This window comes from Rutidosis leptorrhynchoides, chromosome 3 (genome assembly GCF_046630445.1).
Source record: "Rutidosis leptorrhynchoides isolate AG116_Rl617_1_P2 chromosome 3, CSIRO_AGI_Rlap_v1, whole genome shotgun sequence".
In the NCBI taxonomy this organism is placed as follows: Eukaryota; Viridiplantae; Streptophyta; class Magnoliopsida; order Asterales; family Asteraceae; genus Rutidosis; species Rutidosis leptorrhynchoides.
Genome location: NC_092335.1, coordinates 272,694,973 through 272,839,151, shown reverse-complemented (window position 1 = coordinate 272,839,151; position 144,179 = coordinate 272,694,973).

Here is a 144,179-nt window from a genome sequence, read left to right as displayed (position 1 = left end):
TCTTTTAAGACTCCTTGTTGCGCCTCCTTTATTTGAGTAGTAAGGTTAGTGTGAATCATTATATTCATAGATTTTACTCGAATGGGTTCTCTGTCCTTTCTGCTCAAGGCGTCGGCTACCACATTTGCCTTTCCCGGGTGGTAACGAATCTCAAAGTCGTAATCATTCAACAATTCAATCCACCTACGCTGCCTCATATTCAGTTGTTTCTGATTAAATATGTGTTGAAGACTTTTGTGGTCGGTATATATAATACTTTTGACCCCATATAAGTAGTGCCTCCAAGTCTTTAATGCAAAATCAACCGCGCCTAATTCCAAATCATGCATCGTATAATTTTACTCGTGAATCTTCAATTGTCTAGACGCATAAGCAATCACCTTCGTTCGTTGCATTAATACACAACCGAGACCTTGCTTTGATGCGTCACAATAAATCACAAAATCATCATTTCCTTCAGGCAATGACAATATAGGTGCCGTAGTTAGCTTTTTCTTCAATAATTGAAACGCCTTCTCTTGTTCATCCTTCCATTCAAATTTCTTCCCTTTATGCGTTAATGAAGTCAAGGGTTTTGCTATTTTGGAGAAATCTTGGATGAATCTTCTGTAGTAACCAGCCAATCCTAAAAATTGACGTATATGCTTCGGATTTTTTGGGGTTTCTCACTTTTCAACGGTTTCGATCTTTGCCGGGTCCACCTGGATACCTTCTTTGTTCACTATGTGACCGAGGAATTGAACTTCTTCCAACCAAAATGCACACTTTGAAAACTTAGCGTACAGTTTTTCTTTCCTCAATACTTCTAGCACTTTTCTCAAATGTTCTTCGTGCTCTTGATCATTCTTTGAGTTAATAAGTATGTCATCGATGAAAACAATGACAAACTTGTCAAGATATGGCCCACACACTCGGTTCATAAGGTCCATGAACACAGCTGGTGCATTAGTTAAACCAAACGGCATGACCATAAACTCGTAATGACCGTAACGTGTTCTGAAAGCAGTCTTTGGAATATCATCTTCTTTCACCCGCATTTGATGATACCCGGAACGTAAGTCAATATTTGAATAAACAGACGAGCCTTGTAGTTGATCAAATAAGTCGTCGATTCTCGGTAGTGGGTAGCGGTTCTTGATGGTAAGTTTGTTCAACTCTCGGTAGTCGATACACAACCTGAATGTACCATCTTTCTTCTTGACAAACAAAACAGGAGCTCCCCACGGTGATGTGCTTGGTCGAATGAAACCACATTCTAATAGTTCTTGCAGTTGGCTTTGCAGTTCTTTCATCTCGCTGGGTGCGAGTCTATAAGGAGCACGAGCTATTGGTGCAGCTCCTGGTACAAGATCTATTTGAAATTCAACAGATCGATGTGGAGGTAGTCCCGGTAATTCTTTCGGAAATACATCGGGAAATTCTTTTGCGACGGGAACATCATTGATGCTCTTTTCTTCAGTTTGTACTTTCTCGACGTGTGCTAGAATAGCATAGCAACCTTTTCTTATTAGTTTTTGTGCCTTCAAATTACTAATAAGATGTAGCTTCGTGTTGCCCTTTTCTCCGTACACCATTAAGGGTTTTCCTTTTTCTCGTATAATGCGAATTGCATTTTTGTAACAAACGATCTCTACTTTCACTTCTTTCAACCAGTCCATACCTATTATCACATCAAAACTCCCTAACTCTACTGGTATCAAGTCAATCTTAAATGTTTCGCTAACCAGTTTAATTTCTCGATTCCTACATATATTATCTGCTGAAATTAATTTACCATTTGCTAATTCGAGTAAAAATTTACTATCCAAAGGCGTCAATGGACAACTTAATTTAGCACAAAAATCTCTACTCATATAGCTTCTATCCGCACCCGAATCAAATAAAACGTAAGCAGATTTATTGTCAATAAGAAACGTACCCGTAACAAGCTCCGGGTCTTCCTGTGCCTCTGCCGCATTAATATTGAAAACTCTTCCACGGCCTTGTCCATTCGTGTTCTCCTGGTTCGGGCAATTTCTAATAATGTGGCCCGGTTTTCCACATTTATAACAAACTACATTGGCATAACTTGCTCCGACACTACTTGCTCCGCCATTACTCGTTCCGACACCATTTGTTCCTTTCGTTCTGTTAACCCCTGGTCCGTAGACCTCACACTTCGCCGCGCTATGACCATTTCTTTTACACTTGTTGCAAAATTTGGTGCAGAACCCCGAGTGATACTTTTCACACCTTTGGCATAGCTGCTTCTGATTGTTGTTGTTGTTGCGGTTGTTATTGTTGTTGGGATGATTGTTGTAGTTGTTGTTGTTGTTGTTGTTGTTGTTGGGCCGTTTGTTGTAGTTGCGATTGATGTTGCGATTGTTGGGATAATTATTTCGATTATTATTGTAATTGTTGTTGTTGTTGTATTAGTGATTCTTATCACCGTTTTCCTCCCACTTTCTTTTGACTTGCTTCACATTGGCCTCTTCAGCCGTCTGTTCTTTAATTCTTTCCTCAATCTGGTTCACTAGTTTGTGAGCCATTCTACATGCCTGTTGTATGGAGGCGGGCTCGTGTGAACTTGTATCTTCTTGGATTCTTTCCGGTAATCCTTTCACAAACGCGTCGATCTTCTCCTCCTCATCTTCGAACGCTCCCGGACACAGTAGGCACAATTCTGTGAATCGTCTTTCGTACGTGGTAATATCAAATCCTTGGGTTCGTAACCCTCTAAGTTCTGTCTTGAGCTTATTGACCTCGGTTCTGGGACGGTACTTCTCGTTCATCAAGTGCTTGAATGCTGACCACGGTAGTGCGTACGCATCGTCTTGTCCCACTTGCTCTAGATAGGTATTCCACCATGTTAACGCAGAACATGTGAAGGTATGCGTAGCGTACTTTACTTTGTCCTCTTCAGTACACTTACTTATGGCAAACACCAATTCGACCTTCTCGGTCCACCGTTTCAATCCGATCGGTCCTTCGGTTCCATCAAATTCCAAAGGTTTGCAGGCAGTGAATTCTTTGTAGGTGCATCCTACACGATTTCCTGTACTGCTAGATCCAAGGTTATTGTTGGTATGTAGCGCAGCCTGTACTGCGGCTATGTTTGAAGCTAGAAAAGTACGGAATTCCTCTTCATTCATATTCACGGTGTGTCGAGTAGTCGGTGCCATTTCCTTCAAAATAGTTAAATGGAACAAGTTAATCATACAGAATATTAAGAGTAGTTAATAGTATTTCGTAGCATAATATGAACTCATTTATAAAAGCTTTTTCTTCATATTAGCGTTTTATAAGTTTAAATTCGGGTAGTACCTACCCGTTAAGTTCATACTTAGTAGCTAATATACAATTCAACTACTACAATTCTATATGAAAAACTGATTATAATAATATTTCGCGTTCAAACTTTTACACAACATTTTACAAACTTACAATACCGCTTATTTTACATATAGCATGAAATATAGCACACAATAAATTTGATACAAGATGGTTGTGAAGATAATTCTAGCTAGTACACAAGTCGTTCAGCAAAGGCAATAAATACACGTAATTCATACGTCCAGAAACAAGTCATGCATTCTGGTTTTACTAGGACTACTTCCCATCCTTGGTCTTGTGGAACATAACCGTTATGGCCGTTGATAAGACAGCGTGTTGTAACGTCGTCAAAGGGACGAGGGTTACGTAATGTCCAACACTCCCGTAACAATCTAAAAACCTCATTTCTTACCCCAATTACCGACTCCGTCACTTGTGGGAACGTTTTGTTTAATAGTTGTAGCCCGATGTTTTTGTTCTCACTTTGGTGAGAAGCGAACATTACTAATCCGTAAGCATAACATGCTTCTTTATGTTGCATGTTAGCCGCTTTTTCTAAATCACGAAGTCCAATATTCGGATATATTGAGTCAAAATAATTTCTTAACCCATTGCGTAAAATAGCATTTGGGTTCCCCACAATATATGTGTCAAAGTAAACACATCGTAACTTATGGATTTCCCAATGTGATATCCCCCATCTTCCGAACGAAAGCCTTTTATAAACCAAGGCATTCTTGGAACGTTCTTCGAATGTCTTACAAACTGATCTCGCCTTAAATAGTTGTGCCGAAGAATTCTGACCGACTCTAGACAAGATTTCATCAATCATGTCTCCGGGTAGGTCTCTTAAAATATTGGGTTGTCTATCCATTTTGTGTTTTTATACTGTAAAATAGACAAGAGTTAGATTCATAAAAAAAATACTTATTAATACAAGCAATTTTTACATATATCATAAAGCATAAGCACACTATATTACATATATTACACCACACGAATACAACTATCTTATTCCGACTCGCTTGTTTCTTCTTCTTCGGTTTTGGTTCGTTTTGCCAAGTTTCTAGGGATATATGATGTTCCCCTAATACGAGCCGTCGTGATCCACATTGGTTTAGAAAAACCTGGTGGTTTAGAGGTTCCCGGGTCATTGTTACAACTTAAGGACTTCGAGGGTTGACGATACATATAAAGTTCATCGGGGTTGGAATTAGATTTCTCTATTTTTATGCCCTTTCCCTTATTATTTTCTTTTGCCTTTTTAAATTCAGTTGGGGTAATTTCTATAACATCATCGGAATTCTCGTCGGAATCCGATTCATCAGAGAATTGGTAATCCTCCCAATATTTTGCTTCCTTGGCGGAAACACCATTGACCATAATTAACCTTGGTCGGTTGGTTCCAACTCTTCTTCCGGTTCCTCTTCGGGAACTTGTGAATCAGTCCACGAATCATTCCAATTTACATTTGACTCTTCATTATTATTAGGTGAGTCAATGGGACTTGTTTTAGAGGTAGACATCTATCACATAATATCAAACGCGTTAAGAGATTAATATATCACATAATATTCACATGTTAAAAATATATAGTTTCCAACAAAATTTGTTAAGCAATCATTTTTCAAGTAAACACGGTCGAAGTCCAGACTCACTAATGCATCCTAACAAACTCGATAAGACACACTAATGCAAAATTCTGGTTCTCTAAGACCAACGCTCGGATACCAACTGAAATGTCCCGTTCTTATTGATTAAAAACGTTCCATATTAATTGATTTCGTTGCGAGGTTTTGACCTCTATATGAGACGTTTTTCAAAGACTGCATTCATTTTTAAAACAAACCATAACCTTTATTTCATAAATAAGGGTTTAAAAGCTTTACGTAGATTATCAAATAATGATAATCTAAAATATCCTGTTTACACACGACAATTACATAATGGTTTACAATACAAATATGTTACATCGAAATCAGTTTCTTGAATGCAGTTTTTACACAATATCATACAAACATGGACTCCAAATCTTGTCCTTATTTTAGTATGCAACAGCGGAAGCTCTTAATATTCACCTGAGAATAAACATGCTTTAAACGTCAACAAAAATGTTGGTGAGTTATAGGTTTAACCTATATATATCAAATCGTAACAATAGACCACAAGATTTCATATTTCAATACACATCCCATACATAGAGATAACAATCATTCATATGGTGAACACCTGGTAACCGACATTAACAATATGCATATATAAGAATATCCCCATCATTCCGGGACACCCTTCGGATATGATATAAATTTCGAAGTACTAAAGCATCCGGTACTTTGGATGGGGTTTGTTAGGCCCAATAGATCTATCTTTAGGATTCGCGTCAATTAGGGTGTCTGTTCCCTAATTCTTTAGATTACCAGACTTAATAAAAAGGGGCATATTCGATTTCGATAATTCAACCATAGAATGTAGTTTCACGTACTTGTGTCTATTTTGTAAATCATTTATAAAACCTGCATGTATTCTCATCCCAAAAATATTAGATTTTAAAAGTGGGACTATAACTCACTTTCACAGATTTTTACTTCGTCGGGAAGTAAGACTTGGCCACTGGTTGATTCACGAACCTATAACAATATATACATATATATCAAAGTATGTTCAAAATATATTTATAACACTTTTAATATATTTTGATGTTTTAAGTTTATTAAGTCAGCTGTCCTCGTTACTAACCTACAACTAGTTGTCCACAGTTAGATGTACAGAAATAAATCGATAAATATTATCTTGAATCAATCCACGACCCAGTGTATACGTATCTCAGTATTGATCACAACTCAAACTATATATATTTTGGAATCAACCTCAACCCTGTATAGCTAACTCCAACATTCACATATAGAGTGTCTATGGTTGTTCCGAAATATATATAGATGTGTCGACATGATAGGTCGAAACATTGTATACGTGTCTATGGTATCTCAAGATTACATAATATACAATACAAGTTGATTAAGTTATGGTTGGAATAGATTTGTTACCAATTTTCACGTAGCTAAAATGAGAAAAATTATCCAATCTTGTTTTACCCATAACTTCTTCATTTTAAATCCGTTTTGAGTGAATCAAATTGCTATGGTTTCATATTGAACTCTATTTTATGAATCTAAACAGAAAAAGTATAGGTTTATAGTCGGAAAAATAAGTTACAAGTCGTTTTTGTAAAGGTAGTCATTTCAGTCGAAAGAACGACGTCTAGATGACCATTTTAGAAAACATACTTCCACTTTGAGTTTAACCATAATTTTTGGATATAGTTTCATGTTCATAATAAAAATCATTTTCTTAGAATAACAACTTTTAAATCAAAGTTTATCATAGTTTTTAATTAACTAACCCAAAACAGCCCGCGGTGTTACTACGACGGCGTAAATCCGGTTTTACGGTGTTTTTCGTGTTTCCAGGTTTTAAATCATTAAGTTAGCATATCATATAGATATAGAACATGTGTTTAGTTGATTTTAAAAGTCAAGTTAGAAGGATTAACTTTTGTTTGCGAACAAGTTTAGAATTAACTAAACTATGTTCTAGTGATTACAAGTTTAAACCTTCGAATAAGATAGCTTTATATGTATGAATCGAATGATGTTATGAACATCATTACTACCTTAAGTTCCTTGGATAAACCTACTGGAAAAGAGAAAAATGGATCTAGCTTCAATGGATCCTTGGATGGCTCGAAGTTCTTGAAGCAGAATCATGACACGAAAACAAGTTCAAGTAAGATCATCACTTGAAATAAGATTGTTATAGTTATAGAAATTGAACCAAAGTTTGAATATGATTATTACCTTGTATTAGAATGATAACCTACTGTAAGAAACAAAGATTTCTTGAGGTTGGATGATCACCTTACAAGATTGGAAGTGAGCTAGCAAACTTGAAAGTATTCTTGATTTTATGAAACTAGAACTTTTGGAATTTATGAAGAACACTTAGAACTTGAAGATAGAACTTTAGAGAGATCAATTAGATGAAGAAAATTGAAGAATTAAAGTGTTTGTAGGTGTTTTTGGTCGTTGGTGTATGGATTAGATATAAAGGATATGTAATTTTGTTTTCATGTAAATAAGTCATGAATGATTACTCATATTTTTGTAATTTTATGAGATATTTCATGCTAGTTGCCAAATGATGGTTCCCACATGTGTTAGGTGACTCACATGGGCTGCTAAGAGCTGATAATTGGAGTGTATATACCAATAGTACATACATCTAAAAGCTGTGTATTGTACGAGTACGAATACGGGTGCATACGAGTAGAATTGTTGATGAAACTGAACGAGGATGTAATTGTAAGCATTTTTGTTAAGTAGAAGTATTTTGATAAGTGTATTGAAGTCTTTCAAAAGTGTATAAATACATATTAAAACACTACATGTATATACATTTTAACTGAGTCGTTAAGTCATCGTTAGTCGTTACATGTAAGTGTTGTTTTGAAACCTTTAGGTTAACGATCTTGTTAAATGTTGTTAACCCAATGTTTATAATATCAAATGAGATTTTAAATTATTATATTATCATGATATTATCATGTATGAATATCTCTTAATATGATATATATACATTAAATGTCTTTACAACGATAATCGTTACATATATGTCTCGTTTAAAAATCATTAAGTTAGTAGTCTTGTTTTTACATATGTAGTTCATTGTTAATATACTTAATGATATGTTTACTTATCATAGTATCATGTTAACTATATATATATCCATATATATGTCATCATATAGTTTTTACAAGTTTTAACGTTCGTGAATCACCGGTCAACTTGGGTGGTCAATTGTCTATATGAAACATATTTCAATTAATCAAGTCTTAACAAGTTTGATTGCTTAACATGTTGGAAACATTTAATCATGTAAATATCAATCTCAATTAATATATATAAACATGGAAAAGTTCGGGTCACTACAGGAACCCGGTATAGGGCTGAAAGAATTTGGGTACCAAAATTTGGAGATATGAGAGAAATAGTACTTAGAGAAGCTCATAAAACCAGATACTTAATACATCCTGGAACGGGAAGATGTACAAGGATTTTAAGAAACATTTTTCGTGGCCGGGTATGAAAGCCGATGTTGCTAAATACGTAGGAGAATGTTTGACGTGTTCTAAGGTCAAAGCGGAGCATCAGTAACCATCAGGTCTACTTCAACAACCCGAAATCCCGGAATGGAAATGGGAAAACATTACTATGGATTTCATCACTAAATTGCCAAGGACTGCAAGTGGTTTTGAAACTATTTGGGTAATAGTTGATCATCTTACAAAATCAGCACACTTCTTGGCAATAAGAGAAGATGACAAGATGGAGAAGTTAGCACGACTGTATTTGAAGGAAGTCGTCTCCAGACATGGAATACCAATCTCTATTATCTCTGATAGGGATGGCAGATTTATTTCAAGATTCTGGCAGACATTACAGCAAGCATTAGGAACTCGTCTAGACCTGAGTACTGCCTATCATCCACAAACCGATGGGCAGAGCGAATGGACGATACAAACGCTTGAAGACATGCTACGAGCATGTGTTATTGATTTCGGAAACAGTTGGGACCGACAACTTCCGTTAGCAGAATTTTCCTACAACAACAGTTACCATTCAAGCATTGAGATGGCGGTATGAAGCACTTTATGGTAGAAAGTGCAGGTCTCCCATTTGTTGGAGTGAAGTGGGGGATAGACAGATTATGGGTCCGGAGATAATACAAGAAACTACCGAGAAGATCATCCAAATTCAACAACGGTTGAAAACCGCCCAAAGTCGACAAAAGAGCTACGCTGACATTAAAAGAAAAGATATAGAATTTGAAATTGAAGAGATGGTCATGCTTAAAGTTGCACCTTGGAAAGGTGTTGTTCGATTTGGTAAACGAAGGAAATTAAATCCAAGGTATATTGGACCATTCAAGATTATTGATCGTGTCGGACCAGTAGCTTACCGACTTGAGTTACCTCAACAACTCGCGACTGTACATAGCACTTTCCACGTATTGAATTTGAAGAAATATTTTGCTAAATAAGATCTCACTATTTCGTTAGACAAAATCCAAATCAACGAAAAACTTCAATTCATCGAAGAACCCGTCAAAATAATGGATCGTGAGGTTAAAAGACTTAAGCAAAATAAAATACCAATTGTTAAGGTTCGATGGAATGTTCATAGAGGACCCGAGTTCACCTGGGAATGAGAAGACTAGATGAAGAAGAAATACCCGCACTTATTTCCAGAAGATACGACAACACCTCCAACTGCTTAAAACTTCAGGACGAAATTTATTTAACGGGTAGGTACTGTAGTGACTCGAACTTTTCCATGTTTATATATATTAAATGAAATTTATTTTTACATGATTAAGTGTTCCCAACATGTTAAGCAATCAAACTTGTTAAGACTTGATTATTTGAAATGAGTTTCATATAGACAATTGACCACCCAAGTTGACCGGCGATTCACGAACGTTAAAACTTGTAAAAACTATATGATGACATATATATGTATATATATATAGTTAACATGATATTATGATAAGTATGTATCTCATTAAGTATATTAACAATGAACTACATATGTAAAAACAAGACTACTAACTTAAGGATTTCGAAACGAAACATACATGTAACGATTTTCGTTGTAACAACATTTAAATGTATATATATCATATTAAGATATATTAATATATCATAATATTATGATAATATAATAATTTAACATCTCATTAGATATAATAAACAATGGGTTAACAACATTAAATGAGATCGTTAACTTTAATGTTTCAAAACAACACTTACAAGTAACGACTAACGATGACTTAAAGACTCAGTTAAAATGTATATACATGCAGTGTATTTAGATGTATTAATATACTTTTGGAAGACTTCAAGACATATATCAAAACACTCATACTTAACAAAAATGGTTACAGTTACATTCCTATTCTTTTTTCATCAAGAATTCTAATCGTATTCATACCCGTATTATACACAGCTTCTAGACGTACTTACTATGGGTATATACCAATAGGAACTAGCATGGGATTCCACTCTTAATTATGTCATGCATGACTAATCAATTTTAACTTCTACCATGAACTAGTCAACTAACTAGAACTCCTTTTAACCCCACTCACCACTCACCACTTACCACTCATCATTCACTCCATTTCACTTCCAATTCTCTTTCTAATTCTCTCTCAACACACATACACACTTATGAACAAAATTTTCCAGTAGCTAATCATCATCTTCATAAAAAATTACTTCAAGAATGAAGCTATAATCATCTTAGGAAGAACACTTCGAAAATCCTTTCAAGTTTACTAGTTTACTTCCAAGCTTTCTAATCCATTCCAAGTAATCATCTAAGATCAAGAAACCTTTGTTATTTACAGTATGTTATCTTTCTTATTCAAGGTAATATTTATATTCAAACTTTGATTCAATTTCTATAACTATAAACTATCTTAATTCGAGGAAAAATCTTACTTGAACTTGTTTTTGTGTCATGATCCTACTTCAAGAACTTTCAAGCCATCCAAGATCCTTTGAAGCTAGATCATTTCTTTTCACTTCTAGTAGGTTTACCTACTAAACTTGAGTTAGTAATGATGTTCATAACATCATTCGATTCATATATATAAAACTACCTTATTCGAAGGTTTAAACTCGTAATCACTAGAACATAGTTTAGTTAATTGTAAACTTGTTCGCAAACAAAAGTTAATCCTTCTAACTTGACTTTTAAAATTAACTAAACACATGTTCTATATCTAGATGATATGCTAACTTAATCATTTAAAACCGGAAAACACGAAAAACACCGTAAAACCGGATATACGCCTTCGTAGTAACACCGCGGGCTGTTTTGAGTTAGTTAATTAAAAACTATGATAAACTTTGATTTAAAAGTTGTTCTTCTGGAAAAATAATTTTTCTTATAAACATGAAACTATATCCAAAAATCATGGTTAAACTCAAAGTGGAAGTATGTTTTCCAAAATGGTCATCTAGACGTCGTTCTTTCGACTGAAATGTCTACCTTTACAAAAATGACTTGTAACCTATATTTCCGAATATAAACTTATAATTTTTCTGTTTAGATTCATAAACTTAAGTTCAATATAAAATCATAGCAACTTGAAACACTCAAAACGTATTTAAAACGAAGAAGTTATGGGTAAAACAAGATTGGTTAATTTTTCTTGATTGTAGCTACGTGAAAATTGGTAACAAATCTATATTAATCATATTCTAACTAACTTATATTGTATTATACATGTATTCTAATATATTATGTAATCTTGGGATACCATAGACACGAATACAATATTTTGACATATCATATCGACCCATATATATATATATATATTTCGGAACAACCATAGACACTCTATATGCAGTAATGTTGGAGTTAGCTATACAGGGTTGAGGTTGATTCCAAAATATTATATATACTTTGAATTGTGATCTAACCTGAGGCTTGTATACATGAGGTCGTGGATTGATTCGAGATAATATATATTGCTTTATTTTCTGTACATCTAACTGTGGACAACTAGTTGTAGGTTACTAACGAGGACAGCTGACTTAATAAACTTAAAACATTAAAACATATTAAAAATGTTGTAAATATATTTTGAACATACTTTGATATATATGTACATATTTGTTATAGGTTCGTGAATCGACCAGTGGCCAAGTCTTACTTCCCGACGAAGTAAAAATCTGTGAAAGTGAGTTATAGTCCCACTTTTAAAATCTAATATTTTGGGATGAGAATACATGCAGTTTTGAAAATGATTTACAAAATAGACACAAGTATTGAAACTACATTCTATGTTGAATCGTTATACCGGATATCGCCCTTATTGAACTTGGTAACCTAAGAATTTGTGTTTATTATAATTGCTACCAATTGACGCGAATCCTAAAGATAGATCTGTGGGCCATTGACAAGCCCCAGTCAGAGAATTTGAACTGCTTTAGTACTTCGATATTTATATATGGGGATATTTTAGATGCATTTATTAATGTCGGTTACCAGGTGTTCAACCATACGAATGATTTTTATGCAGATTGCATGTTAATGAAAGATGAAATCTTGTGGTCTATTATTACAATTTGATATATAGGTTAAACCTATAACTCACCAACATTTTTGTTGACGTTTAAAGCATGTTTATTCTCAGGTGATTATTAAGAGCTTCCGCTGTTGCATGCTAATATATGGACAAGATTTGGTGTCAGCATGCTTGTATAATATTGTTTAAAACTGCATTCGAGATTTACTTTGTTGTAACATATTAATATTGTAAACCAATATGTATTGGTAGTGTGTAAGTGTGATATTTTTAGATTATCATTTCTGATAATCTATGTGGTGTCCTTTTAACCTTGTCGATTAAATAAAGGTTATGGTTTGTTTTAAAAACGAATGCAGTCTTTGAAAAATGTCTCATATAGAGGTCAAAACCTCGCAACGAAATCAATTAATATGGAACATTTATAATCAATATGAACGGGACATTTCATAACTACTAGTATTATTATGATTATTATTAAACAAAAGTATCATTATTAACAAATATCATTATTATTATTATTATTAATATTATCATTTTTAATAAAGTTATTATTATTATTATTATTAGTAAATCATTAATATCAAAACTATCATTTTTAAACAAATAAATATTTTTGTACATAAAACATACTTAATACATATACTACAACTATATTAATATTCCATATAACTATATATAAATCATATTAACATTACTTATATAAAAACTTACATACAACAAATTAGGTATATTTTTTTTTTGTATATAATCCTAAATATATATAGATATTAATATAACTATATTAATCACTTTAAATACATATACAAGATTAATACATAAAACATATAATTTAAGATATAACATAAAGTATATGTTTTTTTAAATGAAATCTAGTATAAATTTTATATAACTATAAAATATATATAAATAATATATATTAATAAATGAAATTATGATATTTCTATCATATGTTTTAATAGAAATGCAATTAATATAGGTTCTTGAATCCAAGGCCAACCCTGCATTTATTCAATGTCGTCACATGTATTTTTACTACAAAATACAGTATTGTGAGTTCATTTGATTCCCTTTTACCCTTTACATTTTTGGGACTGAGAATATATGCGCTGCTTTTATAACTGCTCTATTAAATGCTTTTGAAATATATTTTGAACTGAGAATACATGAATTGCTTTTATAAATGTTTGACGAGATAGACACAAGCAAAACATTCCTCGAATGAATTATGTGGACATGATAATTGCCACCATTGAATTATGTGGACATAATAATTGCCATCATTGAATTATGTTGACATGATAATCGCCATCATTGAATTATGTGGACATGATAATTGCCACTATTGAATTATGTGGACATGATAATTGTAGTGACCCGAACTTTTCCATGTTTATATAAATTAATTAAGATTGATATTTACATGATTAAATGTTTCCAACATGTTAAGCAATCAAACTTGTTAAGACTTGATTAATTGAAATATGTTTCATATAGACAATTGACCACCCAAGTTGACCGGTGATTCACGAACGTTAAAACTTATAAAAACTATACGATGACATATATATGGTTATATATATAGTTAACATGTTTTTATTATAAGTATGTATCTCATTAGGTATTTTAACAATGAGTTATATACATAAAAATGAGACTATTAATTTAAGAAACTCGAAAACGATATATATAACGATTATCGTTATAACAACGTCTTACTAGGTACATATGAATCATATTAAGATATTGATACACTTGGTTAATTATGTTAAATGATAAGTAAATATATTATTAAGTGTATTAACAATGAAATACATATGTAAAAATAAGGCTACTAACTTAATGATTTCGAAACGAGACATATATGTAATGATTATCGTTGTAACGACATTTAACTGTATATACATCATACTAAGATATATTATATATCATGATAATATAATAATTTAACATCTCATTTGTTATAATAAAGAATGGGTTAACAACATTCAACAAGATCGTTAACCTAAAGGTTTCAAAACAACATTTACATGTAACGACTAACGATGACTTAACGACTCAGTTAAAATGTATATACATGTAGTGTTTTAATATGTATTCATACACTTTTGAAAGACTTCAAGACACTTATCAAAATACTTCTACTTAACAAAAATGCTTACAATTACATCCTCGTTCAGTTTCATCAACAATTCTACTCGTATGCACCCGTATTCGTACTCGTACAATACACAGCTTTTAGATGTATGTACTATTGGTATATACACTCCAATGATCAGCTCTTAGCAGCCCATGTGAGTCACCTAACACATGTGGGAACCATCATTTGGCAACTAGCATGAAATATCTCATAAATTTACAAAAATATGAGTAATCATTCATGACTTATTTACATGAAAACAAAATTACATATCCTTTATATCTAATCCATACACCAACGACCAAAAACACCTACAAACACTTTCATTCTTCAATTTTCTTCATCTAATTGATCTCTCTCAAGTTCTATCTTCAAGTTCTAAGTGTTCTTCATAAATTTCAAAAGTTCTAGTTTCATAAAATCAAGAATACTTTCAAGTTTGCTAGCTCACTTCCAATCTTGTAAGGTGATCATCCAACCTCAAGAAATCTTTGTTTCTTACAGTAGGTTATCATTCTAATACAAGGTAATAATCATATTCAAACTTTGGTTCAATTTCTATAACTATAACAATCTTATTTCAAGTGATGATCTTACTTGAACTTGTTTTCGTGTCATGATTCTGCTTCAAGAACTTCGAGCGATCCAAGGATCCGTTGAAGCTAGATCCATTTTTCTCTTTTCCAGTAGGTTTATCCAAGGAACTTAAGGTAGTAATGATGTTCATAACATCATTCGATTCATACATATAAAGCTATCTTATTCGAAGGTTTAAACTTGTAATCACTAGAACATAGTTTAGTTAATTCTAAACTTGTTCGCAAACAAAAGTTAATCCTTCTAACTTGACTTTTAAAATTAACTAAACACATGTTCTATATCTATATGATATGCTAACTTAATGATTTAAAACCTGGAAACACGAAAAACACCGTAAAACCGGATTTACGCCGTCGTAGTAACACCGCGGGCTGTTTTGGGTTAGTTAATTAAAAACTATGATAAACTTTGATTTAAAAGTTGTTATTCTGAGAAAATGATTTTTATTATGAACATGAAACTATATCCAAAAATTATGGTTAAACTCAAAGTGGAAGTATGTTTTCTAAAATGGTCTTCTAGACGTCGTTCTTTCGACTAAAATGACTACCTTTACAGAAATGACTTGTAACTTATTTTTCTGACTATAAACCTATACTTTTTCTGTTTAGATTCATAAAATAGAGTTCAATATGAAACCATAGCAATTTGATTCACTCAAAACGGATTTAAAATGAAGAAGTTATGGGTAAAACAAGATTGGATAATTTTTCTCATTTTAGCTACGTGAAAATTGGTAACAAATCTATTCCAACCAAAACTTAATCAACTTGTATTGTATATTATGTAATCTTGAGATACCATAGACACGTATACAATGTTTCGACCTATCATGTCGACACATCTATATATATTTCGGAACAACCATAGACACTCTATATGTGAATGTTGGAGTTAGCTATACAGGGTTGAGGTTGATTCCAAAATATATATAGTTTGAGTTGTGATCAATACTGAGATACGTATACACTGGGTCGTGGATTGATTCAAGATAATATTTATCGATTTATTTCTGTACATCTAACTGTGGACAACTAGTTGTAGGTTACTAACGAGGACAGCTGACATAATAAACTTAAAACATCAAAATATATTAAAAGTGTTGTAAATATATTTTGAACATACTTTGATATATATGTATATATTGTTATAGGTTCGTGAATCAACCAGTGGCCAAGTCTTACTTCCCGACGAAGTAAAAATCTGTGAAAGTGAGTTATAGTCCCACTTTTAAAATCTAATATTTTTGGGATGAGAATACATGCAGGTTTTATAAATGATTTACAAAATAGACACAAGTACGTGAAACTACATTCTATGGTTGAATTATCGAAATCGAATATGCCCCTTTTTATTAAGTCTGGTAATCTAAGAATTAGGGAACAGACACCCTAATTGACGCGAATCCTAAAGATAGATCTATTGGGCCTAACAAACCCCATCCAAAGTACCGGATGCTTTAGTACTTCGAAATTTATATCATATCCGAAGGGTGTCCCGGAATGATGGGGATATTCTTATATATGCATCTTGTTAATGTCGGTTACCAGGTGTTCACCATATGAATGATTTTTATCTCTATGTATGGGATGTGTATTGAAATATGAAATCTTGTGGTCTATTATTATGATTTGATATATATAGGTTAAACCTATAACTCACCAACATTTCTGTTGACGTTTTAAGCATGTTTATTCTCAGGTGATTATTAAGAGCTTCCGCTGTCGCATACTTAAATAAGGACGAGATTTGGAGTCCATGCTTGTACGATATTGTGTAAAAACTGCATTCAAGAAACTTATTTTGTTGTAACATATTTGTATTGTAAACCATTATGTAATGGTCGTGTGTAAACAGGATATTTTAGATTATCATTATTTGATAATCTACGTAAAGCTTTTTAAAACCTTTATCTATGAAATAAAGGTTATGGTTTGTTTTAAAAATGAATGCAGTCTTTGAAAAATGTCTCATATAGAGGTCAAAACCTCGCAACGAAATCAATTAATATGGAACGTTTTTAATCAATAAGAACGGGACATTTCAGTTGGTATCCGAGCGTTGGTCTTAGAGAACCAGAATTTTGCATTAGTGTGTCTTATCGAGTTTGTTAGGATGCATTAGTAAGTTTGGACTTCGACCGTGTTTACTTGAAAAATGATTGCTTAACAAATTTTGTTGGAAACTATATATTTTTAACATGTGAATATTATGTGATATATTAATCTCTTAACGCGTTTGATATTATGTGATAGATGTCTACCTCTAGAACAAGTCCCATTGACTCACCTAATAATAATGAAGAGTTAAATGTAAATTGGAATGATTCGTGGACTGATTCACAAGTTCCCGAAGAGGAACCGGAAGAAGAGTCGGAACCGGAAGAAGAGTCAGAACCGGAAGAAGAGTCGGAACCGGAAGAAGAATCGGAACCGGATGAAGAAGTAGAACCGGTGGGGGAAATAATAAAACGGTTAAGTAAAAGAAAATCCTCAACCAACCGACCAAGGTTAATTATGGTCAATGGTGTTTCCGCCAAGGAAGCAAAATATTGGGAGGATTACCAATTCTCCGATGAATCGGATTCTGACGAGAATTCCGATGATGTTATAGAAATTACCCCAACTGAATTTAAAAAGGCAAAAGAAAATAATAAGGGAAAGGGCATAAAAATAGAGAAATCTAATTCCAACCCCGATGAACTTTATATGTATCGTCAACCCCCGAAGTCCTTAAGTTGTAACAATGACCCGGAAACCTCTAAACCACCAGGTTTTTCTAAACCAATGTGGATAACGACGGCTCGTATTAGGGGAACATCATATATCCCTAGAAACTTGGCAAAACGAACCAAAACCGAAGAAGAAGAAACAAGCGAGTCGGAATAAGATAGTTGCATTCGTGTGGTGTAATATATGTAATATAGTGTGCTTATGCTTTATGATATATGTAAAAATTGCTTGTATTAATAAGTATTTTTTTTATGAATCTAACTCTTGTCTATTTTACAGTATAAAAACACAAAATGGATAGATAACCCAATATTTTAAGAGACCTACCCGGAGACATGATTGATGAAATCTTGTCTAAAGTCGGTCAGAATTCTTCGGCACAACTATTTAAGGCGAGATCAGTTTGTAAGACATTCGAAGAACGTTCCAAGAATCTCTTGGTTTATAAGAGACTTTCATTTGAAAGATGGGGGATATCACATTGGGAAACCCATAAGTTACGATGTGTTTACTTTGACGCATATATTGCGGGGAACCCAAATGCTATTTTACGCAACGGGTTAAGAAATTATTTTGACTCAATATATCCGAATATTGGACTTCGTGATTTAGAAGCATGTTATGCTTACGGATTAGTAATGTTCGCTTCTCACCAAAGTGAGAACAAGAACATCGGGCTACAACTATTAAACAAAACGTTTCCACAAGTGACGGAGTCGGTAATTGGGGTAAGAAATGAGGTTTTTAGATTGTTACGGGACTGTTGGACATTACGTAACACTCATCCCTTTGACGACGTTACAACACGCTGTCTTATCAACGGCCATAACGGTTATGTTCCACAAGACCAAGGATGGGAAGTAGTCCTAGTAAAACCAGAATGCATGACTTGTTTCTGGACGTATGAATTACGTGTCTTTATTGCCTTTGCTGAACGACTTGTGTACTAGCTAGAATTATCTTCACAACTATCTTGTATCAAAGTTATTGTGTGCTATATTTCATGCTTTATGTAAAATAAGCGGTATTGTAAGTTTGTAAAATATTGTATAAAAGTTTGAACGCGAAATATTATTATAATCAGTTTTTCATATAGAATTGTAGTAGTTGAATTGTATATTAGCTACTAAGTATGAACTTAACGGGTAGGTACTACCCGAATTTAAACTTATAAAACGCTAATATGAAGAAAAAGCTTTTATAAATGAGTTCATATTATGCTACGAAATACTATTAACTACTCTTAATATTATGTATGATTAACTTGTTCCATTTAACTATTTTGAAGGAAATGGCACCGACTACTCGACACACCGTGAATATGAATGAAGAGGAATTCCGTACTTTTCTAGCTTCAAACATAGCCGTAGTACAGGCTGCGCTACATACCAACAATAACCTTGGATCTAGCAGTACAGGAAATCGTGTAGGATGCACCTACAAAGAATTCACTGCCTGCAAACCTTTGGAATTTGATGGAACCGAAGGACCGATCGGATTGAAACGGTGGACCGAGAAAGTTGAATCAGTGTTTGCCATAAGTAAGTGTACTGAAGAGGACAAAGTGAAGTACGCTACGCATACCTTCACAGGTTCTGCATTAACATGGTGGAATACCTATCTAGAGCAAGTGGGACAAGACGATGCGTACGCACTACCGTGGTCAGCATTCAAGCACTTGATGAACGAGAAGTACCGTCCCAGAACCGAGGTCAATAAGCTCAAGACAGAACTTAGAGGGTTACGAACCCAAGGATTTGATATTACCACGTACGAAAGACGATTCACAGAATTGTGCCTATTGTGTCCGGGAGCATTCGAAGATGAGGAAGAGAAGATCGACGCGTTTGTGAAAGGATTACCGGAAAGAATCCAAGAAGATATAAGTTCACACGAGCCCGCCTCCATACAACAGGCATGTAGAATGGCTCACAAACTAGTGAACCAGATTGAAGAAAGAATTAAAGAACAGACTGCTGAAGAGGCCAATGTGAAGCAAGTCAAAAGAAAGTGGGAGGAAAACGGTGATAAGAATCACCAATACAACAACAACAGTAATTACAACAATAATCGCAACAATTATCCCAACAATCGCAACATCAATCGCAACTACAAAAAACGGCCCAACAACAACAACAACAACAACAACAACAGCTACAACAATCATCCCAACAACAATAATAACCGCAACAACAACAACAATCAGAAGCAGCTATGCCAAAGGTGTGAAAAGTATCACTCGGGGTTCTGCACCAAATTTTGCAACAAGTGTAAAAGAAATGGTCATAGCGCGGCGAAGTGTGATGTCTACGGACCAGGGGTTAACAGAACGAAAGGAACAAATGGTGTCGGAACGAGTAATGGCGGAGCAAGTAGTGTCGGAGCAAGTTATGCCAATGTAGTTTGTTATAAATGTGGAAAACCGGGCCACATTATTAGAAATTGCCCGAACCAGGAGAACACGAATGGACAAGGCCGCGGAAGAGTTTTCAATATTAATGCGGCAGAGGCACAGGAAGACCCGGAGCTTGTTACGGGTACGTTTCTTATTGACAATAAATCTGCTTATGTTTTATTTGATTCGGGTGCGGATAGAAGCTATATGAGTAGAGATTTTTGTGCTAAATTAAGTTGTCCATTGACGCCTTTGGATAGTAAATTTTTACTCGAATTAGCAAATGGTAAATTAATTTCAGCAGATAATATATGTCGGAATCGAGAAATTAAACTGGTTAGCGAAACATTTAAGATTGATTTGATACCAGTAGAGTTAGGGAGTTTTGATGTGATAATCGGTATGGACTGGTTGAAAGAAGTGAAAGCAGAGATCGTTTGTTACAAAAATGCAATTCGCATTATACGAGAAAAAGGAAAACCCTTAATGGTGTACGGAGAAAAGGGCAACACGAAGCTACATCTTATTAGTAATTTGAAGGCACAAAAACTAATAAGAAAAGGTTGCTATGCTGTTCTAGCACACGTCGAGAAAGTACAAACTGAAGAAAAGAGCATCAATGATGTTCCCATTGCAAAAGAATTTCCCGATGTATTTCCGAAAGAATTACCGGGATTACCCCCACATCGATCCGTTGAATTTCAAATAGATCTTGTACCAGGAGCTGCACCAATAGCTCGTGCTCCTTACAGACTCGCACCCAGTGAGATGAAAGAACAACAAAGCCAATTACAAGAACTTTTAGAGCGTGGTTTCATTCGACCAAGCACATCACCGTGGGGAGCTCCTGTTTTGTTTGTCAAGAAGAAAGATGGTACATTCAGGTTGTGTATCGACTACCGAGAGTTGAACAAACTTACCATCAAGAACCGCTACCCACTACCGAGAATCGATGACTTATTTGATCAACTACAAGGCTCGTCTGTTTATTCAAAGATTGACTTACGTTCCGGGTATCATCAAATGCGGGTGAAAGAAGATGATATTCCAAAGACTGCTTTCAGAACACGTTACGGTCATTACGAGTTTATGGTCATGCCGTTTGGTTTAACTAATGCACCAGCTGTGTTCATGGACCTTATGAACCGAGTGTGTGGACCATACCTTGACAAGTTTGTCATTGTTTTCATTGATGACATACTTATTTACTCAAAGAATGACCAAGAACACGGTGAACATTTGAGAAAGGTGTTAGAAGTATTGAGGAAGGAAGAATTGTACGCTAAGTTTTCAAAGTGTGCATTTTGGTTGGAAGAAGTTCAATTTCTCGGTCACATAGTGAACAAAGAAGGTATTGAGGTGGATCCGGCAAAGATAGAAACTGTTGAAAAGTGGGAAATCCCGAAAACTCCGAAACACATACGCCAGTTTTTTAGGACTAGCTGGTTACTACAGAAGGTTCATCCAAGACTTTTCCAGAATAGCAAAACCCTTGACTGCATTAACGCATAAAGGGAAGAAATTTGAATGGAAGGATGAACAAGAGAAAGCGTTTCAGTTATTGAAGAAAAAGCTAACTACGGCACCTATATTATCATTGCCTGAAGGGAATGATGATTTTGTGATTTATTGTGACGCATCAAAGCAAGGTCTCGGTTGTGTATTAATGCAACGAACGAAGGTGATTGCTTATGCATCTAGACAATTGAAGATTCACGAGCAAAATTATACGATGCATGATTTGGAATTAGGCGCTGTTGTTTTTTCATTAAAGACTTGGAGGCACTACTTATATGGGGTCAAAAGTATTATATATACTGACCACAAAAGTCTTCAACACATATTTAATCAGAAACAACTGAATATGAGGCAGCGTAGGTGGATTGAATTGTTGAATGATTACGACTTTGAGATTCGTTACCACCCGGGGAAGGCAAATGTGGTAGCCGATGCCTTAAGCAGGAAGGACAGAGAACCCATTCGAGTAAAATCTATGAATATAATGATTCATAATAACCTTACTACTTAAATAAAGGAGGCGCAACAAGGAGTTTTAAAAGAGGGAAATTTAAAGGATGAAATACCCAAAGGATCGGAGAAGCATCTTAATATTCGGGAAGACGGAACCCGGTATAGGGCTGAAAGGATTTGGGTACCAAAATTTGGAGTTATGAGAGAAATGGTACTTAGAGAAGCTCATAAAACCAGATACTCAATACATCCTGGAACGGGGAAGATGTACAAGGATCTCAAGAAACATTTTTGGTGGCCGGGTATGAAAGCCGATGTTGCTAAATACGTAGGAGAATGTTTGACGTGTTCTAAGGTCAAAGCTGAGCATCAGAAACCATCAGGTCTACTTCAACAACCCGAAATCCCGGAATGGAAATGGGAAAACATTACAATGGATTTCATCACTAAATTGCCAAGGACTGCAAGTGGTTTTGATACTATTTGGGTAATAGTTGATCGTCTCACCAAATCAGCACACTTCCTACCAATAAGAGAAGATGACAAGATGGAGAAGTTAGCACGACTGTATTTGAAGGAAGTCGTCTCCAGACATGGAATACCAATCTCTATTATCTCTGATAGGGATGGCAGATTTATTTCAAGATTCTGGCAGACATTACAGCAAGCATTAGGAACTCGTCTAGACATGAGTACTGCCTATCATCCACAAACTGATGGGCAGAGCGAAAGGACGATACAAACGCTTGAATACATGCTACGAGCATGTGTTATTGATTTCGGAAACAGTTGGGATCGACATCTACCGTTAGCAGAATTTTCCTACAACAACAGCTACCATTCAAGCATTGAGATGGCGCCGTTTGAAGCACTTTATGGTAGAAAGTGCAGGTCTCCGATTTGTTAGAGTGAAGTGGGGGATAGACAGATTACGGGTCCGGAGATTATACAAGAAACTACCGAGAAGATCATCCAAATTCAACAACGGTTGAAAACCGCCCAAAGTCGACAAAAGAGCTACGCTGACATTAAAAGAAAAGATATAGAATTTGAAATTGGAGAGATGGTCATGCTTAAAGTTGCACCTTGGAAAGGCGTTGTTCGATTTGGTAAACGAGGGAAATTAAATCCAAGGTATATTGGACCATTCAAGATTATTGATCGTGTCGGACCAGTAGCTTACCGACTTGAGTTACCTCAACAACTCGCGGCTGTACATAACACTTTCCACGTCTCGAATTTGAAGAAATGTTTTGCTAAAGAAGATCTCACTATTCCGTTAGATGAAATCCAAATCAACGAAAAACTTCAATTCATCGAAGAACCCGTCGAAATAATGGATCGTGAGGTTAAAAGACTTAAGCAAAACAAGATACCAATTGTTAAGGTTCGATGGAATGCTCGTAGAGGACCCGAGTTCACCTGGGAGCGTGAAGATCAGATGAAGAAGAAATACCCGCATCTATTTCCAGAAGATTCGTCAACACCTTCAACAGCTTAAAATTTCGGGACGAAATTTATTTAACGGGTAGGTACTGTAGTGACCCGAACTTTTCCATGTTTATATAAATTAATTAAGATTGATATTTACATGATTAAATGTTTCCAATATGTTAAGCAATCAAACTTGTTAAGACTTGATTAATTGAAATATGTTTCATATAGACAATTGACCACCCAAGTTGACCGGTGATTCACGAACGTTAAAACTTATAAAAACTATACGATGACATATATATGGTTATATATATAGTTAACATGTTTTTATTATAAGTATGTATCTCATTAGGTATTTTAACAATGAGTTATATACATAAAAATGAGACTATTAATTTAAGAAACTCGAAAACGATATATATAACGATTATCGTTATAACAACGTCTTACTAGGTACATATGAATCATATTAAGATATTGATACACTTGGTTAATTATGTTAAATGATAAGTAAATATATTATTAAGTGTATTAACAATGAAATACATATGTAAAAATAAGGCTACTAACTTAATGATTTCGAAACGAGACATATATGTAATGATTATCGTTGTAACGACATTTAACTGTATATACATCATACTAAGATATATTATATATCATGATAATATAATAATTTAACATCTCATTTGTTATAATAAACAATGGGTTAACAACATTCAACAAGATCGTTAACCTAAAGGTTTCAAAACAACATTTACATGTAACGACTAACGATGACTTAACGACTCAGTTAAAATGTATATACATGTAGTGTTTTAATATGTATTCATACACTTTTTAAAGACTTCAAGACACTTATCAAAATACTTCTACTTAACAAAAATGCTTACAATTACATCCTCGTTCAGTTTCATCAACAATTCTACTCGTATGCACCCGTATTCGTACTCGTACAATACACAGCTTTTAGATGTATGTACTATTGGTATATACACTCCAATGATCAGCTCTTAGCAGCCCATGTAAGTCACCTAACACATGTGGGAACCATCATTTGGCAACTAGCATGAAATATCTCATAAAATTACAAAAATATGAGTAATCATTCATGACTTATTTACATGAAAACAAAATTACATATCCTTTATATCTAATCCATACACCAACGACCAAAAACACCTACAAACACTTTCATTCTTCAATTTTCTTCATCTAATTGATCTCTCTCAAGTTCTATCTTCAAGTTCTAAGTGTTCTTCATAAATTTCAAAAGTTCTAGTTTCATAAAATCAAGAATACTTTCAAGTTTGCTAGCTCACTTCCAATCTTGTAAGGTGATCATCCAACCTCAAGAAATCTTTGATTCTTACAGTAGGTTATCATTCTAATACAAGGTAATAATCATATTCAAACTTTGGTTCAATTTCTATAACTATAACAATCTTATTTCAAGTGATGATCTTACTTGAACTTGTTTTCGTGTCATGATTCTGCTTCAAGAACTTCGAGCCATCCAAGGATCCGTTGAAGCTAGATCCATTTTTCTCTTTTCCAGTAGGTTTATCCAAGGAACTTAAGGTAGTAATGATGTTCATAACATCACTCGATTCATACATATAAAGCTATCTTATTCGAAGGTTTAAACTTGTAATCACTAGAACATAGTTTAGTTAATTCTAAACTTGTTCGCAAACAAAAGTTAATCCTTCTAACTTGACTTTTAAAATCAACTAAACACATGTTCTATATCTATATGATATGCTAACTTAATGATTTAAAACCTGGAAACACGAAAAACACCGTAAAACCGGATTTACGCCGTCGTAGTAACACCGCGGGCTGTTTTGGGTTAGTTACTTAAAAACTATGATAAACTTTGATTTAAAAGTTGTTATTCTGAGAAAATGATTTTTATTATGAACATGAAACTATATCCAAAAATTATGGTTAAACTCAAAGTGGAAGTATGTTTTCTAAAATGGTCATCTAGACGTCGTTCTTTCGACTGAAATGACTACCTTTACAGAAACGACTTGTAACTTATTTTTCCGACTATAAACCTATACTTTTTCTGTTTAGATTCATAAAATAGAGTTCAATATGAAACCATAGCAATTTGATTCACTCAAAACGGATTTAAAATGAAGAAGTTATGGGTAAAACAAGATTGGATAATTTTTCTCATTTTAGCTACGTGAAAATTGGTAACAAATCTATTCCAACCAAAACTTAATCAACTTGTATTGTATATTATGTAATCTTGAGATACCATAGACACGTATACAATGTTTCGACCTATCATGTCGACACATCTATATATATTTCGGAACAACCATAGACACTCTATATGTGAATGTTGGAGTTAGCTATACAGGGTTGAGGTTGATTCCAAAATATATATAGTTTGAGTTGTGATCAATACTGAGATACGTATACACTGGGTCGTCGATTGATTCAAGATAATATTTATCGATTTATTTCTGTACATCTAACTGTGGACAACTAGTTGTAGGTTACTAACGAGGACAGCTGACATAATAAACTTAAAACATCAAAATATATTAAAAGTGTTGTAAATATATTTTGAACATACTTTGATATATATGTATATATTGTTATAGGTTCGTGAATCAACCAGTGGCCAAGTCTTACTTCCCGACGAAGTAAAAATCTGTGAAAGGGAGTTATAGTCCCACTTTTAAAATCTAATATTTTTGGGATGAGAATACATGCAGGTTTTATAAATGATTTACAAAATAGACACAAGTACGTGAAACTACATTCTATGGTTGAATTATCGAAATCGAATATGCCCCTTTTTATTAAGTCTGGTAATCTAAGAATTAGGGAACAGACACCCTAATTGACGCGAATCCTAAACTATTGGGCCTAAAAAACCCCATCCAAAGTACCGGATGCTTTAGTACTTCGAAATTTATATCATATCCGAAGGGTGTCCCGGAATGATGGGGATATTCTTATATATGCATCTTGTTAATGTCGGTTACCAGGTGTTCACCATATGAATGATTTTTATCTCTATGTATGGGATGTGTATTGAAATATGAAATCTTGTGGTCTATTATTATGATTTGATATATATAGGTTAAACCTATAACTCACCAACATTTTTGTTGACGTTTTAAGCATGTTTATTCTCAGGTGATTATTAAGAGCTTCCGCTGTCGCATACTTAAATAAGGACGAGATTTGGAGTCCATGCTTGTACGATATTGTGTAAAAACTGCATTCAAGAAACTTATTTTGTTGTAACATATTTGTATTGTAAACCATTATGTAATGGTCGTGTGTAAACAGGATATTTTAGATTATCATTATTTGATAATCTACGTAAAGCTTTTTAAAACCTTTATCTATGAAATAAAGGTTATGGTTTGTTTTAAAAATGAATGCAGTCTTTGAAAAATGTCTCATATAGAGGTCAAAACCTCGCAACGAAATCAATTAATATGGAACGTTTTTAATCAATAAGAACGGGACATTTCAATAATTGCCACCATTTGATGTGAATATTATGTATCGAGAGAATGATTTTTATACACAGGTTATGTGTATTATATTTAGTACACGAGATATGTGTACGGTTACTAAGATTTATGAAAGATGATTTCGTACACGAGAAAGGTGTACTGTATTTAAAAGATATCGCATGTACATTACAGGTGGGTATAGGATTCGGTCCCATTTGTACCATGCAGCATTTAAATCTTGTGGTCTATCAAAATGATGAATTTTATTGTTTTATGAAAAACCTATGAACTCACCAACCTTTTGGTTGACACTTGAAAGCATGTTTATTCTCTGGTATGAAAGAAATCTTCCGCTGTGCTTCTGCTCATATTAGAGATATTACTTGGAGTCATTCATGAAATATTTCAAAAGACTTTGCATTCGAGTCGTCGAGTTCATCAAGATTATTATTAAGTCAATTATAGTTGGATATATTATGAAATGGTATGCATGTCGTCAACTTTCGATGCAATGAAAGTATGTCTTTTAAAAACGAATGCAATGTTTGTAAAATGTATCATATAGAGGTCAAGTACCTCGCGATGTAACCAAATGTAATGTAATCGTCCAGATGGATTAGGACGGGTCATTAAAAAACCCTACTTACCCAGATCAGAAAGTAAAAATAAGGGCATGTTTGATGAAGGAAACGCAAGCCAAATTGCGCAATATCCTTATGAATAATTTAGATGTGTTCTGTTGGCACGACGCAGATATGACGGGTGTTCCGTGAGAAGTTGTGTAGCACCACCTTAACGCTAGCGTGAATATGATACCTGTCTGGTAAAAGAAGAGGCCCATGGCACCCGACAGGATTGAATGGGTGCGCGGAGAAGTAAACAAGCTGGTTAAAGTAAATATTTTGCGCAAGGTAAACTATCAGATGTAAGTGGCCAACCTAGTTGTGGTTCCCAAGGCCGATGGGTCGTGGCGCTTATGTGTCGACTTCAAGGACATTAATAAAGAGTGCCCAAAGGATAACTACCCACTGCCCGAAATTGATTGGAAGGTCGAGTCCCTCGCGAGATTCAAATACAGATGCTTCTTAGACACGTACAAGGGTTATCACCATATCCTAATGGTGCAAGAGGATGAAGAAAAGAATTCATTCCATATAGACCACGACATATACTGTTACATGAAGATGTCGTTCGGACTTAAAAATGCTGGCGCTACTTATCAACGCATAATCAACACTACTTTCCTTAAACAAATCGATCACAACCTGGAAGCATATGTCTATGACCTAGGCATCAAGAGTAATGTGAGGAAAAACTGCTAGATGATATCCTCGAAACTTTTGATACGCTACGCAACGTCACCATGAAACTTAAGCCGTCAAAATGTAGTTTCGGAGAAGAAGAAAGATCATTCCTAGGATACGTCATCACTACTAAGGGAATCAAAGCTAACCCAAAAAATATTGAAGCTATAGAATGCATGCCGTCCACAAAAACTAAAAAACAAGTTCAGAGTCTTAATGATAAACTTGTCGCACCAACTAGATTCTTGTCAAATTCCGTCAAAAGTTCTCTCCCTTTCATCACCACATTGAAGAATTGCATGAAAAAGTCTGACCTTAAATGGACAGAGGAGGCTGAAAAGGTATTTCAAGAAATGAAAGCGCTACTTGAAAAACTTCCCACCTTAACTGCACCAATCGCCGGGGAAACCCTGATCTTGTATTTAGTGATCGTGCAGGAAGCCGTTAGTTCCGTTCTGACACCTATATACTTTTTAGCAAAATGTTTGCAGGGAGCGAGCTGAATTATTGCCCAATCGAGAAATTCGTATACGCGCTCATGATTAATGCGTGACGATTACCGATACTTCCAGGCTCACCCAATAGTAGTACTAACAGATCAGACTATTTGAAAAATTCTGTACAAACCGAAAACATCAGGATGACTAACGAAGTGGGCAATTGAGTTGGGATATCACGAGCTTAATTTCTGCACCAGAAGCGCAGCAAAAGGACAAATACTAGCAGATTACCTTGCAGAAACCACTGCTGATATGCCAATTACACCTGACTTGGAAGGAGTTATAGAGTCGACACCAAAAGTATGGGAATTATACACTGATGGCGTAAGTGATCCAGAAGGAGCGGGCGCCGGTATATTGCTTACTGGCCCTAACAAGGAAGAGCACACTTATGCCCTAAGGTTTAATTTCAAGGCAACAAATAATGAAGCAGAGTACGAAGCCCTACTGGCTGGAATAAGACTAGCCAAAGAAATTGGGTCAAGAAACTTCATGCATACTTTTATTCTCAGTTGGTTTCAAACCAGATTAATGGTACCTTCAACGCTCATGACTAGGGAATGCAATCATACCTGTCGCTGGCACGTTCCCTAATCGGCGAATTCGATGATTTCCAGATAAGTCAGATACCTCGAAGTTAGAATAAACAAGTGGATGTATTGAGTAAACTAGCGGCACTAACATTTAATTATCTTAAAAAGAAAGTTATGGTTGAACATATTTTCAAGCAATCCAATGAACCTAATTAACTAGTCACTGTCGTAGAAGAAATCGAGCGCTGTTGGATGACCAACATAATTGAATTCCTAAAGACAGGGTCGTTTCCCGAAGATGACAAAGAGGCAAAGAAGATAAGAGTCAAGGCTCAATGACATCCTATATAGGAAGTCATACCTCGGACCATGTTTTCGCTGCATTGGACCTGCGCAAGCCAAAAAAATCATTGATGAAGTTCACGTAGGAGCCTGCGCTTTGCCCTCTGGTTTCAGGACAGTGGCAGGAAAAATTAAAAGGTTGGGTTATTACTAGCCGAGTATGTACAATGATGTGGCGGAAAGAATACGAGTATGTCAAGAATGCCAGCAACACGCACCAATCAGCAAAGTTCCGCGCCACCCAATGATCCCCATAACATCACCATGGCCTTTCTATAAATAAGCTATTGATATAGTGGGACCATTTCCTGCAGGATCAGGAAGCGCTGATTACTTGGTAGTTGCGATTGACTTCTTCACCAAATGGGTAGAGGCAAAGCCGCTAAACAAAATCACAAGTAAGAATGTAAGGGATTTTTTCTGGAAAAGCATTTTTTGCTGGTTTGGCATCCCAAATGAAATAGTAAGCGATAATGAAATGCAATTCGATGGAGACCCTTTTCGCAGTTGGTGTCAAGGGCTGAACATAAAGTAGAGCTTCACATCTGTCGTGCATCCTCAAGCCTATGTGAAATGTGAAATTACCAATAGAGACATAGTCCATGCAATCAAGGCAAGGTTATGAAAACAACAGAAGGATGGGTGGATGAGCTTCCCAAAGTCCTTTGGATGCACTGTACAACTCCTGAAAACAGCACTGGAGAAACACCATTTAGTCTGGTATACGGTTCGGAAGCAGTCCTGCCTGCAGAGATAGCCATACCCACCGATCGAATGTTATCGTTTAGCCAGGACTAGAACTTTAAGGATCTGCGCACTAACCTTGATTTGTTAGAATAACACACGGGAATGGCCGCCGCGCGTATTGCTATTAACAAGCAGCGAATCGCGAGGTACTACGATAAGAGGGTCAGGCTCATCACGTATGCGGTTGGTGACCTTGTGTGGTACGATAATCAGGCGAGCAGAATCGAAGACACCAGAAAACTAGGACCCAACTAGGAGGGTTCCTACAAAGACATCGGTGTTAGCATAACTGGAACCTACAAAATGGCGGAGCTGAATGGTAAGGCGATTAAACGCACTTGGCACACTACCGCGCTGAAACGATATTATATGTGATAAAGAAAGTAGGGGAACTTATCATTCCATTAATTTGTCTTGATTTACATATAGCGCTACTGTTATTATGCACAAAAGTAGGTTACTTGTAAATGTAACTGTTGAACAATATCTTTAGACTTATTGGGCCCATTAGAGCAGAATAACGACTATATTATCATTCCTGAATTGTTGCCACGCATTGTGTAGCCGTTGAATTGAACCGTTGGCGTTCTCAATTGACCTATATATACCATCAAACCATGATCTGATAAAATTTACACTTCCATCATTCTTTCTTTATCTGCATAAAAAATCAACCATCTATTTGCAACTTCCCAATACATTCATTATCAAAAATGAAGATTCAAGAAATCGATTAGAAGGATAACTCCAAAAACTCTATTGCCACCCGATAAAAGAGCCCAGATCCCAAAGTCCCCAAGCCATTAGCTAAGAAGGACCAAATAACAGGCGCATCTGAGGAAATGGAGAAACATAAGCGCAAAGTTTCTTCACCTGTAACATCTCAACAGAAAATAACCAAGTAAGGTTCTAGAGATCTTGTTGAAACCCCGGAAATATCTGACTATATGTCCGAGCCCAAGACAAGTAAGTGTGCTCACACTTCTTATTTTATCATTTTAATCATTTGTCAACTTTACTAATCTTTTTGCGTTGTTTGCAGCAACTCCAACTGACAGTCCTTCCGTTGAAATAAGCCAATTGATAAAGGTACCGTATACCCCATCAACCGCTAAATATGATGATATATTTCGCACTCCCCCAAGCGTAACTCAGTGAAAATCGATGGTTTTCCTGGGTATTTATGCGCTTCTTCATCTGCTAAAATGGAACAGCATCAACAGATGAAACTAGCTATACCAGATGACCTCCGCCACGAGTTTTCAAAATTATCATCCGCAGACGACATAATTGTTTTGTGCAAAATTTTTATATGGCTTTTAACTCTGCGTTTGACATGATTGCTCACCAAGAGCATTTTTATGACATTCTTAAGAGTGAGAAGCTTACGTTTGACACTGAGCATTCTAAGTTAATCCAAGAGGAGAAGAAGTGTTCCTCCCTTTCCACGGAACTCCAAGCTGCCAAAGAAGCTGTGGAAAGTTTGAAGAAGCAATTGTCTGCCAAGACAACTGATGAAAATAACTTGAAGGCGACCAACGAGGCCATGAGAGAAGAACTTGTAAAACTCACAGACGAACGCGATCAAGCCCTATCTGCCAATTCAAATGCGGATTTTAACTTTGCAAAACTTTACAAGCATTTGCCCTTATTTGGGCAAAAAGTAATGGATTCTCATCAAATCTCTCAACGCTTTGAGACTTACCTTGTTGCACTTCAGCAACGTGAACGGGTGAAATTTTTGTCACAACTTTCTCAGGTTTGTGATATACCAAACCCGCTACTGCAAGAAATAGCAGATCTCGTTTACCCTCCTAAAGAGGCGCAAGAAGTGTTTGAGCATGCAAAGGCGGAGATAAGTGAAATCCCCATTCCATACCATAATCTGTTTTAATCTTGGCACAACAAAGGATGGACTTTCTTTGTTCCAAGCTTTACGATTAGTCTTTAAACATTTTAATGACGCGCATAAATATGCTAACATTATGCGCACACCTCCAACGATGGCTGCACATATAAATTACATCAAAAGGCCAAAAGCGCGCAACATATGTCGCGATTAAGCAAATGTCACGCACAACAAATAATGTGCCTGAATAAGATAAAAGATGGTACAATACAAAAAGTACAAAATCTTCGTAATTCTACAAATAGCAGAATGTAACAGGGTTGCATGATATGGAGGGGACCACATGAGTACATGATTTTTGTGACAGAACAGTACCACTCTGTACTATCCTGTCCCCCCCTCTTTTCTTGTCGCCTACGTGGCATGAAAAGGACGGCATGTCCACCTATAAATATTCATAGTGAGTCTCATAAACAACACATTGGAGTAGAGAGAGAATACCACCGATTATTGCTGAATTCTACCTGCGCATTCTGAGTGCATCGATTCCGGTTCTCAGGTAACTTTCTTTGAACATCGAATTCTAACACCGTCCTATGAGCCATCAACTCTGACAATGGTGAGCGTGTTTAACCACTCTTTCTAAGATCATCCTCTCGTATGAGGGTTATTCACGGTACTCTAGATCGGAGAGTTAAACTCAAGGAACCCTTAAATACCCCTTTATTCAAAGTTTAGAAAAATAAAGTACATAAATTATTTTCATATTTTACATGAAATAAGAAAATATAAGTAGTTAATATATGTTTTAACTTGATTTTTTCCTTTTCTTGAGGGAAACAAATCTCCAACATGTTTTAATTCACTAAATATGTTTGTTTGGATGGTTTTAGAATGAAAACCACACTTACAAAATATGAAGTGGATTTACATACATAAGTTATGTAAACAAAGATTGATTATTTCTTGTGGCATTAAGTGTTGTTTAAATTAATCCTTATCGAAACATGTTTTATGAAAGTGGATGGTTGGCGCTACACTTGTTATGTGTGATTGTTTTTTTTGAAAGGTAAGTAGTCTGCATCAAATACTCTCAATTTCCATGGGAGGAAACCCGAATCACATTGCAGGAACCCGATCCTTAAACCGCCCGAGAGGCAGGTGGACCGGGTTTGAATTCTGAATGGATTCAGGAGAAAACCCCCTAAGGTCAATCTGAAGCTCCATCTTTCATGCAGATTGATTAATACAATGGGCAGAGCGAGACTCGAACAAATGACATAAACCCCAAGCCCCACACACAAGGTGTGGGGATACCACTTATGCAAGCCTGAAATGGTCTTGTTATGTGTGATTATTGTATGTATTCGGTAGTAGTTGCCTCTATATACCCTTGTGTTGATGTTTATGATTTTAATTTATTAATTATTAAGGATGAATTTAATAATTTATTAAGCGACTTGCATGTCGTCTTTCATTTTCTTATTGCATTTGTAATAGCATAGAAAATAGAATAGTCATTATTTTATAAATGTCTACAAAGAATTTGAAACCAAGATTGAAATCACGGAGATGATGTTCATAAGGCGGCCCATCCGAGCATATAATGGAGATAGCGGTTTTAGTGGGAGCGGATTGTCACACAAGGTTTATGTCCCTAGTTGACCTTGTTTTTCCGTGTGTTGGCTCACCGGAAGAACACATAGGATTTGAGGCATACTATCGATAATTGCGTGTTATGATTATTATTATATTATTTGTCAATGCCATTCTAGCTAGAAAATTGGTTTTTGAAAAAAAACACAATAATCATATAAAACGGTTTGGTTAAAATTTGTTTAAAAAACGCAACACGCAAGCAAAACGGGTAAGACACATGGGCTTCCCTTTCAAGCCACATGGCCTGCTAATCCTAGCCACATGGGTGGCTCACCCCTCTTAACACCTTGCCCGGGCACCTTACACGACCTAACCTTTTCACACGGTCTGTGCACCCGGGCTGCCAGTCTGAAAATGTCATACTTGACAACCAAGTTGTATGATTCCATGAAGCTACCAAGAATATGCCTCTTTGGCCACTAAGTTGGAAGATGCCATGAAGATGCCAAAAATATTCTATACTTGGCCACCAAGTCCATCTTCCATTCTAAATACGACCACATCCTCCTCATTTCGCATCATCCCATCAAGTCAATCCCATTACCAAAATTACACACACTTATAGTTTCTCAAACTACTTTCTCTCTCTAGATTATTGAGAGAAAGTATGAGATTTATGTAATAATTCGTAGTAAAAGCTAGTTTAGACATGTAACGTTTTGGATATTTTGAAGAAATACTATTATTATTCTATACATAATATTTATCGGTAATATCTATCAGGAGCTATGGATTCAGAAGCTATAGATACAAACTATGAATCATGATCCAGTTTATCAATAAGGATTTATTGCATTCGGGTCTGAAATTCACACGCCATTAACCAAAACTCTTTAAATCGCTTGTTGAGCTCGTCTACCTTTCGAAGAACAATGAAATTATTTAGAATTCTTGTCCCCCTTGATATCCCAAGTTATCTGATCATTTTGTAATAAATCCCGAGCTTTATAATCATTTAACTCATCATCTTTCTTAAAAATCCTATTCTTTCCATTATTTCAAACTCTGTAGCTAAACCATCATCTACCTTAGAATCTAGTTCCACAATCCTCACCATAATTTGTTGTAACCTTGACACATCAGAGGATAATCTTTCTTTGTTCCAAGCATTGAGATTAGTCTTTAAGCATTTCAACTTGGCCATAATCGATCCATGCCTTTCATCTGGAATAAAATTCGCCCATACATTTTTAACAATATCATCAAATCCGGGACGTGATAACCAAGATGAAAACAACTTAAATGAGTTGCATCGAAACAACCTTTTCTTTATATAGTAATAGTGGAGTATGATTCGAGTATTGCCTGGGATAAACAACACCTTTAAGATGTTCAATTGAATCCAAAATATTATTGGACACAAAGAATCAATCAAGCTTACTCATCTTGTTTCCCACTTTATTTCTCCATGTATACCGGTTACTACCTAAGGATATTTTGACTAAGAAAGAATCAATAATGATTTCATTGAAAGAAGTTGCTTCTGCTTAAATAAAATTGGACCCGAATCTATCCTCTTCCCTCCTCACGGAATTAAAATCGCCAAACATGATATAATAACCAACATGAGAAACATAAAGTCAAGAATCTCATTCCACATAATGATCTTCTTATTAAGAGCTTGAAGTGCATATACATTCAACATATACACCACAAAGTTCTTCCTTGTCCATCTTCCTTTAACAACAATAAAATATCATCACACCAAATCTGTAGCAAAAGTTGTTGGATCTCATAACAAAATCAAACCACCAAAACGACCTCTTACTAAACTTACCGGATAATCAAAAATATAATTACCCTAGAACGATCTTAAATGAAAAATTTCTAGACGAAAGACCCAAAAACAAAATGTTACTCTTAGTTTAAATATTCTTGATTCAGCTTTGCTTCTTAAATTTCTTTAACTTGCAACTATTAAGGGACATGATCTTCATTAGGAAACCAGAACATTATCAACCTCTTTAATGCCCACGTTGATCACCTAGTGAAGTCACAACCCAATTTAATGCCCACATTGATCACTTTTTCCACCTTATCTTCTTTAGTTCCACCATGGATCTGCTTGTTGATAAAGTGATCATACGATGCAGACTGATGATGTTCCAGATTCACCTCAGTACATCCATCATCCTTATACATAAATCTCAGAGGAAACAGGATACTTGAACTTCCAGAGTCTATTATCTCCTCCTAACCAAACTGTATATATTTGGTATCAATTTCTTCATCCATCTTATTAGTGCCAAAATCATCTAAATAAACACAATTAAGCTCATCAAAAGGATTAGTCTCCTGAGCACTAACATCGTCTACAGAATTGTTGTCTTCAACACTTAAAGAATCGTCACTTTCCTTTATCGAACCCGAGAATATATCTAAGTCAGTATTCCAAGTCCCTTCTTCTAGTAAGTGAATCTTAAAATCAGTCCCATTAACATCTATCAACTCATCCAATGACACATTCTTAATCAACTTAGTAGCGATGCACACTCTACCCCACTCATTGATAACAAAAAATCCTACCCCAACAATCCAGCTAGCGACGCTACTTTTTTATAAGCCTTTGAAACCCATGCACAAAGAGGTAACCCACCTAATTTCCACCTAAAAACACCATTCATCGATGTAAAAATTATCAGATGGAACCTTCTGTTGGAAATAAGTTCTCGGGTTGGATGACGGTTCGACCGTGGTTTGAGCATGGTACATGTATTCTGATGGTATGACCTTCACATTAAATAATATAAAGTCCATTTATCCTACTCGGTCACACAAAAAAGCCAATCGTAAATTGTTTGTTTCCTTCTTATCGGGAATCAATTTATGAATCATTGGTTAATGGTTTAATAAATTAAATAAGTTTTGAGATTAGTTTGATTAAGTAGTTACTATTAAAAATGTGTATGTTATATCTAGTTGATGTATATACATATATTATGTATATGTACATGCATGCATTATAGGAAAGTGTGTAAATGAGATTTACACTACACCTCCCATTGGAAGATTAAAAAACATGCTTGCTTTTTATTTATCCCATACATGGAATCTCATCTCTCACTCTCCTATCCTTTCTCTCATCTTTAAGTAACCAAAATACTCGAGATCCAAAATTGGGTTCGATTTTGGTGATCTTCAAAGGAAGAAGAAAATATCCGTTAAGTAGAAGGTGTAGATTGATCAAGGTTGGAGCTTTGGGTGTCTACCGTTTAGTTCTCAAGTCCGATCTTCAAAAGGCTACAAAGGTTGTATTCTAATATTCTTTTATTTGGTTTTAGTTATTGTGTTTGCTAAACATTTTGTACAATGATCCTTGGAAGAGTATGGTTTTCTATTGTTTTAAAATGCTTCCGCTCTCTTTGATTTTTGTATCATACTCCAACAATGGTATCTGAGCCATCTTGTACAAGTTTTAGCAAACTAATGTTTCTTTATGATATTCGGTTTTGATGTATGTGTTGTGCATGATTCTTGGGGATGATTATGCATAACAAACATGTCGAACTATTAACATGATTTGTCTTTTTATGTTTTCTAAATGATTAGTTGAATTTTTGGCAAAAGTGTTAAAAGGGTTAGTCCCACGTTTTCATTTAAAAGTTAGTTATTAAGAGACCCTTTTCATTGAGACTTATTATCTGTCATAAGTTACTAGTTTTATGTAGTTAGATTAGATAATATTAGCTTAATATTAGATTAATTAAAAACGTTTAAAATAGATTTTTTATTAGTGAACCTTTAGGATGGTTTAACTTACTTATACTGCTAAGAATTCTTCCAACATATCCTTTCTTCCATCTGATATCATACATTGTACCTATTCGACGAGATCCGCACTTATCTTCCGATAGTTCAATGACGGTCACACACATCACTCTCACTGGCATCACCAAACCATCATTAGAAGGAAGAGGAGGGCCAATACTCCACCCAAAGATTAACATAACGTCTTTTATGCTAAATCATAACATCGTGAAACTCATTCACAATCACTGTCTATTCCACGACTTACGAAATGATGATCCGAACTCTCACCTAGATAGATTCCTATCCTTATCCGACTCATATATGAAAAACGGAGTTGGACAAAATGTGGTTCGTATATATGTGTTCCCCTATTCCTTAACTCTTCATGCACAAAGTTGGTTTTAGGGGTTAGAAGCCAACTCTATCACCTCATGGGAAGAAATGGCCACCAGTTTCTTAATTAAGTACTTTCGTCTATCGAAACAAATCAGACTAAGGAATGATATCGTAAACTTCCAACAAACATACTATGATTGACTCTAAGCATGTGCTTCGGAAGTGACCAAACCACCATCTTGATAGCTTTGTTCAAATTTTGACCTTCTATAAAGGTCTGAATCAGAACAACAAGTCTACTCTTGGTGCCATTTCTCAAGGTAACTTCATGAAATTCCCCGCAGACGAGACCACGAGATTGATGGAGGAGATGATTATTACGATTCGAACACAGAAGAGCACTCTTTATTAGAAACACATATTTCTACATCCAATCCTATCGAAACTAAAACCATCAAATTTCTATCATAGGAAATAGAAACCCTTACCAAAGAACCCGGATAGCTGAAGAAACTCTCGCACGCCAGATTTATACTAACCCACATCCTACCAAGGTATACAAGGATGAATGTGAGGACTCTTTTGTATTCCTCGAAAAGTTCCTAGCTCTCCCACATAACCAACCACTTAAATCTACCCCTCCATAGACAAGTCCAGACAATGTCCTATGGCGAATCATCCATATGATTACAGCAAGACAAGACGCGGCTGACCTAGTCATGGTTAATCATCTAAAGAGTCTTGAATATCAAATACGTTAGCTTAATCAACGTCTAAATTCGATGGGCAATGTTCTAACAGTTCTCATCATTAAACCCTAGAATTCTTCTTATCACAAACTTTGAGACCACAACCTCATTCCGTTGAACACAACTAATTAGCTTTGCCTCAGAGTCAGAGAGGTCTAGCCTTGCATTCTTCTAGAATTCTCTTTGATGACTATAGTAAGCAGTTCATGGTGTTGAGATAGCTACGTGGATCCTTGATCTCTTCAGAAAATCTATAATATCCTTAAAGTGACTTCCTTTCTCTAGCTCAGTGTTGTAAAGAGCAACCTGATTGTTTTGTTTACCCATCTCTAGTATAGTAGATTTCTGGTTATACTACAGGTGGAATATGTGACGACCCGGAAAATTTCGACTAATTTTAAACCAAACTCTCGATACGATTTAATATCTTTGACACAATACGCAAAGTCTGTAATATTGAGTCTCAAAATTTTTGAACTATTTTCTTGCATCCATTTGACTTTCGACCATTTTCGACGATTCACGAACAATAGATATGTATATATATAAATAATTGGATATAAATAATTATATATATTAATACATTAATAAATTATTAATTGTTGGAATTAAGAATATAAAATAATAAACGATATAATAAAGTTTAGTATTAAAATGAATCTATATATATATATAGTATATTGAATATAAATGATTTCGAGCTTAAATAGTAAACAAGTGTAATACTTGGTTGACATTTCGTTAGTGTTCATATATGATCTAATACGAATTTATGAAAATTTAAAATAAAAGTTAGTCTGTATATATATTACGGAGATTTTAGGTTTGATAGAAATATTTTTTTAGTCTAAATTATAATACCCCGTACATATTATTGGAACTAAAAATAAATATTAGACGAACCTTTTTGATCCTGTGTTTCACACTTAATGACTAAAATAAATAAAAATATTTAATATTAAAAATTTGGGATTTTTAGAAAGACTTTTATATGTTAACTGTTTAGCAATGGACCACGATATAAATTTCGTGGAAAAGTGTAGGTAGACTCATCCAATATTTGTGGCTGCTTACTGTATCTTCTTCTGTTTTCGGTTGATTGAATTATATCATAAGATATTATTATTATATTAATATTATTAATTATTACATTCCACTTTACAGTAATATATTACATGAATATGAATATGTATTAGACAACCCATACTAACTCTTTTGTTCATTGTTTCTTCTTTTCCTTATTAAATTGAGTTATACTGTTGAATTCTGAATTATTAAACTACTTTCGATTCATTCCTTCCATTAACTTAAATATATGTACATATAGATAACACACTACTTATATCTCACCCATCACCCTTTCTTAATCACAACCTGCATGATCGATTAACTATTTACAACCGGTACTCTCCTTGTTTCGATCAAACCACACAACCACCATTAACCTATAGGTGTTATCAACCGCCACCTACGGTCTCTTGTTGCTAGTAATCGGGTCACCTATAAACTAGACCAACCCCCATCGAAGGTTGCTTCATGTTTATTATATTCGTTCGTGGAACACCCATAAACACAACAACCACCGAACCCATTTTATTCACTGACAACCTGCAAATTGCTACTATTCTTTTGCTGTTGGTCAGACCACCTGTTCGAACGAGTTAAGTTTGCCAAGTCGATCACCTTTCTGTTTATGTTGATGAATCGAGACAAACCCATCACCTTCTTAAAACTACCACCCAACAACCTTCCACCTGTGACAACCCAAAAATTTCCGACCAAATTTAAACTTGATCTTTATATGATTCTGACACGATAAGCAAAGTATGTAAAGTTAAGTCTCAAAAATTTTGAACTGTTTTTGTTTATACAATTGACCTTCGACTCCTTTCGATGATTCACGAACAATTAAATTGTAAATAGTTATGTGTGTATATATATATACATGATGATTGGAATTATAAATTGTAATATTATATGTCATAATATATACATATAAGTAATAAATAATAACGATTTGATATATTATATAACTGGTAAATAGTAATAAATTGTAATATATTAAATCTAGTTACAAGTTTGAATATAATTATCATTACTTTCAATATTGCTATCAATAGTAATAATAATATTAAAATCCGTATTATTAATATTATTATTTTTAATAGACAACACATTGATATATATAAATTGTTATAGTATTATTATTATTGATATTATTATTATTATTATTATTATTATTATTATTATTATTATTATTATTATTATTAATATGAGTATTATTATTATTAATATGAGTATTATTATAAATAAAATTATTGTTATTAATATTATTATTAATAATGATATTATTATTATAAATTTTATAGTTATATTTATCCTTATCATTAATTATTATTACTATTATATTATTATAAATTTTTATTATTATTTATAATATTAAGAGTATTATTATTATAGTTATAGTTATTAATTAATAAGATTTATTATAATATGTAAATGCAGATATATATACAGACATATAAAAACAGATTTATATATAAACTAATATATACAGATACATTATATGAATCAGTATATTATTCATTAATATAAATTACACATAAAATGTACTTTCATATACAAAAATCAGCTGAACGTAGCTATCTGTTGTATTTTTTTCTTTTCTTTCTTTCTTCTTCTGATTGAAAATTATGTCCTTCCTGTCTGCAATGTGTTACCAATCAACTTCAATTCACAGATACAAACCAAAATCAGTTGAAGATCGATATCAATTTTATCTTTTCCTTACCTGTTTTATTCCTGATGGAATAATTCCTCTCTCTAAACTGATTACCAACTGATCTCCATTCGGAGATACAAAACAAAAGGTGTTAAATATCAAAATCATAAAAATCGTACGAATCTGTTTCCAATCACGATCATACTGTGTTTAATTTTATTTTTGTCTCTAAAATCATACAAATCAGAATTTAATAATAAGAATCAAACAAATTGTATTAAAAGTGTAACTTACTTTTCTATTTTTCTTCTGACAGAAGATATGTTGTCGAACGAATCAAGCTTTACTGAGTCTGATTCCTCACTAATTTGTTAAATATCTGTACCATATATTGTACAATTCTGTTTTCAATCCCCATCTTCTTTTAAATTCTTGTTTTCTTCTTCCTGGCTCGAATACTGCTGTCGACAACCATCATCACCTTTCTCCTTATATATTATATACATACATGTTACATTAGAGAGGGAAAGAGAGATATTACCACGAACTACTCCAACACTTGGAACGCCATCACTCAACACCTACACCACAATAAAACCAATCACCATTACATATTTCTTCTTCTTCTGTGAACTCAACAAGCCATACCACCACTGTCTTTATTTCGAACACCATCTTCAAAACACCATAGAACCACCTTACACCCAACACCAACGATAACCTTCTAACACCCACCATGAAACCCCCATCATGGTTTGAAATATTCTTCTGTTTTAATTCAACGATCACCTTGAATCACCATCTTTCTCATGCAAAACAAACACCATCATTATACCTGCTGCTCAACTGTAGCAGCTATTTTTTGCTCCTGTTTAATCCAAACAAAACCAAAACACCAATGTTTTTTTTTCTCTTCTTGGTAATCGCCACTTCTTTTTGCTTTTAATGTCTAAACCCACTTGCTAATAATCAAGTAATACGATTATCGTTATATATTATTTTCTTTATTGGCCGAGAAAAGGAATCACATTGTTTGACAAGGTGAAAGTGAAACCCCACTTAATTATTAAAGGAGATAGTGGACTGCATGTTGTACTCGTTAAATGATCCAGTTTCATTTGTCAATATCCCATTCGTTCCTATTTATTTAAGCTTAAATGGCCAACAAACTTGGGCCCGATCTAATTATTAAAGATAAAAGCAACTAAGTGAAATTGAAAGAAAAGAGGGGTAGCCGACAAATGCTGTTGGATTTTTTTTTTTAAAGAGAAGAGATGTAGATGGGGAAGCCAAGTTGCTTCATGAGGGGTAATGAAAGTGATAGTAGATAATTAAATAACGAAAAGAATGATGATGAGGTTTCAAGATAATAGATGACATGATGATGAAAAGAAGAAAACGAAACCCTACCATTATTGTTCGATTACTGCTACCAGCGTATGAACTATATTTTTTTTTGGATCGTTGATCACTTAACAGTATTGGCTGTTTCTATTCCTATTATTGGGCCTGGGTTGATGTGGTGTTACAAGGCCAAACAAGCCCACGAACAAGATCACATGAAGCCCAACAACAACCAAGTGTTGATCCTGTTTCTATTTTTTTTTCTTTTTACGAGAATAACAATGGTTTTAAGTAATACCTTGATGACGATAGAATGATATACGATTAAGGTGATATCACGATATTCTATTCGATTACCTGTTTCTTTTCTGATCAAGAAAACCCAAGCATCCCCTTTATCGAACCCATCTAAATTATGCTGTAAATCGATCAAAGTTTCTGCCACTACTAAAGCATTGTTTCTGTTTACATGAACCTGCAAGTGTTAAATGATGAAGAAGTCAATGCTACAACATTAAATGTAATAATTACGCGATTCACGTGACCATATATACGTTCTGAGTAATTTGAATTTGATTAGGATGAATAGGAGAAACGAAGAAGATGATGAAGTGATACGTGGATGATGAGATGAAAGTGATGAAATTTTGGTTAAATCTTCTGACGAACCCTACAACGCCACAACCACCGATTAATTTAATTAAATCAAGCAACGGGCCTAGTGGATTTAAATGGACTAATAAGTGGGCTATGTTATGGGGCTTATAGATCCTTTTATCTGTTGGGTTGATTTATATTAAGTAATTTATCCAGGGCCAAATTCTTGTTGGGTCGAGATATGGGTTATAAGAATTTATTTCGGTATTAAAATCGAAAGACATAAGCAGAGTAGATGGTTTGAGGGTGTTTCAGGTTAACGAGAGGTCATGGGTTCAAGCCCTATCTGGGGTATTTTTTTTGGAAAAACTTTTAAGGTTCGTGAATCCGAGGCCAACCTTGCATTGTTTAGTTCCTTCGTACGCATATTTTTACTACAAAATATCGTATTGTGAGTTCATTTGCTTCCTTTTACTCTTTACATTTTTGGGACTGAGAATACATGCGCCGTTTTTATAACTGCTTTATTAAATGCTTTTGAAATATATTTTGAATTGCGAATACATGAAATGATTTTATAAATATTTGAATGAATTATTATGCAGACAGAAGTTCTGTGGATTATTATTGAATTAGTTGGATGTGATTATTGCTTGGTAACCTAAGAATTAGAATCGGGTATGGCCCTAATTTACGCAAATCCTAAAGGTAGCTACCGGGTTTAACACCCTCACCCAGAATGTTCACTAGACGGAAGAGCTAGTGGGCGTGGTGTTTAGTACTTCGAAGTTTATATGATTATTATACAGATGAGATGTTCTATTTTGGGGATATTATTATGCGCATTATATGTTAAGGTCGGTTACCAAGTCAAGCTATGAAAGCAATGAAAAGTTAATGTTATGTATCGAGAGAATGATTTTATACATAGATTATGTGTATGTTATTTTTTGTGCACAAGATATGTGTACGGTTACTAAGATTTATGAAAAATGGTTTCGTACACGAGAAAGGTGTACTGTATTTAAAAGATATCGCATGTACATTATAGGTGTGTATAGGATTCGGACCCATTTGTACCATGCAACATTTAAATCTTGTGGTCTATCAAAATGATGAATTTTATTGTTTTATGATAAACTTATGAATTCACCAACCTTTTGGTTGACACTTTAAAGCATGTTTATTCTCAGGTACGAAAGAAATCTTCCGTTGTGCATTTGCTCATATTACATAGAGTCGTTCATGGCATATAGAGGTTAGAACCTCGCAATGGGACCAACTGTTGAAGACTTCGTCCAGATGGATTAGGACGGGTCACTACAGGTGGTATCCGAGCCGTGGTCTTAGTGAACCAGGTCTTGCATTAGTGTGTCTAACTGATAGTTGTTTAGATGCATTAGTGAGTCTGGACTTCGACCGTGTCTACATGTCAAAAGTTTTGCTTATCGTTTCGTGTCGAAAATTACCTGCTTATCATTCTTAGGAAATTACCTGCTCATTGTTCTTAGTCTAGACACATCTTACTGCATTGACTGCATGATTAGTGTATAGACAAAACTCATATCTTAGCGTATCTACTAATTCATATCTTAGCGTATCTGTTACTGTAAAACTTTGCCTGACATATTCTGTAAATCCCTCCATAATCTACTTAATCCTTTGTTCTATATATATATATATATATATATATATATATATATATATATATATATATATATATATATATATATATATATATATATATATATATATATATATATATTCTATGTAATTAGAATACCATCTGATAGCCGGAACTCATTTCATATCAAAAACTCCTTTATTCAATCGTACGAAATGGAACTCGTCACTAGTTCAAGTTCCTCGGATTCCGATATAGATTTCCACTCGAGCTCTGAAAGAAGTGTAACCGGAATGGGTTAACCAATTAGCCATCATAAATTCAGGATAAATTGAGAATGGGTACGAAGTAAACTTAATTAATAGAGATGCAAAGAAGTGATCCCTCCCACCAACCATATTGCCCTATTGGCAAAGAACCTGAAACACTTACCGACAAACCTGTTTGAACCACCATTTTCACTCTCATTTTGCGGATAACTCTCAACAATTACGTAATATCTACTATTCTAAACCATATTCATCCGCTCATTTCAACCGCCAATCATCCCAGAGTAATAGAAGAAGTCAACGAGCTTCGCGCCCGTGTTGTGGCATTGGAAAATATGGTGCAAAACGTAGCTGCTTCAGCAACGTCACCAGCATCAACAGTACCATTACCAACAACAACAACATCCGCATCACACGTCTCGACATCACAATCTATACCTCGAACATCAACATCTTACGCACCATAGATACCAAGGAGTACCAACAACAATGAACGATGAAGTATTGATCCATAACTTCATTGAAGAAATATTCTAAGAAGAATATGTGATTCCTAATAGTTAACGGTGAATTATTGATCTATAACTTCATTGAAGAAATATTCTGCGAAGAATATGTGATCCCTCATAGTTAACATAACTTCATTAATATTCTGCGAAGAATATGTGGTTCCTAATAGTTTTAGAGATTACTTATTCTAGCTCAAACCGAAAAGCAAATGAGATTAATATCTTATTAACTCATTAAATCCATGATTACATCTGAAGAAAATATATATGTATTTATGTTTTCATAAAGATTGTAATTAAAAATTCTGTGTACAAACTGATAATGGTGAAAATATTTTAACGGGTAGGTAATACCTGAGGAATATTTAGTTTTCACATTAAAAATTACATTATACATTCTTCAATTCAGATTCAGTTGTCAATAGTAATACTGCCCAAATCCGCACATACGTATCCGTTCACCAAAGAACAACTATTTCCATTCAAATTTAATTTCATATTCGGATGTTGACCGATCAAAATCTAAGTCAAGATTTAACAGAAGACATCACTTTTAGATTCCTACATCTTTCAATGCCATACTTTGAATTCAAAACTGTGACAGATCCATTGGCGTGTTTTTACCGAAAATAACTTTACAATACCTTTCCAAAATTAGTCAATTTTGTCACAGCTCCAGCAAATCAACTTTGACTTTCATTCGAATTAGCCTTATTATAACTTTGATATATAAATTTGCCACTTGATTTGATCCTAAACAATCATTCGTATCTTGACGATTACCATCAGCGTTTAATCATCTAAATACACAAATTCTCTTGAAATCACCTCAGATTGATAACCGATGATTCAGATATGGTAGCATTAAATGCAGAGAAAACAGCAAAATTGTAGATGGTCTAAATGGCCAAAGTTTGATAGTAAATAATGGAATGTTGGGAACGCTCAATAGAAAATTTAGTACTGAAAAATGGATTGAGTTAACCATGAAGGAGACCAAGGACAAATACAATGACCAAACCCTATATTCAAAGAATCCATGTAACTCTGGATCCGATGAAATCTTTAGAGAATATCTTGCTCTGTACCCATGTTAAATCTTGTGGAAAATTCTTTCTTCATCAACCTTCGATCCTAGAAATTCTGAAAATATCATCATAAATATCTTCGATATTTCTGAGGATATTTTCATAACTATTCTTATCCGAAATTAGTTATCTCTTCATGCTATCCGTATTACATCATAAAGAAAAATGTTTTAGTTTCTCTATTCAAGTTTTAAATTATGAATGAATTCTGGAGAAGTGTTGGAAATTGAAGCATGAGTTAGTATAATATAACGACGCCCGACCAGCGTGGTTATATTACAGTAAGTCTTGCTGAGTTTCTAATAGAACGTGATGATGGTTCACAGATCATACTCTCATCATGGACCATGTTACATAACTCTTTCGTTCTATTTAACCTCTAAGCATATCAAGAACATAATTACCTGATAGTTCTATCTTTCCCGAATATTCTAGTAATTTGAAAAATCAAATTGTGCTAATACATTCTTTCTGCTTAGAATATTATAGTCAATCAAAACTCTATACCTACGAATTCTGGACCATTATTCGCTTGACTTGAAGTAGGATGGGAGTGGTGACATTAAGGAAACAAAGAAGGTGAATTTATAGTGAAATATCAGACATAACAATCAAGGCAGTTTACCGCATTTAATTAAAGAGGATCATAATTTCCTTAATTACCAAAGAATCAAATCTTATATAGATTTCGAAGATTTTCATTCCTTGAATTCCGAAAATCCACCGTGACTACATCAAAAGTTAAATCTCTATCTCAATCTTTTGTGACAGCATCACTCGAACGCTCCACATGATCGAATCGTTATATCTATATTTATCAATAATGATAAAACCCTATTTATCAACTCATATTCATCATGAAAACATTTTTTTTGTTAGCCATGACGACCTCATTCAAATTTCAGGACGAAATTTCTTTAACGGGTAGGTAATGTGACAACCCGAAAATTTCCGACCAAATTTAAACTTGATTTTTATATGATTCTGACACGATAAGCAAAGTCTCTAAACTTAAGTCTCAAAAATTTTGAACTTTTTTCATTTATACAATTGACCTTCGACTGCTTTCGATGATTCACGAACAAATAAATTCTAAATAGTTATGTGTGTATATATATATACATGATGATTGGAATTATAAATTGTAATATTATATGTCATAATATATACATATAAGTAATAAATATTAATGATTCGATATATTATATAACTAGTAAATAGTAATAAATTGTAATATATTAAATCTAGTTACAAGTTTGAATATAATTATCATTACTTTCAATATTACTATCAATAGTAATAATAATATTAAAATTCATATTATTAATATTATTATTTTCAATATACAACACATTGATGTATATAAATTGTTATAGTATTATTATTATTGATATTATTATTATTATTATTGATATTATTATTATTATTATTATTGTTATTATTAATATGAGTATTATTATAAATAAAATTATTATTATTAATATTATTATTAATAATGATATTATTGTTATAAATTTTATAGTTATATTTATCATTATCATTAATTATTATTACTATTATATTATTATAAATTATTATTATTATTTATAATATTAAGAGTATTATTATTATAGTTATATTTATTAATTAATAAGATTTATTATAATATGTAAATGCAGATATATATATACAGACATATAAAAATAGATTTATATAAAAACTAATATATACATACAGATACATTATATGAATGAGTATTATTCATTAATATAAATTACACATAAAATCTACTTTCATATACAAAAATCAGCTGAATGTAGCTATCTGTTGTATTTTTTTTTCTTTTCTTTTCTTTCTTCTTCTAATTGAAAATTCTGTCCTTCCTGTCTGCAATGTGTTACCAATCAACTTCAATTCACAGATACAAGCCAAAATCAGTTGAAGATCGATATCAATTTTATCTTTTCCTTACCTGTTTTATTCCTGATGGAATAATTCCTCTCTCTAAACTGATTACCAACTGATCTCCATTCGGAGATACAAAACAAAAGGTTTTAAATATCAAAATCATAAAAATCGAACGAATCAAGCTTTACTGAGTCTGATTCCTGACTAATTTGTTAAATATCTGTACCATATATTGTACAATTCTGTTTTCACTCCCCATCTTCTTTTAAATTCTTGTTTTCTTTTTCCTGGCTCGAATACTTCTGTCGACAACCATCATCACCTTTCTCCTTATATATGGATATACATACATGTTACATTAGAGAGGGAAAGAGAGATATTACCACGAACTACTCCAACACTTGGAACGCTATCACTCAACACCTACACCACAATAAAACCAATCACCATTACATATTTCTTCTTCTTCTGTGAACTCAACAACCCATACCACCACTGTCTTTATTTCGAACACCATCTTCAAAACACCATAGAACCACCTTACACCCAACTCCAACGATAACCTTCTAACACCCATCATGAAACCCCCATCATGGTTTGAAATATTCTTCTGTTTTAATTCAACAATCACCTTGAATCACCATCTTTCTCATGCAAAACAAACACCATCATTATACCTGCTGCTCGACTGTAGCGGCTATTTTTTGCTCCTATTTAATCCAAACTAAACCAAAACACCAATGTTTTTTTTCTCTTCTTGGTAATCGCCACTTCTTTTTGCTTTTAATGTCTAAACCCACTTGCTAATAATCAAGTAATACGATTATCGTTATATATTATTTTCTTTATTGGTCGAGAAAAGGAATCACATTGTTTGACAAGGTGATAGTGAAACCCCACTTAATTATTAAAGGAGATAGTGGACTGCATGCTGTACTCGTTAAATGATCTAGTTTCATTTGTCAATATCCCATTCGTTCCTATTTGTTTAAGGTTAAACGGCCAGCTAACTTGGGCCCGATCTAATTATTAAACATAAAAGCAACTAAGTGAAATTGAAAGAAAATAGGTGTAGCCGACAAATGCTGTTGGATTTTTTTTTAAAAGAGAATAGATGTAGATGGGGTAAGCCAAGTTGCTTCATGAGGGGTAATGAAAGTGATAATAGCTAATTAAATAATGAAAAGAATGATGATCAGGTTTCAAGATGATAGATGATATGATGATTGAAAGAAGAAAACGAAACCCTACCATTATTGTTCGATTACTGCTACCAGCGTATGAACTATATTTTTTTTCTGGATCGTTGATCACTTAACAGTATTGGCTGTTGCTATTCCTATTATTGGGCCTGGGTTGATGTGGTGTTACAAGGCCAAACAAGCCCACGAACAAGATCACATGAAGCCCAACAACAACCAAGTGTTGATCCTGTTTCTGTTTCTTTTTCTTTTTACAAGAATAACAATGGTTTTAAGTAATACCTTGATGAGTATAGAATGATATACGATTAAGGTGATATCACGATATTCTAGTCGATTACCTGTTTCTTGTCTGATCAAGAAAACCCAAGCATCCCCTTTATAGAACCCATCTAAATTATGCTGTAAATCGATCAAAGTTTCTTCCACTACAACAGCATTGTTTCTGTTTACATGAACCTGCAAGTGTTAAATGATGAAGAAATCAATGCTACAACATTAAATCTCACAATTACGCAATTCACGTGACCATATATACGTTCTTGAATGAGTAATTCAAGAACGTATATATGAAGATCCATCAAAGTAATTACGCTTTGGATCTAAGCTTTATAAATGAGTAATTCGAATTTGATTAGGATGAATAGGAGAAATGAAGAAGATGATGAAGTGATACGTGGATGATGAGATGAAAGTGATGCAATTTTGGTTAAATCTTCTGACGAACCCTACAACCCCACAACCACCGATTAATTTAATTAAATCAAGCAACAGGCCTAGTGGATTTAAATGGACTAATAAGTGGACTGTGTTATGGGGCTTATAGATCCTTTTGTCAGTTGGGTCGATTTATATTAAGTAATTTATCCTGGGCCGAATTCTTGTTGGGTCGAGATATGGGTTATAAGAATTTATTTCGGTATTAAAACCGAAAGACATAAGCAAAGTAGATGGTTTAAGGTTCGTGAGTCCGAGGCCAACCTTGCATTGTTCAGTTCCACCGTACGCATATTTTTACTACAAAATATTGTATTGTGAGTTCATTTGCTCCCTTTTACTCTTTACATTTTTGGGACTGAGAATACATGCGCCATTCTTATAACTGCTTTATTAAATGCTTTTGAAATATATTTTGAACTGCGAATACATGAAATGCTTTTATAAATTTTTGACGAGATAGACACAAGCAAAACATTCCTCAAATGAATTATTATGCAGACAGAAGTTCTGTGGATTATTATTGAATTAGTTGGACGTGATAATTGCCACTAATTGTTATGAATATTTACCCTTGATTATTATTGTTTGGTAACCTAAGAATTAGAATCGGGTATGGCTCTAATTCACGCGAATCCTAAAGGTAGCTATCGGGTTTAACACCCCCACCCAGAATGTTCCCTAGACGGAAGGGCTAGTGGGCGTAGTGTTTAGTACTTCGAAGTTTATATGATTATTATACACACGAGATGTTCTGTTTTGGGGATATTATTATGTGCATTATATTTTAAGGTCGATTACCAAGCCAAGATATGAAAGCAATAAAAAGTGAATGTTATGTATCGAGAGAATGATTTTATACACAGATTATGTGTATGTTATTTTTTGTGCACAAGATATGTGTACGGTTACTAAGATTTATGAAAAATTGTTTCGTACACGAGAAAGGTGTACTGTATTTAAAAGATATCGCATGTACATTACAGGTGGGTATAGGATTCGGGCCCATTTGTACCATGCAGCATTTAAATCTTGTGGTCTATCAAAATGATGAATTTTATTGTTTTATGATAAACTTAAGAACTCACTAACCTTTTGGTTGACACTTTAAAGCATGTTTATTCTCAGGTACGAAAGAAATCTTCCGTTGTGCATTTGCTCATATTACATGGAGTCGTTCATGGCATATAGAGGTTAGAACCTCGCAATGGGACCAACTGTTGAAGACTTCATCCAGATGGATTAGGACGGGTCACTACACCACCACCCATATTACCATCGTCAAAACCACCTTCTAACACCATGAACAATCACCGTCTTCTACTATTTCTACTACACTTGTTTTCTGTTTTGAGACAAACTGCTGCAGCTGTTCGGACTTCCTGTTTGTAGCGAACTCGGCATCACAAGTAACCTGTTACTTCAGCTTAGGTCACCAAACACCCCTAATTGTTTTCTGTTTTTCTGTTTAATTAAACCGCCACCATACACCACCTTGAATCAACCGTCCCTGCAACAACCATGGACCACCACTGCTTATTTCGTGTTTCTATTTTAAACAAGAACAAAACCCTTTTGGTTTGGTTTGCTATGGTTACAATTATCAACGAACACCACCACTGCTTAACCGTAGACCACCACTCTCCTCCCTCTCTCCTATTCTCTATCTCTCCCATCGTGAATCACTATCATCACCACCCTGCAATCACCACCCCCACGACACCACCACAACCCAAAGACCACCCAAACGCCATGGAGATGCTACTATTCGCTACTATCTTGTGCGGTTAAGCACAAAACCACAACACCACCTCTTCCGATACTGTTTCTGTTCGAATGCAGCTAAGCTGCTACTGCTATTTGAATGTTTATGTCTTCTATTTGAGAACTAAGAACCACCACCAGCTACACCCCTAAAACTGCTACGCTCCAACCCAGTTCTTCACTGCTGTTAGTAACCGACGACTTGATAATGATATTATGTCGATCATAATGATATATATATATATATATATATATATATATATATATATATATATATATATATATATATATATATATATATATATATATATATATATATATATATATATATATATATATATTTTACGATAATGATTATGAAACAAAATAAGAATGATGATGAAACTGTGACGGGTACCCGATGATGATGATGATGAACTAGATAAGGATAATATTGATAGTGATAGATGATAAAGATGATGATACAATTATGGAATTAAGTCGTGATTGCTGTTTAGTATGTGATGATGCTCCTGTGTTTGTCAAACCGTACCAAAAGCCCAACAACATAAGAATGGACTTATTGATTTTGGGCTTGAGCAATTTAAATTGTTGGGCCGTGTCTTTTCCTATTGGGCTGTGATCAAGATGATAGCTGTGATAATGAATCATAATGATGAGGTGATGTGCAGTCGAGATGATCACGAAGAAGATGGTATGATGATGATACATAAAATGATACATGGATGATGATGCCATTGATTATGATGTTAAGGATAATGATGATAATAATGGTATAATTTCTATTATTATTATTATTATTATTTTTATTATTATTATTATTATTATTATTATTATTATTATTATTATTATTATTATTATTATTATTATTATTATTATTATTATTATTATTATTATTATTATTATTATTATTATTATTATTATTATTATTATTATTATTATTATTATTATGATTATGATTATGATTATGATTATGATTATGATTATTATTATTATCATTATGATTATCATTATTATTATTATTATTATTATTATTATTATTATTATTATTATTATTATTATTATTATTATTATTATTATTATTATATTATTATTATTATTATTATTATTATTATTATTATTATTATTATTATTATTATTATTATTATTATTATTATCATTACTTGTATTACTAACATTACTACTAGTATTATTATTATTATTACAACAAATATTATTTATATAAAATATAATTATTACATGTAACATAAATATAACTAATATTACAAACTACTATGTTTTAATATATTAAATAATATATTATTATTATAACATTAATTAAATTATATATCATATATATGATATAATCTATTATAAGTATTAATATAATTATGTATAAAGATATTAATCATAATACATTATAAAATTGATAAACTTAGTGGATTTATATTATGTGTGTTAATATATATATATATATATAAATGATATAGGTTCGTGAATCCGAAGCCAACACTGAATTGTTCAGTTCCGTCGTATGCATATTTTTACTACAAAATATCGTATCGTGAGTTTCATTTGCTCCCTTTTTAAATACTTTTGCAATATATATTTTTGGGACTGAGAATACATGCACTACTTTTTTAAATGTTTGACGAAATAACCACAAGTACTTAAAATTGCATTCTATGGTTGGATTACTATACCGAACATTGCCCCTCTTAACTTGGTATCCTAAGAATTAGGGAAATGACCCCTAATTGACGCGAATCCTAAAGGTAGATCTACGAGCACTGACCAGCCCCAGTCATAGAATTTGAACTGCTTTAGTACTTTGATTTATATGGTGATTGCGATTGCCGATTTATGGCATACTTGCGAGTATGTGGGGGATATTCTATATGCATTATGTTAATGTCGGTTACCAGGTGTTCATCATACGAATGATTTTTATACACTTGCGAGTGTATGGTTATCTATAAAATGAAATCTTGTGGTCTATTTAAAATTATTGAAATGATTGTTTATGATAAACCTATGAACTCACCAACCTTTTGGTTGACACTTTTAAGCATGTTTATTCTCATGTATGAAAGAAATCTTCCGCTGTGCATTTGCTCATTTTAAAGATATTACTTGGAGTCATTCATGGCATATTTAGGTCAGTACCTCGTAATGGGACCAAATGTTGAAGACTTCGTCCAGGTGGATTAGGACGGGTCGCTTCAGAATAACTGGTTGATCAGGAACTTGCTCCCCCTGATTCTATGGGTTTTCTCGGAGAAGATCATCCTGAAAAACTGAATCGTGTGACATCTTCAAGCTTTAGAAACTGAAATAAACAATCGTTAGAAACTGAGACCAGAATAATTAAAACACATCAGCTTAATTACAACAAAGTGTTATTTTTACAATAAAAAAAATTAAGACATACGAGTGACATACTTACGCGTGCAACTGAGAAGTCAGTCGTGCGGTTCACACGTCACTCGTGTTACTATTGACACGTTTGAGCAAAATTATACGGTTCAGACATTGTACACGGCTGAGGTCATACTCATGTGAGTGTGGTGACTTGTGCGGTTCAGCATACGGTCAGCATAAATATACGAGTGAGCAACACATAACATGTGACAACTAAGGTTATGCATGTGAGCATGTAATAACCCAACCCAATATACAATCGAACACGCATAAGAATTTTTTTTTATTACAGGGGAGTGCACCACGCGCACCACCTCAGGGTGCGCGGCGCTCACAGGTCTATTTTCAGTTCTGTCCGATTTTTCAATTTTTCAAATAAAGATCTCCCACTTCCCGACATATTTAGACGAAACGCTTTTCACAACATGTTCTAATATGAAAAACTCATACGATTGAAACATTAAATGAGTTTTACAAAACGGGGCCCACATCGGCCGTTTTACGAGTTTCGTTCAAAAGAATAAAAGTTCGACCATAAGAGTTTAATTTCTAAATGACACTATGAGCATGGTGTTTGGGGGTTAAACTACCCAAATCTCGGTCAAACTCCAAAAGCTATAACATCCCAAAAGCGTCCCCTAAGCAACAAGCGGGATCTCTAATCCAAACGAATGCCCTTACCCTTGTCAACACCGGAGCCTATGAAAAGATAAACAATGAGAGGGTAAGCAAAGCTAAGTGAATGCAATAATTATACACATACATATATAATATACCTAGTTTCAACCACTCAATACACATACCGAATACATGCTAGCAACACAATTAGCTTATCATCAATACGAGGCTACCAACCTCCAATACCACAAGCTAGCATAACAATCGCATAAATATATATAACTCGAACAATATAATATGCTTTCGCTTAAAACATAATAACCATTGTTAACCATAACACACACATGGGAACGGAACTCGCACAATGACCGTTGGTACTCGCACAATGACCGTTAGTATGAACTAACCCCCTAGGTGGACGTCTGCACTTACCGAACCACCCTTCACGCACATGTGGTCCCCATCGTACAAAAGAGTAGTGAATCCACATGCCCGGATAATACTATAGTGAATCCACACGCCCGGATAACACTAACCACAAGCCCGCAAGCAAATACACTATATACGCACATATATAATTATTCCACTCACCTTAACGCCTTGGTGAGAAATCAAACTCGTAACCTTCAACGCGACGTACCTATTACATTAGGCATACAAATCAATCACCCAATCAAGTTGGTCAACCAAGTCACACACCATTCAAGTGTCATTTTGACCCATTTTAAGATCAACACACCCTTTTGGGTCACCCATATACCCAAATAACACCCATTTACCAATTAGCTAGGTGTGCTAGTAATTTACTAACCAATTGTGACTCATAAACATCAATTAACACTTTGAAACCCTAGGTTAGTTACCATTGAGTCTTAATGACTCAATCTTACCCAAGAACACCCAAAATCATCACATATGGGTTTTATGTTCATCATTAATCCAAACCCTAACCCTTAAACCAATTAAAACAAGGAAATCAAGATTAGAGCTTACCACCACAATCACAACGTAGCTAGTGATGAGACGGACAACTTTAAAGCACGCGATTTGACCCGAAAGCAACTTCTTCCTCTTGGATTTAAGCTTTCTCTCACTTAAATGGTTTCTCACTCTAGAATTGAATGGGAGAGATGATAAGGTTGGTGGAGTGTTGAATATGCCTTCAACCACCATCCAAGCTGGCCTTTACAGCCCTAACTCATCCCCATGTGAAAATACAAGATTACCACTCATTTAATCTTTTAAACAAAAGCTGGAATTCGTCAACAGTAGCAGTGCGCGGCGCGCACCACTACATGTGCGCGGCGCGCACAAAGAGCTGGGCAGAATCTGACTTTGGTTTAATTCCACAAAAGTGCCCATACTTTATGTAACATAATTATACTGCTGTACAATACTGATTAGGGTCTTACAGAGCATAGGGACATACAGTTGAACATCAACCGTGCAGTGACTCGTGCGAGTCATGTCTCACGCGTACGAGTAGGAATCACTCGTGCATGTCTGAACGAACAGAATTTAATGCCATTTTCAAATTCTCACAAATTCATTTTTGCGTGTTATGGCAGTCGATTTTCATCACAAACACCACCATAGTACTCGTTTAACACATAACAGTAACAAAATACAATAAAAACAACTCAAAATTGTACCAAATTCAGTCAAACAGTTCACTAGGTTTCGGTTCATTAAAACCCAAATCAAACCCTGTAACTTCATGAAAACTTACCAAATTGATGGTAATGTGGTCGGCACTATCCATACGTTTCACTGTCTAACCTTGTGACTCTCATATCACTCGTGCATTTGGTCTAGAAGTCTAACAGACTAACTATAAATTTGACCATTCGTATGGTTCACATCTATTGTATGGTCACTCATACGGTTTAGCTCTGAAATGTGCGAGTGAGCCATTCACACATCAAAATTTACAAACTTAAGATTTCAACTCATTTGTTCAATCTTAAATCAAAAACTAGCAACTTAAGTTTGAGTCAGAAATCAACTAATCCAACATGGTATACCAAATCATGAACATTAACACTTAGGCAATCCCAACATTTGACCAAATCATACTTCTTTCACTAAGAACTTTGGTTCGCAAAATGTATATCCTACATTGTAAAGTCATCTTAAGGTATCTAATTCCTTTAACAATTCATCCTTCTAAACATCACAAGCTTCACAACTTCTAAGACATGGATTGGGCGAACAGACATATTTTGAATTCATCAAGGTCATTTCAGATGTCATTGCACTTACAGAGGATAATCAGAAAATAATAGAACTATAAAATCTTTATAAATTTTCTGAATGAAATGTCATGCAGCTAAAATCATGCAAACGAAGACATTCTAATATGAAATACAATAACATGTAAAACCAAATTTTTTTTGGTGTTTTATGATTATCAATGCAAATTACATAACATAAGCATACAACTACATATATCTGAACATAAATACACATTCTTTTTGTGAGCAAGATGGTTAGCATTTTAAAAATGGAACAAATTTGAAATATTGAATCAACTTTTGTTGTTCATTTCCAATTGTCCAATCTATGTCTATTATCATGAAATTACTGATATCAATCCTCATTAAACATGAACATACTCCTTCCGGACACTTCGAAAATCATGTTGGCATTAATTACTTGAACATTATAGAGCAGTGATTTTTGAGATCATGCTTAGTTCATTAATCCTTGATTCTTTCATCACTTATGATTGTACGTTGTTTTAGTTTGTGAATTCATTAATTGTAACTTTTCGTTATGTCGTTCCATGTACTTCATTCAAATTGAACAGCAAAATTCTCACGACATTTTGAATATCCCTGTCAGCCTTTGGCTTCTACCAATATTTTGACAATCTTCAATCTAGTTGGCTCGGCAGAGCTCGGAATATATTAGATTATTCAAATAGGCGCATTACTTACCACGTGCATTGGTCTACAGTTAAATTAGACATATCTGATGACCAGTCATCACACAAAATGAAACTCAGGGCCCTTAACTTCTTTATGTTCAAGTTGTCGTGGAAACGGAATCGAAAGTTAAACGTTCACTTATATGCATTGTTAGAGTATATCTAGGTAAGTATCTTCCTAACTTAAATCCTTAATAGGTATAAATATAGATTATAGATAACAAGAATCTTGATAATTCAATGTGAACGCCGTGATTAAACAATTTAAGCCACGCGGGAGCATCACACTAAGAATGATCTGAGTTCTTTATGAGCACTTCATGAATCAGCATTCTCCATACTTGACAAACTTCAAGACTTTGCCATCTACGATACGACAGTCATTTTTGACTTTGATTTTAGATACTTGAATTTTTCAGCATATCATTGTCTTTTTGATTTATTGATTTTGAACTGCATCATGAATGGAACTTCCATCATATCTTTGTTATACTCGTGCTTGAACTCATGTTTAATGCAAAAACAACCGCGCCTAATTCCAAATCATGCGTCATATAATTTTGTTCGTGAATCTTCAATTGTCTAGACGCATAAGCAATCACCTTCGTTCGTTGCATTAATACACAACCGAGACCTTGCTTTGATGCGTCACAATAAATCACAAAATCATCATTCCCTTCAGGCAATGACAATATAGGTGCCGTAGTTAGCTTTTTCTTCAATAACTGAAACGCTTTCTCTTGTTCATCATTCCATTCAAATTTCTTCCCTTTATGCGTTAATGCAGTCAAGGGTTTTGCTATTCTGGAAAAGTCTTGGATGAACCTTCTGTAGTAACCAGCTAGTCCTAAAAACTGGCGTATGTGTTTCGGAGTTTTCAGGGTTTCCCACTTTTCAACAGTTTCTATCTTTGCCGGATCCACCTTAATACCTTCTTTGTTCACTATGTGACCGAGGAATTGAACTTCTTCCAACCAAAATGCACACTTTGAAAACTTAGCGTACAATTCTTCCTTCCTCAATACTTCTAACACCTTTCTCAAATGTTCACCGTGTTTTTGGTCATTCTTTGAGTAAATAAGTATGTCATCAATGAAAACAATGACAAACTTGTCAAGGTATGGTCCACACACTCGGTTCATAAGGTCCATGAACACAGCTGGTGCATTAGTTAAACCAAACGGCATGACCATAAACTCGTAATGACCGTAACATGTTCTGAAAGCAGTCTTTGGAATATCATCTTCTTTCACCCACATTTGATGATACCCGGAACGTAAGTCAATCTTTGAATAAACAGACGAGCCTTGTAGTTGATCAAATAAGTCATCGATTCTCGGTAGTGGGTAGCGGTTCTTGATAGTAAGTTTGTTCAACTCTCGGTAGTCGATATACAACCTGAATGTACCATCTTTCTTCTTGACAAACAAAACAGGAGCTCCCCACGGTGATGTGCTTGGTCGAATGAAACCACGCTCTAAAAGTTCTTGTAATTGGCTTTGCAGTTCTTTAATCTCGCTGGGTGCGAGGCTGTAAGGAGCACGAGCTATTGGTGCAGCTCCTGGTACAAGATCTATTTGAAATTCAACGGATCGATGTGGGGGTAATCCCGATAATTCTTTCGGAAATACATCGGGAAATTCTTTTGCAATGGGAACATCATTGATGCTCTTTTCTTTAGTTTGTACTTTCTCGACGTGTGCTAGAACAGCATAGCAACCTTTTCTTATTAGTTTTTGTGCCTTCAAATTACTAATAAGATGTAGCTTCGTGTTGCCCTTTTCTCCGTACACCATTAAGGGTTTTCCTTTTTCTCGTATAATGCGAATTGCATTTTTGTAACAAACGATCTCTGCTTTCACTTCTTTCAACCAGTCCATACCGATTATCACATCAAAACTCCCTAACTCTACTGGTATCAAATCAATCTTAAATGTTTCACAAACCAGTTTAATTTCTCGATTCCGACATATATTATCTGCTGAAATTAATTTACCATTTGCTAATTCGAGTAAAAATTTACTATCCAAAGGCGTCAATGGACAACTTAATTTAGCACAAAAATCTCTACTCATATAGCTTCTATCCGCACCCGAATCAAATAAAACGTAAGCAGATTTATTGTCAATGAGAAACATACCCGTAACAAGCTCCGGGTCTTCCTGTGCCTCTGCCGCATTAATATTGAAAACTCTTCCGCGGCCTTGTCCATTCGTGTTCTCCTGGTTCGGGCAATTTCTAATAATGTGGCCCGGTTTTCCACATTTATAATAAACTACATTGGCATAACTTGCTCCGACACTACTTGCTCCGCCATTACTCGTTCCGACACCATTTGTTCCTTTCGTTCTATTAACCCCTGGTCCGTAGACCTCACACTTCGCCGCGCTATGACCATTTCTTTTACACTTGTTGCAAAATTTGGTGCAGAACCCCGAGTGATACTTAACCGTTTTATTATTTCCCCCACCGGTTCTATTTCCTCCTCCGGTTCCTCCTCTTCCGGTTCTGGTCAATGGTGTTTCCGCCAAGGAAGCAAAATATTGGGAGGATTACCAATTCTCCGATGAATCGGATTCCGACAAGAATTCCGATGATGTTATAGAAATTACCCCAACTAAATTTAAAAAGGCAAAAGAAAATAATAAGGAAAAGGGCATAAAAATAGAGAAATCTAATTCCAACCCCGATGAGCTTTATATGTATCGTCAACCCCCGAAGCCCTTAAGTTGTAACAATGACCCGGGAACCTCTAAACCACCAGGTTTTTCTAAACCAATGTGGAAAACGACGGCTCGTATTAGGGGAACATCATATATCCCTAGAAACTTGGCAAAACGAACCAAAACCGAAGAAGAAGAAACGAGCGAGTCGGAATAATATAGTTGTATTCGTGTGGTGTAATATATGTAATATAGTGTGCTTATGCTTTATGATATATGTAAAAATTGCTTGTATTAATAAGTAATTTTTTTATGAATCTAACTCTTGTCTATTTTACAGTTTAAAAACACAAAATGGATAGACAACCCAATATTTTAAGAGACCTACCCGGAGACATGATTGATGAAATCTTGTCTAGAGTCGGTCAGAATTCCTCGGCACAACTATTTAAGGCGAAATTAGTTTGTAAGACATTCGAAGAACGTTCCAAGAATGTCTTGGTTTATAAGAGACTTTCGTTTGAAAGATGGGGGATATCACATTGGGAAACCCATAAGTTACGATGTGTTTACTTTGACGCATATATTGCGAGGAACCCAAATGCTATTTTACGCAACGGGTTAAGAAATTATTTTGACTCAATATATCCGAATATTGGACTTCGTGATTTAGAAAAAGCAGCTAACATGCAACATAAAGAAGCATGTTATGCTTACGGATTAGTAATGTTCGCTTCTCACCAAAGTGAGAACAAGAACATCGGGCTACAACTATTAAACAAAACGTTCCCACAAGTGACGGAGTCGGTAATTGGGGTAAGAAATGAGGTTTTTAGACTGTTACGGGACTGTTGGACATTACGTAACCCTCGTCCCTTTGACGACGTTACAACACGCTGTCTTATCAATAGCCATAACGGTTATGTTCCACAAGACCAAGGATGGGAAGTAATCCTAGTAAAACCAGAATGCATGACTTGTTTCTGGACGTATGAATTACGTGTCTTTATTGCCTTTGCTGAACGACTTGTGTACTAGCTAGAATTATCTTCACAACCATCTTGTATCAAATTTATTGTGTGCTATATTTCATGCTATATGTAAAATAAGCGGTATTGTAAGTTTGTAAAATATTGTGTAAAAGTTTGAACGCGAAATATTATTATAATCAGTTTTTCATATAGAATTGTAGTAGTTGAATTGTATATTAGCTACTAAGTATGAACTTAACGGGTAGGTACTACCCGAATTTAAACTTATAAAACGCTAATATGAAGAAAAAGCTTTTATAAATGAGTTCATATTATGCTACGAAATACTATTAACTACTCTTAATATTCTGTATGATTAACTTGTTCCATTTGACTATTTTGAAGGAAATGACACCGACTACTCGACACACTGTGAATATGAATGAAGAGGAATTTCGTACTTTTCTAGCTTCAAACATAGCCGCAGTACAGGCTGCGCTACATACCAACAATAACCTTGGATCTAGCAGTACAAGAAATCGTGTAGGATGCACCTACAAAGAATTCACTGCCTGTAAACCTTTGGAATTTGATGGAACCGAAGGACCGATCGGATTGAAACGGTGGACCGAGAAGGTCGAATCGGTGTTTGCCATAAGTAAGTGTACTGAAGAGGACAAAGTGAAGTACGCTACGCATACCTTCACGGGTTCTGCGTTAACATGGTGGAATACCTATCTAGAGCAAGTGGGACAAGATGATGTGTACGCACTACCGTGGTCAGCATTCAAGCACTTGATGAACGAGAAGTACCGTCCCAGAACCGAGGTCAATAAGCTCAAGACAGAACTTAGAGGGTTACGAACCCAAGGATTTGATATTACCACATACGAAAGACGATTCACAGAATTGTGCCTATTGTATCCGGGAGCGTTCGAAGATGAGGAAGAGAAGATCGACGCGTTTGTGAAAGGATTACCGGAAAGAATCCAAGAAGATATAAGTTCACACGAGCCCGCCTCCATACAACAGGCATGTAGAATAGCTCACAAACTAGTGAACCAGATTGAGGAAAGAATTAAAGAACAGACGGCTGAAGAGGCCAATGTGAAGCAAGTCAAAAGAAAGTGGGAGGAAACGGTGATAAGAATCGCCAATACAACAACAACAGCAATTACAATAATAATCGCAACAATTATCCCAACAATTGCAACATCAATCGCAACTATAACAAATGGCCCAACAACAACAACAACACAAACAACAACAACAACAACAACTACAACAATCATCCCAACAACAATAACAACCGCAATAACAACAACAATCAGAAGCAACAATGCCAAAGGTGTGAAAAGTATCACTCAGGTTTCTGCACCAAATTTTGCAACAAGTGTAAAAGAAATGGTCATAGCGCGGCGAAGTGTGAGGTCTACGGACCAGGGGTTAACAGAACAAAAGGAATAAATGGTGTCGGAACGAGTAATGGCGGAGCAAGTAGTGTCAGAGCAAGTTATGCCAATGTAGTTTGTTATAAATGTGGAAAACCGGGCCACATTATTAGAAATTGCCCGAACCCGGAGAACACGAATGGACAAGGCCGCGGAAGAGTTTTCAATATTAATGCGGCAGAGGCACAGGAAGACCTGGAGCTTGTTACGGGTACGTTTCTTATTGACAATAAATCTGCTTACGTTTTATTTGATTCGGGTTCAGATAGAAGCTATATGAGTAGAGATTTTTGTGCTAAATTAAATTGTCTATTGACGCCTTTGGATAGTAAATTTTTACTCGAATTAGCAAATGGTAAATTAATTTCAGCAGATAATATAAGTCGGAATCGAGAAATTAAACTGGTTAGCGAAACATTTAAGATTGATTTGATACCAGTAGAGTTAGAGAGTTTTGATGTGATAATCGGTATGGACTGGTTGAAAGAAGTGAAAGCATAGATCGTTTGTTACAAAAATGCAATTCGCATTATACGAGAAAAAGGAAAACCCTTAATGGTGTACGGAGAAAAGGGTAACACGAAGCTACATCTTATTAGTAATTTGAAGGCACAAAAACTAATAAGAAAAGGTTGCTATGTTGTTCTAGCACACGTCGAGAAAGTACAAACTGAAGAAAAGAGCATCAATGATGTTCCCATTGCAAAAGAATTTCTCGATGTATTTCCGAAAGAATTACCGGGATTACCCCCACATCGATCCGTTGAATTTCAAATAGATCTTGTACCAGGAGCTGCACCAATAGCTCGTGCACCTTACAGACTCGCACCCAGCGAGATGAAAGAACTGCAAAGCCAATTACAAGAACTTTTAGAGCGTGGTTTCATTCGACCAAGCACATCACCGTGGGGAGCTCCTGTTTTGTTTGTCAAGAAGAAAGATGGTACATTCAGGTTGTGTATCGACTACTGAGAGTTGAACAAACTTACCATCAAGAACCGCTACCCACTACCGAGAATCGACGACTTATTTGATCAACTACAAGGCTCGTCTGTTTATTCAAAGATTGACTTACGTTTCGGGTATCATCAAATGCGGGTGAAAGAAGATGATATTCCAAAGACTGCTTTCAGAACACGTTACGGTCATTACGAGTTTATGGTCATGCCGTTTGGTTTAACTAATGCACCAGCTGTGTTCATGGACCTTATGAACAGAGTGTGTGGACCATACCTTGACAAGTTTGTCATTGTTTTCATTGATGACATACTTATTTACTCAAAGAATGACCAAGAACACGGTGAACATTTGAGAAAGGTGTTAGAAGTATTGAGGAAGGAAGAATTGTACGCTAAGTTTTCAAAGTGTGCATTTTGGTTGGAAGAAGTTCAATTCCTCGGTCACATAGTGAACAAAGAAGGTATTAAGGTGGATCCGGCAAAGATAGAAACTGTTGAAAAGTGGGAAACCCCGAAAACTCTGAAACACATACGCCAGTTTTTAGGACTAGCTGGCTACTACAGAAGGTTCATCCAAGACTTTTCCAGAATAGCAAAACCCTTGACTGCATTAACGCATAAAGGGAAGAAATTTGAATGGAATGATGAACAAGAGAAAGCGTTTCAGTTATTGAAGAAAAAGCTAACTACGGCACCTATATTGTCATTGCCTGAAGGGAATGATGATTTTGTGATTTATTGTGATGCATCAAAGCAAGGTCTTGGTTGTGTATTAATGCAACGAACGAAGGTGATTGCTTATGAGTCTAGACAATTGAAGATTCACGAACAAAATTATACGACGCATGATTTGGAATTAGGCGCGGTTGTTTTTGCATTAAAGACTTGGAGGCACTACTTATATGGGGTCAAAAGTATTATATATACCGACCACAAAAGTCTTCAACACATATTTAATCAGAAACAACTGAATATGAGGTAGCGTAGGTGGATTGAATTATTGAATGATTACGACTTTGAGATTCGTTACCACCCGGGGAAGGCAAATGTGGTAGCCGACACCTTGAGTAGGAAGGACAGAGAACCCATTCGAGTAAAATCTATGAATATAATGATTCATAATAACCTTACTACTCAAATAAAGGAGGCGCAACAAGGAGTTTTAAAAGAGGGAAATTTAAAGGATGAAATACCCAAAGGATCGGAGAAGCATCTTAATATTCAGGAAGACGGAACCCGGTATAGGGCTGAAAGAATTTGGGTACCAAAATTTGGAGATATGAGAGAAATGGTACTTAGAGAAGCTCATAAATCCAGATACTCAATACATCCTGGAACGGGGAAGATGTACAAGGATCTCAAGAAACATTATTGGTGGCCAGGTATGAAAGCCGATATTGCTAAATATGTAGGAGAATGTTTGACGTGTTCTAAGGTCAAAGCTGAACATCAGAAACCATCAGGTCTACTACAACAACCTGAAATCCCGGAATGGAAATGGGAAAACATTACCATGGATTTCATTACTAAATTGCCAAGGACTGCAAGTGGTTATGATACTATTTGGGTAATAGTTGATCGTCTCACCAAATCAGCACACTTCCTGCCAATAAGAGAAGATGACAAGATGGAGAAGTTAGCACGACTGTATTTGAAGGAAGTCATCTCCAAACATGGAATACCAATCTCTATTATCTCTGATAGGGATGGTAGATTTATTTCAAGATTCTGGCAGACATTACAGCAAGCATTAGGAACTCGTCTAGACATGAGTACTGCCTATCATCCACAAACTGATGGGCAGAGCGAAAGGACGATATAAACGCTTGAAGACATGCTACGAGCATGTGTTATTGATTTCGAAAACAGTTGGGATCGACATCTACCGTTAGCAGAATTTTCCTACAACAACAGCTACCATTCAAGCATTGAAATGGCGCCGTTTGAAGCACTTCATGGTAGAAAGTGCAGGTCTCCGATTTGTTGGAGTGAAGTGGGGGATAGACAGATTACGGGTCCGGAGATTATACAAGAAACTACGGAGAAGATCATCCAAATTCAACAACGGTTGAAAACCGCCCAAAGTCGACAAAAGAGCTACGCTGACATTAAAAGAAAAGATATAGAATTTGAAATTGGAGAGATGGTCATGCTTAAAGTTGCACCTTGGAAAGGCGTTGTTCGATTTGGTAAACGAGGGAAATTAAATCCAAGGTAAATTGGACCATTCAAGATTATTGATCGTGTCGGACCAGTAGCTTACCGACTTGAGTTACCTCAACAACTTGCGGCTGTACATAACACTTTCCACGTCTCGAATTTGAAGAAATGTTTTGCTAAAGAAGATCTCACTATTCCCTTAGATGAAATCCAAATCAACGAAAAACTCCAATTCATCGAAGAACCCGTCGAAATAATGGATCGTGAGGTTAAAAGACTTAAGCAAAACAAGATACCAATTGTTAAGGTTCGATGGAATGCTCGTAGAGGACCCGAGTTCACCTGGGAGCGTGAAGATCAGATGAAGAAGAAATACCCGCATTAATTTCCAGAAGATACGTCAACACCTCCAACTGCTTAAAATTTCGGGACGAAATTTATTTAACGGGTAGGTACTGTAGTGACCCGAACTTTTCCATGTTTATATATATTAATTGAGATTGATATTTACATGATTAAATGTTTCCAACATGTTAAGCAATCAAACTTGTTAATACTTGATTAATTGAAATATGTTTCATATAGACAATTGACCACCCAAGTTGACCGGTGATTCACGAACGTTAAAACTTGTAAAAAATATATGATGACATATATATGGATATATATATATAGTTAACATGATACTATGATAATTAAACATATCATTAAGTATATTAACAATGAACTACATATGTAAAAACAAGACTACTAACTTAATGATTTTTAAACGAGACATATATGTAACGATTATCGTTGTAAAGACATTTAATGTATATATATCATATTAAGAGATATTCATACATGATAATATCATGATAATATAATAATTTAAATTCTCATTTGATATTATAAACATTGGGTTAACAACATTTAACAAGATCGTTAACCAAAAGGTTTCAAAACAACACTTACATGTAACGACTAACGATGACTTAACAACTCAGTTAAAATGTATATACATGTAGTGTTTTAATATGTATTTATACACTTTTGAAAGACTTCAATACACTTATCAAAATACTTCTACTTAACAAAAATGCTTACAATTACATCCTCGTTCAGTTTCATCAACAATTCTACTCGTATGCACCCGTATTCGTACTCGTACAATACACAGCTTTTAGATGTATGTACTATTGGTATATACACTCCAATGATCAGCTCTTAGCAGCCCATGTGAGTCACCTAACACATGTGGGAACCATCATTTGGCAACTAGCATGAAATATCTCATAAAATTACAAAAATATGAGTAATCATTCATGACTTATTTACATGAAAACAAAATTACATATCCTTTATATCTAATCCATACACCAACGACCAAAAACACCTACAAATACTTTCATTCTTAAATTTTATTCATCTAATTAATCTCTCTCAAGTTCTATCTTCAAGTTCTAAGTGTTCTTCATATATTCTACAAGTTCTAGTTACATAAAATCAAGAATACTTTCAAGTTTGCTAGCTCACTTCCAATCTTGTAAGGTGATCATCTAACCTCAAGAAATCTTTATTTCTTACAGTAGGTTATCATTCTAATACAAGTTAATAATCATATTCAAACTTTGGTTCAATTTCTATAACTATAACAATCTTATTTCAAGTAATGATCTTACTTGAACTTGTTTTCGTGTCATGATTCTGCTTCAAGAACTTCGAGCCATCCAAGGATCCATTGAAGCTAGATCTATTTTTCTCTTTTCCAGTAGGTTTATCCAAGGAACTTAAGGTAGTAATGTTGTTCATAACATCATTCGATTCATACATATAAAGCTATCTTATTCGAAGGTTTAAACTTGTAATCACTAGAACATAGTTTAGTTAATTCTAAACTTGTTCGCAAATAAAAGTTAATCCTTCTAACTTGACTTTTAAAATCAACTAAACACATGTTATATATCTATATGATATGCAAACTTAATGATTTAAAACCTGGAAACACAAAAAACACCGTAAAACCGGATTTACGCCGTCGTAGTAACACCGCGGGCTGTTTTGGGTTAGTTAATTAAAAACTATGATAAACTTTGATTTAAAAGTTGTTATTCTGAGAAAATGATTTTTATTATGAACATGAAACTATATCCAAAAATTATGGTTAAACTCAAAGTGGAAGTATGTTTTCTAAAATGGTCATCTAGACGTCGTTCTTTCGACTGAAATGACTACCTTTACAAAAATGACTTGTAACTTATTTTTCCGACTATAAACCTATACTTTTTATGTTTAGATTCATAAAATAGAGTTCAATATGAAACCATAGCAATTTTATTCACTCAAAACGGATTTAAAATGAAGAAGTTATGGGTAAAACAAGATTGGATAATTTTTCTCATTTTAGCTACGTGAAAATTGGTAACAAATCTATTCCAACCATAACTTAATCAACTTGTATTGTATATTATGTAATCTTGAGATACCATAGACACGTATACAATGTTTCGACCTATCATGTCGACACATCTATATATATTTCAGAACAACCATAGACACTCTATATGTGAATGTTGGAGTTAGCTATACAGGGTTGAGGTTGATTCCAAAATATATATAGTTTGAGTTGTGATCAATACTGAGATACGTATACACTGGGTCATGGATTGATTCAAGATAATATTTATCGATTTATTTCTGTACATCTAACTGTGGACAACTAGTTGTAGGTTACTAACGAGGACAGCTGACTTAATAAACTTAAAACATCAAAATATATTAAAAGTGTTGTAAATATATTTTGAACATACTTTGATATATATGTATATATTGTTATAGGTTCGTGAATCAACTAGTGGCCAAGTCTTACTTCCCGACGAAGTAAAAATCTGTGAAAGTGAGTTATAGTCCCACTTTTAAAATCTAATATTTTTGGGATGAGAATACATGCAGGTTTTATAAATGATTTACAAAATAGACACAAGTACGTGAAACTACATTCTATGGTTGAATTATCGAAATCGAATATGCCCCTTTTTATTAAGTCTGGTAATCTAAGAATTAGGGAACAGACACCCTAATTGATGGGAATCCTAAAGATAGATCTATTGGGACTAACAAACCCCATCCAAAGTACTGGATGCTTTAGTACTTCGAAATTTATATCATATCCGAAGGGTGTCCCGGAATGATAGGGATATTCTTATATATGCATCTTGTTAATGTCGGTTACCAGGTGTTCACCATATGAATGATTTTTATCTCTATGTATGGGATGTGTATTGAAATATGAAATCTTGTGGTCTATTGTTATGATTTGATATATATAGGTTAAACCTATAACTCACCAACATTTTTGTTGACGTTTAAAGCATGTTTATTCTCAGGTGAATACTAAGAGCTTCCGCTGTCGCATACTTAAATAAGGACGAGATTTGGAGTCCATGCTTGTATGATATTGTGTAAAAACTGCATTCAAGAAACTTATTTTGTTGTAACATATTTGTATTGTAAACTATTATGTAATGGTCGTGTGTAAACAGGATATTTTAGATTATCATTATTTGATAATCTACGTAAACCTTTTTAAACCTTTATTGATGAAATAAAGGTTATGGTTTGTTTTAAAATGAATGCAGTCTTTGAAAAACGTCTCATATAGAGGACAAAACCTCGCAACGAAATCAATTAATATGGAACGTTTTTAATCAATAAGAACGGGACATTTCACCTAGAACACTGTATAACAACGCATAAGATAAATGCTTACACAAGTAAACATAGTTAGGATTACATCAAGGGATCATGGTAACCCAATAACTGAAGTACTGTTCATAAACCTCCGATAGATGCGTTTCGGAGTAAGTTGCTCATGAAGAGCGAATAACGCTACAGGTGCATGTTCTTCTTGTTCCTCCTAGGGTTGTCGGTCTTGATGCTCTGTTAGGTTTTTTCATAGGAAATACCAAACATTCGATACATTTAACTAGTTTTGTATTTAATTTAAATCATTGGGAATAAATGAGATTAATTTAATTTTGAGATCATCTTTGACTGTGCCAGCTATTAATTACATTTTTTTTACATATTTGACTAAGTAGAAAATCTTGTGGTGCTGGTTGTTTGCTACATATATGTATACAAGCAGTAGACAGTCAAGTATGTACTACTGGTTTGCCTTGTATAATCTAGAACCAGCATGACAACAAAGTTGTTTTCTACTGTAAGAGTTCAAGCATATCCAGATCATAAATGAGATAGTTGAAACGTTTCTCATCCAGTAGCTTGGTGAATAGATCTGCTAACTATTGATATGTTGAAATGAAGTGTAGCTCGACATATCCTTTTTGTACATGATCCCTGATAAAATGATACCGTATGTCAATGTGCTTGGTCCTTGAGTGCATAACAATATTTTTGGTGATGGCAATGGCACTGGTGTTATCACAAGAGATTGGAGTCTTTGTGAAGTGTACACCATAGTCCTTCAGCTGACTTTGCATCCATAGTACTTTAGCAGTACAACTACCAGTAGAAACATAATCTACATTAGCTGTAGATGTAGACACAGTGCTCTGCTTCTTACTATTCCAAGTGACTAGCCTTCCACCCAGTAACTGGCAACCACCAGTTGTACTTTTCCTGTCAATTTTACAACCTGTAAAATCTGCATCTGAATACCCCATTGTTCAAAATCTTGGTCTTTGGGATACCAAAGACAATGTTTGGGAGTACCCTTTAAATACCTAAATATCCTTTTTACGGCAAGCAGGTGTGACTTTTTAGGATCAGCTTGATATCTGCCACACAGACATGTGGCAAATATATATCTGGTCTGGTGGCTGTAAGATATAATAGGGAACCAATCATACCTCTATATTTAGTGATATAAAGTGATGTACCAGTTAAGTCAGCATCCATTTTGATGGCAGCTGACATGGGAGTCCCTATATCTTTAAAACAGGTCATACCAAATTTCTTGACCATATCATTGATATACTTATCTTGACTTATAAAAATGTCATCATCAAGTTGTTTGATTTGTAATCCAAGGAAGTATCGCAAATCCCTTTGTAAACTCATTTCGTATGTCTCTGACATAAGTTTTGAAAATTCTTGACAATGTATTTTATGTAGTGACCCGAACTTTTCTATGTTTATATATATTAAATGAAATTGATATTTACATGATTAAGTGTTTTCAACATGTTAAGCAATCAAACTTATTAAGACTTGATTAATTGAAATAGGTTTCATATAGACAATTGACCACCCAAGTTGACCGGTGATTCACGAACGTTAAAACTTGTAAAAACTATATGATTACATATATTTGATTATATATATAGTTAACATGATATTATGATAAGTAAGTATCTCATTAGGTATTTTAACAATGAGTTATATACATAAAATTGAGTTTATTGAATTAAGAAACTCGAAACGGTATATATAACGATTATCGTTATAACAACGTCTTACTAAATACATATGAATCATATTAAGATATTGATACGCTATGTTTAATCATGGTAAATGATAAGTAAACATGTCATTAAGTGTATTAACAATGAACTACGTATGTAAAAACTAGACTACTAACTTAATGATTTCGAAACGAGACATATATTTAACGATTATCGTTGTAACAACATTTAACTGTATATATATCATACTAAGATATATTAATATATCATAATATCATGATAATGTAATAATTTAACATCTCATTAGATATAATAAACATTGGGTTAACAACATTTAACAAGATCCTTAACTTAAAGGTTTCAAATCAACATTTACATGTAACAACTAACGATGACTTAACGACTCAGTTAAAATGTATATACATGTAGTGTTTTAATATGTATTCATACACTTTTTAAAGACTTCAAGACACTTATCAAAATACTTCTACATAACAAAAATGCTTACAATTACATCCTAGTTCAGTTTCATCAACAATTCTACTCGTATGCACCCGTATTCGTACTCGTACAATACACAGCTTTTAGATGTATGTACTATTGGTATATACACTCCAATTATCAGCTCTTAGCAGCTCATGTGAGTCACCTGACACATGTGGGAACCATAATTTGGTAACTAGCATGAAATATCTCATAAAATTACAAAAATATGAGTAATCATTCATGACTTATTTGCATGAAAACAAAATTACACATCCTTTATATCTAATCCATATACCAATGACCAAAAACACCTACAAACACTTTCATTCTTTAATTTTATTCATCTAAGTGATCTCTCTCAAGTTCTATCTTCAAGTTCTAAGTGTTCTTCATAAATTCTATAAGTTCTAGTTTCATAAAATCAAGAATACTTCCAAGTTTGTTAGCTTACTTCCAATCTTGTAAAGTGATCATCCAACTTCAAGAAATCTTTCTTATTTACAGTAAGATATCTTTTTAATACAAGGTAATACTCATATTCAAACTTTGATTCAATTTCTATAACTATAACAATCTTATTTTGAGTGGAAATCTTACTTGAACTTATTTCCGTGTCATGATTCTGCTTCAAGAACTTTCAAGCCATCCAAGGATCCTTTGAAGCTAGATCTATTTTTCTCATTTCCAGTAGGTTTATCCACAAAACCTGAGGTAGTAATTATGTTCATAACATCATTTAATTCATATATATAAAACTACCTTATTCGAAGGTTTAAACTTGAAATCACTAGAACATAGTTTAGTTAATTCTAAACTTGTTCACAAACGAAAGTTAATCCTTCTAACTTGACTTTTAAAATCAACTAAACACATGTTCTATATCTATATGATATGCTAACTTAATGATTTAAAACCGGAAAACACGAAAAACACCATAAAACCGGATATACGCCGTTGTAGTAACACCGCGGGCTGTTTTGGGTTAGTTAATTAAAAACTATGATAAATTTTGATTTAAAAGTTGTTCTTCTGGGAAAATGATTTTTCTTATGAACATGAAACTATATCCAAAAATCATGGTTAAACTCAAAGTGGAAGTATGTTTTCTAAAATAGTCATCTAGACGTCGTTCTTTTGACTGAAATGACTACCTTTACAAAAATGACTTGTAACCAGTAATTCTGACTATAAACTTATACTTTTTATATATAGATTCATAAACTTAAGTTCAATATGAAACCATAGCAATTGGATTCACTCAAAACGGATTTAAAACGAAGAAGTTATGGGTAAAACAAGATTGGTTATTTTTGCTTGTTGTAGCTACGTGAAAATTGGTAACAAATCTATATTAATCATATCCTAGCCAACTTATATTGTATTATACATGTATTCTAATATATTATGTAATCTTGGGATACCATAGACACGTATGCAAATGTTTTGACATATCATATCGACCCATCTATATATATTATTTGGAACAACCATAGACACTCTATATACAGTAATGTTGGAGTTATCTATACAGGGTTGAGGTTGATTCCAAAAATATAGATAGTTTGAGTTGTGATTTAGCCTGAGACGTGTATACACTGGGTCATGGATCGATTCAAGATAATATATATCGATTTATTTCTGTACATCTACCTTTGGACAACTACTTGTAGGTTACTAACGAGGACAGCTGACTTAATAAACTTAAAACATTAAAATGTATTAAAAATGTTGTAAATATATTTTGAGCATACTTTGCTATATATATATATATATATATATATATATATATATATATATATATATATATATATATATATATATATATACATATATACATATTTGTTATAGGTTCGTAAATCGACCAGTGGCCAAGTCTTACTTCCCGACGAAGTAAAAATCTGTGAAAGTAGTTATAGTCCCACTTTTAAAATCTAATATTTTGGGATGAGAATACATGCAGTTTTATAAATGTTTTATGAAATAGACACAAGTAAATGAAACTACATTATATGGGTGAATGATCGAAGCCGAATATGCCCCTTTTGTTTGGTAGCCTAAGAATTAGTAAACCGATCTACTAATTGACGCGAATCCTAAAGATAGATCTATTGGGCTTAACGAACCCCATCCAAAGTATCAGATGCTTTAGTACTTCGAATTCATTTTTATCATGTCCGAAGGATTTCCCGGAATGATAGGGCATATTCTTATATGCATCTTGTTAATGTCGGTTACCAGGTGTTCACCATATGAATGAATTTTATCTCTATGTATGGGATGTATATTGAAATATGAAATCTTGTGGTCTATTATTATGATTTGATAATATATAGGTTAAACCTATAACTCACCAACATTTTTGTTGACGTTTTAAGCATGTTTATTCTCAGGTGATTATTAAGAGCTTCCGCTGTTGCATACTAATATAAGGACAAGATTTGGAGTCCATGCTTGTATGATATTATGTAAAAACTATATTCAAGAAACTTATTTTTGATGTAATATATTCTTATTGTAAACCATTATGTAATGGTTGTGTGTAAACGGTATATTTTAGATTATCATTACTTGATAATCTACGTAATGCTTTTTAAACCTTTATCGATAAAATAAAGGATATGGTTGTTTTAAAAATGAATGCAGTCTTTGAAAAATGTCTCATATAGAGGTCAAAACCTCACGACGAAATCAATTAATATGGAACGTTTATAATCAATATGAACGGGACATTTCATTTTATTTGTAGAATCATAAATGATATCAGCCACATAAATCTGTACCAGCAAGAGATCACCATCTATCTCTTTCGAGAATAGAGTGGTATCAATTGTTCCAACTTTAAAGTCTAGACCAGTGAGGTACACATGAACTATCTCATACCATGCTCTAAGTGCCCGTTTCAGGCTATAAAGAGCTTTGTCCAACTTATAGACATGGTTTGGATATTTACTGGTTATAAAACCAGGAGGCTGCTTGACATAGACCTTTTCTTGCAACTTTCCATTGAGAAAGGTAGATTTGACATCCGTCTAGAATACTTTAAAGTTCATATGAGCATCAAAGGCTAAGAATATTCTGGTTGCTTCCATCCTTGCTACTGGTGCATAGTCTCTCCATAATCCAATCCTTCTCCTTGCCTAAAATCTTGGGTTACTAGTCTAGCCTTGTTTATAATCACAATCCCATTTTCATTTATCTTGTTCTTGAACACCCAATTGGTACTAATGATTTTCTTCTCATCATCTTCAAGTTCAAGTACCAATTTCCATACTTTGTTCCTATCAAACTAAGAGAGCTCATCTTGCATATCTCCTGCCCAGCTAGGATCTTTTATTGCTTCTTCAGCGATAGTGGGTTCAATGCTAGACACAAAGTTTACATGCATACATAAGTTACTGGTTGCAAGCCTTCTTATTTTTACTCCACTAGCCAGTTCTCTAATAATCTGGTCAATTGGGTGCTCTTTAGTCCATCTGGTGTTATGAACAGGTGACCTGGTAATAGAACACACATCATCAAGATCATTAGTAGGCTCAGTAGTATGCACATCAGTGGGGGACTGTTGTACTTCATCTGTAGAACCAGTGCCAAACTGTGATCCTTCAGAACCAGTGGACCTCTGCTTAATTTTTAATACTTCATTAGTGCCGGTAGTTCCAATTTGTTTAGAAACAAAAGGATTTAAAAATTCCATCTCATTTTCATAGACCTCAACAGCATACAATGAATAATTTAAATTTAATTGTCACTTGTGTCTAAACGTGAAATAAAATGCATGTAATCACATCCCAAAAATATACTTTGAAAAGTATGTAAAAACGGGACTATAACTCACCTTAATAGTAATGAAGTAACCAACACAATTAAGCGAACAGCAAATGTAGTACAGTGATCAAGAATGATCACAACGCCAACCTATAAATAAAGCAGGTCAATATAAATAACTAACTTAGGTCAAGTCTTAGTATGATAGCTATTGTACATGTTGCAAGTAGTCATAGAATAATACTCAATATGCATCGGTTTGATCGGAACAGCTTACGGACACACACTTTCTATTTTTAGAAAGTTTCTATTTTTAGCAGGTTTCCATTTTTGGAAAGTTTCTATTTTTGGAAAGTTTCTATTTTTGGAAAGTTTCCAAATTTAGAAAGTTGCTATTTTAGGAAAGTTTATAAGTTAGGAAATTTTCCTTAATTAGAAAGTCAACAAAAGTCAACTGAAAGTCAAAGTCAACCAAAAGTCAACTTAAAAGTCAACCTTGGTCAAACATAGTCAACGTTAATTTTAAAAGTGTAAGTTATATTAATAATATAAGTTATAACGTTTATTAAAGTTAAATATGTCTAATTATGTCATAACATAAGTTTTATTAAATTAAAATGAATTATTAAAGTTAATATAAGTTTAAATGATATAATTAATATAACATAAGTATTTAATTAATTAATTAAATATTAGTCATAATGTAAGTATTATTAATTAATAATAAATTTTAAATCATATCATAAGTATTATTAATTAATAATGAATTATTAATCATATCATAAGTTTTTAATTATAATTATTAAATCATAAGTATTTAATAATTAAATTATAATTAAATAATAATTAAGCCTTATAATAATTAAATAATTAATTAATCCTTATTATAAGTCTTATTATAGAAATCTCATAATATAAGTTTAATACTTATCATAAGTATTTTCAATTAATAACGAAGTATTATTAATCATATGTTTAATTAAAAAGTTAATTAAATCAAAAGTATTAATTAAATGATATAATAAATATATATCATAAGTTGTAAATATTAATAATTACTTTTTTTTATCATAAATAATTAAATGATAATGAAATTCATTATTTATATCATAAGTTTAATAATTAATCATAAGTTTTAAATTAAAAGTTCATCGGGTCGTATCCTGAGCCCCGGGTGTCGGTTTTTGGCGAGCCTTACATATATCTCCGCCTAAGCAAACCACCCAACACCCTTGGTACACTCAAGAACACACCATGAACAACCCACAAGTCGTGATATGCAGCCAATACACTACTTGGAACTTCAATTCAATCAAAAACGTGTTTTTGACGTAACGGGTGATTCGTGGCTCGGATTGAGATGACTCGAACATGAAAGTTCGTCCCACCATCAGTCCTAACACACTAACACACCCTAAAGTCACCAAATATGGTCATAAAGTCGGACCAAACCTGGTTCATACCAATATCACAATTCAATCTTAACAAAATACCACTTTGATCATAATTAGGGTTCCGGGAATCGAAATGACATGAATCCGGAGTCTAAAATTAATGTCTTGATGAGAGGAACTCATTTATATACTTTATTTTATGATCAACATCAGTTACAATATCAGAAACACACGAAAAAGCTGCTGTCCCAATTTTATCAAACCGAAAACATATGTTTACGAGTAATTCTATGCATACAATCAACATTACAATAACTAATAATCATCATACTAATAATACAAACATAAAATACAGAAAAATAAATAAAAATTAAAAGTTCTAGGGTTTAGGGTTTATACCCTAATCAAGAAACAATTGGTATGATCGCGTAGAGAACGGAACGAGGAATTCGATTGTATGAACGATCTCTAGATCCAAGCAATATTTTTGGTTGATGATGATGATGATATGGTGATGGTGGTCGTCGCCCAAAAAGAAAGAAAGAGAGGAAGAGAGCCAAAAAAATAGAATTAGGTTTTGAGAGGATATTGATAAATTGGAAATAAAATCAAAAGTGAGAAAACAAGGGAGTAATACTCCCTCCCTCCCCCCATTTGGCCGAATATGGGTGGGGTGGGCCCCATGGTGGGCCAAATCTTCTAAAAGCTTAATTCCTTGTGGCCCGAAAGCCCGAACGAGTCCCGAAATGCGAAAACGCACTTACGCGATTAAAAATCCGGAAAGATAATAAACGCGCGACGAAAAATAAATATAAATACCCTATATATTTATATGACCTTAAAATATCATATTTAAAATAATTAGGATTTAAATATCCCAAAAACGCGACCGTTGGTTTAAAAACCGAAAAGATTCGCCGGATAGAAATCCGCGATCCGTATAAACGTACGATTTAAAATATGAATACATATATTCACATAACACATAATAATTAATATATTATTATTAATATAGTAATATAGGCCATAGAAATGACGTAGCACAAATAACAGTTAACGGTCATTAAATAATTAACGGAAAAGATAACGAAAAAAGTAGGGTCGTGACAGTACCTTCCCGTTACGGAAATTTCGTCCTGAAATTTAAGCAGGTGCAGGGGTTGACTCAGCATCTGGGAACAAATGCGGGTACTTCTGCTTCATCTGATCTTCACGCTCCCAAGTGAACTCGGGACAGCGTCTAGCGTTCCATCTAACCCGGACAATAGGAATTCGGCTCTGCTTAAGAGTCTTAACTTCTCGATCCATAATCTCAATAGGTTCCTCAATAAAGTGTAGTTGCTTATCAACATGAAGTTCTTCCAGAGGAATAGTTTTATCGGCCTCAGCCAAACACTTCTTTAAATTCGATACGTGAAAAACATCGTGTACAGCACTGAGTTCTTGTGGCAACTTCAAACGATAAGCCGCCGGTCCAACTCTCTCAACAATCTCAAACGGTCCAACAAAGCGAGGACTTAGCTTTCCCCTTTTACCAAAATGGATCACACCCTTCCAAGGTGAAACCTTTAACATAATACGATCACCAACTTGAAATTCCACATCTTTCCTTCCCCTATCGGCATAACTCTTTTGCCGACTTCTAGCGGTTCTCAACCTTTCCTTAATCTGTACAATCTTCTCGGTAGTCTCGTGAATAATTTCTGGACCTGTGAGTTGAGCATCCCCAACCTCATTCCAACAGACAGGAGACCTACACTTCCTACTGTACAGAGCTTCAAACGGTGCGGCTTGAATACTTGCGTGATAACTGTTGTTTTAAGAAAATTCAGCTAGCGGCAAATATTTATCCCACCCATTACCAAAATCAATAACACACGCTCGTAACATATCTTTCAACGTCTGAATGGTCCTTTCACTCTGACCATCCGTTTGAGGATGATAAGCGGTGCTCATATCTAATCTAGTTCCCAAGGCTTCCTGTAAAGATCGCCAAAACCTCGATACAAATCGACTGTCTCGGTCCGAAATAATGGATACAGGAACACCATGCCTAGAAACAATCTCCTTCAAGTACAAACGAGTAAGCTTCTCCATTGAATCTGTTTCCCTAATCGGAAAAAAGTGAGCCGACTTAGTGAGTCGATCTACAATCACCCAAATAGTGTCATAGCCACCCGCAACTCTCGGTAACTTAGTGATAAAATCCATTGTAATTCCTTCCCACTTCCATTCGGGAATCTCGGGTTGTACCAACAGTCCAGACGGTTTTTGATGTTCAGCTTTAACCTTAGCACAGGTCAAACACTTAGCCACATACGTAGCCACATCACCTTTCAAATTTGGCCACCAATACAGCTCCTTAAGATCATGATACATCTTTCCTGAACCAGGATGAATAGAATACCTAGACTTATGAGCCTCATCCAAAACAAGTTGTCGCAGTTCACCAAACTTCGGAACCCAAAGACGTCCTGCAAAGTACCTAGTACCATCTGCTCGAATCTCAAATTTCTTAGCCATACCTCTTACGTTCTCTTTCACAAAATTCTCTTCCTTTAAGGCTTCTTGTTGTGCCTCAAGAATCTGCCTTGCGAGGTTTGTTCTAATTGTCATATTCAAGGCTCTAAACCTGCGAGGTTCAGCCCTTTCTTTACGACTCAACGCGTCTGCCACAACATTGGCCTTACCCGAATGATACAAAAGTTCACAATCGTAATCATTCAATGTCTCAATCCATCTTCGTTGTCTCATGTTCAACTGTTTCTGATCGAGGATATGTTGAAGACTTTTGTGATCTGTGTACACAGTACTCTTGACCCCATACAAATAATGTCTCCAAATCTTAAGTGCAAAAACAACGGCCCCCAACTCTAAATCATGAGTTGTATAGTTCAGCTCGTGAATCTTCAACTGTCGTGATGCGTACGCAATAACTTTCTTTCGTTGCATCAAAACACAACCAAAGCCTTGATGCGAAGCATCACAATAAACAACAAAATCATCATTACCTTCAGGTAGTGATAATATCGGAGCGGTAGTCAACTTCTTCTTTAAAATCTGAAAAGCAGCCTCTTGTTCATCCTTCCACTCATACTTCTTCCCCTTATGCGTTAAAGCAGTCAAAGGTTTTGCGATACGAGAGAAATCTTGAATGAACCTTCGATAGTAACCTACCAATCCTAGGAACTGACGAATCTGAGTAGGAGTTTTCGGAGTTTCCCATCTTTCAATCGCCTCAATCTTAGCAGGATCAACTTGTATCCCTTGTTTACTAACAATATGTCCAAGGAATTGAACTTCTCGTAACCAGAATGCACACTTAGAGAACTTAGCGTACAACTCTTCTTTTCTCAACAGATCAAGCACTAACTTCAAATGTTCCTTGTGCTCTTCATCACTCTTCGAATAAATAAGGATGTCGTCGATAAACACAATAACGAACTTGTCCAGATAGGGTCTACACACACGGTTCATGAGGTCCATGAACACAGCAGGTGCATTCGTCAATCCGAAAGGCATAACAAGAAACACAAAGTAACCATAACGATTCTTTAACACGCAACTGATGATAGCCGGAACGAAGATCGATTTTTGAATAAACAGATGAACCCTGAAGCTGATCGAACAGATCATCAATTCTCGAAAGAGGATAATGGTTTTTAATAGTAAGCTTGTTCAACTCACGATAATCAATGCACAAACGAAAAGAACCATCCTTCTTCTTAACAAACAGAACAGGAGCTCCCCAAAGGGACGAACTAGGACGAATAAAACCTTTGTCTAACAACTCACGGAGTTGACTTGACAATTCTTGAAGTTCAGAAGGCGCAAGACGATAAGGAGCACGTGCTACGGGAGCAGCACCGGGAACAAGATCAATTTGAAATTCTACCGCGCGTTGCGGCGGAAGGCCAGGTAAATCTTCGGGAAATACCTCGGGAAAATCTTTAACAATATGAACATCACCAACGCTCTTCGTTTCTTTTTCGGAATCAACCACATGGGCTAGAATAGCATGAAAGCCTATACTTTTTCTATTTAGATTCATAAAATATAGTTTAATATGAAACCATAGAAATTTGATTCACTCAAAACGGATTTAAAACGAAGAAGTTATGGGTAAAACAAGATTGAATATTTTTTTATTGTTGTAGCTACGGGAAATATTGTAAAAATTCTACACAAATCATATCCTAACTAACTTATATTGTATTATACATGTATTCTAATATATTATGTAATCTTGGGATACCATAGACACGTATGCAAATGTTTTGACATATCATATCGACCCATATATATATATTATTTGGAACAACCATAGACACTCTATATGCAGTAATGTTGGAGTTAGCTATACAGGGTTGAGGTTGATTCTAAAAATATATATACTTTGAGTTGTGATCTAGCCTGAGACGTTTATACACTGGGTCATGGATTGATTCAAGATAATATATATCAATTTATTTCTATACATTTAACTATGGACAACTAGTTGTAGGTTACTAACGTGGACAGCTGACTTAATAAACTTAAAACATCAAAATGTATTAAAATTGTTGTAAATATATTTTGAACATACTTTGATATATATGTACATATTTGTTATAGGTTCGTGAATCGACCAGTGGCCAAGTCTTACTTCCCGACGAAGTAAAAATCTGTGAAAGTGAGTTATAGTCCCACTTTTAAAATCTAATATTTTTGGGATGAGAATACATGCAGCTTTATAAATGTTTTTCAAAATAGACACAAGTACATGAAACTACTTTCTATGGTTGAATGATCGAAGCCGAATATGCCCCTTTTTGCTTGGTAGCCTAAGAATTAGGGAACATCACTAATTTTGAGAATTAATGCACGCCTAATTGACGCGAATCCTAAAGATAGATCTATTGGGCCTAACGAACCCCATCCAAAGTACCGGATGCTTTAGTACTTCGAATTCGTTTTATCATGTCCGAAGGATTTCCCGGAATGATAGCGGATATTCTTATATGCATCTTGTTAATGTCGATTACCAGGAGTTCACCATATGAATGATTTTTATCTCTATGTATGGGATGTATATTGAAATATGAAATCTTGTTGTCTATTGTTACGATTTGATAATATATAGGTTAAACCTATAACTCACCAACATTTTTGTTGACGTTTTAAGCATGTTTATTCTCAGGTGATTATTAAGAGATTCCGCTGTTGCATACTAAAATAAGGACAAGATTTGGAGTCCATGCTTTTATGATATTATGTAAAAACTGCATTCAAGAAACTTATTTTTGATGTAATATATTCTTATTGTAAACCATTATGTAATGGTCGTGTTTAAACGGTATATTTTAGATTATCATTATTTGATAATCTACGTAATGCTTTTTAAACCTTTATAGATAAAATAAAGGTTATGGTTGTTTTAAAAATGAATGCAGTCTTTGAAAAACGTCTCATATAGAGGTCAAAACCTCGCGACGAGATCAATTAATATGGAACGTTTATAATCAATATGAACGGGACATTTCAGTTGGTATCCGAGCGTTGGTCTTAGAGGACCAGAAATTTGAATTAGTGTGTCTTATCGAGTTGTTAGGATACATTAGTGAGTCTGGACTTCGACCGTATTTTCTTTAAAAACGATTGCTTAACATTTTTTTTTGTTGGAAACTATATATTATTAACATGTAAATATTATATGATATATTAATCTCTTAACGTGTTTGATATTGTGTGATAGATGTCTACCTCTAGTACAAATTCCATCGACTCACCTAATAATAATGAAGAGTCGAATATACTTTGGAAAGTTTCACAAATTCTCGAAGAGGAACCGGAAGAAGAGGAACCGGAAGAGGAGGAACCGGAAGAGAAGGAACCGGAAGAAGAGGAACCGGAAGAGGTGGAACCGGAAGAGGAGGAACCAGAAGAAGAAGAGGTTCCAGAGGAAGAAATATTGATACCTACAGTAAATCGATTAAATAAAAGAAAATCCTCAACCAACAGACCAAAGTTAAAAATGGTCAATGGTGTTTCCGCCGAGGAAGCAAAATATTGGGAAGATTACCAATTTTCTGATGAATCAGATCCCGATGAGGATTCTGATGATGTTATAGAAATTACCTCGACCTAATTTAATAAAGTAAAAGAAAATAATAAGGGAAAAGGTATAAAAATAGAGAAACCTGATTCCAACCCCGATGAACTTTTATGTATCGGCAACGTCCGTATTTCCTAAATTTTAACAATAACCCGGGAACCTCTAAACCACCAGGTTTTTCTAAACTATTATGGAAAATGACGGCTCATATCAGAGGAACATCATATATCCCTAGAAAATTAGGAAAACGAACAAAGTCCGAAGTAGAAGAAACCAGTGATTCAGATTAGAGGGTTGTAATCATGTTGTGTATTATATGTATTGTAGTGTGCTTGTCCTTTTATGTTCTATGTAAAAATTGCTGGTATTATTTGTTAATTATCTTTTATGAATCTAATCCTTGTCTATTTTATAGTATAAAAACAAAATGGACGTTAAGGGTAGACAACCGAATATTTTAGAAGACCTACCAGAGGATATGATTGAGGAAATCTTGTCTAGAGTCGGTCAGAATTCATCAGCACATTTAGTTATGGCGAAATTAACTTGTCAAACATTTGAAAGACTTAGTTTATAAAAGGCTTTCCTTTGATAGGTGGGGTATATCACATTGGGGAGACCGTAAGTTACACCGTGTTTTCTTTCAAGCGTTAAATGCGAGGAACCCAGATGCAATTTTACGCTAAGGGTTACGAACCTATTTTGACTCAACATATCCCAACATAGGATTTCGCGAGTTAGAAAGAGCTTCTAACATGCAACATAAAGAAGCATGTTATACTTACGGGTTAGTGATGTTTGCTTCTTACCAAAGTGAGAAAAAGAATATCGGGTTACAACGTTTAAATAAAATCTTGCCACAAGTGACGGACTCAGTAGTTGGGGTAAGAAACAAGGTTTTTAGATTGCTACGAGGCTATTGGGCATTACGAAACCCTCGTCCTTTTGACGACATTACAACATGCTGCCTAGTCAATAGTCATAACGGTTACTTTCCACAAGACCAAGGATCGGAAGTCGTCTTAGTAAAACCAGAATGCATGACTTGTTTTTGGACTTATGAATTACGTGTCTTTATTTCTTTTGCTGAACAACTTGCGTATTAACTAGAAATGCCTTTATAGCTGCAGAGTAGCAAAGATATTATGTGTTATATTTCATCCTATATGTATAACAGTGGTATTTTTATGTTTGTAAAATATTGTATAAAGGTTTGAACGCGAAATATTATTGTAATAAGTTTTTCATATAGAAGCGTAGTAGTTGAGTTGTATAGTAGCTAGTAAGTATGAACTTAACGGGTAGGTACTACCCGGATTAAAACTATAAAATGCTAATATGAAGAAAAATCTTTTATAAATAATTTCATATAATGCTGCGAGATACTATTGACTACTCTTAAATTCTATATGATTAACTCAATTCTTTTGGCTATTTTTGAAGGAAATGGCACCGGCAACTCGTCAGAACTTGAACGTGAGTGAGGAAGACTTCTGTGTTTTCTTTGCTGCAAACATAGCTGCAGTACAGGCTGCGATGCAAAATAACAATAACTCTGGATCAAGCAGTGGAACTAATTCCACAAGAAATCGTATATGATGCTCCTACAAAGAATTCACTGAAGAGGACAAAGTTAAGTACGCTAAGCATACCTTTGGAATTTGATGGAACCGAAGGACCAATTGGATTAAAAAGGTGGACCGAGAAAGTCGAATCAGTGTTTGCCATAAGTAAGTGTACTGAAGAGGACAAAGTTAAGTACGCTAAGCATACCTTCACAGGTACTGCGTTAACGTGGTGGAACACCTATCTTGAACAGGTAGGACAAAATACTTCTTACGCACTACCGTGGTCGGCATTCAAGCAATTGATAAACGAGCAGTACCGTCCTAGAAATGAAGTCAATAAACTCAAGGCAAAACTTAGAGAGTTACGAACACAAGGGTTCGATGTTACCACATATGAATGACGATTCACAGAGTTGTGCCTATTGTATCCGGGAGCATTCAAAGATGAAGAAGAGAAGATCGATGCATTTGTAAAAGGGTTACCAGTAAGGATTCAAGAAGATGTGAGTTCACACGAGCCCGCTTCTATACAGAAGGCAACTCGAATGGCTCATATACTCATAAATCAGATTGAGAGAAGAATTAAAGAGCAGACGGCTGAAGAAGCCATCACGAAACAACTCAAGAGGAAGTGGGAGGAAAACGGTGACAAGAGTCACCAGTACAACAACAACAACAACAATTACAACCACAATCGCAACAACTATCCCAACAACCGCAACAACAATCGCAACAATAACCGCAATCCTAACAATAACTACAACAAACATCCCAACAACAACAACAACTACAACAACCGTTTCAACAACAATAACAACCCCAACAACAACCTCAATAACAACAACGACAACAAAAACCAAAAACAGCCATGTCATAGGTGTGAAGAAAATCATCAGGGGTTTTGCACGACATTTTGCAACAGGTGTAAAAGAAATGGTCATAGCGCGACAAAGTGTGAGGTCTATGGACCTAAGTTTAACAGAACTAAAGGAACAAATAATGTCAGAATAAGTAATGCCGAAACGAATAGTGTCAGAGCAAGTAATACCAACGCTGTTTGTTATAAATGTGGAAAACCGGGCCACATTATTAGAAATTGCCAGAATCAAGGGAATACTAATGGGCAGGGCCGTAGAAGAGTTTTCAATATTAATGTGGCAGAAGCACAGGAAGACCCGGAGCTTGTTACGGGTACGTTTCTTATTGACGATAAATCTGCTTATGTTTTATTTGATTCGGGTGCGGATAGAAGCTATATGAGTAGAGATTTTTGTGCTAAATTAAGTTACCCATTGACGCCTTTGGATAATAAATTTTTACTCGAATTAGCAAATGGTAAATTAAATTCAGCAGATAATATATGTCGGGATAGAGAAATTAAACTGGGTGATGAAACGTTTAAGGTTGATTTAATACCAGTCGAGTTAGGGAGTTTTGATGTAATAATTGGCATGGAATGGTTGAAGAAGGAAAGAGCAGAGGTCGTTTGTTACAAAAATGCGATTCACATTATGTGTGAAAAAGGAAAACCTTTAATGGTGTACAGAGAAAAGAACAACGCGAAATTAAATCTTATTAGTAGTTTGAAGGCACAAAAACTAATAAGAAAAGGTTGTTACGTCATTCTAGCACACATCGAGGGAGTTAAACCTGAAGAAAAGAACATCAGTGATGTTCCCGTTGCAAAAGAATTTCCCGATGTATTTCCGAAAGAATTACCGGGATTACCCCCACATCGATCCGTTGAATTTCAAATAGACCTTGTACCAGGAGCTGCACCAATAGCTCGTGCTCCATACAGACTCACACCCAGCGAAATGAAAGAATTACAAAGTCAATTACAGGAACTTTTAGAGTGTGGTTTCATTCGACCAAGCACATCACCATGGGGAGCTCCTGTTTTGTTTGTCAAGAAGAAAGATGGTACATTCAGGTTGTGTATCGACTACCGAGAGTTGAACAAACTTACCATCAAGAACCGCTACCCACTACCGAGAATGGACGACTTATTTGATCAAATACAAGGCTCGTCTATTTATTTGAAGATCAATTTACGTTCTGGATATCATCAAATGTGGGTGAAGGAGGATGATATTCCAAAGACTGCTTTTAAGACGCATTACGGTCATTACGAGTTTATGGTTATGCCGTTTGGATTGACTAACGCACCAGCTGTGTTCATGGACCTCATGAACCGAGTGTGTGGGCCATATCTTGACAAGTTTGTCATTGTTTTCATCGATTACATACTTATTTACTCGAAGAATGATCAAGAGCACGAAGAACATTTGAGAAAAGTGCTAGAGTTGCTGAGAAAAGAAAAACTGTATGCTAAGTTTTCAAAGTGTGCATTTTGGTTGGAAGAAGTTCAATTCCTCGGTCATATAGTGAACAAAGAAGGTATTCAGGTGGATCCATCAAAGATTGAAACCGTTGAAAAGTGGGAAACCCTAAAAACTCCGAAACACATACACCAATTTTTAGGGCTAGCTGGTTATTACAGGAGATTCATCCAAGATTTTTATAAAATAGCAAAACCCTTGACTGCATTAACGAATAAAGGAAGGAAATTTGAATGGAAGGATGAACAAGAAAAAGCGTTTCAATTGTTGAAGAAACGGCACCTATATTGTCATTACCTGAAGGGAATGATGATTTTATGATATATTGTGACGCCTCAAAGCAATGTCTCGGTTGTGTATTAATGCAACGAACGAAAGTAATAGCTTATGCGTCTAGACAATTGAAGATTCACGAGCAGAATTATACGACGCATGATTTGGAATTAGGCGCGGTTGTTTTTGCATTAAAGACTTGGAGGCACTACTTATATGGGGTAAAAAGTATTATATATACCGACCACAAAAGTCTTTAATACATATTTAATCAGAAACAACTGAACATGAGGCAGCGCAGATGGATTGAATTGTTGAATGATTACGACTTTGAGATTCATTATCACCCGGGGAAGGCAAATGTGGTAGCTGACGCCTTGAGCAGAAAGGACAGAGAACCCATTCGAGTAAAAGCTATGAATATAATGATTCACACTAACCTTACTACTCAAATAAAGGAGGCGCAACAAGGAGTTTTAAAAGAGGGAAATTTAAAGGATAAAATACCCAAAGGATCGGAGAAGCATCTTAATATTCGGGAAGATGAAACCCGGTATAGGGCTGAAAGGATTTGGGTACCAAAATTTGGAGATATGAGAGAAATGGTACTTAGAGAAGCTCATAAAACTAGATACTCAATATATCCTGGAACGGGGAAGATGTACAAGGATCTCAAGAAACATTTTTGGTGGCTGGGTATGAAAGTCGATGTTGCTAAATACGTAGGAGAATGTTTGACCTGTTCTAAGGTCAAAGCGGAGCATCAGAAACCATCAGGTCTACTTCAACAACCCGAAATCCCGGAATGGAAATGGGAAAACATTACCATGGATTTCATCACTAAATTGCCAAAGACTGGAAGTGGTTTTGATACTATTTGGGTAATAGTTGATCGTCTCACTAAATTAGCACACTTCCTGTCAATAAGAGAAGATGACAAGATGTAGAAGTTAGCACGACTGTATTTGAAGGAAGTCGTCTCCAGACATGGAATACCAATCTCTATTATCTCTGATAGGGATGGCAGATTTATTTCAAGATTCTGGCAGATATTACAGCAAGCATTAGGAACTCGTCTAGACATGAGTACTGCCAATCATCCACAAACTGATGGGCAGAGTGAAAGGACAATACAAACGCTTGAAGACATGCTACGATCATGTGTTATTGATTTCGAAAACAGTTGGGATCGACATCTACCATTAGCAGAATTTTCCTACAACAATAGCTACCATTCAAGCATTGAGATGGCGCCATTTGAAGCACTTTATGGTAGAAAGTGCAAGTCTCTGATTTATTGGAGTGAAGTGGGGGATAGACAAATTACGGGTCCAGAGATAATACAAGAAACTACCGAGAAGATCATCCCAATTCAACAACAGTTGAAAACCACCCAAAGTCGACAAAAGAGCTACACCGACATTAAAAGAAAAGATATAGAATTTGAAATTGGAGAGATGGTCATGCTTAAGGTTGCACCTTGGAAAGGCGTTGTTCGATTTGGTAAATGAGGGAAATTAAATCCAAGGTATATAGGACCATTCAAGATTATTGATCGTGTCGGACCAGTAGCTTACTGACTTGTACATAACACTTTCCACGTCTCAAATTTAAAGAAATATTTTGCTAAAGAAGATCTCACTATTCCGTTAGACGAAATCCAAATCAATGAAAAACTTCAATTCGTCGAAGAACCCGTCGAAATAATGAAATGCTCTTAGAGGACCCGAGTTAACCTGGGAATGAGAAGATCAGATGAAAAAGAAATACCCGCACTTATTTCCAGAAGATACGTCAACACCTCCAACTGCTTAAAATTTCGGGACGAAATTTATTTAGCGGGTAGGTACTGTATTGACCCCAACTTTTTCATGTTTATATATATTAAATGAAATTGATATTTATATGATTAAGTGTTTCCAACATGTTAAGCAATCAAACTTGTTAAGACTTGATTAATTGAAATAGGTTTCATATAGACAATTGACCACCCAAGTTGACCAGTGATTCACGAACGTTAAAACTTGTAAAAACTATATGATAACATATATATAATTATATATATAGTTAACATGATATTATGATAAGTAAGTATCTCATTAGGTATTTTAACAATGAGTTATATACATAAAATTGAGTTTATTGAATTAAGAAACTCGAAACGATATATATAACGATTATCGTTATAACAACGTCTTACTAAATATGTATGAATCATATTAAGAGATTGATACACTATGTTTAATCATGATAAATGATAAGTAAACATGTCATTAAGTGTATTAACATTGAACTACATATGTAAAAACAAGACTACTAACTTAATGATTTCGAAACGAGATATATATGTAACGATTATCGTTGTAAAAACATTTAACTGTATATATATCATACTAATGTAACATCCCGCATTTTTCCGTTAAATTATTTAAGCGCCCGTCTTTTTATTTTAAATAATATCCTTCGTGACTAGATTCGTATTCTCCGTTAGCTAACATTCTTAATAATTTTCGTTATTGGATTATAACATCTCCCGTTAATGTGCGTATCTAAAATATCTCGTTTAGGTAATTCACGCACCCGCTTATAAACTAGAGGGACTAGACTTGCCAAAAGACCAAACCTTTGACTAGGTCAAAGTGGTCAACACCCACCTCCTTCTTTCATTTTCCATTTCATTTCCCTTTTCTTAAATAATTTCACCATTTTTCTCTCAATCTTCAAAAAAAGAATTCATTATCTAAATTTGGATAAGGAGGCTAGCAACAAAACAAATTACATATTTGGAATCCTCTCTTCATCCTCTACAACTCGATACCAATTTCATCTCATTTGGGTAACTTTCTAAAATCACTAAATTTTGTGTTCTGGATGTTTTTGAATTATAAAGTTGTTAATTAGTGTCTATGGCTCAAGTCTAACATGAATATCTAATTTGTATGCTCGATTTTTTTATTTTGGAGTAACTAGCATGAACTTGAAAATGGGTTTGCTTAATCTTTGATTTTGGATGAGTTAATGTTGTTAAATTGTTTAAGTTCATGTTTTAATTGTGTTACTAGTATCACTAGCTTTGTTTTGATGCGTAGGTTGATAAGCCTAAAATGAACTTTTGATGTTTTGAATGCCATGAAATGTTATTAGTAAGTGTTTAGTTGTAATGTATGTTTCATTACCTTCAAAACGGCATACCATATGTGTGAATTGTATTCTCGAATCTTAAAATGAGTTTTGAGAACTTGAAACTTTGAAAATAGACTTTTAATGACCACTGGACGAGAAATCGGTTATTGAAAATGATGTTTTTGTTTGATGAGACATGTTGAGTTGTATTCCTTGTCAAATTAGCTTTCTAACGATATAATGTGCGAGTTCTAAGTGTTAGCGGTTTATGATTTATGCTTGAAAGAGTTTTGATTTGAGACTTGGACATTTGAGACTGACCAGGTACCAGCTTCCGTTAAATGTCGCGGCGCGGCAGTCTTGGGTCGCGGCGCGACCTAAGGCGTGTCCAGATTCTGACCTACTTGTCAATTATATGAAAAATGTTTGGCACGCTATGGACCTCCGATTCACATGTAACTTGTTCTAACATGCTTATATATGAATAACTAGCACAGAAAAATAGTTCGGGACCCGACCCGAACGTGTTGACTTTTTCGTTGACTTTGACCCGACTCAAGTTTGACTTTTTGTCAAACTTAACCAAATGATTATGCAATCTTTCTAACATGATTCTTACTTGTATCTTGCATGAAACTTGACAATTTGATTCGCATGCTATATAATCGAGTCGTAACGAGCTATAGGACTAACTGAACATCTTTGATCGATCGTGTTTACCGTTATTGATACAACCCTAATTGTTTAGGTCAAGACTAAACAACTTTCATGCACACGTTTACTTTGTGAAGTACCTTTATTACTCGTGCACTCGAGGTGAGATCATAGTCCCATCTTTCAACAACTTTTATACTTTTAAATCATGGGATGAGAAACATATACAGTTTTATACTACATACTTTTATGCTTTGAACACAAGTACGAAAACAAACATTCCACGTGCGTGTTTAGAACGAAATGCCTCAATTCGATTATCATTAGTTACACTTGCCGGGTGTAAGCGAGAACTTATGTTGTATGGATCCATATGGGTTTGACAAACCCTCATTCGGACGGTTCGCTACCGTTATGCGAATGAAATATATTTTTGTGTTTTAGTGTAGGTTCTAACACTGTGTGATGGGGTAACGTTGGTTAAATCTTGATAATTGAGTGCTCGCGTATAACAACACTTTTGGAATGCAAATGTTTTGGATAATCTACGTTATGGGAATACAAAATCTTGTGGTTCTAAAACAACGTTTATTACTACACCTATGATTTCACCAACGTTTTTCGTTGACAGTTTTCTGTATGTTTTCTCAGGTTCTTGAATGATATATGATACATGCCTCCGCTCACTTTTGATACTTGCTTGGATGTCGAGTATACATGCATACATGGAGCATCTTTTGACTTTACTTTTACTTGTGTCGCATGGGTTTCATTTGTACTTATAAACTTTGTAACGTAACTCATTGTAGAACTACTTTTGTAAACTTGAACCATCCTTACATTTGAAATGAATGCGACATGTTTTGGTCAAACGTCATTTTAAAGACTTATGACCACGTAACGGGACCTAAGTAGACGTCGCCATCAATGATGTTTTGGTCGGGTCACTATAGATGGTATCAGAGCGTTGGTTGTAGGGATTTAGAGTTCATTTGTATCAACCCTGAGTCATAGGGTACATTAGTGAATCTAGACTACAACCGGCATATAGACTTGAAGTAGGAATTACTTGACTACTTGTGCATTATACTCAAACTATCCTATCATATCTAACTCTTATTCGATCTTGATCTTACGTTGATGAATTTTGTTGACGCGCCACCTTGACCTTAAGAAGTAATGTTAAATGCGCATGTGAATCAGGGTAATATAATTTCCGGGATTATATTATGGTGACTCACATGGACGTTCTGACATTATGACATAAAGAATTGAAGGCGAGTCAAGGAAAATTTTCTCTACATCATCATTCCATATCATGATTAGTATTGTTGAGAATACTAATCAATGATATTCTTGTGTTTTCAAGGAACAATGGCTCGTCGACGCACTCCTCCCGAAACACCCGAACAAGCTCTTCAACGCATGATAGCCGCCACCATAGGTGCGGCTATGGCTAGTATCTCCTCCGACATCAATAACAACAACCACAACCGCAACAATCATGGAGCTGGTAATTCAAATGAGGGATGCTCCTACAAAGCTTTCATGGGGTGCAAACCTCACACTTTCGATGGGACTGGGGGACCGGTTGTGCTCACCCGATGGTTTGAGAAAACAGAAGCCGTTTTTAGCATAAGTGGTTGTCGGGACCAAGACAAAGTCAAATATTCCACCCACACTTTCGCCGGTATCGCCCTCAGATGGTGGAATACGTATGTGCTATCGGTGGGTATCGATGAAGCCCACACTCTCTCATGGGCCGACTTAAAGAAAAAGATGATCACCGAATACTTTCCGCGCGAAGAAATCCGTAAGCTTGAACACGAGCTAAGAACTTTAAAAGCGGTCGGGAATGATCTAAAGGCCTATAATCAACGATTTTACGAGCTAGCCTTGATGTGCCCAAACCTCGTGACCACAGAGTCTCTAAGGGTTGAAATTTACATGGATGGTCTCCCCAAGAGCATCAAACAAGGAGTAATGTCATCCAAACCCACTAATCACCAAGAGGCTTTGAATATGGCCCGCCAATTGATCGAAACGGTGGACGAAATTGAAGTGCCGATATCTAAAGTCGAGGATGAGTGGAGTGATAACAAAAGAAAATGGGAAGCCCCCAATCGAGCAACGACAACAACAACAACTTTGCCAAGGAACCTTTCACCTCCGTCGGCAAGAAAAGTTATGCCGGGACTCGACCTTTTTGCAACAAATGCCACAACCATCACTTTGGTGAATGTGGCAAACTAATTTTCCATCGGTGCCAAGGAAGTGGTCATATTGCCAAGTATTGTGGAAGTACCGCCCCCGTCACTCAAAAGGGACCCAACACACAAAAGCCGGGTATTTGATACAAATATGGCCAATCGGGTCATTTTAGGAATGAATGCCCAAAGAATATAGCTAAAACCAACGCACGCGGTTGAACTTTCAACATTTGCACCCAGGATGCCCGAGATGATAATGAACTAGTCACGGGTACGTTTCTTTTCAATAACTCATGTTTCCTACTTATTCGATTCGTGTGTTGATAAATGTTTTGTATCCGAGGCTAGGAGCCTACTCTTTGCACTTCACCATTTTCCCTATACACTACTTACGCCATTCAAGTGACCAACGGGAAAACTATTACGTACCGATAATTTATCGGGGGGTGTACGTTAAACTTATTGAGTGGATAATTTGAATTTTGACTTGATACCTATAGAACTAAAGAGCTCAAAACCTATTCGTTAAGAAGAAACGTTTCCCTACGATTAGGTATAGATTATTGTGAACTAAGTAATTTTCGATTGAGAACCAATATCCTTTTCCTCGTATCAATGACCTCATGATAAATTACATGGACCCCGTGTGTATTCCAAATTGACCTCCGTTCCGGTTATCATCAATTGAGGGTTAAGGGAGATGACGTCTCCTAAACCGCTTTCCGAACTCGCTATGATAGTTATAAATTTCTTTTAGTACCGTTCAGTTTATCCAAGGCACCGTCCGTACTCATAGACCTCCTGAACCGAGTACGCAAACTTATCTAGACAAATCTGTTACCGTATTTAAATGATTTCCAAATCTATTCAAGTAAACGAACAACGTCTCCGCCTTACGCTCGAACTCTTGAGAATAGAGCAACTCTATGCCAAATTCTCCAAGTGTGGATTTTGGTAAAACCAAGTTCAAATTTCTAGACCATGTTGTTAGTGGTCAAGGTATTATGATAAATCTCACAATCGGAGCCACACGTAATTGGGAAACCCTCACGACTCTATCATGTATTCGTAAAATTTTGGATCTCGCCAGTTATTACCGAAAAATCGTTCCCCACTTTCCCCATGTTACTCGTCCTTTAACCTCGTTAACTCACTAAGGGGAAAACTTAAATCTCTCCGTGTCTGAACCTTGAACGTAACTATTCACACAAACCTTACCAGCTAAATTCGTTTAGCACAATGGAAATCAAACATGGAAATATTTCTACTTGAACGCTCGAAAGGCATACTCTCTCGACTCGAAATCAACGAAACTGAAATTCGCTATTTTTACACGAAAAATTTGAATACTTAATTATGGACCCGATCAACCCTCTCGTCATCACGTGCCACGTTACATAGCTCTGTTATTTCACTATTTCCATCTGATATTACTGGAACTTAAGATAACACCCAATCCCAGGATACCACCTTCTTCTTTGACTTAACGTCCTTGTGTTTCTGATAATCGGCTAACTACTACTCAACCCCGAACTATACAACTACGCGTACTATCTCATTCCCCTTCCAAGCCTCAACTCATGGCCACCTCAAGGTGTAAACTTATCCTATCCTAAGTTCTCGCTTCACTCGCATCTTTTTCGCTCATACTTTCGTATGAGGAAACCTTTTTATCTAAATCCTCAATAGAGAGAGAGACTCTTCATGTATTACTAGTATTCACCACGAGGGCAACTAGCCCTTACGAACTTTTTTTTTCCAGTAGCCGATAAGAAACTTGTTCCAGCAAACACTTTCGAGCCCTAACTAACTTGTTCAAGCATATTTTAGAGGATTCTTTTGCAACACGGTGTACCATTGTCATTTATCTCGGATCGAAATACTCGTTTCATTTCTAGTTTTATAAGAAGCTTTAGGAACACGTTTAAACATGAGTACCGTGTATCATCGACAAACCAACGGACCAAGCAAACGTACAGTTCAAATCTTGGAAAGACATGTTACAAACTTGTATTGTCGCCTTTAGTTGATCCCTCTTACAACGGTAGTTACCACTCGTATATTAACGCCGCACCTTTCGAAACCTTACAACACCACAATTGTTGTTCTCTTATTCGTTGGACTGAAGTAGGTGACAAGCAAATCATCAGATCCGAAATTCATCCAAGAAATAACCGTTGAGATAGTTCAAGCCCGAGAAGGGCTCAAGACGGCCCGTAGTCGCCAAAAGGACTATGCCTATGTTAGACGTAAACCTTCCGGATCCCAAGTCAGTAACCGTGTAATTTTGAAAAACCGCACCTCGGAAAGGTGTAATCTGTTTCGGGAAATCGAGGAGAGTCATATCCACAATATTGATTCTTTTGAAATCTTGGGGCGTATTGGAACCGCTTCCTACTGTTTAGAACTTCTGACTCAATTAAGTTTTTGTTTACCCTACGTTCCATGTAACAAACTTAGAGACGTGTCCTGCAGAACAAGGACGTGCTACTCTTCTAGATAAACTTACTATCGATGACAAACTCCTCTTCGTAGAAAGACCGGTTGAAATTGTGGATCGTAAAACCAAGCCTTAATAAGATGTAAACCCCGACTATCCAGAATCGTGGAAACGCCCAAGGAAGTACCTTCACTCATTCGTAGGATTGACAATGCTAGGTCTCGAGTAAGAGACATCGACTATTACTTCCAACTAAATTTCGGGACGAAATTTCTTTTAAGGTGTGGGTAATGTAACATCCCGCATTTTTCCGTTATATTATTTAAGCGCCCGTCTTTTTATTTTAAATAATATCATTCGTGACTAGATTCGTATTCTCCGTTAGCTAACATTCTTAATAATTTTCGTTATTGGATTATAACATCTCCCGTTAATGTGCGTATCTAAAATATCTCGTTTAGGTAATTCACGCACCCGCTTATAAACTAGGGGGACTAGACTTGCCAAAAGACCAAACCTTTGACTAGGTCAAAGTGGTCAACACCCACCTCCTTCTTTCATTTTCCATTTCATTTCCCTTTTCTTAAATACTTTCATCATTTTTCTCTCAATCTTCAAAACAATAACTCATCATCTAAATTCGGATCAGGAGGCTAGCAATAAAACAAATTACATATTTGGAATCCTCTCTTCATCCTCTACAACTCGATACCAATTTCATCTCATTTGGGTAACTTTCTAAAATCACTAGATTTTGTGTTCTTGATATTTTTAAATTATAAAGTTGTTAATTAGTGTCTATGGCTCAAGTCTAACATGAATATATGATTTGTATGCTTGATTTGTTGTTTTGGAGTAACTAGCATGAACTTGAAAATGGGTTTGCTTAATCTTTGATTTTGAATGAGTTAATGTTGTTAAATTGTTTAAGTTCATGTTTTAATTGTGTTACTAGTATCACTAGCTTCGTTTTGATGCGTAGGTTGACTAAGAAAACTTCAAATACATGATTAGTGATTTTTGTGAATTTTGGTTAGGGTTTGATAAGCCTAAAACGAACTTTTGATGTTTTGAATGCCATGAAATGTTATTAGTAAGTGTTTAGTTGTAATGTATGTTTCATTACCTTCAAAACGGCATACCATATGTGTGAATTGGATTCCCGAATCTTAAAATGAGTTTTGAGAACTTGAAACTTTGAAAATAGACTTTTAATTACCACTGGACGAGAAATCGGTTATTGAAAATGATGTTTTTGTTTGACGAGACGTGTTTAGTTGTATTCCTTGTCAAATTAGCTTTATAACGATATAAGGTGCGAGTTCTAAGTATTAGCGGTTTGTGATTTATGCTTGAAAGAGTTTTGATTTGAGACTTGGACATTTGAGACTGACCAGGTACCAGCTTCCGTTAAATGCCGCGGTGCGGCAGTCTTGGGTTGCGGCGTGACCTAAGCGTGTCCAGGTTCTGACCTACTTGTCAATTATATGAAAAATATTTGGCACGCTATGGACCTCCGATTCACATGTAACTTGTTCTAACATGCTTATAAATGAATAACTAGCACAGAAAAATAGTTCGGGACCCGACCCGAACGTGTTGACTTTTTCGTTGACTTTGACCCGACTCAAGTTTTACTTTTTGTTAAACTTAACCAAATGATTATGCAATCTTTCTAACATGATTCTTTACTTGTATCTTGCATGAAACTTGACAATTTGATTCGCATGCTATATAATCGAGTCGTAACGAGCCATAGGACTAATTGAACATCTTTGACAGATCGTGTTTACCGTTATTAATACAACCCTAATTGTTTAGGTCAAGACTAAATAACTTTCATGCACATGTTTACTTTGTGAAGTACCTTTATTACTCGTGCACTCGAGGTGAGATCATAGTCCCATCTTTCAACAACTTTTATACTTTTAAATCATGGGATGAGAAACATATACAATTTTATACTACATACTTTTATGCTTTGAACACAAGTATGAAAACAAACATTCCACGTGCGAGTTTAGAATGAAATGCCTCAATTCAATTATCATTAGTTACACTTGCCGGGTGTAAGAGAGAACTTATGTTGTATGGATCTATATGGGTTTGACAAACCCTCATTCGGACGGTTCGCTACCGTTATGCGGATGAAATATATTTTCGTGTTTTAGTGTAGGTTCTAACATTGTGTGATGGGGTAACGTTGGTTAAGTGTTGATAATTGAGTGCTCGCGTATAACAACACTTTTGGAATGCAAATGTTTTGGATAATCTACGTTATGGGAATACAAAATCTTGTGGTTCAAAAACAACATTTATTACTACACCTATGATTTCACCAACATTTTTTGTTGACAGTTTTCTATATGTTTTCTCAGGTTCTTGAATGATATATGATACATGCCTCCGCTCACTTTTGATACTTGCTTGGATGTCGAGTATACATGCATACATGGAGCATCTTTTGACTTTACTTTTACTTGTGTCGCATGGATTTCATTTGTACTTATAAACTTTGTAACGTAACTCGTTGTAGAACTACTTTTGTAAACTTGAACCATCCTTACATTTGAAATGAATGCGACATGTTTTGGTCAAACGTCATTTTAAAGACTTATGACCACGTAACGGGACGTAAGTAGATGACCGTCAATGATGTTTTGGTCGGGTTGCTACAACTAAGATATATTAATATATCATAATATTATGATAATGTAATAATTTAACATCTCTTTAGATATAATAAACAATGGGTTAACAACATTTAACAAGATCGTTAACCTAAAGGTTTTAAAACAACATTTACATGTAACGACTAATGATGACTTAACTACTCAGTTAAAATGTATATAAATGTAGTGTTTTAATATGTATTCATACACTTTTGAAAGACTTCAATACACTTATTAAAATACTTCTACTTAACAAAAATGCTTACAATTACATCCTCGTTCAATTTCATCAACAATTCTACTCGTATGCACCCGTATTCGTAATTGTACAATACACAGCTTTTAGATGTATGTACTATTGGTATATACACTCCAATGATCAGCTCTTAGCAGACCATGTGAGTCACCTAACACATGTGGGAACCATCATTTGACAACTAGCATGAAATATCTCATAAAATTACAAAAATATTAGTAATCATTCATGACTTATTTACATGTAAACAAAATTACACATCCTTTATATTTAATCCATATACCAACGACCAAAAACACCTACAAACACTTTCATTCTTCAATTTTCTTCATCTAATTGATCTCTCTCAAGTTCTATCTTCAAGTTCTAAGTGTTCTTTATAAATTCTATAAGTTCTAGTTTCATAAAATCAAGAATACTTCCAAGTTTACTAGCTTACTTCCAATATTGTAAAGTGATCATCTAACCTCAAGAAATCTTTCTTATTTATAGTAAGATATCTTTCTAATACAAGTTAATACTCATATTCAAACTTTGATTCAATTTCTATAACTTTAACAATCTTATTTCGAGTGGAAATCTTACTTGAACTTGTTTTGTGTCATGATTTTGCTTCAAGAACTTTCAAGCCATCCAAGGATCCTTTGAAGCTAGATCTATTTTTCTCATTTCCAGTAAGTTTATCCATAAAACCTGAGGTATTAATGATGTTCATAACATCATTCGATTCATATATATATAAAACTACCTTATTCGAAGGTTTAAACTTGTAATCACTAGAACATAGTTTAGTTAATTCTAAACTTGTTCGCAAACAAAAGTTAATCCTTATAACTTGACTTTTAAAATCAACTAAACACATGTTCTATATCTATATGATATGCTAACTTAATGATTTAAAACCGGAAAACACGAAAAACACCGTAAAACCGGATATACGCCGTCGTAGTAACACCGCGGGCTGTTTTGGGTTAGTTAATTAAAAACTATGATAAACTTTGATTTAAAAGTTATTCTTCTGGGAAAATGATTTTTCTTATGAACATGAAACTATATCCAAAAATCATGGTTAAACTCAAAGTGAAAGTATGTTTTTCAAAATGGTTATCAAGACGTCGTTCTTTCGACTGAAATGACTACACCTTACAAAAACAACTTGTAACTTATATTTCCGACTATAAACCTATACTTTTTCTGTTTAGATTCATCAAATAGAGTTCAATATGAAACTATAGTAATTTGATTCACTCAAAACGGATTTAAAACGAAGAAGTTATGGGTAAAACAAGATTGGATATTTTTTGATTGTTGTAGCTACGGGAAATATTGTAACAATTCTATACAAATCATATCCTAGCTAACTTATATTGTATTATACATGTATTATAATATATTATGTAATCTTGGGATACCATAGACACGTATCCAAATGTTTTGACATATCATATCGACCCATCTATATATATTATTTGGAACAATCATAGACACTCTATATGCAGTAATGTTGGAGTTAGCTATACAGGGTTGAGGTTGATTCCAAAAATATATATACTTTGAGTTGTGATCTAGCCTGAGACCTGTATACACTGGGTCATGGATTGATTCAAGATAATATATATCAATTTATTTCTGTACATTTAAATATGGACAACTAGTTGTAGGTTACTAACGAGGACAGCTGGCTTAATAAATTTAAAACATCAAAATGTATTAAAAGTGTTGTAAATATATTTTGAACATACTTTGATATATATGTACATATTTATTATAGGTTCGTGAATCGACCAGTGGCCAAGTCTTACTTCTCAACGAAGTAAAAATCTGTGAAAGTGAGTTATAGTCCCACTTTTAAAATCTAATATTTTTGGGATGAGAATACATGAAGCTTTATAAATGTTTTACAAAATAGACACAAGTACATGAAACTACTTTCTATGGTTGAATGATCGAAGCCGAATATGCCCCTTTTTTCTTGGTAGCCTAAGAATTAGGGAACATTTCTAATTTTGAGAATTAGTGCACGCCTAATTGACGCAAATCCTAAAGATAGATCTATTGGGCCTAACGAACCCCATCCAAAGTACCGGATGCTTTAGTACTTCGAATTCGGTTTTATCATGTCCGAAGGATTTCCCGGAATGATAGGGGATATTCTTATATGCATCTTGTTAATGTCGGTTATCAGGTGTTCACCATATGAATGATTTTTATCTCTATGTATGGGATGTATATTGAAATATGAAATCTTGTGGTCTATTATTATGATTTGATAATATATAGGTTAAACCTATAACTCACCAACATTTTTGTTGACGTTTTAAGCATGTTTATTCTCAGGTGATTATTAAGAGCTTCCGATGTTGCATACTAAAATAAGGACAAGATTTGGAGTCCATGCTTGTATGATATTATGTAAAAACTGCATTCAAGAAATTTATTTTTGATGTATTATATTCTTATTGTAAACTATTATGTAATGGTCGTGTCTAAACGGTATATTTTAGATTATCATTATTTGATAATCTACGTAATGCTTTTTAAACCTTTATAGATAAAATAAAGGTTATGGTTGTTTTAAACATGAATGCAGTCTTTGAAAAACGTCTCATATAGAGGTCAAAACCTCGCGACGAAATCAATTAATATGGAACATTTATAATCAATATGAACGGGAAATTTCAATTATCACATTGATTTAAATATAACTCATATTGTATTGTTCATCTTCTTCTTCTTCAGCAGCCTAGTCGACCAGGCATCAATCTCAACCACTAATGTTTTACAAATTCAGTTTTAAGATTTATAAATGATACAGAACGATTAAATCATGAGTTTCATTGATTAAAACAACATAAAATTTATTAAAAACAAAACTAAAACAGAAGAACAAGAGTACGTTTTCACTTTAAATCGAAATTGACATTGGAGACTGTTTTAACCAAAATTTTCTATATGAAAGATGTTGCAAATCACTTTTATAAACTTTAGATATCATTAATTTAACCATACGATTTCAAATTTTGCTATAATCAAACTGTTTGACTTTTGTAAATAAAAGTTTGACTTTAGAAATTAGGATTTAATCGAACGAATTGGAACTTGGGATTTTTCAGATAGTTTGAGTGAAGGATTTAGAATAACACTGCATTTATGAATTTTTAAATTTGATTCGAATTCGATAATTGACCAAAAAAATGAAGAACGGAGTTATATCGCTGTTCAGTTTCTTTTTTTTTAAACATACGATGACAAGTGCTCTTTGGTATTGGATAGTAAAGAGTGAAGTGTTGAATGTTTAATTCATAACATTCAGTCAATTGAATTATCATATAGCGAATTCTAACACAGTTTAATCAATCAGTGAAGAATAAAATAAATAAAGGTGGAAAACGAAGTCAAACAGAAATTGGATTTTATCTGTGATGCCAAACGATTCTGATAACGTATTTAGGGATAAAAAACCTAATCATATATAGTTGGATTGATATATCTAACTGATTTGAATTCTAACTCATGAATTATGATTTTTATATAAATAATGTTCATAGTTAATAATTATAATTGTATCATTTAAATTACTAATAATAATAATAATAATAATATTAACAATAATGATAATAGGAATAGGAATAATAATAATATGATGATATTAGTAATAACCATAATAAAAATTTCCATATGTTTAATAATAATTATTAATAACAATAATAATATTATTAATAATATAAAATAATAATAATAATAATAATAATAAGAATAATGACAAAAGTAATAATAATAATTTGAAATAAAGATAATAATAATAATAATACAAATAATACTATTAATAATAACTATCATAATAATAATATTGATATTAATAATAATGGTAATATTATTTATCAATCAATGTTAATAATATTAATATAACAAATTAATACATATAATGAAATATTTATAAATTTATATCTTTTGATTATATTAATAAATTTATATCTTTTAGTTTTAATCTTAGCAAAACTATTTATAACAAAGCTTGTTACTTATTTGTTTTTAGACTCAACTAAGATATACAAAGTATTAAAATTCAAACTATCAAAGTGAATGCATTTTAAATAAACTTATAATATATGTAATCTTTCCACAGAACAATGATTACAATCCTTATATTCGAAATCAACTATATTCAATATACTTTATTTATATATATAAACATGTTTTAAATAATTATTATATGTTGTTTTATTTTACATAGTTAATTCTAATATAATATATTTCAAATTATTATTTATATATATTTAAATATATCTATTTACAGGTAATTGTTCGTGAATTGTCGAGAGCAGTCGAAGGTCAATTGAATATATAAACACAGTTCACAGTTTTTGGAGACTTCAACATTACAGACTTTGCTTATCGTGTCGAAATCATAATAAGATTAAGTTTAAATTTGGTCGAAATTTTCTGGGTCATCACAAATATGATATTAAACTCATTTGATTTACCGTTAGAACAAGAATATATAATCTCTAAAATACTAGAGATTACATAATCATCATGTCGAACGAAGATCATGGATGTAGAACGATACGTAGAACGAAGATTATACTCGGGGTACAGAATGAGATGTTGAGGCATTTGATGTTGAAACTTGGGTTGTTGGTGGTATTGTTGGTGCCGGTGATGTTGCTGAAGCTGGTAAGTTTTGCACCATGTTTTCTAAATTTATTACTCGAGCGCGAAGCTCGTAACTTCTTCGATTACTCCGGGATGATTGTCGGTCGGAACAAGCGGGTGAATAAGGTTTAGAATTGTAAATATGATATAGTCGTGGTGAGATACTCTGGAAATGAAAGTGAAAATGGTGTTTCGAATTAGTTCGCTGGTAAGTGCTTCAGGTTCTTCCCCAAGAGGTGAATTCAGTTGGTGGAAGGGATCACCTTCTTCGGGTCTCCATTGATTAAGTAGACTACGAACACATCCCCAATTCATCCAGAATTGATGATGGCAATTTGGTTGATCCATTCCGGTCACACTGCTTTCGTAACTCGAGTGAAACTCCATATCGGAATCCGAGGGACTTGAACTAGTGGTGAGTTCCATTTTGTACGATTGAATAAAGAATTTTTCTATATGATATGATTTTCGGCTATCAGATAGTATTCTAATTACATAGAATATCTATATATATAGAATAAAAGATTTCGTAGATTACAGAGGAATTTACGAAATATGTCAGGCAAAGTTTACAGTAAAAGATACGTTAAGATATGAATTAGCATATACGCTAAAATATGAACTTTGTCTATACACTATTTATGCAATCAATACAGTAAGATGTGTCTAGACTAAGAATGATAAGTATGTAATTTTCTAAGGGTGATAAGCAGATGAAGTTAAGATCGAAGTCCACCGCTCACTAATGCATCTTAATAACTATCCATTAGACACACTAATACAAGACATGGTTCGCTAAGACCACCGCTCTGATACCAACTGAAAAGACCCGTTCATACCGATTATAAACGATTCACAATAATTGATTTCATTGCGAGGTATTGACCTCTAAATGATACGTTTTACAAACATTGCATTCGTTTTTAAAAGACAAACTTTCGACATATCAAAAGTTGACGGCATGCATACCATTTCATAATATATTCAACTATAATTGACTTAACAATAATCTTGATTAACTCAACGACTCGAATGCAATGTCTTTTGAAATATGTCATGAATGACTCCAAGTAATATCTCTAAATGAGCAAATGCACAGCGGAACATTTCTTTCATACCTGAGAATAAACATGCTTTAAAGTGTCAACCAAAATGTTGGTGAGTTCATAGGTTTATAATAAAACAATAAAATTCATCATTTTGATAGACCACAAGATTTAAATACAGTACACCTATCTCGTGTACAAAACCATTTTTCATAATGCTTTGTAGAGTAGGTTCGTATCCTTTTCTCCCCCGTAGGTTGCCTCGCGATTTTTAAATAATCGTACACATATCTCGTGCACAAAACTAATACACATAACCTGTGTATAAAAATCATTCTCTCGATACATAACATTCATTTCGATTTTATTGCTCAACATGGTAACTGACCTTAACATATAATGCGCATCAATAATATTCTCAAAACAGAACATCTCGTCTGTATAAATATATAAACTTTGAAGTACTAAACACCACGCCCACTAGCTCTTCCGTCTAGTGAACATTCTGGGTGGGGCTGTTCAACCCAGTAGCTACCTTTAGGATTCGGGTGAATTAGGGCCATACCCGATTCTAATTCTTAGGTTACCAAGCAATAATAATCAGGGGAAAAATATTCACAACAATTAGTGGCAATTATCATGTAACAATCCAACCCGCAATCCATACGATAAATTTTTTTTATACAACACAATTACACGCCAATTAAATATGTAACCCATTTCACAAGTTCTATTTAAAATGCACGACAGTTAATTGTTTACAAAAGGCGCGAGGGCCACGAATAAAGTGTAGTACAAGTTAGACCATCTACAATTGATAGTTTATAAACCAAACGACATTTCGAGCATGGTTTGGGACTAAACTACCTAAAACTAGGCCAACTTCCAAAAGCACCAACAAAGCATCATCACGGGACACCTAATGTCTGATAACCCCTTGCCCTTAACTGCGTCTGCATCTAAAAAGGTAAACAACGAGAGGGTAAGCTAACGCTTAGTGAATGCAATAATTATACATATACATATATAATACACCTACTTGCAAGCACTTACACAAATACCTCATACACACAAGCAATTTACATGGCATACCATCGCAAGTATAACACTAAACCCTTCAAGATCACAAGCTAGCATCACAATAGCATATATATAACCCGAATGATATAATATACTACGATACAACGTGTAATTAAGGTTAACCAACACACAAGGGAATGGTACTTCGAATTTCCCATCGGTTTTCATAACAACCGTTAGTGTACAACGAAATATATCACTAACCCCTAGGCGACACGGACAACGAAATATCCGTTCAAGCAATCGTTAGTGTACAACGAAATATATCACTAACTCTTGGGCGATTTGGACAACGAAATATCCATAGTTAGTGTACAACGAAATATATCACTAACTCTTGGTGGTATAAACAACATTTACCCCGGCCCCTTCCCCGCCCTACAAATAGATACATTATATACACACATGTATAATCATTCCACTCACCTCAAGTCTCTTGTGAAAGCTAACCGAGCTTGCAAACCTTCAATGTAACGTACCTATTACATTATGCATTTATTAACATACAAACTAGTTGAATTAAATGCCAACCACAACCCTTGAGCATTTAATGACCCGTTTGCATTAAATGACTCAACTACACCAAAATGCCCATTAATGGCCATGCCCCGTAATAAATCACTAAAAGCTAGTGATTAGGGTTTAACAACATCAACTAAGACAAACTTTGTGTATTTCGTAACCATTTCACCCGATTAGGTCAACTAGTGCTCTTTTGACTCTTTGACTTACAAATCAAGTCAACTTACACAATAACAACACTTTCATCACTTTAAAAGTGCATTAATGACTAACAACATCATTTAGCACTTACAATCTCAAATCACAAGACCAAACCCTAGATAATAGCTTTTTAGGGTTTCCTTTCAACAATCCAACCCAAAACCCACCCATTTAACCCTCAAATGGGTCACACTAGTTCCATATGAACCAAACCCTAGCTTAAATTAGATAAAACTCAAAACATAGAGTTAAGACTTACCAAGATTATGAACGTGTAGCTAGAGATACGATGAACAACTTTAATTTTCGCTTCTAGGATCGATTCACAAAACTTCACCTTCAAATCTCAAGATTAATCTTAGTGGGTTTTATATTTTGGGAGGAAAATGTGAAAGAAATTGGAAAAGAAAATAAGAAATGAAGATAAGTGGTGGATATTAAAGCTCCAACCAGATCTACATGTAAAAAGACCAATTTGCCCCTAAACCCTATTAAATTTGAGCTGAATTCGGAGTCTGAACTGCAGACTTGTCGCTGCGCGGCAGCTTTGTCACGGCGCGACATAAAGAAGGAAAAAAAACCCCTCTTAACTCAAGTTCTGAACTGGATTTGCTTTGTTTGTCGCGGCGCGGACCCGTTTGTCGCGGCGCGGCGTTCACCTGTTCCTGGTCACTTCGACAACAAATCATAATACAAGGTTTCAAACACAAACACAACAACTTCCACCCTTCCTATGCACGTCTAAACCTCAACCTTAAGTCTCACACGACTTGACGCCAATCACGACACATTCATATACACGTATACGCACGCATTCGAATATACCCATATATATATATATATACACATATACATATATGCACTCACACCTAACTAACACTTTAGTTCATTTAATCACATAACGAGTAAGTTATAAGCGTACTATTGATTAAGTACGTACCTTTAGACGTGCACGGGAAAACAGGGTGTTACAACTCTCCCCCACTTAAATCGGAGCGCATCCTCGCGATCCAAGCCGCATGACACGAGGGAAGATAAACCAACACAAATTCTTCGGGCTCCCAAGTAAACTCGGAACCTTTACTACGATGCCATTGGACTTTAAAAGTCCTCACCTCTTTGTTACGCAACATTTTCACCTTTTCATCAAGTATAGTAATTGGCTCTTCGACATACTCCAACTTGTTGTTTAACTCGATCTCATCTAGTGGCATCCATGAAGAATCATCCGCAAGGCACTTGCGGAGATGGGAAACATGAAATGTATTATGGATCCCCGCAAGCTCTTCAGGTAATTCTAACCGATAATCAACTTCACCAACACTAGCTAAAATCTTAAACGGCCCAATAAACCGAGGAGCTAACTTTCCCCGTTTTCGAAACCGAATAATACCCTTCCATGGTGAAACCTTAAGCATCACCATATCGCCTTCTTCAAATTTGATCGGTCGCCTACGTTTATCGACGTAAGACTTTTGTCTATCTTGCGCCGCCTTTAAACGAGCCCGAATCATATCGATTTTGCTATTTGTCTCCAATACCAAGTCGGTACTCCCGACTTCCCTTTGACCCACTTCACCCTAACAAATCGGGGTTCGACACCTCCTTCCATACAACATCTCATACGGTGGCATTCCAATACTAGAGTGAAAACTATTATTGTACGAGAATTCCACCAAAGGTAAATGTTCATCCCAACTACCACCGAAGTCAATGATACACGCACGTAACATATCCTCCAATGTTTGATTCGTAATTTCGGTTTGACCATCCGTTTTAGGATGATACGCCGTACTCATATTCACCCTCGTACCCATGTCTTCATGAAACTTCTTCCAAAATCGAGAAGTAAAACGCGTGTCCCGATCCGAAACAATAGACGCGGGAACACCATGTCTCGATATCACTTCTTTAATAAACATCTTCGCGAGTGCCTCCGACAATATTGCTTCTTTAATAGGAAGAAACAACGCACTCTTCGTCAATCTATCGACAATCACCCAAATAGTATCAAATTGGGTTATTGCCGTTTTCGACAACTTGGTAATAAAATCCATAGTAATATGCTCCCACTTCCACATCGGAATTTCTAGCGATTGCAACTTACCAGACCGCTTTTGGTGCTCGGCTTTAACTTGTAAACACGTGACGCATTGCTCCACATACTTAACAACGTCGCGTTTCATGCCCGGCCACCAATAATCTTTCTTCAAATCAAGTTACATTTTCGTCGCACCCGGATGAATAGAATATTTAGACTTATGCGCTTCATCAAGAAGCACCTTTCGGAAGTCACCCATCTTTGGCACCCATACTCTTCCTTGAAAAGACAACAACCCGCGCGAACCCATCGTAATGAATTCCGATTGCCTCACGATTCGTTCCGCATGCTTGTTGTGAACGTAAGCCTCTATTTGAACTTCACCAAGTTTTTCAAGAAAATCGTTAGTAATAATCATACGTAACAATCCCAATCGTAACGCCGGGTGGTGACTCTTTCGGCTTAACGCATCCGCGACCACATTCGCTTTGCCCGGATGATAGAGTAACTAACAATCATAGTCCTTCACCACATCCATCCATCTACGTTGACGATAATTCAAATCCCGTTGATCAAAAAGAGGTTTCAAACTCTTGTGGTCTGAATAAATCGTACACTTGACACCATACAAGTAATGGCGCCAAATTTTCAAAGCATGGACCACCGCCGCTAATTCGAGATCATGAGTCGGGTATGTCTTTTCATGTTCCTTTAATTGGCGAGAGGCGTAAGCAATGACTTTACCTAGTTGCATTAGAACACACCCGAGCCCATTCAAAGAAGCATCACAATAGACCGTCATATCATCTACACCTTCCAGCAATACTAAGACCGGAGCTTGACACAATTTCTCTTTCAACAATTGGAAAGCGATTTCTTGCTCGTTCCCCCAATTAAAACTCGTGTTCTTCCTCGTCAATTTCGTCAATGGAGAAGCAATCTTAGAAAAGTCTTGGATAAACCGACGATAATAACCGGCCAATCCGACAAAACTTCGGATTTCCGTAGGCGTAGTCGGTCGTCCCCAATCCTTTACCGTCTCTATCTTCCCTGGATCCACTTGAATACCATTATTGTTCACAATATGGCCAAGGAATTGAACCTCCCTTAGCCAAAATTCACATTTTGAGAATTTAGCATACAATTTCTCTCTTCTCAACGTCTTCAATACTTCACGCAAGTGGTGTTCATGCTCTGTCATGCTCTTAGAATAGACAAGAATATCGTCAATGAACACGATTACCGACTTGTCCAACATAGGTTGGCACACTCGGTTCATAAGATCCATGAATGCCGCCGGTGCATTCGTAAGACCAAAAGGCATAACCACAAATTCAAAATGCCCATAACGTGTACGAAAGGTCGTTTTCTCGATATCTTCTGAAATGTCCCGTTCTTATTGATTAAAAACGTTCCATATTAATTGATTTCGTTGCGAGGTTTTGACCTCTATATGAGACGTTTTTCAAAGACTGCATTCATTTTTAAAACAAACCATAACCTTTATTTCATAAATAAAGGTTTAAAAAGCTTTACGTAGATTATCAAATAATGATAATCTAAAATATCCTGTTTACACACGACCATTACATAATGGTTTACAATACAAATATGTAACATCGAAATCAGTTTCTTGAATGCAGTTTTTACACAATATCATACAAACATGGACTCCAAATCTTGTCCTTATTTTAGTATGCAACAGCGGAAGCTCTTAGTATTCACCTGAGAATAAACATGCTTTAAACGTCAACAAAAATGTTGGTGAGTTATAGGTTTAACCTATATATATCAAATCGTAACAATAGACCACAAGATTTCATATTTCAATACACATCCCATACATAGAGATAAAAATCATTCATATGGTGAACACCTGGTAACCGACATTAACAAGATGCATATATAAGAATATCCCCATCATTCCGGGACACCCTTCGGATATGATATAAATTTCGAAGTACTAAAGCATCCGGTACTTTGGATGGGGTTTGTTAGGCCCAATAGATCTATCTTTAGGATTCGCGTCAATTAGGGTGTCTGTTCCCTAATTCTTAGATTACCAGACTTAATAAAAAGGGGCATATTCGATTTCGATAATTCAACCATAGAATGTAGTTTCACGTGCTTGTGTCTATTTTGTAAATCATTTATAAAACCTGCATGTATTCTCATCCCAAAAATATTGGATTTTAAAAGTGGGACTATAACTCACTTTCACAGATTTTTACTTCGTCGGGAAGTAAGACTTGGCCACTGGTTGATTTACGAACCTATAACAATATATACATATATATCAAAGTATGTTTAAAATATATTTACAACACTTTTAATATATTTTGATGTTTTAAATTTATTAAGTCAGCTGTCCTCGTTAGTAACCTACAACTAGTTGTCCACAGTTAGATATACAGAAATAAATCGATAAATATTATCTTGAATCAATCCACGACCCAGTGTATACGTATCTCAGTATTGATCACAACTCAAACTATATATATTTTGGAATCAACCTCAACCCTGTATAGCTAACTCCAACATTCACATATAGAGTGTCTATGGTTGTTCCGAAATATATATAGATGTGTCGACATGATAGGTCGAAACATTGTATCCGTGTCTATGGTATCTCAAGATTACATAATATACAATACAAGTTGATTAAGTTATGGTTGGAATAGATTTGTTACCAATTTTCACGTAGCTAAAATGAGAAAAATTATCCAATCTTGTTTTACCCATAACTTCTTCATTTTAAATCCGTTTTGAGTGAATCAAATTGCTATGGTTTCATCTTGAACTATATTTTATGAATCTAAACAGAAAAGTATAGGTTTATAGTCGTAAAAATAAGTTACAAGTCGTTTTTGTAAAGGTAGTCATTTAAGTCGAAAGAACGACGTCTAGATGACCATTTTAGAAAACATACTTCCACTTTGAGTTTAACCATAATTTTTGGATATAGTTTCATGTTCATAATAAAAATCATTTTCTCAGAATAATAACTTTTAAATCAAAGTTTATCATAGTTTTTAATTAACTAACCCAAAACAGCCCGCGGTGTTACTACGACGGCGTAAATCCGGTTTTACGGTGTTTTTCGTGTTTCCAGGTTTTAAATCATTAAGTTAGAATATCATATAGATATAGAACATGTGTTTAGTTGATTTTAAAAGTCAATTTAGAAGGATTAACTTTTATTTGTGAACAAGTTTAGAATTAACTAAACTATGTTCTAGTGATACAAGTTTAAACCTTCGAATAAGATAGCTTTATATGTATGAATCGAATGATGTTATGAACATCATTACTACCTCAAGCTTAGTAGGTAAACCTACTGGAAGTGACAAGAAATGATCTAGCTTCAAAGGATCTTGGATGGCTTGAAAGTTCTTGAAGTAGGATCATGACACAAAAACAAGTTCAAGTAAGATTTTTACTCGAATTAAGATAGTTTATAGTTATAGAAATTGAATCAAAGTTTGAATATGAATATTACCTTGAATAAGAAAGATAACCTACTGTATATAACAAAGGTTTCTTGATCTTAGATGATTACTTGGAATGGATTAGAAAGCTTGGAAGTAAATTAGTAAACTTGAAGGGATTTTTGAAGTGTTCTTGAAGTGTTCTTCCTATGATGATTATAGCTTGATTCTTGAAGTGATTTTTGATGAAGATGATGATTAACTACTGGAAAAATACGTTCATAATAGTGTGTGCATGTTGAGAGAGAATTAGAAAGAGAATTGGAAGTGAAATGGAGTGAATGATGAGTGGTAATTGGTGAGTGGTTAGTGGGGTTAAAAGGAGTTCTAGTTAGTTGACTAGCTCATGGTAGAATTTAAAATTGATTAGTCATACATGACATAATCAAGAGTGGAATCCCATGCTAGTTCCTATTGGTATATACTCATAGTAACTACGTTTTGAAGCTGTGTATAATACGGGTAAGAATACGACTAGAATTCTTGATGAAAGAAAAGAATGGAAAAGTAACTGTAACCATTTTCGTTAAGTATGAGTGTTTTGATATATGTCTTGAAGTCTTCCAAAAGTATTTTAATACATCTAAATACACTACATGTATATACATTTTAACTGAGTCGTTAAGTCATCGTTAGTCATTACATGTAAGTGTTGTTTTGAAACCTTTAAGTTAACGATCTCAATTAATGTTGTTAATGAAAGGACCCGTTCATATACATTATAAACGATTCACAATAGTTGATTACATTACGAGGTATTTGACCTCTATATGATACATTTTACAAACATTGCATTCGTTTTTAAAAGACAAACTTTCTTTACATCGAAAATTGACAGGCATGCATACCATTTCATAATATCCACTATCCAACTATAAATTGATTTAATAATAATCTTTGATGAACTCAATGACTCGAATGCAACGTTCTTCAAAATATGCTATGAAAGACTTCAAGTAATATTTTTAAAATGAGCAAATGCACAGCGGAAGATTTCTTTAGCACCTGAGAATAAACATGCTTTAAAGTGTCAACCAAAAGGTTGGTGAGTTCATTAGTTTATCATAATCATTTATTTCCATCATTTTAATAGACCACAAGAATTTCATTTTCAGTTCTCATAAATATACGTCCCATGCATAGAGACAAAAATAATCATTCATATGGTGAACACCTGGTAACCGACATTAACTAGATACATATAAGAATATCCCCTATCATTTCGGGATCCTCCTTCGGACATGATATAAATTTCGAAGTACTAAAGCATCCGGTACTTTGGATGGGGTTTGTTAGGCCCAATAGATCTATCTTTAGGATTCGCGTCAATTAGGGTGTCTGTTCCCTAATTCTTAGATTACCAGACTTAATAAAAAGGGGCATATTCGATTTCGATAATTCAACCATAGAATGTAGTTTCACGTACTTGTGTCTATTTCGTAAAACATTTATAAAAGTTGCACATGTATTCTCAGCCCAAAAATATAAAGGGTAAAAAGGCAAATGAAACTCACCATACTGTATTTCGTAGTAAAAATACATATAACGTCATTGAACAAGTGCAAGGTTGGCCTTGGATTCACGAACCTAAATTAATTATATATATTTATATGTTGGTCAATATTTGTCTAACAAATTAGGTCAAGTCATAGTGTACCACAATCCTAATGCTCGAGACTAATATGCAAAAGTCAACAAAAGTAAATTTGACTCAAAATAATTTCTAAAAATCTATACATGATTAATATATAGTTTAAATATCGTCGTTTTATATTTTTAAATATTTTAAAAAGATTTATTAGAGTAAATAATATAATTTATTTATTAATAAATAAAATTTTATATTAAATTTATATAATCAAATATACTTTTATATATATTAAGTAATAAAATTTATAGGGTTCATTTAATATCATAAAGATAATATGATAGGTATTATTAAAGTAAGTTATTACACGTAGTAAAATATGTTTGTATCACATATTTATTTTATAAAATAATATCTATAATGATAGTAAGTAAAAGTTGTATTATTTTGTAATAATAATTATTATTATAAAAATATCAATATTTATAATTACTAAGATGACATTATGATAAAACGATAATTCTAATTATGATAACTTTAATATTTACGATAATTTTTAATATTATCTTTAAAATAATAATTCTATTTAAAATAATAATAATAATGATATTTTATAGTAACAATGACATTTCTATTAAAATGATAATTTTTGTTAAAATGATAGTTTTAATACTAACGATACTTTTAATAATAATAGTAATGATAAAAATAATAAGAACGATAATTTTATCTAAATTAATATCTTATAATATTTTAATTTCATCATGATACTCTTACTCATTATTTCCTAATCGTTTTATTTAATAGCTTTTAATCGTCTTTTATATCGTGTTCATAATAATGATAATAATAATAATCAAAATATTTAGGTGTTACAATTATTTGTTTTAATTACACTAATATTAATAATGATAGTTACTATAATATTATTAACGATAATACTAATAATTATCTTAATGATAATATAGTAATAATAATAATAACAATAACAATAACCATTTTTAAATAATGATATATATATATATATATATATATTAATAATGATAATAATAATAATAATAATAATAATAATAATAATAATGATAATTGGATAATAATAATAATAATACTAATTATAACTTTAACGATAATAACGATAGTAATAAAAAAAACAATTTTTAATGATAAATCTCTTTTATTGATAAAGATAATAATAATGATAATAATAAGATAAAACTAGAACGACGATAAAAACGACGATAATAATATTCATTTTTAATAAAAATATCGAAAATTCAATTGATTATAACTTCTAATCCGTTCATCGAAACCATTCGATATCTAAAGGAAAAGTTCTTAATTTTTCGCTAGATTTCCAAGGACATGCATATCTTATACCTTATCTCAACCGCAAGTGTAACTAATTCAAGATTCAACCTAACCTGTCTAAGGGCAATATCAAAAGTACAAGCATGCATAATCCTAAATACTCGAGCACTAGTCAGGGATACACTATTAGTATGTAAAAGTTAAATTATGAGTACTCACGTATCAATATTGAGATTCAATATTGCAGGAAAGGTACGTAGACGCAACGGAAATGATAAACACTATATTGACCTCACGAGCATACCCATGAACCATACTCAATCACCTCCATAGCTATAACCCATAATTTCCTTAATCCTATCCTACTCGAAAAACAATTTCGAAATCACTCGGACAGCACTCCGTCGTAATATTTTATGTATACTAATAATATCTTGAAATAATATGAAGTAAATATATATATGTAAATCGATTGAGAGTGTTTAGAGAAAAATATTTTCAAGTTTCTATGAAATAATGAAACCTATTGAATTCTATTTATAATAGATTTTTGAATTATTAAAGTGAATTATTAAAGTATGAATTATTAAAGTGAATTATTAAAGTATGAATTATTAAAGTGAATTATTAAAGTATGAATTATTAAAGTGAATTATTAAAGTATGAATTATTAAAGTATGAATTATTAAAGTGAATTATTAAAGTTAAAGTAAAGTAAAAATAAAGTAAAGGTAAAGTTTAAGTATAGTAAAAGTATAAAACTATGTACGTATTATACGCGTATAAATATATATAATATTAATTTAAATCGTTATATATATTTAATAAAATAAAATATAAATATCGTTATCTTTATCATACTAGTTAAGTAATGAGTTGTCAAAAGTGGTTCTAGATATTTATAAAAGTTATATACGTTTTAATAATAAAGTTCTTTTTAAACTGAAAACGTTTTTGTACGTTTGAAACTAAATAGATCAATCGAGTCTTTATGAGATTCAATCTTCCACTATCCTTTGTCTAGTTCTCAATGATTGACAATTTGTTCTTATTTATAAATTACTTTACCATTTTCCGAATATTGTTAAAATGGAAAGGTTTCTCAAATCAACGTGGGCCTTTCAACAGAGACTTGTAATCATAATTTAATATATCTGATAATTCAATCAGTTGATCTTATCTTCTAATTCCATTGATAAACATTTTGAAACAGATACAATCATATAAAGTATTTAATCTAATATTTCGTTTACGTTTCAAGTTATAATATATATACACATATACATGTATAATCATATTCGTTTAATGGTTCGTGAATCGTTGGAACTTGGTCGAGGTTGAATGAATGTATGAACATAGTTTAAAATTCTTGAAATTTAACTTAACAAATATTGCTTATTGTGTCGGAAACATATAAAGATTAAAGTTTAAATTTGGTTGGAAATTTCCGGGTTGTCACAGTACCTACCTGTTAAAGAAATTTCGTCCCGAAATTTAAGTGGAAAGGTAATGAATGATAATAAGTATGTTTTCATGATACATACGGGCTGAAAATTAGAGTTTTATCATCAGCGAATAATTTGGATAAACAATCCATTTATATGAAGAGTACGAATGAAGCTAACATAGAAGAGTGAAATGAGTAAGTGTAGATTCAACTTATCATTTGACGTAGATATGATTGATTCCCAGATTTCAAGGGATTTGAAGAAAATCTTCTTAATAAGATTTGACTCTCCGGTAATCAAGGAAATTAGGATCCGCTTTAAATGCGATCGTCCATTTTAATTATTCTGTCGGAGATTTTCTTATAAATTCACCTCCTTCGTTTCCTTACAACTCACACCTTCTGTTGATGCATTTTATGCAAGTCCCTAGACATCTACCCACATCCATTGCAGGTACAACAGTTTACAGGCCACCATGATTGCTCATTATTATCCTGTGTTTGTATGTGGTTACAGGAACTGCAGGAACGAGATTTAGATGTTTGACTATGTTAGACTTAGTCAGACGTACGAGTGAAGCCTCACTAGTACGGCTGACAGGCTCATACGCACAGTTGATGCTGAGCTAAGTCACAATTACAACCTAAATGAGAAGACACGAGTGAGTGATCACCCGTACGGCTGATGAAGCCAACTCGTACGTGTGATGAATGAATCGTATGGGTGAGTCAACAACAGGGGTATATAAAGTCTTATGTTCTTCATTTTAGGTTAAGCCTCTTATTTGTTACACACACTCAGATCTAGTGAGCTCCTCCGATTCTCTCTCAGTCCAAATCACCCATGTGGTGAATAATAGCTCTACGTGTTGATCTAATCACACTTGATTTAGTTGTGGTTTGACTAAATTAATCAAAAAAAAAACTTAACCTATTCACTAGAGGGTTTGATTCACTTATTCTGCCATTGTGTGAGTTAAATCTGTTGATTTCTAAGTTCCTAGTCATGTTTCATCACCTTCTATTCTTTCCCCCTCAACTCATATTTTAAAGTATTCATCAATATGCTCCATCCAGCTCTGATTCTCGATATACTTCGAACTTTCATATCGGTCATTCTTCTTTTTCATCTACCGCCGGAAGAATCTATTTACTTCTACTATACTCTTGGGTTTATAGTGTTTCTAGTTCTCCCGTGTCTTTATATTGCTATATGCATCGATATATGGTTTATAATTTCTGGTTTGTCGTTGAGCTTTATATGTTCCCTTATATTTCAAAGTCTCTGCTTCTGTCTTCTATAATCATTATCATTCACAGTTAATGCTCTCTTTTATTTGCTGCAATTTATACCCCAATTTCTATTTCGGAGTTTTGTCCTTTCGTTTCTTCTTCTTGCGATTAAGCACCGCTTGTAATGGTCCAGAATTCACAGATATGAATTTCGGAATGAACATTGTTAATGTTCTAGGAAGGAAATTGTGATGGTACGATCTTGACTTGTCAAATTACTAGAATACCTTGGAAAAAGGCCGAATCATCAAGAAATATTTTCTTGATATTTTAGAGGTTAAATAGAATACAAGAGTAGTAAAACATGGCACATGATGATGTTATGATCTGTGAATCATCACGTTCCATTTAGAAACTCAGCATGACTTACTGTAATATAATCACATTGATCAAGTGTCATTATATTATACTAATTCATGCTTCAGTTCTCAACACTACTTCAAAATATTCCTATTTTAAACTTGAATCTTTTAGAATTTAGAAACTAAAATAGTTTCTTTTATGATGTAATACAGATAGCGCTAAGAGGTAAATGATTTCAAATAAGAAAAATTAAGAAAATATCTTCAGAAATATGGAGGATATTTATAATGAAAGATATGATGATATTTTAGAATTTCTAATATCAGAGGATGATGAAGAATATTGTCCGCAGGGGTTTAGAGTCAGGAGCAAGGTATTCGTTAATGACTTCAGCAGGTACTGAATCATTTGGATCCTTTAAAGTCAGGTTCAGTCTTTGTAATTTGTCCACAGCCTCCTTCCTACTTTGCTCAATCCGTTTTCCAGTTCCAAAACTTCTCTTTTTCTGCGCTTTGCCAGCACACTTCATCATTATCATCCAGCTTTTACCATTTAAAGTCGTTTATAGTTTTTGCTGCTTCATCAGCATTTTTTCCATTTTCGGAGAACCAATTCGTAGTTCGGAGTGTTTTTCAGAAACTTCACATTCAAATTAAGTCCAGAAGATAGACGTTATATATACACATATAACTGTTGGCGCAGACATGCTGCAAGATTTCAAAATACTGATTGCTAATTCCCAATGATTCGTATGGCAATTCTCATTACAAGATGCGAATGAGTAAATGATGGGGTTTCAATGAATAATTATGATGACTTTTTGGAGAGGCTAAAGTCAAAGGGTAATGAAGTTGTTGGTACATCTGCTAATAATATGGTAGAATATAAAAGGTTCCCTGGTAACGATGGTGTATATATCAAGGTTATAATAAGGTTAGTCTGACTGAAAAGTCGAAGTTGACTTGCTGGAGCTGTGACAAAACTGGCTACTTTGAATAGGAGTCGCAAAGTTATTTTTGCTAATAAATGCCAAAGAATCTGACGCGGATACGTTGTTTAAACTTTTACTTTGGTTTCAAGAGTTTTTCGGGTACATAACTGTGGGTAACATGTGATTGGATCATCATCTCGATTGCTCATCATTCGAAGTGTCTTCAGAAATTTTCGAAGGGTTTGAACACAGATTGTAATCGTTAACATACATTTGATGTTCTAACACAGTTTTGAAGTCAAAATATAGCTTGTGAAAGATGTAAGGATCTAAGAGTGATGATTTTGGTCATATCTCAAGTTAAATTTTGATATTTCAAAATCAGAATATGTAATTAAATTTTGAATGAGTATGGTTGTTTTGATTTCTATAAAATAATGTATATTGTTGTGAAAGTAGGGAGTATAATGGATGATTTGCTGAATCAGATTCGAAGAATGTAACATATTAATTGTGAATTTATATATCTCTCGGGTATTACCTACCCGTTAAAAAAAAAATTTCACAATTAATATTTTGTATAAAAGAATTTTATTACAGTCTTTATGAAAATATATATATGTATATTTTCTTCAGATGTAACATAGATTTAATGAGTTAATGTTAAATTAAACTCATTTAATTTACGGTTGAAACTAGAATTGAATAATCCCTAAAGGCTTTAAAAAGTACATAACTTTTACGCAGTATTTCTTTAATGACATTAAAATTATGAATCAATACTTCGTTATTTGTTGATGTATGGTGTTCGGTTCGTGGAATTCTTGTGAATTTCGCAAAGTACGAATGATGTTATCTGAAAAGTTTCGGGTACATTGATGATGAAAGTGTAAAATCAAATATATACTTGATTTATTATGAATTGGAATTTGTTGAATTGCGACAGAGATTGTAGTTAACACTGGTTAAGTTGCGGCCGAAGGACGTACATTATTGCATATTTGTAATATGAATTAACCGAGTAGTTAAGATTCACACACAATAGCTTAGCACTGAAAGATTTATTTCAATATATATATATATATATATATATATATATATATATATATATATATATATATATATATATATATATATACATATATAATATACATATAATTTCTTCAGAGGAAATGAGTTAATTCTTCATAACTCGTTGATACAATATAAACGTTATTGATTCGTAATGATGTCCATAGTGATTCTTGAACTGACGGAGTTTGTGATGTTATCGGTGTTGTTGATTCGGATGTTGACTGTACTGACGATGCTGGTAACGCTGATGGTACTATTGATGTTGTTGGTAAAGCAAGTTTAGCTTGTTAATCACACACCATTTTTGTCAGGGTTTCTACTCTTCCTTCCATCATTTTGGTTCGCTTAACTGATTTATGGTTAGGGCTAGATTAGATAATCTCTAAGACTTTAGAGATTACATAATCGCCGCGGAATGTTTCTCCAATGAAGTTATGAATTAATACTTCGTCAGTTATTGTTGTTGGTACTCCTTGGTATCTATGGTGCGTATGACGTTGATGCTCGTGGGACAGATTGTGAAGTTGAAGTTTACGACGCGGTTGTAGTTGGAGGTGGTAATGGTACTGTTGGTGTTGATGATGGTGGTACTGGTTATGCTGCTGATGCTGCTGCTGGTGTTTGTAATCTCTGCACCATATTCTCCAAAGCCACTACCCGAGCGCGAAGCTCGTTGACTTCTTCTATTACACCGGGGTGATTGTCGGTTCGGACGAGCGGATAAATAAAATCTAAAATTTGATGTAATATATAATCGTGACGAGATACTCTGGAAATGAGCGAGAAAATGGTGTTTCGGACAGGTTCGCCGGTAAGTGCTTCAGGTTCTTCATCAAGAGGGCAATGTGGTGGATGGAAGGGATCACCTTCTTCTTGTCTCCAATGATTGAGGAGGCTACGAACCCATCCCCAATTCATCCAGAATAGGTGATGACTGATTGGTTGATCTATTCCGGTCACACTGCTTTCGGAGCTTGAATGAGATTCCATTTCGGAATTTGAGTGACTTGAACTGATGACGAATTCCATTTCGTACGATTGGATAAAGGATTTTTTTTTTCAATATGAAATGATTTTGGCTAACGGATGGTATTCTAATTACATAGAATATATATATATATATATATATATATATATATATATATATATATATATATATATATATATATATATATATATATATATATATATATATATATATATATATATATATATATATATATATATATATATATATAGATCAAAAGATTTTGTAGATTACGGAGGACTTTGCGGGATATGTCAAGCAAAGTTTAAAGTAACAGATACGATAAGATATGATTTAGCAGATATGCTAAGATATGAATTTTTGTCTATACACTATTCATGCAATCAATACAGCAAGACGTGTCTTAGACTAAAAATGATAAGCAGGTAATTTTCTGAGGATGATAAGTAGTTAATTTTCGACACAAAATGATAAGCAAAACTTTTGACATGCAGATACGGTCGAAGTCCAGACTCACTAATGCATCCTATCGACTTATCAGTTAGACACACTAATGCAGACCTGGTTCGCTAAGACCACCGCTCTGATACCAACTGAAAGGACCCGTTCATATACATTATAAACGATTCACAATAGTTGATTACATTGCGAGGTATTTGACCTCTATATGATACATTTTACAAACATTGCATTCGTTTTTAAAAGACAAACTTTCTTTACATCGAAAATTGACAGGCATGCATACCATTTCATAATATCCACTATCCAACTATAAATTGATTTAATAATAATCTTTGATGAACTCAATGACTCGAATGCAACGTTCTTCAAAATATGCTATGAAAGACTCCAAGTAATATTTTTAAAATGAGCAAATGCACAGCGGAAGATTTCTTTAGCACCTGAGAATAAACATGCTTTAAAGTGTCAACCAAAAGGTTGGTGAGTTCATTAGTTTATCATAATCATTTATTTCCATCATTTTAATAGACCACAAGAATTTCATTTTCAGTTCTCATAAATATACGTCCCATGCATAGAGACAAAAATAATCATTCATATGGTGAACACCTGGTAACCGACATTAACTAGATACATATAAGAATATCCCCTATCATTTCGGGATCCTCCTTCGGACATGATATAAATTTCGAAGTACTAAAGCATCCGGTACTTTGGATGGGGTTTGTTAGGCCCAATAGATCTATCTTTAGGATTCGCGTCAATTAGGGTGTCTGTTCCCTAATTCTTAGATTACCAGACTTAATAAAAAGGGGCATATTCGATTTCGATAATTCAACCATAGAATGTAGTTTCACGTACTTGTGTCTATTTCGTAAAACATTTATAAAAGTTGCACATGTATTCTCAGCCCAAAAATATAAAGGGTAAAAAGGCAAATGAAACTCACCATACTGTATTTCGTAGTAAAAATACATATAACGTCATTGAACAAGTGCAAGGTTGGCCTTGGATTCACGAACCTAAATTAATTATATATATTTATATGTTGGTCAATATTTGTCTAACAAATTAGGTCAAGTCATAGTGTACCACAATCCTAATGCTCGAGACTAATATGCAAAAGTCAACAAAAGTAAATTTGACTCAAAATAATTTCTAAAAATCTATACATGATTAATATATAGTTTAAATATCGTCGTTTTATATTTTTAAATATTTTAAAAAGATTTATTAGAGTAAATAATATAATTTATTTATTAATAAATAAAATTTTATATTAAATTTATATAATCAAATATACTTTTATATATATTAAGTAATAAAATTTATAGGGTTCATTTAATATCATAAAGATAATATGATAGGTATTATTAAAGTAAGTTATTACACGTAGTAAAATATGTTTGTATCACATATTTATTTTATAAAATAATATCTATAATGATAGTAAGTAAAAGTTGTATTATTTTGTAATAATAATTATTATTATAAAAATATCAATATTTATAATTACTAAGATGACATTATGATAAAACGATAATTCTAATTATGATAACTTTAATATTTACGATAATTTTTAATATTATCTTTAAAATAATAATTCTATTTAAAATAATAATAATAATAATGATATTTTATAGTAACAATGACATTTCTATTAAAATGATAATTTTTGTTAAAATGATAGTTTTAATACTAACGATACTTTTAATAATAATAGTAATGATAAAAATAATAAGAACGATAATTTTATCTAAATTAATATCTTATAATATTTTAATTTCATCATGATACTCTTACTCATTATTTCCTAATCGTTTTGTTTAATAGCTTTTAATCGTCTTTTATATCGTGTTCATAATAATGATAATAATAATAATCAAAATATTTAGTTGTTACAATTATTTGTTTTAATTACACTAATATTAATAATGATAGTTACTATAATATTATTAACGATAATACTAATAATTATCTTAATGATAATATAGTAATAATAATAATAACAATAACAATAACCATTTTTAAATAATGATATATATATATATTAATAATGATAATAATAATAATAATAATAATAATAATGATAATTGGATAATAATAATAATAATACTAATTATAACTTTAACGATAATAACGATAGTAATAAAAAAACAATTTTTAATGATAAATCTCTTTTATTGATAAAGATAATAATAATGATATTAATAAGATAAAACTAGAACGACGATAAAAACGACGATAATAATAATCATTTTTAATAAAAATATCGAAAATTCAATTGATTATAACTTCTAATCCGTTCATCGAAACCATTCGATATCTAAAGGAAAAGTTCTTAATTTTTCGCTAGATTTCCAAGGACATGCATATCTTATACCTTATCTCAACCGCAAGTGTAACTAATTCAAGATTCAACCTAACCTGTCTAAGGGCAATATCAAAAGTACAAGCATGCATAATCGTAAATAATCGAGCACTAGTCAGGGATACACTATTAGTATGTAAAAGTTAAATTATGAGTACTCACGTATCAATATTGAGATTCAATATTGCAGAAAAGGTACGTAGACGCAACGGAAATGATAAACACTATATTGACCTCACGAGCATACCCATGAACCATACTCAATCACCTCCATAGCTATAACCCATAATTTCCTTAATCCTATCCTACTCGAAAAACAATTTCGAAATCACTCGGACAGCACTCCGTCGTAATATTTTATGTATACTAATAATATCTTGAAATAATACGGAGTAAATATATATATGTAAATCGATTGAGAGTGTTTAGAGAAAAATATTTTCAAGTTTCTATGAAATAATGAAACCTATTGAATTCTATTTATAATAGATTTTTGAATTATTAAAGTGAATTATTAAAGTATGAATTATTAAAGTGAATTATTAAAGTATGAATTATTAAAGTGAATTATTAAAGTATGAATTATTAAAGTGAATTATTAAAGTATGAATTATTAAAGTATGAATTATTAAAGTGAATTATTAAAGTTAAAGTAAAGTAAAAATAAAGTAAAGGTAAAGTTTAAGTATAGTAAAAGTATAAAACTATGTACGTATTATACGCGTATAAATATATATAATATTAATTTAAATCGTTATATATATTTAATAAAATAAAATATAAATATCGTTATCTTTATCATACTAGTTAAGTAATGAGTTGTCAAAAGTGGTTCTAGATATTTATAAAAGTTATATACGTTTTAATAATAAAGTTCTTTTTAAACTGAAAACGTTTTTGTACGTTTGAAACTAAATAGATCAATCGAGTCTTTATGAGATTCAATCTTCCACTATCCTTTGTCTAGTTCTCAATGATTGACAATTTGTTCTTATTTATAAATTACTTTACCATTTTCCGAATATTGTTAAAATGGAAAGATTTCTCAAATCAACGTGGGCCTTTCAACAGAGACTTGTAATCATAATTTAATATATCTGATAATTCAATCAGTTGATCTTATCTTCTAATTCCATTGATAAACATTTTGAAACAGATACAATCATATAAAGTATTTAATCTAATATTTCATTTACGTTTCAAGTTATAATATATATACACATATACATGTATAATCATATTCGTTTAATGGTTCGTGAATCGTTGGAACTTGGTCGAGGTTGAATGAATGTATGAACATAGTTTAAAATTCTTGAAATTTAACTTAACAAATATTGCTTATTGTGTCGGAAACATATAAAGATTAAAGTTTAAATTTGGTTGGAAATTTCCGGGTTGTCACAGTTAACCCATTGTTTATTATATCTAATGAGATGTTAAATTATTATATTATCATGATATTATGATATATTACTATATCTTAATATGATATATATACATTTAAATGTCGTTACAACGATAATCGTTACATATATGTCTCGTTTCGAAATCCTTAAGTTAGTAGTCTTGTTTATATGGATATAACTCATTGTTAATATACTTATGGAGATACTTACTTATCATAATCTTATGTTAACCATATGTATATCCATATATATATTGTCATGTCGTTTTTACAAGTTTTAACGTTCGTGAATCGCCGGTCAACTTGGGTGGTCAATTGTCTATATGAAACATATTTCAATTAATCAAGTCTTAACAAGTTTGATTGCTTAACATGTTGGAAACATTTAATCATGTAAATATCAATCTCAATTAATATATATAAACATGGAAAAGTTCGGGTCACTACAGTACCTACCCGTTAAATAAATTTCTTCCCGAAATTTTAAGCTGTTGAAGGTGTTGACGAATCTTTTGGAAATAGATGCGGGTATTTCTTCTTCATCTGATCTTCATGCTCCCAGGTGAACTCGGGTCCTCTACTAGCATTCCATCGAACCTTAACAATTGGTATCTTGTTTTGCTTAAGTCTTTTAACCTCACGATCCATTATTTCGACGGGTTCTTCGATGAATTGGAGTTTTTCGTTGATTTGGATTTCATCTAACAGAATAGTGAGATCTTCTTTAGCAAAACATTTCTTCAAATTCGAGACGTGGAAAGTGGTATGTACAGCCGCGAGTTGTTGAGGTAACTCAAGTCGGTAAGCTACTGGTCCGACACGATCAATAATCTTGAATGGTCCAATATACCTTGGATTTAATTTCCCTCGTTTACCAAATCGAACAACGCCTTTCCAAGGTGCAACTTTAAGCATGACCATCTCTCCAATTTCAAATTCTATATCTTTTCTTTTAATGTCAGCGTAGCTCTTTTGTCGACTTTGGGTGGTTTTCAACCGTTGTTGAATTTGGATGATTTTCTCGGTAGTTTCTTGTATAATCTCCGGACCCGTAATCTGTCTATCCCCCACTTCACTCCAACAAATCGGAGACCTCCACTTTCTACCATAAAGTGCTTCAAACGGCGCCATCTCAATGCTTGAATGGTAGCTGTTGTTGTAGGAAAATTCCGCTAATGGTAGATGTCGATCCCAACTGTTTCCGAAATCAATAACACATGCTCGTAGCATGTCTTCAAGCGTTTGTATCGTCCTTTCACTCTGCCCATCAGTTTGTGGATGATAGGCAGTACTCATGTCTAGACGAGTTCCTAATGCTTGCTGTAATGTCTGCCAGAATCTTGAAATAAATCTGCCATCCCTATCAGAGATAATAGAGATTGGTATTCCATGTCTGGAGATGACTTCCTTCAAATACAGTCGTGCTAACTTCTCCATCTTGTCATCTTCTCTTATTGGCAGGAAATGTGCTAATTTGGTGAGACGATCAACTATTACCCAAATAGTATCAAAACCACTTGCAGTCCTTGGCAATTTAGTGATGAAATCCATGGTAATATTTTCCCATTTCCATTCTGGGATTTCGGGTTGTTGAAGTAGACCTGATGGTTTCTGATGCTCAGCTTTGACCTTAGAACACGTCAAACATTCTCCTACGTATTTAGCAACATCGGCTTTCATACCCGGCTACCAAAAATATTTCCTGAGATCCTTGTACATCTTCCCCGTTCCAGGATGTATTGAGTATCTGGTTTTATGAGCTTCTCTAAGTACCATTTCTCTCATATCTCCAAATTTTGGTACCCAAATCCTTTCAGCCCTATACCGGGTTCCGTCTTCCCGAATATTAAGATGTTTCTCCGATCCTTTGGGTATTTCATCCTTTAAATTTCCCTCTTTTAAAACTCCTTGTTGCGCCTCCTTTATTTGAGTAGTAAGGTTATTATGAATCATTATATTCATAGATTTTACTCGAATGGATTCTCTGTCCTTCATGCTCAAGGCATCGGCTACCACATTTGCCTTCCCCGGGTGGTAACGAATCTCAAAGTCGTAATCATTCAATAATTCAATCCACCTACGCTGCCTCATATTTAGTTGTTTCTGATTAAATATGTGTTGAAGACTTTTGTGGTCGGTATATATAATACTTTTGACCCCATATAAGTAGTGCCTCCAAGTCTTTAATGCAAAAACAACCGCGGCTAATTCCAAATCATGTGTCGTATAATTTTGTTCGTGAATCTTCAATTGTCTAGACGCATAAGCAATCACCTTCGTTCGTTGCATTAATACACAACCGAGACCTTGCTTTGATGCGTCACAATAAATCACAAAATCATCATTCCCTTCAGGCAATGACAATATAGGTGCCGTAGTTAGCTTTTTCTTCAATAACTGAAACGCTTTCTCTTGTTCATCATTCCATTCAAATTTCTTCCCTTTATGCGTTAATGCAGTCAAGGGTTTTGCTATTCTGGAAAAGTCTTGGATGAACCTTCTGTAGTAACCAGCTAGTCATAAAAACTGGCGTATGTGTTTCGGAGTTTTCGGGGTTTCCCACTTTTCAACAGTTTCTATCTTTGCCGGATCCACCTTAATACCTTCTTTGTTCACTATGTGACCGAGGAATTGAACTTCTTTCAACCAAAATGCACACTTTGAAAACTTAGCGTACAATTCTTCCTTCCTCAATACTTCTAACACCTTTCTCAAATGTTCACCGTGTTCTTGGTCATTCTTTGAGTAAATAAGTATGTCATCAATGAAAACAATGACAAACTTGTCAAGGTATGGTCCACACACTCGGTTCATAAGGTCCATGAACACAGCTGGTGCATTAGTTAAACCAAACGGCATGACCATAAACTCGTAATGACCGTAACGTGTTCTGAAAGCAGTCTTTGGAATATCATCTTCTTTCACCCGCATTTGATGATACCCGGAACGTAAGTCAATCTTTGAATAAACAGACGAGCCTTGTAGTTGATCAAATAAGTCATCGATTCTCGGTAGTGGGTAGCGGTTCTTGATGGTAAGTTTGTTCAACTCTCGGTAGTCGATACACAACCTGAATGTACCATCTTTCTTCTTGACAAACAAAATAGGAGCTCCCCACGGTGATGTGCTTGGTCGAATGAAACCACGCTCTAAAAGTTCTTGTAATTGGCTTTGCAGTTCTTTCATCTCGCTGGGTGCGAGTCTGTAAGGAGCATGAGCTATTGGTGCAGCTCCTGGTACAAGATCTATTTGAAATTCAACGGATCGCTGTGGGGGTAATCCCGGTAATTCTTTCGGAAATACATCGGGAAATTCTTTTGCAATGGGAACATCATTGATGCTCTTTTCTTCAGTTTGTACTTTCTCAACGTGTGCTAGAACAGCATAGCAACCTTTTCTTATTAGTTTTTGTGCCTTCAAATTACTAATAATATGTAGCTTCGTGTTGCCCTTTTCTCCGTACACCATTAAGGGTTTTCCTTTTTCTCGTATAATGCGAATTGCATTTTTGTAACAAACGATCTCTGCTTTCACTTCTTTCAACCAGTCCATACTGATTATCGCATCAAAACTCCCTAACTCTACTGGTATCAAATCAATATTAAATGTTTCGCTAACCAGTTTAATTTCTCGATTCCGACATATATTATCTGCTGAAATTAATTTACCATTTGCTAATTCGAGTAAAAATTTACTATCCAAAGGCGTCAATGGACAACTTAATTTAGCACAAAAATCTCTACTCATATAGCTTCTATCCGCACCCGAATCAAATAAAACGTAAGCAGATTTATTGTCAATAAGAAACGTACCCGTAACAAGCTCCGGGTCTTCCTGTGCCTCTGCCGCATTAATATTGAAAACTCTTTCGCGGCCTTGTCCATTCGTGTTCTCCTGGTTCGGGCAATTTCTAATAATGTGGCCCGGTTTTCCACATTTATAACAAACTACATTGGCATAACTTGCTCCGACACTACTTGCTCAGCCATTACTCGTTCCGACACCATTTGTTCCTTTCGTTCTATTAACCCCTGGTCCGTAGACCTCACACTTCGCCGCGCTATGACCATTTCTTTTACACTTGTTGCAAAATTTGGTGCAGAACCCCGAGTGATACTTTTCACAACTTTGGCATAGTTGCTTCTGATTGTTGTTGTTGTTGTGGTTATTATTGTTATTGGGATGATTGTTGTAGTTGCTGTTATTGTTGTTGTTGTTGTTGTTGTTGTTGTTGTTGTTGGGCCGTTTGTTGTAGTTGCGATTGATGTTGCGATTGTTGGGATAATTGTTGCGATTATTGTTGTAATTGCTGTTGTTGTTGTATTGGTTATTCTTATCACCATTTTCCTCCCACTTTCTTTTGACTTGCTTCACATTGGCCTCTTCAGCAGTCTGTTCTTTAATTCTTTCTTCAATCTGGTTCACTAGTTTGTGAGCCATTCTACATGCCTGTTGTATGGAGGCGGGCTCGTGTGAACTTATATCTTCTTGGATTCTTTCCGGTAATCCTTTCACAAACGCGTCGATCTTCTCTTCCTCATCTTCGAATGCTCCCGGACACAATAGGCACAATTCTGTGAATCGTCTTTCGTACGTGGTAATATCAAATCCTTGGGTTCGTAACCCTCTAAGTTCTGTCTTGAGCTTATTGACCTCGGTTCTGGGACGGTACTTCTCGTTCATCAAGTGCTTGAATGCTGACCACGGTAGTGCATACGCATCGTCTTGTCCCACTTGCTCTAGATAGGTATTCCACCATGTTAACGCAGAACCTGTGAAGGTATGCGTAGCGTACTTCACTTTGTCCTCTTCAGTACACTTACTTATGGCAAACACCGATTCGACCTTCTCGGTCCACCGTTTCAATCTGATCGGTCCTTTGGTTCCATCAAATTCCAAAGGTTTGCAGGCAGTGAATTCTTTGTAGGTGCATCCTACACGATTTCCTGTACTGCTAGATCCAAGGTTATTGTTGGTATGTAGCGCAGCCTGTACTGCGGCTATGTTTGAAGCTAGAAAAGTACGGAATTCCTCTTCATTCATATTCACGGTGTGTCGAGTAGTCGGTGCCATTTCCTTCAAAATAGTCAAATGGAACAAGTTAATCATACATAATATTAAGAGTAGTTAATAGTATTTCGTAGCATAATATGAACTCATTTATAAAAGCTTTTTCTTCATATTAGCGTTTTATAAGTTTAAATTCGGGTAGTACCTACCCGTTAAGTTCATACTTAGTAGCTAATATACAATTCAACTACTACAATTCTATATGAAAAACTGATTGTAATAATATTTCGCGTTCAAACTTTTATACAATATTTTACAAACTTACAATACCGCTTATTTTACATAAAGCATGAAATATAGCACACAATAACTTTGATACAAGATAGTTGTGAAGATAATTCTAGCTAGTACACAAGTCGTTCAGCAAAGGCAATAAAGACACGCAATTCATACGTCCAGAAACAAGTCATGCATTCTGGTTTTACTAGGACTACTTCCCATCCTTGGTCTTGTGGAACATAACCGTTATGGCCGTTGATAAGACAGCGTGTTGTAACGTCGTCAAAGGGACGAGGGTTACGTAATGACCAACAGTCTCGTAATAACCTAAAAACCTCATTTCTTACCCCAATTACCGACTTCGTCACTTGTGGGAACATTTTGTTTAATAGTTGTAGCCCGATGTTCTTGTTCTCACTTTGGTGAGAAGCGAACATTACTAACCCGTAACCATAACATGCTTCTTTATGTTGCATGTTAGCCGCTTTTTCTAAATCACGAAGTCCTATATTCGGATATACTGAGTCAAAATAATTTCTTAACCCGTTGCGTAAAATAGCATTTGGGTTCCCCGCAATATATGCATCAAAGTAAACACATCGTAACTTATGGATTTCCCAATGTGATATCCCCCATCTTTCGAACGAAAGCCTTTTATAAACCAAGGCATTCTTGGAACGTTCTTCGAATGTCTTACAAACTGATCTCGCCTTAAATAGTTGTGCCGAAGAATTCTGACCGACTCTAGACAAGATTTCATCAATCATGTCTACGGGTAGGTCTCTTAAAATATTGGGTTGTCTATCCATTTTGTGTTTTTATACTGTAAAATAGACAAGAGTTAGATTCATAAAAAAAATTACTTATTAATACAAGCAATTTTTACATATATCATAAAGCATAAGCACACTATATTACATATATTACACCACATGAATACAACTATCTTATTCCGACTCGCTCGTTTCTTCTTCTTCGGTTTTGGTTCGTTTTGCCAAGTTTCTAGGGATATATGATGTTCCCCTAATACGAGCCATCGTTTTCCACATTGGTTTAGGAAAACCTGGTGGTTTAGAGGTTCCCGAGTCATTGTTACAACTTAAGGGCTTTGGGGGTTGACGATACATATAAAGTTCATCGGGGTTGGAATTAGATTTCTCTATTTTTATGCCCTTTCCCTTATTATTTTCTTTTGCCTTTTTAAATTCAGTTGGGGTAATTTCTATAACATCATCGGAATTCTCGTCGGAATCGATTCATCGGAGAATTGGTAATCCTCCCAATATTTTGCTTCCTTGGCGGAAACACCATTGACCATAATTAGCCTTAGTCGGTTGGTTGAGGATTCTCTTTTACTTAACCGTTTTATTATTTCCCCCACCGGTTCTATTTCTTCTTCCGGTTTCGATTCTTCTTCCGGTTCCGACTCTTCTTCCGGTTCCTCTTCGGGAACTTGTGAATCAGTCCACGAATCATTCCAATTTACATTTGACTCTTCATTATTATTAGGTGATTCAATGGGACTTGTTCTAGAGGTAGACATCTATCACATAATATCAAACATGTTAAGAGATTAATATATCACATAATATTCATATGTTAAAAATATATAGTTTCCAACAAAAATGTTAAGCAATCATTTTTAAAGAAAACACGGTCGAAGTCCAGACTCACTAATGCATCCTAACAAACTCGATAAGACACACTAATGCAAATTTTCTGGTTCTCTAAGACCAACGCTCGGATACCAACTGAAATGTCCCGTTCTTATTGATTAAAAACGTTCCATATTAATTGATTTCGTTGCGAGGTTTTGACATCTATATGAGACGTTTTTCAAAGACTGCATTCATTTTTAAAACAAACCATAACCTTTATTTCATAAATAAAGGTTTAAAAAGCTTTACGTAGATTATCAAATAATGATAATCTAAAATATCCTGTTTACACACGACCATTACATAATGGTTTACAATACAAATATGTTACGTCGAAATCAGTTTCTTGAATGCAGTTTTTACACAATATCATACAAACATGGACTCCAAATCTTGTCCTTATTTTAGTATGCAACAGCGGAAGCTCTTAGTATTCACCTGAGAATAAACATGCTTTAAACGTCAACAAAAATGTTGGTGAGTTATAGGTTTAACCTATATATATCAAATCGTAACAATAGACCACAAGATTTCATATTTCAATACACATCCCATACATAGAGATAAAAATCATTCATATGGTGAACACCTGGTAACCGACATTAACAAGATGCATATATAAGAATATCCCCATCATTCCGGGACACCCTTCGGATATGATATAAATTTCGAAGTACTAAAGCATCCGGTACTTTGGATGGGGTTTGTTAGGCCCAATAGATCTATCTTTAGGATTCGCGTCAATTAGGGTGTCTGTTCCCTAATTCTTAGATTACCAAACTTAATAAAAAGGGGCATATTCGATTTCGATAATTCAACCATAGAATGTAGTTTCACGTGCTTGTGTCTATTTTGTAAATCATTTATAAAACCTGCATGTATTCTCATCCCAAAAATATTAGATTTTAAAAGTGGGACTATAACTCACTTTCACAGATTTTTACTTCGTCGGGAAGTAAGACTTGGCCACTGGTTGATTTACGAACCTATAACAATATATACATATATATCAAAGTATGTTTAAAATATATTTACAACACTTTTAATATATTTTGATGTTTTAAGTTTATTAAGTCAGCTGTCCTCGTTAGTAACCTACAACTAGTTGTCCACAGTTAGATATACAGAAATAAATCGATAAATATTATCTTGAATCAATCCACGACCCAGTGTATACGTATCTCAGTATTGATCACAACTCAAACTATATATATTTTGGAATCAACCTCAACCCTGTATAGCTAACTCCAACATTCACATATAGAGTGTCTATGGTTGTTCCGAAATATATATAGATGTGTCGACATGATAGGTCGAAACATTGTATACGTGTCTATGGTATCTCAAGATTACATAATGTGACAACCCGGAAATTTCCAACCAAATTTAAACTTTAATCTTTATATGTTTCCGACACGATAAGCAATATTTGTTAAGTTAAATTTCAAGAATTTTAAACTATGTTCATACATTCATTCAACCTCGACCAAGTTCCAACGATTCACGAACCATTAAACGAATATGATTATATATGTATATGTGTATATATATTATAACTTGAAACGTAAACAAAATATTAGATTAAATACTTTATATGATTGTATCTGTTTCAAAATGTTTATCAATGGAATTAGAAGATAAGATCAAATGATTGAATTATCAGATATATTGAATTATGATTACAAGTCTCTGTTGAAAGGCCCACGTTGATTTGAGAAATCTTTTCATTTTAACAATATTCGGAAAATGGTAAAGTGATTTATAAATATGAACAAATTGTCAATCATTGAGAACTAGACAAAGGATAGTGGAAGATTGAATCTCATAAAGACTCGATTGATCTATTTAGTTTCAAACGTACAAAAACGTTTTCAGTATAAAAAGAACTTTATTATTAAAACGTATATAACTCTTATAAATATCTAGAACCACTTTTGACAACTCATTACTTAACTAGTATGATAAAGATAACGATATTTATATTTTATTTTATTAAATATATATAACGATTTAAATTAATATTATATATATTTATACGCGTATTATACGTACATAGTTTTATACTTTTACTATACTTAAACTTTACATTTACTTTATTTTTACTTTACTTTAACTTTAATAATTCATACTCTAATAATTCACTTTAATAATTCATACTTTAATAATTCACTTTAATAATTCATACTTTAATAATTCACTTTAATAATTCATACTTTAATAATTCACTTTAATAATTCATACTTTAATAATTCACTTTAATAATTCAAAAATCTATTATAAATAGAATTCAATAGGTTTCATTATTTCATAGAAACTTGAAAATAGTTTTCTCTAAACTCTCTCAATCGATTTACATATATATATTTACTCCGTATTATCTCAAGATATTATTAGTATACATAAAATATTACGACGGAGTGCTGTCCGAGTGATTTCGAAGTTATTTTTTTCGAGTGGGATAAGATTAAGGAAATTATGGGTTATAGCTATGGAGGTGATTGAGTATGGTTTATGGGTATGCTCGTGAGGTCAATATAGTGTTTATCATCTCCGTTGCATTTACGTACCTTTCCTGCAATATTGAATCTCAATATTGATATGTGAGTACTCATAATTTAATTTTTACATACTAATAGTGTATCCCTGACTAGTGCTCGAGTATATAGGATTATGCATGCTTGTACTTTTGATATTGCCATTAGATAGGTTATGTTGATTCCTGAATTAGTTACATATACGATTGAGATAAGGTATAAGATATGCATGTCATTGGAAAGCTAGCGAAAAATAGTTGAATTTTGGTTTAAGAATCACTTGAATCCAAGTAATGGTTAGAAAGTTATGAAATAAACAAATTGCATAATTAATTTCGTAATTAAAATTGCTGATGATAATTAGTGAACTAATTTTTTGGGTTATAAAAAGTGATTATTTGGGTTCTACTCGTCGAGTAGATGAATTTTCATATAAAGCACGTCTCGTTTCGTTGAACGGTTGTCAAGTTATGGACAAAAGAAGTTTTGCAAATTTTGATGAAATGTCGAAACGGGAACTGAAATTCTCGCGGATCTGCGTTGTTTCATATATAAAAAAAAATACCACTGAATTCTTTGCTGTAAGGTCTAATAAACAACTCTAGCCGTTTGTCAATTCGAGTCTCGACGATTTTTCTAAAAATCATCAAAGTTGACAGTTTGGTCACATTTTAAAATTCTAAAAAGAGCTGAAACTTTTTTATTTAAAAATGTCAGTTTTGTATCAGTTGTCATGGTCGGCCTGATATGTGTTTACTCTTGCCAAAAATCATGTTATATATTTGTGGTAACGAGAATTTGCAGGCTTTGACCGTTTGTCAATACGAGTTTTGAGGAATTTTCTAAAAATCTCCAAAGCAGGCTACTCGGTCACTTTTGTAAATTTATTAAAGCTGAAAAATTAACTTTGAAACGCCGAAAACGCGTTGGCAACTACGAGTTGTCTAGGTTTAGTTTACTTCTGTAATATTTATGTTTAATTTTTTTGGTAATGTGTAACTTTTATCTTTGGCCGTTTATCAATCGGAGTTCCGATAATTTTTCTAAAAATAGCTGAAGTGGCCCGTTTAGTCATGTTTGACCGAAAATCATTTTTGTATAAGTTATTATATATTTGCATGCGACCTCATTTTTACTTTGACCTTTGACTTTTGACTTTAACCTTTGACTTTTGACTTTGAACTTTGACTTTTCCTCTTAACTTTTCAGTTAACTTTTTGTGTTGATTTTCTCTAAAAAAAAAAAAAAAAAAAAAAAACCTAAAATACTATTTTATGATTATGAAATCATTTGTGTTACGTTGTTTCACACGTCACCTTTTACTAGAATCTTAATTGAGCATGAGTAATATAACATGTTACTATACTGTAGAGTTAGACTCGAGCTATAGGATAGGATTACACTATGACCTGACCTAAATTGCTATACAAATATTGACCAACATATAAATATATATAATTAATATAGGTTCGTGAATCCGAGACCAACCTTGCACTTGTTCAATGACGTTATATGTATTTTTACTACGAAATACAGTATGGTGAGTTTCATTTGCCTTTTTACCCTTTATATTTTTGGGATGAGAATACATGCAGGTTTTATAAATGATTTACAAAATAGACACAAGTACGTGAAACTACATTCTATGGTTGAATTATCGAAATCGAATATGCCCCTTTTTATTAAGTCTGGTAATCTAAGAATTAGGGAACAGACACCCTAATTGACGCGAATCCTAAAGATAGATCTATCGGGCCTAACAAACCCCATCCAAAGTACCGGATGCTTTAGTACTTCGAAATTTATATCATGTCTGAAGGAGGATCCCGGAATGATAGGGGATATTCTTATATGCATATTGTTAATGTCGGTTACCAGGTGTTCACCATATGAATGATTATTTTTGTCTCTATGCATGGGACGTATATTTATGAGAAATGAAAATCTTGTGGTCTATTAAAATGATGGAAATAAATGATTATGATAAACTAATGAACTCACCAACCTTTTGGTTGACACTTTAAAGCATGTTTATTCTCAGGTGTTAAAGAAATCTTCCGCTGTGCATTTGCTCATTTTAAAGATATTACTTGGAGTCTTTCATAGCATATTTCGAAGAACGTTGCATTCGAGTCATTGAGTTCATCAAAGATTATTATTAAATCAATTTATAGTTGGATAGTGGATATTATGAAATGGTATGCATGCCTATCAATTTTCGATGTAAAGAAAGATTGTCTTTTAAAAACGAATGCAATGTTTGTAAAATGTATCATATAGAGGTCAAATACCGCAATGTAATCAACTATTGTGAATCGTTTATAATGTATATGAACGGGTCCTTTCAGTTGGTATCAGAGCGGTGGTCTTAGCGAACCAGGTCTGCATTAGTGTGTCTAATAGATAAGTCGATAGGATGCATTAGTGAGTCTGGACTTCGACCGTGTCTGCATGTCAATAGTTTTGCTTATCATTTTGTGTCAAAAATTAACTACTTATCATCCTCAGGAAATTACCTGCTTATCATTTTTAGTCTAAGACACGTCTTGCTGCATTGATTGCATGAATAGTGTATAGACAAAAATTCATATCTTAGCGTATCTGCTAAATCATATCTTATCGTATCTATTACTGTAAACGTTGCCTGATATATCCCGTAAATTCCTCCGTAATTTACGAAATCTTTTGTTCTATATATATGGATATTCTATGTAATTAGAATACCATCTGATAACCGAAAATCATTTCATATCGAGAAAAAAAAAATCCTTATTCAATCGTACGAAATGGAATTCATCATTAATTCAAGTTCCTCGGATTTCAAAATGGAATCCCACTCCAGCTCCGAAAGCAGTGTGACCGGAATAGATCAACCAATCAGTCATCACCTATTCTGGATGAATTGGGGATGGGTTCGTAGCCTCCTCAATCATTGGAGACAAGAAGAAGGTGATCCCTTCCATCCACCACATTGCCCTCTTGACGAAGAACCTGAAGCACTTACCGACGAACCTGTCCGAAACACCATTTTCTCGCTCATTTCCAGAGTATCTCGTCACGATTATATATTACATCAAATTTTAGATTTTATTTATCCGCTCGTCCGAACCGACAATCACCCCGGTGTAATAGAAGAAGTCAACGAGCTTCGCGCTCGGGTAGTGGCTTTGGAGAATATGGTGCAGAGATTACAAACACCAGCAGCAGCATCAGCAGCATAACCAGTAACACCATCATCAACGCCAATAGTACCATTACCACCCCAACCACAACCACGTCGTAAACCTCAACTTTACACTCTATCCCACGAGCACCAATGTCATACGCCATGTAGATACCAAGGAATACCAACAACAATAACCGACGAAGTATTAATTCATAACTTCATTGGAGAAACATTCCGCGCAGATTATGTAATCTCTAAAGTCTTAGAGATTATCTAATCTAGCCCTAACCATAAATCAGTTAAGCGAACCAAAATGATAGAAGGAAGAGTAGAAACCCTGACAAAAATGGTGTGTGATTAACAAGCTAAACTTGTTTTACCAACAGCATCAACAGTACCGTCAGCGTCACTAGCATCATCAGTACAGTCAACATCAGAATCAACAACACCTATAACATCACAAACTCCGTCAGCTCAAGAATCACTATGGACATCATTACGAATCAATAACCCGTATATTGTATCAACGAGTTATGAAGAATTAACTCATTCCCTTTGAAGAAATTATATGTATATTTTATATATTTTGAAATAAAAATAAATCTTTCCGTGCTAAGCTATTGTGTGTGAATCTTAACTACTCGGTTAACTCATATTACAAATATGCAATAATGTACGTCCTTAGGCCGCAACTTAACCAGCGTTAACTACAATCTCTATCGCAATTCAACAAATTCCAATTCATAATAAATCAAGTATATATTTGATTTTACACTTTCATCATCGATGTACCCGAAACTTTTCAGATAACATCATTCGTACTTTGCGAAATTCACAAGAATTTCACGAACCGAACATCATACATCAACAAATAACGAAGTATTGATTCATAATTTCAATGTCATTAAAGAAATACTGCGTAAAAGTTATGTACTTTTTAAAGCCTTTAGGGATTATTTAATTCTAGTTTCAACCGTAAATCAAATGAGTTTAATTTAACATTAACTCATTAAATCTATGTTACATCTGAAGAAAATATACATATATATATTTTCATAAAGACTGTAATAAAATTCTTTTGTACAAAATATTAATTGTGAAATTTTTTTTAACGGGTAGGTAATACCCGAGAGATATATAAATTCACAATTAATATATTACATTCTTCGAATCTGATTCAGCAAATCATCCATTATACTCCCTACTTTCACAACAATATACATTCTTTTATAGAAATCAAAACAACCATACTCATTCAAAATTTAATTACATATTCTGATTTTGAAATCTCAAAATTCAACTTGAGATATGACCAAAATCATCACTCTTAGATCCTTACATCTTTCACAAGCTATATTTTGACTTCAAAACTATGTTAGAACATCAAATGTATGTTAACGATTACAATCTGTGTTCAAACCCTTCGAAAATTTCTGAAGACACTTCGAATGATGAGCAATCGAGATGATGATCCAACCACATGTTACCCACAGTTATGTACCTGAAAAACTCTTGAAACCAAAGTAAAAGTTTAAACAACGTATTCGCGTCAGATTCTCTAGCATTTATTAGCACAAATAACTTTGCGACTTCTATTCAAAGTAGCCAGTTTTGTCACAGCTCCAGCAAGTCAACTTCGACTTTTTAGTCAGACTAACCTTATTATAACCTTGAGATATACACCATCGTTACCAGGGAACCTTTTACATTCCACCACATTATTAACATATGTATCAACAACTTCATTACCCTTTGACTTTAGCCTCTCCAAAAAGTCATTATAATTATTCATTGAAACCCCATCATTTACTCATTCGCATCTTGTAATGAGAATTTCCATACGAATCATTGGGAATTAGCAATCAGTATTTTGAAATCTCACAGCATGTCTGCGCCAACAGTTATATGTGTATATATAACGTCTATCTTCTGGACTTAATTTGAATGTGAAGATTCTGAAAAACACTTCGAACTACGAATTGGTTCTCCGAAAATGGAAAAATACTGATGAAGCAGCAAAAAAAAAAAAAAACTATAAACGACCTTAACAGTAAAAGTTTGATGATAATGAATAGGTGTGCTGGCAAAGCGCAAAAAAAAAGAGAAGTCATGGAACTGGAAAACGGATTGAGCAAAGTAGGAAGGAGGCTGTGGAAAAATTACAAAGACTGAACCTGACTTCAAAGGATCCAAATAATTCAGTATCTGCTGAAGTCATTAACGAATACCTTACTCCTGACTCTAAACCCCTGCGGACAATATTCTTCATCATCCTCTGATATTAGAAATTCTAAAATATCATCATATCTTTCATTATAAATATCCTCCATATTTCTGAAGATATTAATTTTTCTTATTTGAAATCATTTACCTCTTCGCGCTATCTGTATTACATCATAAAAGAAACTATTTTAGTTTCTAAATTCTGAAACATTCAAGTTTAAAATAGGAATATTTTGAAGTAATGTTGGGAACTGAATCATGAATTAGTATAATATAATGACACTTGATCAATGTGATTATATTACAGTAAGTCATGCTGAGTTTCTAAATGGAACGTGATGATTCACAGATCATAACATCAGCATGTGCCATGTTATACGACTCTTGTATTCTATTTAACCTCTAAAATATCAAGAAAATATTTCTTGATGATTCGGCCTTTTCCAAGGTATTTTAGTAATTTGACAAGTCAAGATCGTGCCACTACAATTTCCTTCCTAGAACATTAACAATGTTCATTTCAAAATTCGTATCTGTGAATTCTGGACCATTACAAGCGGTGCTTAATCGCAAGAAGAAGAAACGAAAGGACAAAACTTCGAAATAGAAATTGGGGTATAAATTGCAGCAAATAAAAGAGAGCATTAACTGTGAATGATAATGATTATAGAAGACAGAAGCAGAGACTTTGAAATATAATAAAACATATAAAGCCCAACGACAAACCAGAAATTATAAACCATATATATCGATGCATATAGCAATATAAAGACACGGGAGAACTAGGAACACTATAAACCCAAGAGTATAGTAGAAGTAAATAGATTCTTCTGGCGGTAGATGAAAAAAAGAAGAATGAACGATATGAAAGTTAGAAGTATATCGAGAATCAGAACTGGATGGAGCATATTGATGAATACTTTAAAATATGAGTTGAGGGGGAAAGAATAGGTGATGAAACATGACTAGGAACTTAGAAATCAACAGATTTAACTCACACAATGGCAGAATAAGTGAATCAAACCCTCTAGTGAATAGGTTAAGTTTTTTTTTTGATTAATTTAGTCAAACCACAACTAAATCAAGTGTGATTAGATCAACACCTAGAGCTATTATTCACCACCTGGGTGATTTGGACTGAGAGAGAATCGAAGGAGCTCACTAGATCTGAGTGTGTGTAACAAATGAGAGGCTTAACCTAAAATGAAGAATATAAGACTTTATATACCCCTGCTGTTGACACACCCATACGATTCATTCATCACACGTACGAGTTGGCTTCATCAACTGTACGGGTGATCACTCACTCGTGTCTTATCATTTAGGTTGTAATTGTGACTTAGCTCAGCATCAACCATGCGTATGAGCCTGTCAGCCGTACTAGTGAGGCTTCACTCGTACATCTGACTAAGTCTAACATAGTCAAACATCTAAATCTCGTTCCTGTAGTTCCTGTAACCACATACAACCACGGATAGGATAATAACGAGCAATCATGGTGGCCTGTAAACTGTTGTACCTGCAATGGACGTGGGTAGATGTCTAGGGACTTGCATAAAATGCATCAACAGATGGTGTGAGTTGTAAGGAAATGAAGGAGGTGAATTTATAAGAAAATCTCCGACAGAACAATTAAAATGGACGATCGCATTTAAAGCGGATCCTAATTCCCTTGATTACCGAAGAGTCAAATCTTATTAAGAAGATTTTCTTCAAATCCCTTAAAATCTAGGAATCAATCATATCTACGTCAAATGATAAGATGAATCTACACTTACTCATTTCACTCTTCTATGTTAGCTTCATTCGTACTCTTCATATAAATAGATTGTTTATCTAAATTATTCGCTGATGATAAAACTCTAATTTTCAGCCCGTATGCATCATGATAACATACTTATTATCATTCACGACCTTTCCACTCAAATTTCGGGACGAAATTTCTTTAACGGGTAGGTACTGTGACAACCCGGAAATTTCCAACCAAATTTAAACTTTAATCTTTATATGTTTCCGACACGATAAGCAATATTTGTTAAGTTAAATTTCAAGAATTTTAAACTATGTTCATACATTCATTCAACCTCGACCAAGTTCCAACGATTCACGAACCATTAAACGAATATGATTATATATGTATATGTGTATATATATTATAACTTGAAACGTAAACAAAATATTAGATTAAATACTTTATATGATTGTATCTGTTTCAAAATGTTTATCAATGGAATTAGAAGATAAGATCAAATGATTGAATTATCAGATATATTGAATTATGATTACAAGTCTCTGTTGAAAGGCCCACGTTGATTTGAGAAATCTTTTCATTTTAACAATATTCGGAAAATGGTAAAGTGATTTATAAATATGAACAAATTGTCAATCATTGAGAACTAGACAAAGGATAGTGGAAGATTGAATCTCATAAAGACTCGATTGATCTATTTAGTTTCAAACGTACAAAAACGTTTTCAGTATAAAAAGAACTTTATTATTAAAACGTATATAACTTTTATAAATATCTAGAACCACTTTTGACAACTCATTACTTAACTAGTATGATAAAGATAACGATATTTATATTTTATTTTATTAAATATATATAACGATTTAAATTAATATTATATATATTTATACGCGTATTATACGTACATAGTTTTATACTTTTACTATACTTAAACTTTACATTTACTTTATTTTTACTTTACTTTAACTTTAATAATTCATACTCTAATAATTCACTTTAATAATTCATACTTTAATAATTCACTTTAATAATTCATACTTTAATAATTCACTTTAATAATTCATACTTTAATAATTCACTTTAATAATTCATACTTTAATAATTCACTTTAATAATTCAAAAATCTATTATAAATAGAATTCAATAGGTTTCATTATTTCATAGAAACTTGAAAATAGTTTTCTCTAAACTCTCTCAATCGATTTACATATATATATTTACTCCGTATTATCTCAAGATATTATTAGTATACATAAAATATTACGACGGAGTGCTGTCCGAGTGATTTCGAAGTTATTTTTTTCGAGTGGGATAAGATTAAGGAAATTATGGGTTATAGCTATGGAGGTGATTGAGTATGGTTTATGGGTATGCTCGTGAGGTCAATATAGTGTTTATCATCTCCGTTGCATTTACGTACCTTTCCTGCAATATTGAATCTCAATATTGATATGTGAGTACTCATAATTTAATTTTTACATACTAATAGTGTATCCCTGACTAGTGCTCGAGTATATAGGATTATGCATGCTTGTACTTTTGATATTGCCATTAGATAGGTTATGTTGATTCCTGAATTAGTTACATATACGATTGAGATAAGGTATAAGATATGCATGTCATTGGAAAGCTAGCGAAAAATAGTTGAATTTTGGTTTAAGAATCACTTGAATCCAAGTAATGGTTAGAAAGTTATGAAATAAACAAATTGCATAATTAATTTCGTAATTAAAATTGCTGATGATAATTAGTGAACTAATTTTTTGGGTTATAAAAAGTGATTATTTGGGTTCTAC